At 42.2% G+C, this 144,179-nt stretch overlaps 1 pseudogene; it reads left to right on the top strand.

Moving 5' to 3' along the window:
- Positions 1 to 5,979: 5,979 nt before the first annotated feature.
- On the top strand, positions 5,980 to 6,159 carry LOC143831020 (U2 spliceosomal RNA; annotated as a pseudogene).
- Positions 6,160 to 144,179: the final 138,020 nt, after the last annotated feature.

The raw sequence follows: 144,179 nt of genomic DNA, 5'->3' as shown, positions 1-144,179 counted from the left end.
TAGAAAATAACTTAAACCAAGAGTCCCCCCACACTAAACTAAAATGGCCAGGGGAGGGGGGGGGAAGCAAAGCAATAAGCAATAAAGCATCCCCTCCACAACTCCCAAAACCAGAGAAAAAGAAGGAAGAAAACAGTGAAGGATGGTGAAAGAGAGAGAGAAATTCAAATAAAATAAGAGATTAAAAAAAACCAAGCAGAACCCCCCCCCACACACACACACACAAGCACCCTCCCAAGTAACCAATTAGCAAAAATGAATAAGTTAACCAAGTTTTAAACCAAAGAACCAAAGCCAAAGCAGAATGAAGGTTTAAGAACCCTTGGCCTCCCTTATGACCAGTCTCAAACAACCACAAAACTCCACAAAAATGATTATAGCCAGAAGCCACAAAACCAGAAGCAACTAAAACCCAAGGATGCAACCAAAGAAACAAAACTAACAAAAAGGAGCCTGAGGCTCTTGGCCTTACCCCCGCCCCCCACACACAACCCATCACCTGTCAAGTTCTAAGAACCAGTAAGAGTAAAATAAGAAACCTTTGAAAATGTTTTTCAGCCAAACAAGTTGCTGTCTTCACTCTCCTCCAGGCATGCAAGCAGGCAGACAGGATCTGATCCGGAGTCCATATCACAGAGTCTCTGAGGCAGAAGGAGTTGGACTCAGAGCAGCTGCAGAAGCTGAAACCAGTGCACACTCTCAACACCCCTCTTAGCAATGGAATCCAGCTCATCCAGATCCTTGTTTTTATGCTGTTTGGCCCTGCACAGAAGAATGTCAGAAAAGAACAAAGTCTGTGATTTGCTAAAGAGAAGAATTCCCCCTAACCTGAAATCCTGTTTGCCAGATCTTCTCCCACTCCCTCCTGTTCCGAGGAAAATGGATGGAAAATTGGACTTTACAACAACAACAACAATCCTGCAAATTGCAAATCTGCAATGCCATGCTGTTTGCAAAAGCATTGCAACAATTTGCTCAAGATCCTCCTAAGGTTCTTTTGCCACTGGGCTGCAAAGATTCTTCCTCCCTTCCGTTGCATGAGAAACCAGAGCAAAAAGTAGGCAAGACCTCCCAAGAGAGCAGAAAGTTAATTTTGTAGTCCCTTGAAGTTTATCCTCTCCACCATCTGCTATTTGATATGGCTGAATATGCCCAAATAAAAGCAGAATATTTTTGGCTTTATTCGGTATTGTCTATACCAGAAGCCAGAAAGTTTCTCTAATCTGTATTCAGCTTAAAAGATCCAATAAGGTATTTTAAAGGTATTTTTCTGGTTGGAACACCCAAATGCACATCCCTATAAACAAAGTATAGACAGCAAGGACTTCCCCTGTTGTTTCCTCTTAGCACTGGTATTCAGTGGTCAACTCTCTCTGGATGTGGAAGAGTTTCTTTAGGCATCTTGATTAATAACCTATCTTTCTGGGGTTGTACAGGCTAAAGCAAGTCAGAGAAAGTTGTTCCTGTACTTGCTTCAGTGCGGTTTTGACTAGAGAACAGAGGCCAGTATAACATCTAGGTCATTCTCCCATTTCCTGAAGGGGGGGGGGGTCACTGGAGGGCTTGGCCTCCAGATTCGTTTGCATCTCTATTAACCCTGACAACAATGGTAGAACTTGAAAGAGCCGTCAAGAGTCATGCTTTCTTGCCTCCTTCAGGTAGTCCTTCCATGAGGAAATAGATTGGTCGTAAGATCTCCCTCATTTTCTGGTGGGGATGAGGTCTGGAAGGAACAGTATACAATTCTTGCTCTGATCTGTTGCCTCTGCTAAGCAACACTCTTATCAGGAAATGGGCCTCAGGATTTATCTTCAGGTTTGTGGTGATAGCTAATGAGCCAAACATTTCTGGTCAGCACTGGAGCCCATTCCAGGGCCATAGGCTTCAGCAGATGCCTCACCATGATAGAAGCCAGGAATGAATGGTAACCAGGGCAGAGTCTGCATTTACTTTCTTTATTCCATTGTCAATCCTGTTGAATTCAGATCGCTTTGAACTCGGGTCTTCCTCTCTCCCCCTTTCCCCATTGAAACAGGAAAGTCTTCTGCACATGGTTAGGGAGTCTCAGAAGGTGTGTGTGTGTGTGTGGGGGGAGCCAAGCCTCTTTCTTTCTTTTCTTGAAGGGGGGGGGAGAGGATCGAAAAAGGCAGAGGAGGGAGGAAAAATCCAGGACCGACAGAAGTTGAGAGAAATTAGGGGCTTCTCCTTTAAGGCAAGCGTGTCACATGACCAGGTGTAGCCTATCAGAGGTTCTCTACCAAGGAGCTTTCTTTCCCAAGCTGGATATTCAGGATTAAAAGCAGTCTGAGATATCGCACAATAAAGGTAGGGTCACTCCGGATCAATTCTTCTTGCTGCAGAAGGAAAATTTAAATCGCCCAAAATCCAAATGGAAATCGCATTCTGTGTAGAGGGCAGGGACTGAATCGATCTGAGGTTGGAATAAAAGCTCCGTGCAGTTTACACCCAGGAATCCTTCAATGGGCTGTTTGAATGGTGGCAAATCAAGGACTGCATATCTGGTTGATATAGCTGTAGGAATGAAGACTTTATCAGGGTATGACAACCCAAGGCAAGGAAAACAAATAAGCAAAAGCCTTTGCTTGAAAGTGTTCCAGACTGGTTACAAAAGAGAGAGAACACTGTAATCGTTCACCTCTTCCTTGGTTCTTGTACTTTCCAGTGAGTCTTGCAAAAGAGAAATCCCTACTGGAATGTTTCCATTATTTGCAACATGTCCTAGTACATGATTCTCTTCTCCCCAAAGAACTATTGGAAGCCACATTTCACATTTGGCTACCTTTCACTCTCTATTCTGAGTTCCCAAGAGTTAATTTCATCATTAGGAAACACTTCCTGATTTTTAGTTCTGTCTTTCAGTCCTTGTTATTCTTTTTTATCTTTCTATCACATCAGCCGTTTCCTGCCAGAAGAGTGGTTAGCTCACTGCCTTCAAAGATTAGATTTTGAGGAATAGGCAAACACTGCTTTCAATTCTCCCCAAGTCATTTTACTGTGTAATCGTAGCTACCTGATACATCACTGGCACATGCATAGTTGTTAAAAATCTGCCTTAGCAGTAGGTAGAAGTTTAAAACAGACTACCCACATTTTCCAGTCTCTAATTAAGACCAATTCAGCAAGTAAAACCTCCAGAAACAAGGCCAAGAAATGAACAGTATGTGCCTCGACTAGTTTCCCCCCTTTTCTGAGGTGGAATCTTATTTTTGTTCCAGAGTATCCATAAATAAAGGCCTGCAGAGTTTTGTCCTTTTTTTCTTCAGTTTTGGTTTTCAACTGAGTATGTACTGTTGAATTTGGTCAAGATCCTATTTTAATCCCTTTGGGGTTTCCAACCGGTATGTTCAGGTTTCATAATCCAACTCTGAGGAAATAACAGAAGACTAACAACTGATGTTACGAGGTTTTTGAGCCCGTAGCCAGTATTATAGGGGGAAATTAATATGGTTTTCCCTCACCCCCCCCCCCATTACAAAGTAGAGGTATCAATTGCTGAGGTTGCTTTGTAAGAGGGCACTATATCGACGTGCAATTGACAACGGCAAGGTTAGTTGACTTATTCGTGATTTTAATGTATCTGGAGGAATTATGACCATAAATAGAAATTTGGAACAGTAACCTTTGTTTTTTAACGTTTCTTTTGAAGTGTCTACAGAGAGCTGTTCTAGCCATTCTACCAACAAATGGAAGAAAATTAAAAGCGGGCAGCTGTGGGCATTGACTTGCTTCTCTTTTGTCTTTCTCAGGTAATTTTGAACTCACAAGTATCGGCACGGTTTGTTGACTCGCATCTTTGCAGCCCTTTCTTTCTGTATACAGGGTCCTGTCTGCCTGTTTCCTCTATTGCACTATTTTGTTTGTACTACTGTAATCATTTTGCTGGCCCAGATCTGTGTGGGTGTGCTGGCAGCTTTACAATAAAGTTACATGGGAACTGAGTTAAGGTTGAATATTTATTAGAAGAAGCCATCTGGCGTCAGGCAGTCTATGGAGGGGGGGCTCATTTCTTTAGTAGTCTCTCCTCTTTTTTTTTTCTCTAGTTCTTCCTCAGCCTCTCCACCGCCTCCCTTTTCCTTTCTCGTCTTCACATTTCACATATGTGAAAAGTAGGACACACATCTTTCCACATTTTTTTTATCCTTCCCGTTTAGACAAATTACGCCCCCACCCCCTGCATATTCCTGATTTGATTCCATCACTTTGCTTTCTCTCCCAGCTACCTCCTTAGCCCTCATTCTGACAGTGGTATTTGCAGCTGATGGCAGCCAGCAACATGCTGCAGGATTCCCACAGTTGATCCCTGCCTATGATGTGGCAGCTTTGAATAGTCCCTGAGCAGCTACAGTTTGGTAAAACATCCATCTCTTGTCCCCTTCCTTGCTTCCCCTCCTCCAGCTGGCAGCCTCATAAAAGAGCCCCGTTCCCGAGTGGGGTGTTCAGATAGCTTACTACTCTCCTTGTTAAACAAACTGGCTAGCAGAAGGGTGTTGGTGTTATTTCACCCTTTTGAATTGCACAGCCAGGCTTCAAAATGGAGAATTAAATTGCCAAAAGATGTTTCCTTGTTAAGGAGCTCTTCATAATTCAATTGTTCTCTCTCTCTCTCTCTCTCTCACACACACACGCACACGCACACACACACACGAGTATGTAGAAGTTGGAGTACAATCTCACGAGTGCTGATGAGACAACTGTTGATCTTTCATTAATAAATAGCAGACTTCATTTACTCCATTAGGCCTCAACTTTAGGAATACACTAAGTAGTTTCTTTCCCTATCTTATTGGACAGTTAGTATATTTATGATCATTTCGTAATGTCCCACACTTGAAAACTGAATCTGTATCGTGCCTGGGAAATTTTCAGGTAGGATCCTAACTAATGCATTCTATTAAATATTAGGATGTTGGTTGGTGTCACCCTACAGAGGAATAGAAACCACAGACAGTCTCCGTTCAAGAATGATGTGTCCTGGATGTACGTTTGCAGTCAGATTCTCTATTGTCTTTCCCATGTGCTCTACTTTGGTGCCCAGAGCTAAACCTACAGTTTGTAAAATTATCCCTTTCTTAGGAGCAGTATTAATTTCAGGTCTGCAGCCTGCCTGATCCAACACCAAGATCCTGGGAAAGGAAAGAGAAATGCACTCACGACCACAAATGTGTGTCTCCTTATGGAAAAACAAAGAAAGCTTGAAGAGGGATAGATGGGTAGCCATCAAAAATTAACAAGCCTGATCATGAACAGCAATTCTACTCTTAAACATAGGGAATTTGTGAATGGTGTACACTTGATTGGTCTTTATACAGTTTTATACTTTATACTGAGCAATTCTGAACGCATGCAGAGCTGAACATGTGATTGAAACTCCATATTTCTCCAGGTCCTGGTCCCCGCTTTAATAGGGAAAGTGAATGCTCATTAGCTCTTTCTTGCAAACAGCTGTACACATGTACATGCAAGTTGTACATGCAATCACTTTGATGCAAACAGGGCTAGTGCATTTCAGCATTACAGAGTTCAATTTACTTTTAATCCAAGAACTTGGTTCATCATGGAAAGTGATAAACCATGCCAATATGGCTCATCTTGTTTTGGAAGGGCTTCCTCAGCATGTGATTAGATCATTTTGTTTCTCTACCCACACAGCTCTCATCATCTGAGATTCTCCAAGATGCCAGTTTTTAAGGCTTTTCAGTAGTTATGAGCTGCATGTGGAGAATACCTAGTGCTACTGAGATCTTCAGCATTGTTTCCTACTCAATGGCATATTATCAGTTTTGTCAAAATCAGTACTGGACTCGAATGTCTTCAGACTGGACAGGGAAGGAATGTCTGTGTTAATCCCAGGTGAGGTAATAAAACAAGGTGAGGTAATAAAAATGAGCTAAAGTGAGGTAATAAAATGAGGCGGGACATACTATTTATTTCACACTGGAGGCGGGATTGTATGATTGAATCGCTTCTCGGCCTTTTGGCTAAGATCAAGTGTAGTAGTATGATTGAATATTATTTCATGAGCAAAATGCCCTCTCGTTTTCTATATGAAATGATTTTTTAAAAAGTTTTATGGAAGAACACTGCATAATCCTAGTCTCCTTCTGTAGTATCAAGAGGTACAACCAAGAGACATGTTTTCCAGCTCAATGAGGATTATGGCAGGATGACTAGTGTTTGCCTGAAGTATGACTCAGTGCTGATGCAGCCACATATGCCCTTCATGGTCTCGTCACTCCCTGATGGTGTGAACTACATAGACCTTGAAAAGTTCTGTGGCCGAGCTGACATCATGTGATATATTTATATATGGCCATTTTAGAATTTTAGAAAATGCTAGAGGGCGTCACCCCAAGGGTCAGACATGACTCGGTGCTTGTACAGGGGATACCTTTACCTTTACCTTTAGAATCCATTTAGCCAGCTGCATACCTTAGTACAAGACATGCAAGTAATCACTTGATGTTGCAGTTAGCAATAGATGAACACACATGTCTAAAAAAGTTGCTAGTAGCAACGACGGGGGCACTTGCAGTAGAGCACTAGAAAGATGCATTCCCCTTTCACTAACCCAAGAATGCTGCCCTAAAAAATTCACTATGCAGTGAATGTACCGATCTGGTTCAGACATTATGGTCCTGGCTATTTCCAAGTGCTCCCAAAGATGTGTGACTTAAGGTTGCAGTTGGCCAACTACTATGATTATCTGATTCTTTCATTGGTGGTAGACTGTGCCCAGCAAGTCACAGCCAACCTATGACAACTCAATAGGCTTTTCGAGGTCAGAGGTGAATAGAGGTGGGTTGCCATTGCCTGCCTCTGTGTCGCAAAACTGGACTTCCTTGGCCATAGAATCATAGAATCATAGAATCATAGAATCATAGAATCATAGAATCATAGAATCATAGAATCATAGAATCATAGAATCATAGAATCATAGAATCATAGAATAATAGAGTTGGAAAGGACCTCATCAACCCCCTGCACTGTGCAGGACATTCACATCCCAATCGCTCATGGTGTGTCTCATCCAAGTACTAGCCAGGGCTGACTACCTAGTTAGCTTCCGAAATCCGACCAGATTGAAGTAGTCTGGGCCATCCAGGTCATGACTGTTCTCTGTACAGATAAACAGATATCTGTCTATGGCTAGGACTGTTTGCTTGAATCTGCTCCATTGCTGTGTTTGTAATATGGAACAAATTTGTAAAATGACAAAGCCTCGAATTAGCCATATTGAACTTCAATCTAATGTAACATCATTTACTATTAATTTATTCCTATGTGTCATTGACTGAAAAAATTACAAAAAGCAAAAGCCGACAGTCTCTGTATTTCAAGCATGCAAGGGCTGAATGAGGGCAGGAATGGTGGCTGGGAGGTGCAACTTTGCAGAAAAGAAAGCAATATGCACAGTTTTTGGACAGGATTAGACTTCAGGATGTAACTGGGTAAGAGATGAGAAAACATCGGTGCCAGATTAAGGATGTTCAAGTGGGGAGTACTGTCACCAATTAGGATAATCATAAAAAGCCAGACATTCCACACTGAAATAACTAATAACAGATCCTGAATCCTATGCTACCTTTCAGCAGAACACTGAGAGATGAGGGTTGGGAAGAGAAGGCAGACAGTCTGCATGCTGCATCAACTCTGAAAATACGACCTAGAAATGATAGGCAGAAACCAGTTCCCAACTCCCTGTGATCTTGGCAATTTCAAAACACACTATGTAATCCGTATTATTTCTGCTGCTATGACAATTTAATCCTTTGAATGAACATTCTTAGTACCTTGTCTAGTCTCTCTCTCTCTCTCTCTCTCTCTCTCTCTCCTTTTTGTTCATGCACATAACTCAAAGGACATTGGCTCTCTTCGTGGTTTCTAGTCCTACACTGAAAACAACACTTTTCACTCCTGTTGTTCCTCTTGCAAATGCCAAAATGCTCCAGCTTCTCCAATCAGGTCTTGCCAGCTGTCCTCCATTATATTCCTCGTTTAGAGGGTCATCTTTCATTCCAGCATATCTCAGCCCCATAAAATATAATGACCATCCCTGATTTCAGAACCTTATAAGAGCTATCATAAATTTTTTACAGATTGACTTAAGTTTTTACCCCCAAATGTGTTAGAAAGTTTTGTGTGTGTGTGTGTGTATTTGTGCACACATGAAAATATTGGCTGCAACCAGACACCCATTAAAGTTGAGTTCTTTCAGTGGGATGCCAAAATGAAAGCTCCTTTTCCGCTTATTTTGAAGCCAGCTTTTGTGGTTTGTTTACAAAAACAAAATATAATAATGTTTCTTTTCTGAAAAGTGGGAAGCTCCAGGTGTCTCTCCTTAAGATTTCTGAAAAGTGGGAAGCTCCAGGTGTCTCTCCTTAAGATTTATGTTATTTTTTTAATAGTTCTTTTGTATAAGCAAGCATATCATATGGGAAGCAAATAATAATTATTCAGCAGCTTGGCAGAAACACCCAGTACCTTTTCTTTCTGGCCTTTTCCCTGCTCACCCACACTACAAAACTGATATTTAAAGAACTTGAGTTTCTTCACCTGCAGGTGCAGCCCAAATCATAACCACCCACAGACATTAAAGCAACATTAACAGGACAATCTTAGAACACATTGGTTGGAGTAAACCCCATTAAGTGGTCCTGAATAGGATTCTGATGACACCTCCCAGGGGTTTCACTTTAAGCTTCTGACTCTCCATGACCAACTATGCACAGGGCAGAAAGGCCGGCTGGTGGCAACAGGGCAGTGGGGCCAATCCACGTGTACCAATGACATTGCTGCCATCCCAGCCCCCTGCCATCCCTGGCCCGAATCAGGGCCTCAGATGGCCCGCAGCAAGGAACATATCTTCCATGTTTCCTGTCTTGCCACAGCAGCCAGCAGAGGCCCAACTGGAGCAGACCTGTGTGAGAGGAAAGCGCAAGGCTTTTGAGGTCCGGCTCCTCGTTCACACCTACAGTGTACTTGCAGGGACCCAAAACACCCTGTTCAGCTTCACAATGCTGCAGACATGAACGGGGCATGTCTATACCCCCCTATGGTGGGATAGTGGCAAGCCACTATCCCATTATCCTGCGGTGGGATCCGCATGTCCCCCGCCCCCCTGCCACTGCTGACATCATGAAGCGTGATGGACCTTTCCTGCCCTGGAGTTGTACATGCACACGTATGACTCTGGGGCAGTCCATGTGTGCTGGGGGATTTCATCCCCTGTGTGTACTCAGGAAGCAGCGGGGCGTGCTGTCCCACCGCTAGGAACTGGCAGTGGCCCGGCATAGCTGCTACGGTGCATAATCGGTCCATGAGGACCATTTTAGACATAACAATAAGGGTAGTCCCATTGTCACTAATCGAAGGGGCAAACTCACTGAAATATAAAGTGACTATAGGTTATATTCAGGAAAAAAAACAACTTCATAAAACTATCCATATGTCATTATTTTTATATCTATTTCAGATCTGAGGTGGATGAAGATTCCGTTTTTATATTTGTGGAAAACTATTGAAACAATATGCAAATGATATCAATCACATCACGCTAAAATTAAACTTATGGTTGGTTTGCAGCATGTTTATTGAGCAAGCTAATTGCTTGTGCTTTATACTGTTGACTATTGAACGGAAAATGGCTGCATTCCAAAGGCACCGATCTACAGTCAAAGGTTTTTAGCTTCCATTTAAGAACCATCCTGTGCCCCCATTCCAAACCACAAACTGCTTTTATGACATCTTTGATTTTTACAAAGTGTTTTGGTGGATGAGATGAAGATAATTCATGGGTTTAAGACAAGGTAAGAAAATCAGGTGCTTCTGTGCAATATAAATTTTGCAACTCTCTTTTACTGCAGGCTTTAACTCTTGATAAATAGCAAAGCAAGGGAAGGACTTGGTGTTCAGACCTGGAGACTGTGAGTATGGATGGGACACTGTGACCTTATACAAAAAAGGGATCAGAATGATTTCACTTTGGGAATTCACCCATCCTTCTTTGAATGTGTTTTACTCTAGCCAGGCGTGGCCAAAGTGTGGCTCTCCATATGTCAGCAGGGCTCATGGGAATTGTAGTCCAGGGACATCTGGAGAGCCACACTTTGAACACCTAGACTGATTTGCTGATAGAAAGTATGAGATATGGGAGGCTAAGGCTATAGAAAAGCATTAGAAGATGCTTACATAAGCTTGGGTTCAATAAAGCTTATACCCTGGAAAGTTGTGTTAACCTTCAGTGTGCTTCTTGTTGGAATATGGAATATGCAAGATTTGTAGTGTGCATGATTCAACAGCATATAGGAAGAATATTCTATAGGAGGCATCGGAGGAGATGTGTAGTTAGCATATTTTGATTAGGAACTTCCTGGTATTTCAGAATAATCTTCTCTTGTGTCCTGCTTGGCTCATTTGGAGACTTCTTGCTCGTTTGTGCACACTTCCTCCCTGTCTGCCTCTAGATAATGCACTGTTAGTGCATTGAATTCTGCTTGAATTCTCTGTTTGCAAAGTTATTTCAGTTCTCAATGAAGCTATTTATTCCTTAAGCAGCCAGTGCTGAACACCGTTGCGTATTTAAACTCTGCCACAACTTCTAGATTCCAATCTTGCTTTGCTAGCTACCATGTTAAACACGTTCTTTTCAACTGCCAGATCACTGGTTTTCTTAATTTAAAGACATTCTTATTAGCTATCCTCATGTTCTTTTCCTGTTCAAAGATGGTTCTTCAGACTGTTTTAGGCAGATTTCTCAGCCATTCATACCAGCTCAAGTGTACATGGTGATAGGTGAAACATCTGTTTACATGGCTCAACAGCCTTCTCATTTTTATGTTGAGCAGAGGGATGGTGAGTGGACTTTGAAAGATCCTGTCTAAGACCTCTTTGTACACATCTGTGTCCATGAATTGTCTGCCGTCCAGAGTATAGTTAGGGGCTTTCCGCACCGGGATCTTTGTAGCAAATTGGTTGCTGAATGAAAAATCGCCATTTAAAATAGTGGAATTCGTCGTTATGCATACCTGCCTTTGTAGTGGAATCCAGTTGCGTTTTGTAGCGTTTCCCACAGGCTTCCGGTCTTGGCAAAAATCGCTAGAAAGGAAGCGCTATTGCCAAGCTCATCCCGCCCCTGGCCGTCAAGCAGCCAATGGGCAGCCGTTAGCATGCTCCCAAACAGCCCCTTCCCCTTTAAGAAAGTTTTTTTTTAAAAAAAACACACCCATTGCAACAAATCTGTGTTGATTCATTGCAACGGAGAGACCCATCCAGCTGCCCGGTGTGTTTGAGCTGTCGTTTGATCGTTGCCACGCTCCCTCCGAGTGAAAAAAAAAAATCCCCCCCCTCACGGGCCCGATTTTCGGCCGAAAAAAGTGTAAAAAATAAAGGGAAAATACATCACCAAACGGGCTTCTCTGTTGTTTGTGTCAAAAGTGTTGTTTGTGCTTAGTGACTCTGGGGAGGGACTGAAGCCGGGGAAGCCTCTAAACAGAAAGAGGCTCGCTGGTGCATTTATCCCCGCTCGCTGGGAGAAAAAAAAAATGGCGATCGCTTCGCCGGAAGATCAGAGGAGAGAGCCAGGGGGAGGGACTTTGTAGAAACCGCAACAATGTTAACGCACAGGTCTTTTTCGCTAGTGTTGCAGATTGGTTGCAGGAGTGTATCTCTTTCCGGAGGGTGAATCCACTTTTGGGGATTTCTCTGAAAGCGCTACAAGGAAGCGCTTTTTGCGGATCGGTTTCAGGTGTGTGGCAGATTGTCAACGACGTTGTGCATAACGGCAAATCAATAGCGTTTTCAATTGGCAACCATTGTGCGATTTTGAAGGCGTGCGAAAAGCCCCTTAGTCTTTTCAGTTCATCTTTCCTTAGTGAGGTCTAAGTATTCAGGACTGGTGATAATGTATATTCACTGCAAAGCACAAATGTTTATTAGGGAGGCCACTGCTTCAGCTCATGCCCACTGGTTTTGACAAGCTGTTCTGCTGCTTGGAAGAGGTCTGATCATATTGTATGGATCATTTTGTATGGTACAGTGAAGTGCAAGATGGGAATCTGTCCCTTCCTCCACAAACCCACCACCTCAGCTCACCCGATTCCTAAGGCTGACCACAGTGAGGCGGGGAGATCTGAGTATCCTCCTGTGGATAGCTATGGCAACTGAGCTTGAAGAAGAAGAAGAAGAGCTTGGTTTTAATACCGTGCTTTTCACTATCTCAAGGAGTACCAAAACAGCTTACAAACACCTTTCCCTTCCTCTCTCCGCAACAGACACCCTGTGAGGTAGGTGAGGCTGAGAGAGCTCTGAGAGAACTGCTCCACGAGAATAGCTCTAAAATAACTATGACTGGCCCAATGGGACTTGGTCCCAGCCTGCCTTCCAAGCCAGGTCCTTCCTGATGCAGAGTCCCCTGCTGCAACAATGGCAATCCAGGTAGGTCCAGGCCACCTTGCAGGAAGATATTTTCCCATCCCCAAGAAGGACATGGGAGGACAGGGGCTGCAATGACTAACTGAGTCACCAGAGCCAGAGTGACCTGTCAGCCTAACCACATCATCCCACGTACAGCTGTTCCTGGACCCATCCCTGATGTTACCACCATCCTGTTGGTGCCCAACAGCTAGCAACACCAGCTGATACCCGAGGATGTGCTCCCTTGTCCTTGAACTCGTATATGGCTCTGGATTGCTCAGGCGACACCACCACCCAATCTCTGTTCCTTGCTGCAGGATTGTCCATTCCCAGGTAGAGTAAAGTCCTTGGAACAAACTTCCCAGAAAAGACACTGATGAGAAGAACCTCCTTGTTCACCTAACTTGTACTAGCTGGCTGCCCCAGGTGCAATGGGGGCCAGCTACTTAGTTACTGGACCCCATGCCAACAGATCCTCCCCCCTCTTTCTGGAGGACAGAATGGTCACTGTGAGAAGGTTGCTTCCCACCCGTCTTGCTGCACTCCTGCCTGGGGTGCGCCCCTCTGCAAACATCACAGCTGTGCTTGAAATGGCATTTGTTCTACTGATGCCCTTCTTATATTCCCAGCAGACCTCACAACCATCCGACCTGCTTCTCGGTTCATGGGCTACTATTCCTTTCTTCCCCAATATGGTCCTACCTTGATTATCCAGGGTGTAAAGTGCACGGAGCTTTTATTCCAATCCCAGGTCAATTCAATCCCTGCCCTCTACACAGAATGCAATTTCCGTTTTGATTTGGGGCGATTTAAATTTTCCTTCTGCAGCAAGAAGGATTGTTATGGAGTGACCCTACCTTTATTGTACGATATCTTAGAGTGCTTTTAACTTTTAACCCTCAATATTTTTCAAATCCGGTTTGGGAAAGCAAGCTCCATGGTAGAGAACCTCTGATAGGCCACACCTGGTCATGTGACAAGCTTGCCTTAAAGGAGAAGCCCCTAATTTCTCTTAACTTCTGTCGGTCCTGGATTTTTTCTCCCTTCTCTGCCTTTTTCGATCCTCTCCTCCTCCCTCCAAGAAAAGAAAGAGGCTCCCTTCTTGGCTTCTCCCCCACCTGCAAGAAAAGAAAGAAAGTGGTTTGGCTCCCCTCCCCCTTCTGAACTACCCTAACCACGTGCAGAAGACTTTCCTGTTTCAATGGGGAGGGGGGGAAGAGGAAGACCCGAGTTCAAATTGATCTGAATTCAACAAGATTGACAATGGAATAAACAAAGTAAGTGCAGACTCTGCCCAGGTGTCATGATCCTTTAAGTCCCATCTGGCCTGATTATTATTGATTGCCCTGTCCCTGGTGATCATGTCATAGGCAATGGCTGCCATGTCACCTGACAGGGCCTGTGCCTCTAACACATTGGAAAGGTGATGACCCAGATGCCATCCTCTATCCAGGAAGGCAGCTGACACCAGGCACAGATACTCCACATATCCAAACAGCCAATTAGTGAAAGAATCTTCCACCTGAAATGCCTTCCTGTCCTTCTTGGAATGCCAGGAACCTGTTTTCGGGGTGTCATCTCTGGGGCACACTGGATCAAAAACATCAACACCCATTCCTGTATCTTTCTGGGCAAGGGGGATAATCCAAATCGGGGGCCTTTTTGAGGCCTTTACCCTGGTCCCTTCAGAGTAATACACCATAGTGGCTTCCCAGCATTGCACTAGCCAGAAAGGGAAACCAGTAATTACCGTGGCTTGCAGCCAGTATGTACCATCCCTCTGCCCCTTGTCCCTTTCGTCCTCCAATGCAGAGGATTCACCTAAAGTACTGGAACCCCTGTGATCACATCTGCACTTCCTGCCACCCTGCCTTTAATACCTAACTTCTATGGAGGAGCCCTCCCCTGGCCCCACCAGCTGTCGTGCCCCTGGGAGCATTGTATGGTTAGGCCCGGCTCCTCTTGCTAAGGCCTGCTGCGGGCCAGTGGCTCCCCCATGGTTCGGAGTGCAACCACCAGTTTAGCCTCTCATTGAGGGAAACTTGTGTCCCAAAGGAACCTGCCCCAGGCCACTCAATAGTGTGGTGCAGGCAACGCTGAGAAAGTGTATTTGTGGTCAAACATCCCTTCAAAGTGAGGTGGGGTCTGACTACTAACACGAGCAAGAATAACTGCTTCAAAAAACTGTGAAAAATATATTCAAAGGTTTAATAATTTTCATGATAAAAACTGTTTTCATGTTTTTGTTGTATTGTGTATTTTCTTTGTAATTTTTCAAAACTAAACCAACCTTTGCTATATTTCTTATCTTTCATCCAAAACACAGCCTCCTGGGAGGGGTCTCAAATTATTCTGAGCTACTACTACTACTACTACTACTACTACTACTACTACTACTACTACTACTACTAGTACTACTACTACTACTACTATTATTATTATTATTTTGATTTATTTCCCGTCACTCCCAAATGGCTTGTGGCGGGTTACAGTGTCTTAAAACCCCATTAAAACTCCCATTAAAAGACTTAAAAATATCACAGCATGGTGGCACAATAATAAAATCCCCTTCCTATCCCCCTTCCTAAAAAAGGGGGGGGGGTGGAGAAGAAGGAGGTGTTCCCAGGACAGATCCCCAACCCTGATTGTTTAGGCCCTCTTTTGTGTACCTTAAAAACCATCTCAGGCTCTAGGACTGTGGAAACACAGGCCGTGGGTGAAGGACGTTGTTCCTTACAGTTTAAGAATTATGAGTCATTGACTTCTGTGAATGAAAAAAAGTTCCAGCGATTGGGGCTTTTCATTTTCATGAGTCTTTCACAAATTTGAGTCTTAAAAAAAAAGGCTCACATTTGATCTTGAGTTTTGACGATAAATATGGTAACACCTGATTAAAGGGAGAAATCTTTGGTTAGAGAGAAGATGCCCAGCAAAGCGTAGTTTGTCAGTCAAGATTAGCATTTGATTATGGTGTGTATTCTTCTGGGTATGCTCTTGAGCCGGTTTCTACTTCTGGCTTTAACATTCCACAGAACGTCTATAAAATCAGCAGGGACAGTGCTGATAAATTTATAATGTTGTTTTGTATCTCTGAACAAGGTACCTCAGTAATTAAGTGAAATATTTATGATGAATATAAAACAATGCAAATTCATTTGTTTTCCTGAAAGCTAGCTGGTTATTTATTTAGATTTATCTTTAAATGATCATTTAGACTGAACTTCACCATGAACAAAAAAACGACATTTAATGCAAAGGAAACTCCAGCACCATGCTTTGATACAGAATATTGTATATTGCTTGGCATGGGAAATTATGCTGAAGGTTATCATACAAATATATTTGACCAAACTAGTAATCTTTTGTTTTTCTCAGTAGATTACACTCAAGTAGATTGCAACTGCAGATACCATGGACAAGCCTTGGTAATCTAGATGCTCAGGAGCAGAGCTGAAATGAAAAGCTCTTCCAAATTATAAAGTGGAATTAATTGACTCAATCCAGCTCAAGTTTGTTAGGCTTGAGGGTCAAACTAGACAAGCTGTTGGTAGATCCATGATAGGATCTTTCCAGTGTTTTAAACCCTTAAATAACTAGCCACCTTACACTGGAAGGAGAAGAAATTTAACCTTCACCACACCCATAGTGTTGAAATTTGAAACTAACTCCCCAAAGTAGTTGACTCTGAAAGAGTAAAAAGACAGCCACCCACTTTCTGCCTCTGTCTTTTCCTCTTACAGGATTAAAACGTCTAAAGAATCTGGTTCCAATTGGTATAATTATGTAGAGAGGAAGCAACCTCTCTGTCCATGGATCCCAATCAGGCCCCTGTACACCTGCTATTTCATTAGAAAAAAACAGTGGGAAGATCCTTCATTTGATCAAGTGGAATCTGACTCATAAAAGTTCATGCCACAGTTAGCTTGTTTGTCATTAAGAGGGTGGGAAGACCTAGTAATGGATATTTCAGTAAGACCATTTACACACTGGAGGTTTCATGCCAGGCTGCAGGCTGAAGTTTTAGTCATGGGAGGTTGCCCCACCTCTTCCTGAGCCCACACGGGGGAGCATTTGGCCCTGTGCACCTCATTCACCCCCAATTTGTGCTCCCACAAGGGAGCTGGGGCACTGAAGTTCCCAGTGCATAAATGGTCTTTCTGAAGGTTTTGCCCTCAGAGAAATGAATAGGACTTGACTGTCCTATTGACTATATTTAAAAAAGCTTAATTTAACTGGACTGGGACCTCTGTATATTTTAAACATTGACATTGATGTCATGAGGCCAGGATAAATTCTATTGAACCTAGTTGGCTTTGATATGTCTTTATTGGATTATTGTATATATACTTTAATTTTTTTTTATTACTGCAGTGTTATACGGTTTGACATTCCCCACCAAGGGAATCCTATTTGGGTGGAAAGGTACATAGAAATGCTTTAAATAAACAAACAAACAAATAAGTGTAAAGGAATTAAAATAGAAGCAGAAAGTTTATTGTCTCCCATCACAATGATCCAGAGTTAGTTGGTGTGCAACAGTTCTCCTTTTGTGTCCAGATCTCCTTTCAGACCTTTGAGCAGACCTTTGCATTTTCCCTTCCTTGTTAAGTTAGGAGCATGTTTGTACTTTTTAAGATGCAGGAGAAGAAGGATGATAGCATAGTGAACAGAGCTAATCATCATACCTCAGGAGGTTGTTTGATCAACATATCCTCAAACTCAGAGACACAATCAGTGTAAGGCAAATAATATAAGTCTGGGGGACAGTCCAAATGGATAGCCTCAGCATGGACCAAGACTGGGGAAGATGCTGCACATCAGCCAGTTTCAGAGGGTCCATTCCCTCTTTACTTGCCAGGGGGCTTCTGGTAGTTGAAAAGATCAAAGCACTCTTTTTCTTCCTAGAATATTCTGCCAGTTGGCTAATGAGGTCTTCAACTCCCACCCCACTTGTGTCATGTGCCTGTTGCCCCTGAATCCTTTAAAAAAAAAGAGAACCATTGCCTTTTGGTGATATAGTTGTGTGAGAATATGAAATCATATGTAATGAATCCTAGGCCAAGACATAGAGTCAAACTGATGTCTTCCCATTGAGGGTTGGTTGGCATGAAGCAGAAAAAGGTCATGCTGCGTCTGTATTTCAGGGTTCCAAAATCCAAAATATTTGCCAAATAGTCCTTTTACATTTCTCCTTGGGACTTAAGGAGGGGAGCGGCATCTCCAAAATAGTATCCTATGAAGAATTCTACATAATTTTTTTTTCAAAGCAGTGAACCAAGAATCTGTAAACGCAACTCAGACTGCTTCTCAGTAATCCATAAGGGCATGAAAGTAAGAGAAGGAAGGGCATGGGGGAAAGTGTCATTGGAGAGTGCCTTTGGGTAATTAAGAGTGTACATGATTTGCTTATGCCCAAGCCTTTTCTGGATGCAACCTGTTTTCATTTGTGCTGTTTTTTAGTGGCTAGAGCATTGCCAGAACTGAAAGGAGGAGTTGTTTCTGCCTGGAACAGATTTCAGTTCATTTTTAATAATGATTTTATGTATGTTTTATTTGTTGAGGTAGTCTTCTGCAAATGGTCAGAACTACCAATCCAACCCAGCATGATATGGTTAGACATGAGGGACAAGGGTTGTGACTAGACATAGTGGGCTGCACAATTATAAGCACCTTGTCTTCTTCATCAGGCCTCATCAACTGAAAGACCAGACTGCTCTCCAATAACTTTCTGAGACTGGACCAGTCCCACTGTGGTGTCTAAGTTATGGCAGATGAGAGCAATTTTATCTGAAAAAATGCATTGTAACTGGAATCACAGTAAGCTCACATAGTTTCTGGGTCAACTTACTCTTTGGTTTGAAATAAAAGCACTTGGAAATCTGGAAAAGCTCTACCAGATAGCAATGTGAAGAAGCAATGGGATATGGGAGCTTGCTTCACTGCCATCACTCCCATAGAGTAAGCATGATAATCAGATCTCACCTGTGTTCAATTGCATTTGTTTGAGTTTTTCCTCCATTTGCTTTTTAACCATAAGCCCAATTGGCTCATCATTTGAAGCTCCCCAGTATACCATGGGGAATTCCAGACTACATGGAAAGAATGAGGATACTCAGGGGCAATCATGTCTACAGCCCACATCATTGTATTCCACAGATTAACCAGGGCTGTAACAAGAACATCAACTTTGCTGATGTAAAATCTGCAAGATACATTTATATCCATCAACCTCTTAAGGTGGACCATCCTTGCAGAGATTCTGTCTAAATTTCACCAGACAATGGTTGGTCCATGATGGCAACAGCAAAATGGAAACCGAACCATGCACCTTATCCCCAGAGAAAACCAAATTAAGACTTGCTGTACACATAGATACCAGAATGTTTCAAGATGGTCCCATGGCTGGTATGGAAGCCATGAAATCCTGAGCAGCTTCTGTTAGGGCAACCTGTTGTCCTCAAGGACAACAAACTTTGGGGTCCTCAATGCCAAGTCGAAGATTGCATCTGTCAGCTCAGGCTAGGAGACAGTGCGGCACTAATTGGAAATCTAAATGAAAGCATAACTTTTTAAAATAGATATACATATAGAACCTATCTTTTGTTCAAATAACATAGATTTATCTGCATCAGTAAGATCTAATTTCCTTATGATTCCCATCTCAACATTCTCTTTGGCACCTAAATTAATATTATACTTACCTGCTGTCTGCTCCTTTAATGTTTGATTTGAAATTGATGGACTTTAGTCTTGAGTATATAGTCCTGAAAACCTAGAGTTTAATTCCATTTAAATCAGCAATACTTAAAAGTAAATTTAAGCATCAGGGAATGGTCCATTAATTTTCATTTTCTTGTTGATACTCAATTTCTACTCAGATTTCCCAGGTTTTAGATTGTTTGGAATGTAGGTCACACATACTTATATTTTTAAAAAATAAAAGTAACCGAGGCTTAACCACATGACATCCTTATCGGGCTTCCCCAAAATACTCTTGTTTTACATAATATGGAAATGGTTCCCCATTCACTGCTTTATGAGTGGCACTTTTGATGCCTTTTTATATCTCTGTTCTTTATGCGGTTGTGCCCTCATATTTGCACTGTGCGGGCTGAAGGAGAACCCAACAGGCTCCTATAAAAGAGTTCAGCTGTCTCCATCAGTCTTTGGAGAGGACCTTTCATGTCCCCAATCCATCCCCAATCTCCTGTGCTCACTAGGTCCCACGCTTATGCTAAGAAAGCCACAGGATAAGCAGCCTAGGTGTATGTGTGTGCATGTGTGTGCTCATGCTGATCAAAAACAGATTTACAAGGTAAATACAGGGCTGCTTCAGAATCCTAGATGCATTTGGCAGAGTCTGAGTGGTTGTCAGTGATGTCATAACAATATTTATGATGCCTCATAAATGGATGGCTCTGACTGTTTTCCTTATTTTTATGTATAAATTGCATTTTATAATGGCAATAAAACACTGCAGACTGCACATTTCAGGGTGATTATTGCATTTCTCAGGTGGTTAAAGTTACTCTAACTGCTTCTCAGCTCAGATTTCAAGAGCACTTGCCCAGTGTTGAGGCCAATACCAAGATGTATTTCAGGGTGTGTGTGTGTGTGTGTGTGTGTGTGCATGCACCAATATTCATCCGATTTCACGTTTCATTTCACTTTTCTGTCCCTGTTTTTCATTGTTTTGCCTTCTGTAGAAGTTTCTTCTGTCCAACACTGCAAACATATTAACAAACACTAAATGTGTGTAGGTGGGCCTATACATCAAAAGATAAGGAAGCAATGATGTGTATTCACCATAAAAGAAGCAGACAACATAAAAAGAAGGCCTGATATCAATAAAAGGCAATGGACAGGATGTTGATCAGGGGGAGTCAGGATGTAAGATCATGACTATTTGTGAGAAGAAACCAGGAAGTAGAGTGGAAGAAAGTTAGCAATGTGTTTGCAATTTCTCCTTTTGGCTGTCAGTTCCCAGTTATGGTTGAAGAAGACGAGCTGGTTTTTGTATCAGCTTTTTCCTACTTGAAGGAATCTCAAAGCAGTTTACAATCACCTGATTTTCCTCTTCCCACAACAGACACCCCATGAGGTGGGTGAGGCTGAGAGAGAACTGTGACTGTCCCAAGGTCAGCCAGCTGGCTGCATGTGATTGTGTGGGAAATCAAACCACATTCTCCAGATTAGAGGTCTGGAGATGTAGCTAGGTACTCACTCGGACTCCCATTCTCATGTCCACTCAGCAGAGACAAACGGGTTCAAGACATCAGCTACTTATTTGCAAGAACACCCCTCAAACAGTCAACCACTTCAGCTAACATACAAAGCGATAAACTGAACAACAGTTTCACTCTGTAGAACCAAACTCATGCATAAATGCAGCCTTAAATATGTTGAGCCACTAGAATGACAGCCGAAAATAGTGGTATGATGGTCGAAAGTTATCATTTGAGTCTATTTCAAACCATGAACTGAACCATGTACCCAGTCTGCTTTCATATAAACTCAACTGGGTTTGTGAGGTTTGTGCCCCAAATACCTGAGCTTCCGGAGTAGCTTGGTTCTGTGGCTCAGTTGTTTTAAACTCTAAACAGCTGATTAATGGTAGCAAGCTGCACTCCATGACTCAGCTTGTTCAAAGCTCAAAACAACTGAGCAGTGGTAGCATACTGTTCCTGTGGCCCAGCTGTTTTTGATCTTTTGATGACTTTTGCATTTAATTCCCTGCTTTTAGCTCCCCATAAACTTCCACAAACTGCCTTAAAGGTTTGTGGTAGGGCTGCAGTTTGCAAACTTTAGCTTGTGAAGCATGAATCAGACAAAATATATGGAATCACAGAATCATAGAATCATAGAGTTGGAAAGGGCCATACAGGCCATCTAGTCCAACCCCCCTGCTCAACACAGGATCAGCCCAAAACACCCTAAAGCATCCTAAAGCATCCAAGAAAAGTGTGCATCCAACCTTAGCTTGAAGACTGCCAGTGAGGGGGAGCTCACCACCTCCTTAGGCAGCCTATTCCACTGCTGAACTCTGACTGTGAAATTTTCCCCCCTGATATCTAGCCTATATCGTACTTGTAGTTTAAACCCATTACTGCGCGTCCTTTCCTCTGCAGCCAATGAGAACAGCATCCTAGACTGGTTGAATAAAATTAGCTGACTTTGCCAAGATGGCCAAACTGACACTGATAGTCAATGGAAGAACAGAAGAGGCTTTTCAAGAACAATGGGGCCCTTATCTGAATTACTTAAGAAAACAATTTAAAAGGGAGAATTAAGTGTATCAAATGAAGAGCATAACCTACTTTTTCTGTATTAATAATGTAGATTACTTGTATTGTATCATCTTTAATCTTGGAAAATAAAATAAAAATCTTGCTAAAAAAAAAAAAAAGAACAGCATCCTGCCATCCTCCAAGTGACAACCTTTCAAATACTTAAAGAGGGCTATCATGTCCCCTCTCAACCTCCTTTTCTCCAGGATGAACATTCCCAAGTCCCTCAACCTATCTTCATAGGGCTTGGTCCCTTGGCCCCAGATCATCCTTGTCACTCTCCTCTGTAGCCTTTCAATTTTATCTACATCCTTCTTGAAGTGAGGCCTCCAGAACTGCACACAGTACTCCAGGTGTGGTCTGACCAGTGCCGTATACAATGGGACTATGACATCTTGTGATTTTGATGTGATGCCTCTGTTGATACAGCCCAAAATGGCATTTGCCTTTTTTACCGCTGCATCACACTGCCTGCTCATGTTTAGTTTGCAATCCACAAGTACCCCAAGGTCTCGTTCACACACAGTGTTACCTAGAAGTGTATCCCCCATCCAGTAGGCATGCTTTTCATTCTTCTGACCCAGATGCAGAACTTTACACTTATCTTTATAATGAATATAATGAATAAAGTTTCATGAGCCAGTTCATGCCCATTCCTACTTTTGAAATATTGGCATGGAAAAGTTAGCTATACAGTATGTAATTAACAACAGTGAAAGATTTTAATTTTGCATACAAGTTACAGTGATGTCCAATAATTAAAAACCTTTTGTTTGTGACATTTTTAGAGGCAGTTGTCTTACATTCAGTGTCAGCTTCCTTTTGAGTAAATACAGTACTTTTCCATGATCTTATATATTACATGCCATTTCATATTTCTGAAACTGAAGACATGGTACCTCATTATACAGAGAAGTACATAATATCTAAAATGTCTACTAGAAGTCCTCTACTGAGAAATACTTCACATGTTTTGAGAGGTAGATGTTTTTGACGATAACTGATTTTATTCATATTTTATGCTGGGTCACTTTCATGCTTTGTTTTCTTCTGTTACTATAAACATTGGATTGGGGCCAAAGAATTATGAGCAGATCTCAATTCACGGAATAAATACTTTTAAAACTCCCACATCTTTCACAACCCCTTGTGTTACACAAAAGGATGCTCTTGAGAACAAGGAGACCCCAGTGAACATCTTGGGAATTTGAGATGCAATATGGAAGGCTACAGCAAAATGGGAAACTGACAGAATTTACAGCCTCTTCCGTGTGCAAACAACATCACCTTTCTTTTGTGCAGGAGTGCTTTTGCATCCAACTCAACAGTTTGTAATGGCTTCTGGACATGATAACTTGTCTTTGATCATCTGACCATGTAAGGACTTACCTCCATAGACTCTCAGCTACATCTTGTGACACCCCCCATTTGCCTTTTCTGCAATCAGCTGTGGAGTAATTGTGATCTAGATTGAGGGAGATGTGTGAACAACCATTGGGAGTGCTTTCATTCTTCTGTTTGTTGCCAGATTTATATAGCATTCTCAAAATGCCCACATTCAACTTTCTGCATTCTCTATTATTTTGTTCTGGGTTTACCTTGGATTATTTGTGCATATCCTATGCACTGAAAATCCCTTATAGGAACATTTAGGATATTATGTCAAAAAAAACCTTGGCTTTGCTGTTTTTTACTTAATCATCTTGGATTTCCATTTCAGTAAACGGGTTTTCATAAATCCATTCAGTGATTGTTGATGATAAGACCTCTTTTACTTGGCAGAATTTGCAAGACCATCCGTCACTGAAATGCCCACTGCAAATACAGGTCAGCCAAACCTACGTAAAATGATACACAAACCCAATTCAGTTTGAATGTACAAACTAACCATACTTTTCAAATTATAGGGTAGATTTTCAAAGGTAAAAAAAAAATGGAAGGAAATATCAAGCTACCATTGAAGGTAGGTGGGCATTATATTACTCAAAGTTATTTTTATGTTTGCAAATCCACATTTTCTTTATTTAGAAGTAGTTAGTAGATCTTCATGGAGAAGTTCTAAGAAGCACTGAAGGGACAATAGAGGCTAAGTATTTCAAATCTGAAAGTTCTTGTGCATATGCAGATCTGTGCTATTGCAAATGATGATTCCTCAAGTTGAGTTCTTATCGTAAAGCCATCACAAGAAGACTGCATGAAATCTGGGCCTAGTCTGCACACAATAGATAATGCACTTTCAATGCACTTTAGAAGTAGATTTTCCTGTTCTGCACTGGAGAATCCAGCTGCCAAAGCACATTGAAAGTGCATTATCCTATGTGTGCAGACTAGGCCCTGGTCTCTGCACCATCAGCTCCATGAAGGCAGCCATTCTGAACATACTGTTTTACTGTCTGTTTGAAATATTTTATTCTGGTGACTTAATGAATTGATGCAACTGACTGCACAGGCACAAAATGAAGGCAGAACAGTGCAGTTTATACAATGATGGTAGTTTTAAAGAATGCATCTGACTCTGTGGGCAGTAAAACAGATCAAACTGCAAGTGATTTTGTCACCAACAGGCAAGCTACTTTCATCACTTGGTTGTGATGATAGGGGATATCTCTCTCTTCTCCAGTAACTGAGAAGATTTGATTTGCAGACTCTGCAGTCGCAAATTCCAGTTTCTTTGCTACTTATGGCCAAGGTGTGATCTGGCCCTGTATGTGAGGGGCGCTGGATAGACACAAAACTACTCAGGATGGTGCCTAATTTATTTTTCTTTGGTTTGCGACAAAAGCCACTGATAGGATCCAGCCAGGAACTTGACTCATGTACAAGTACAGAAGTTCAAACAAAGTAAATGGATTGTATTAAAATGTTTGCACCTGATGGATGCCTACCTACTACCTATTTAATTATTTATAACAAGCATTGCTTAGTGTGTAGAACCAGTGAACTATCCAGAGATGGATATCCTGAATCATAGAATCATAGAGTTGGAAGGGACCTCTAGAGTCATCTAGTCCAATCCCCTGCACAATGCAGGAAATTCACAAGTACCTGCCCACCCACACTGATCCCAATTCCATGCCCAGGTGATGCCCCCCCCCAAATAGAATCCATGGCCAAAGTGGTGATTGGCATTTCCCTGGGGATACGAAAAAGGACTACAAGAGCCAAGCATGGACACAATCCCTTCTGACCAGCCACTTAAAATCTGCCTAAATTCACAGAATCTGTATTTTAGTGAAGTGGCTGTCTATTCTCTGCTTAAAAAAGAGAATCTACCACCTCCCAAGGAAGCTTGTTCCACTGAGGAACTGCTCTAACTGACAGGAACTTCTTATGGCTTTTTAACGGAAAATACTTTTGAATTAATTTGACCCCATTGGTTCTGGTCCTCTCCTCTCCTCCATCCTCTATGTGACAGCCCTTCAAGTACTTGAAGATGGATATCATATCACCTTTTAGTCCTCTCCAAGCTGAACAGACCAAGCCATCTCAACCTTTCCTCATACATCTTGGTCTCCAAACCCCTCACCATTTTCATTGCTCTCCTCTGGACATGCTTCAGATTGTCTACATCCTTCTACAATTCTGGTGACCAAATCGAAACACAGTATTCTAAGTAAGGTCTAACCAAGGCAGAGTAAAGCAGTACCATCACCTTGCGATAATCTGGACACTATACTGCTTTGGATACAGCCCAAAATCCCATTTGCCTTTTTAGCCACTGAGATACACTTCTGACTCATGTTCAGTGTCTACTAAGTCTACTAAGGCCCCTAGATCCCTTTTACACATACTACTGCCAAGACAGGACTCCTCCATCTTATAATGATATATTTGATGTTTCTTACCTAAATGCAGAACTTTACATTAATCACTAGTGAAATTAATTTTATTCATTTTAGCCCAGTTTTCCAGCCTGTCAATATCGTCCTGTATCCTAATTCTGTCTTCTGCTGTTTTTGCTACCCCTCTCACTTTAGTATCATCTGCAAATTTAATAAACACCCCCTCTATTCCTTCATCCAAATCATATATGAATGTGTTACATAATACAGGGCCCAGGACAGATCTCTGAGGCACCCCACTTATCACTCCTCTCCAAGAGGATGATGAACAATTTACAAGAAACCTTTGGGTGCGTTCTGTCAACCAGTTCTCAATCCACCTAACAGTAATAGAATCTAACCTGTCAACAAGAACACCATGTGGAACCTTATCAAAAGCTTTATTGAAATTGAGATCTACAGCATTCTCCTGATCCAGGAGGATCGCAGAATCATAGAGTTGGAAGGGGCCATACAGGCCATCTAGTCCAACCCCCTGCTCAACGCAGCATCAGCCCAAAACACCCTAAAGCATCCAAGAAAAGTGTGTATCCAACCTTTGCTTGAAGACTGCCAGTGAGGAAGATGTGATTTGCTTCTGGCGTAAACATGGCCACAGCCGCTTTACTATGCAACCCTCCAAAGGGTTGGCCTGGCACAGCAAGAAGCCCGACCCCTCAGCCATCAGGCTGCTTGACCCAAGGGTCCTTGAGTGCCATGGAACCCGCTCCATCCCAGCCAGGAGAGCAGGTCCTCTGCGCATGGAATCCCTCACCAGGAAGCAACCCTATTGAGGTCCACCAGCCATCCACTTCACTTTGGTGCCTTGTGGGTCACTCAGCTACAAATCCCTGGCCACCCGGCCGAGCAGTCTAAACTCGATCTCAGCCAATCTCTTTAAGGAAGACCCCCAACCCCAGGGAGCACAGTATGCAGACTAGGCTCCATGACAACAGGCTCTTACTGTGCCTACTCCGACTGCGATGAAAAATAAACATACAACATTAACCAACTTAAACAGGGGAGGGAGGGAAGCTGTTCAGCTGTCCAGGTCGGAAGAGGCAGGGCAAAACACATGGTGCTTTTTAAAGGCCTATGCCCACCCCACCTCCCTCCCTCATGCCAGCTGTGGCGTGATGGCGCCCCACTTGCCATGCTTCCGGACGTCCCCTGCCACATCAATGGCAGCCACGGTTAATTCCTGGCCGCTTAATGCAGTGGGAGCAGCTAGACTGGGGGCAGCGGAGTCCTCCACAATGGAAAGGAGTGTCACTACAAGTGTCCTTAAAAAGGGGAAAGGGTAGGGAAGGAGAAAGGCTATGGTCTTGATCTATTGGGCATAAGACATTGTTTAGGCCTCCTAGAAGAAGAAGAAGAAGAAGAGTTGGTTCTTATATGCCGCTTTTCCCTACCCAAAGGAGGCTCAAAGTGGCTTACATTGGCCTTCCCATTCCTCTGCCCACAACAGACACCCTGTGGGGTGGGTGAGGCTGAGAGAGCCCTGATGTTACTGCTTGATCAGAACAGCTTTATCGGTGCCGTGGTGAGCCCAAGGTCACCCAGCTGGTTGCATGTGGGGAAGCCAGAATCAAACATGGCATGCCAGATTAGAAGTCCGCATTCCTAACCACTACACCAAACTGGCTCTCTAGAAGTGTGGGGCCCATAATATGGGCAACATCTGCTTCAGAGCCAGTTTGGGAGAGGAATGGGAAGGCGACTGTAAGCCGCTTTGAGCCTCCTTCGGGTAGGGAAAAGCGGCATATAAGAACCAACTCTTCTTCTTCTACATACATACATACATACACACACAAAATGTATTCACAATTCCAATATATACAAAGACAAGCATAAGTCACTGGTGTATTCTCTAAAGCTTATCAAATGGTAACCAAATCCTACTGCAAAACAGATTCCTGCTTTTGAGATATTATCCCAACCATAATTTTTAAGGCATAGAATTGGAATCATTTGGAGGCCAGTGGTCTCTACTACTGTCCATCATTTCTGAAGCCATATGAGAAAGAAAACTGGGAAAGCCCTTACTTCAGAAAGTTATACATTCAGCACCATTGTGACTGTCTGGCAATGTTAAGGACCATCTGTTAATAGTAACGTCATTCTGAAAAATTCAGTTTTCGGAGACCACATTCTCTGTAATCATTCCATATGCCACAATTAATCAGAAAGTTGACTAGCCTGTGAGTAGAATGCTCTCATGTTTAAAGGTACCAGTCCTTTTCTGAGCCAGCAAGGCCTGTATTTAATTGACTTAAGTTCTGAGAATAACATTAGGCTCTGGGCAGAAAACCAGGATACAAAATCCATGGGGCTCCGTTTCTTAAACACAAAAGTGGGTGTGGTGGGAGTTTCACATCTCATTATCCCTTAAAATGCCAATCCCCTTCACGTTCCTCATGGGGCTGAATAACCACAGCCCTTATGGATTTCTACAGTTGTAGTTAATTCCTCATCTTACAGTTGCTAGAAGTAAGCATATAGGTGGCTTCCTTGCATGTCAGTCGCTCTACCACACAGGAACGCACATCCTTCTTTTTATTCCTTTAGTTCTGTGCAGAAAATAAAAATTTAGGTCTTGATCTTTGTTGGACTTTCCCTTTGAATCATGTACAAATGAGAGGGCTGGTCTATATAGCTAAATGAATCAGGGCTTGTCCCTTGGACAGCATTTTTTACAATATATATGTTTTTAGAAAACAGATTCACAATACAGAGAGGATACAGAAACAAAGGGATTATACTACATTATGCATGTCGAGGATAATCATATTTAAAAGAATGTATGAAACATTAAAGATTTTTCTCCAACATCCCCTCCATTATAATTATTAAGGTATTATCTGTAAAACACAATACTTCTTACTTGTCTTGTAGTACATTTATATGCACCATTTTAAATCTCACACTTCATAACTATGTCTATTTTGCAACTTCATTTTTACAATGAACTGCATACTCACTATTAATTTTTGCAGGCATATTAAGGTATACTTGCAATCTCTTATTATCTCATAATCAGGAAATTAGTCTACTTCCTTACACATGTTTATATTAAAGATATTACATTTTAAACAGATTATTATTTTATCTCATTGACATATGATTGTATATACTGACTACTTCTGCATGGAGGGGATAAAACATGAGTAGCTTCCTGCTTGCAAATGTGGGATGGTAAATCTCACATTTGCAACCCTCCTCATGGGGAGATCCCTCCCAAGTTTTCCCTCTGCCCCATTGTGGCTTTTTGCCTTCTGACGAGGCTGCAAGGCAAAACAAGCCAAACTTCTTCCTCCTGTCCTTGGCTTGTCAATCACAGCAAGCCACCAATCACAGTACATCAATTCTCTCATTGACTGAAACTCATGGATTTCTGAGACCCTGAACATGATAATTGGAGCCCAAAAATACAATTTGTGTAAATGGTTGGCTTTAAAACAAGGTGCTCAGACTCCTGTATGATCAGGAAAAAGAAGCCCGATCACCCACCCCCTTCTTTCACAGTTCATTCCCCTCCTCCAGAAAACAGAAAAGGGGTTGTGCTTTGCCTGCCTGATCCTAAAAAGACCATGGAAACTTTAAAGATGATTCAGAGCAGGAAATGGAGAAGGGGAGGGCATGTGTGGAACAACACTGTAGAGGCTATCATGCACTTCCCCTTCTGTACGGTCTTATCCCTAGTTGCTCACTGGTTGCTCACTGATGGGACATGCTATTGAGGGTGGTAAAACCAGTTTTGCCGATTCCCAAAATTGCAGGAATGGCCAAATCTTTATCTGGCTACTGGCAGCCTTGAGATGCAGGTGACATCATATGGAGAGGTCTCTAAAAGCTGCTAACATTAGAAGGCTGTCCAGGAACATATTCCTTGTGCGGAAATGGTTATTGTTTTAAACTTTTTCATATTAATTTTATCTCGTTTGTGTAGCAGACATGATACACATTTGATTGCTCCTCAGATTTCATAATTGATCTCTCCAGAGTTCACTTCCTTATACCTTGATATTTAAAATATTGACTATAAATGTACCCCAATAGAAGTAAGGACTGTTGTATTTCTGTAGGTTTATAATTTTGCATTTACTGTATATCCAACAAGTTTGTTTTCCCAGTCTTCTAAGTGTGGATAAAAATCTAGTTTCGATTTTGCTACACAGATCATTCTAGCTGCTGTCACTGTGAGTTTAAATATCTCTTCTAAAATTCTAAGTAATTTGTTAGGCAGCACACCTATCAGCATGTCCTTAGCTTCCACTGGGAATTTAAATATTAATATGTTTTGCATTTTGTCATGTAGTTCTTTCCAATCTCTTTTTGTTTTTTTACAAGTCCACCACATATGAAAAACGATTCCATCTATATATTAACATTTCTAGTATTTTCCTTTATAGATGTTATCTGCTGTCTTGAGGTCCTTTGGAGTTATACACCATCTGAAAAACATTTTAGATCAATTTTCTCTTAATGTCTGGCTGGCTATAAATTTGATATCTGTTCCCAATGGTTGTTCCCACTGTTACAGAGATAACGGTTCTTTGAGATTTTGTACCCATTTATATATTATTTTTAACTTCTATTTCTAGCTGGAGTTAGATTTTATATATCCATTGTAGTAAATGCTATTTTTGTTTTATAATCATCTGTTCAAATTCAGTTTCATCTCTTAGTGCTCCGCCTTCAAAGCTCATAATCTTCTTTGATCTTAAGGCTGACTGATCAGATAGAAGCCATTGCATGTTTATACCCTGGCCTCTGATATCTTGCCATAACTTGATTTGTCCTATGTCATTCCAATTTTAGTATATATGTTGTTGAAGCGAGCACAGATTTGCCCCATGTTAAAAGGGAATGTAAAGGGAATGTAAGAGGAGAGTTTATGGGACTCAGTACATTCCTAGATGTAAATTATATTCTCAAAAATCCATTTCTGATTATGTGACTTCTTTCTTGTGTTACATTCTTTTTTAGTCAATTTTTTAAATCCATAAAGTAATTATGTAAGCCTTAAGCCAGGTCTGCTGATTCCAGCTTTACTATTCTTTGTCTTGTTTTTTTAATCCAGTCCAAAATCCAGACCAGGCCTGCTGCATGGTAATATATAATTTTATATTGGGGTCTGTTGAACCTCCTCTTTCCCCCCTCAACTTCTAATATTTTAAAGTCTATTTTCTTTTTTGCCATTCCGTGTAAATTGTTTTAGCTGTCACTGCCATTCCTTCAATCTTCTTTCTTCTATCCGTATAGGTAATATTTGGAACAGAAACTTTTGTTTTGGCAGCACATTCATTTTGATTGCTGAGATTTCCTCCAGCCATGAAATAGTGTGCTCTTTTTTTACCACCAGCAAGTTATATGATGAATAATTATATGTCCTAGGAAGCATTTTGTAGGTAACAAGATCTTTCCTACAGAACCTAACAAAGCCTAACAGAAGGGACTTCCCCCTCCTCATTATTTCTTCCAAAACCAGCAGAGGATCAAGGAAGAAGACCCAGAGAAGGATCAGATGCTAGACATGGCAGAAGCAGATAATAACATTTTATTCGCCCAGGTATAAGGCTGCTAATGTAAATGAGCAGATTGAGGTGAAATTATTTAGGAGCCCTCTCCCTGAGAGATCAGGCAGGGACCTACCCTGGGAGTTACATAGTGTGGGTAAGGAAACCCAGAAGCTCTTTTATTCAGATTCCCTCCTTAGTAGTGGTAGTAATGGAACTTTATTCTTGGCTTAGGATAGGCAATGCAAAATGTTTGAGCCTCATCAGGAACAACCATCCCAGTCAATGCTGGAATATCCAGGATAAGCTTTAGAGGGTTACATACACAGTATTCGGGAATAAGTGACATGAGAACTGAGAGTACATATACATATGAAATGCAACATCTATATAAGCTGGAATTATGCTTCCATTTGTGTGTTTTTAAAAACACGTTCATTTCCATGCATTATTCCATTTAAATCAAAACACATTTCTCTCACAATTCAATCTTATTTTCCCTTTTCACAAAATAATGTCTCTCCCATCCCTGGCTCCCCTATTCTAACATGAGAAGTGAAGGAATCCTGACGGGGAAGCAAGAACCGTTACCAGCTCTATTAACTGAAATGAAAAGCATCTTTTGTGAATCACTCCCCCCTCAAGAAATCTTACATTTCCAGGCATCCTTTACCTGCCTTCATGAAACATACATTTGTAAAACCTTCGTTGAAGGCAGTTCTGCAATTTTATAGAAAACAACATGCCAGGGATGCAAAGATCTTGCCAGTTTTGTGAAAAATGACACCAATTAAAGCTTAAATTGCTTGTTTTCTCATAAGGTACATATTTTCATAACTTTGAAATCAAATAATTGCTGCTTTTATATTAAATACAATAAAACAAAAAGGATGCTAGTTTAGAGGAACTGCTACAAGCATTTTAATATAATTTTCCCACCATTTAAAGTCACAAAATATGGAGAGCAAGTCAAGTATGCAAAGTTCCAAGGAGATGAAGAAACTCCTTCAGATTATTACATCATTTGTCTTTTGTGTCAGGAAATGTGCATGTGATTTCATTGTTTGATTAAATGCCAAAAAAGGCATATTGCGCTTATCTAAGTGATTACAGATTTTATTCATTTGGAAAAAAAAAGATATTGGCTAATACTTTGACATTAGATGACTATTCTGTAAAGTGCCAAACAAGTTAAAAATATGCTAAACTTCTTTTCCTAACCTTCGGTTTTTATTTGTTTGTTGTCTTCTTACTTGGACTAATGATGCACAAAACAAAAAATTTCTTTGTGGAAACCCAGTCCCAAGTGGATTCCTGGCTGTAAACTGAGTAAACAGTCCTTTTCTTATTGAGTGTCTGTGTGGGAGCATGTTGCCTCTGGAACACATCATATTAATTTATAAAAACACTCCGTGTGAATTTTCAGTGCTTTTTTTTTTTAAGGGGAGGGGGAGGTTTCCTTGAAAACCCAAAATAACAATGGCTTTTTTTCCAGAATGTCTCACTTTCCTATAATTTGCTGGTGATAAAAAAGCCCACTAATCTCAGATTATTGTGCTAGTTAGACTCACACATGCATCACTATAAGTTTTATTTGCAATATCGATGCTGTTGAATAATTTTTAGTTTTTCTCTGTTGATGCTTAAGGAAATGATATCAAGTATAAGTTTGCTTATTCACTTAATCCAGGAATTGCTATGAGCGCCAGTACCTTAACTGAGTTCCGTCAGACAAAAGGATTGTTCTGTTCTATTGTCTACTGATTCGCTCCTCCAACTGAAATGAAAGGGATCAATCACTCAGCTGTTTTCCCTTTCTAAGACACGTGGACCTTGGCATCAGAATGGCAGCCATCATCCAATGTTTAATAAAGTTCAATATGTCTATGCGGCTTTGTGCAAGTGAATTAGGGATGCCAGGTTGCAGCTGAGACTGGAGATCCCCCAGAATTATAGCTCATTTCCAGACTACAGAGGCTGGTTCCCCTAGAGAAAATGGATGCTTTGGAGGGTGGACTCTATGGGATTATATCCCACTGAGGTCCTTGTTCTCCCCAAAGGCCATCCCCAACTCTCCAGTCTGGAACTGCCAACCTTAACGCTGCCCCTTCTGGCAGCCAGAGAGGAACTGACAGCTGGATGTTCTCTGATGCTGTAGTAAACAAGGAAGCCATTGATGGGAAGGTAGCATGTCATAAGGTTTGCCCTCGTTTTGGCGTAAGGTCTTGCCACTCAGATGGGGGCTTTGTATTTAAATTCCTTGCCCCATGGTTGCTCTGTGCCTCACCCTCTGATAACTGGCAAGCAGTGATGAGGAAGAAACACAGGTGACCAACAAGCTGGAGAACCCATTTCGTCTCACTTCCATTCTTCTGAACCAGGGGTAGTCAAACTGCGGCCCTCCAGATGTCCATGGACTACAATTCCCAGAAGCCCCCTGCCAGCATTTGCTGGCAGGGGGCTCTTGGGAATTGTAGTCCATGGACATCTGGAGGGCCGCAGTTTGACTACCCCTGTTCTGAACATTAACTGACAGGCTTGTCCTGTTAAAATGTCTGTACATCTCTGTTCCATGTCTGTCTGGGACAAGGACAAAAATGCTTTAAAATTAAGACTGTATTCAGTAGTGAGATATCAGAAGACAGCTAAGCCTTCTCAGTCACTTGGGGTCCATAAGCTGATACGTTCTAATGAGATCCCCAAAGTCCTGTGATCAACTCAGAGTAAATAAAGTGAAATACCAGTGGGTTTGCTAATTATATGAATCTGTTTTTAAAGCATTTTCATGATCTGAATCCTGTCCAATATGAAAGGGTATGAATTGTGTACTCTGTTCATCAGCCCCTTAGTAATAAGTTTCATTGTACTTTTGCTGTGAGGATCATTAATGTAAAAAATCTATGACATGGTGTAAAGTGGGTATTTCAGTGGGGCGGGAGGCCAGTCAAGCTGAAGTTATCATTTTAATCATAGTGTTATTTAAACTAACATTGTAATTCGACATCTTAGTTTTTAGACACAGGCTAGTAATGCAAGCAAATGTGTCTCTCTGCAATAAGACAAAGATTAATGCCATGTGTACAGAGGATTCTCTACCACAATTTAGAATTCTGGTGGCGCCATGACGCCCCTGTTTTATATGGTGGCTTGCCAGAAGAAAATTACATAAGCCAATTCTGAATGCATTCCTGTTGTACTTTCCCCCCCATACAACCACATTTATGTAAGTAAATAAATAGCTTGATGATGAATGTTTCTGGAATGATCACTCAAACTGAATTCACCTAGAATGCAGAGAAGGCAATATACAGCGACTTAGGTGTGTTTATTTTGTTTAAAATAATAGGGGGTGGGGGTGGAGTTCTCCTGAGGACAGACTACATTTCTTCTCTTCTTTAAAAAACATTTCTAGGCAACTAACCACAATAGAAATAGGGTGGTGTTTTTTTAATACTGTAATGGGAGAATTCTTTTCAGCTGGAGGGTGTTTTATTATTTAAATTGGAAGCTGTTGTTTCTCAAACATATATTACATTATAACATATGATGTGTGATATATTCCCCGTGCAGAGGCATTTGTGTCTTAAATACCAACTGAACATGCTTAGATTCAATACACAATATAAGAGGGGATCATAAAGTAGTACAACTGTTTTGCCTGAATGTAGCTGCAATTGAATGCATATGCTGTGTAGGCACCTGGAGAGGAAGCAAGAAAAAAAAATTGTGGCACTAACACATGTGCACAAACACATACACATACAACCACACACACTTTTCATGGAGATAGTGTGATGATGGGGGAAGCATTCATACCTCTTTTCTAAAGTGACAGACATATGCCAGGAATACCTGGCTCAGAAACTGGGGTGGTATGGGGCTCCAGAATGTTGTCCAATGAGCAACATGATTCCCACTAACAGATTTCTTAGTGCCCAAAGTGAGCTAAACTAGGGGACGTTTTCCCCAATCAGGGCTTCTGATTGGCTGTTGGTTAAAAGGCATCCTATTAAACCAAACTTTTGCCTGAAATGTTGCAGTGTTACTATTAGATCTTCCTCAGACTATGAACTGACCATCATAACAGTGGGAATATAGGAAGAGTGCTTGCACTCAAAAGCTCACACCTTGAATAAATCTTTGTTGGCCTTAAACATGCCACTAGACTCTGATTTTGTTTTGTTGTGCTGCTTCAGACCAACACGGCTACCCACTCTATCTGTTACTATTAGAGTTATTCATAACATTGCCCCTTGACTTTCGGTGGTGGGCTCTGCCTCTTGAATCAATCATTTTGTGATTGTAGCCACAATTGCCAAGGTGTTTGGAGGCTCAAAATGGTTGGGGGACCCCTGCCCTGATGTGTATAATGAAACTTGGTAGAACATTTATTAGATTTTTTCCCCCAGGTTTGTGAAGATTTTCATTTGAATCACATGGAAAAATTATACATTACTTTTGATAGAAATATCCTGTGTCAAAGATAAGTTATCTTGCTAGATATAGATTTTTTAAAAAATTATTATTTAAAAGAAAAATATATCCAAGAGCTGACAGGGTCTCCATTTTTCTTGTAGAAGCTACACTGGGACTTCTATGGGGCTTCTGAGATTCTGATGCTTTCCATGGGAAGTGACAAGCTGTTTCTAAAATTTCTAAATTTCTAAAGTTTCTAAAACCTAAAGATTTGTAAAAAATGGCTTGCAGGTACCAAAGCATTTGTAAAGTATGGCCATGATCTTTACATAGGAAACAATTCTAAACCTAGAAGAAGAAGAAGAGTTGGTTCTTATATGCCGCTTTTCCCTACCCGAAGGAGGCTCAAAGCGGCTTACAGTCACCTTCCCATTCCTCTCCCCACAACAGACACCCTGTGGGGTGGGTGAGGCTGAAAGAGCCCTGATATTCCTGCTTGGTCAGAACAGTTATATCAGTGCCATGGCGAGCCCAAGGTCACCCATCTGGTTGCATGTGGGGGAGCGCAGAATCCAACCTGGCATGCCAGATTAGAAGTCCACACTCCTAACCACTACACCAAACTGGCTTAGGCACCAAACCTAAGCATGTTATTCAATAAGGCTTATTCCCCAGAACATTGCTTTAGTCCATAGAAGTCTATTGTGCATATGGAATTTTACAAAATGCAAGTATGATTTCCAATTAGCAACAAAAAAGGAACCTACCACAAAATAAAGGTTATAATGTAATCAGTGCTAGTGTTCAGCATCTATACTTATTTTATATTTAATGGATGGATAAGGCAAAGAGTTCTTTTAACTCTGATATGGCATCAACATTACATGCTTATATAAATGTTACTATTTCTTTAAGGGCCCTGTGATTGGTCCTGCCATCAGAATCCTAAGAATTTAATTTATTTGGCGAAATGCTGAGAATTCTCTGCTAGAGATTCTTTCCCATCTTTATAGCTCCAGTTTTCACGATTCCCTGGGAAGAGAATTATTGTTAAATCAGTTTGTAGCATGGATGTTCCCCTACAATTATCTTTTACTGTCAGTTCTCAATTTGTCTTTTAGAAGTAAGAATTTCTAAAATTAAAAAAAAACTAATCAAGAGTTTTTACAGTGTACTGTTGAGCTTTACAAATTCAATGATTTCTTTTTAAAGTTTGACTTCAGAATAATAAAATGTTCATGAGTAGAATTCATTCAAATGGGTCCCTAACTCACAAGTTACACCATTATGATATTAGGACATGCTTATTTTGCAGTAACAGGAATTCAACATTGTAGCCATCAGTGCTGTTCATGCACACATGGCAATAATTGGCATGGTCCTGGCCATGCGCCGACAGGTCTGGCATATGAAATGCTCTGGCATGACTTGAGGCAAAGGCCTGTCAGATTAAATAGTTTGGCAACGGGAGGAAAGAAAGAGGACTCCTGGCAACCTAAAAAGAATGAATGGCATTGGAAATGGAGAAGGCCTAGCAACGTAGAAGGCAAGTTTTTGGCAGAAGAGACACTAAGGCCAAGTATACAAGGCAGAAGGAGGCCAAAAAGAAGACTGGCAGGAGACCTAAGAAGCTGGCCTCCAGAGAGACAAAGAAAGAGAAAAGTTCTTAAAATAGGAAGTCCAGAGAGTACCATCAAAGGATTCAGCTGTCCAGCTACAGAGGCAGTGAGTCGGAGTTGTTTGTTGTTTTAAATTTTTTTGGAATACCACAAATACATAAACCAGGGGATACTGTTAGAAAAACATGTAGCTGGACTCTGTAAAAAGTTTCTTTGGAGACATCCTAACATTTGTATGTAACCTCAAAAGTGAAACCTACAGCATGTATCTCTAGACTGTATACCTAATCTTATTAATTACATAGATCCAGAAAGTAATGGCTTTCTGTGTGTTCATGTTCCCATGAGAGAAATATAAAATAATTTGGGATGGAACAGAATCCTATTAAGGTTTAATATTTTCTTTGCAACAAGCTATGTGTAAGCCAGTTAAGACTGGAAGAAATAGAGGCTGAAAGCATTGCAAAAATGGAAGAAGAATCAACAACATGAGCCCATAAACATGAAAGAAGCAAAATTCAGATGTAAAGCATGGCTATTAAGCGCGAATGTAAATAAAATGGCAAGGCCATATGTTTGTGAGCAAAGGATGTCAGTCTCCAGGTGGGACATGGGATTCTCTCAAAATTACAGCTCATCTCCAGACTACAGAGATCAGTTCTCTTGGAGAAAATGGATGCTTTGGACAGTGGACTGTATGACATTGTACTTCACTGTCATCCCCAAGCTTCACCTCCAAATCTCCAGAAATCTCCCAACCTTACTGTGCCATCTTCTACCAAGATCCATATGGGGACATGACAACCCTATTGTGAACTTAAATTTCATCTTTAATGTCTTTAACTGTCTTTGGATATTGCATGTCCCTGAATGTTCAAAAGCCCACTTTAAACGTTACTTTTCCCCACAGATGGAATGATAGAGGGAGTCCTAGTGGTTAATTTTGCTAGTTTTGTGTGAGGGTATTTTATATAAGGAAGTGTTTTAACATTTGTTCTCTTACTCTGGATCGTGAGATGGCATGCCAGATACAGATGTAGGCTGTAGGTCTTCTTATTCTGTTATACCTGTAGAACAAAGGGGTCACAATACAGAGTTCCTCTGAGCACACTCAAAGGCATGTTCGTGTCTAGCAGGACTTTCTAATGTTTTTCTCTGAGCACCTCTCTCTTTCTCATCATCCCATGCTGCATTGCAAATTACTTTCCAAAATCTTCTATTTCAGGTGCACCATGAAGTATGAAAGAGGGAAGGTCTATAGTTGGAAAACAAACCTAATACCCTAGGAGTGTTACAGTTTAAGATATCCATTTGTTCTGAACTATACTATTAAGATAGTTTTATGGTATATGTAATTTTTTTTGTGCATTTGTGTATGTGTTTTGTAACCTATCCTGCCCTATATCAGAGGTGGCCAAACTGGCTATCCAGATGTCCATGGACTACAATTACAATGAGCCCTTGCCAGCATGGTACTACAGAGGCTCATGGTAATTGTAGTCCATGAACATCTGGAGAACAACAGTTTAGCCACCCCTACCCTATATTCTTTGGAAAGTGGGAATATTATACAAATATCTAAATATTTACAAGATGCAAAATACGGAATAAATTTGAGCATCGCTTTTACATATCTCTGTATATCCCCAGTACAGATCAAATCCTAAGTGGGAACAGAATATTGCCACTGAAATTGTGTCATTAAAAATATCTTCAGAACCCAGATCATAGCTAGTATGTGATGACAATATCTAAGCATTCCGCCCCCCCCCCATGTAATTTTAACTTAGTCAGTTGAAAAGCAAGGAAATTCATGGAAGGAAGGAAGGAAGGGGAAAATTGCTTTGACAATATTTAAACCTTATAATATTTTAAAGTCTTGTGTGACATTAACATTGGTATCTGGGAATGTCTAAATGCAGATTTAATAGAGGGATATAGGATAATCATGGCATTTGAATGACAAGGCAAGCAGTAAAGATGGGTGCTTTGCAAAGAAGCAAATTTGGCACCATTGTAAAAATACAATTTGCAGATATAGTCCAATCCTGTTTAAGAAGCAATAATTTTTTTAACTTGCACTTCGTATGAATGATATGTCGAGGTCTATTTGCTTATCCATTTTGAGTAATATACATTGAGGAGCAGGAGACAGAGTGAGGGGGCACCTTAGCTCTCTGGTATGCTGTCCGTGAATCCACACAGTGATATTGTGAAAAGGTGTACACCTTTCAATATGGATAGGTTCAGACTATGTGGCCAGTCTCCCAGATCAACTGTGCCACCTGCAACAAAGCATTTGGATTCTGCACCTAGATGGGTATTACATCAGTACAGGTGCCTAAGGGGATGAGCCTGCACATAAGTCAGGCGGGGCGGGGAAGTATCTCAGAACTGGCCAAACTGGCTTGATGGGATAAGCTACAGAATCATGCAACTTTTTTTCTTTAAATAATAAAAAAGTAGTTTTTGGATTTTGGGGTTTGAAATGTGATAGCAGTGCATGGTGTGCTTAACTTTTCCTCACCTTCCCTTTCTCTGCTCCAAATTCCCCTCTCTGGCCACTCCATACACAAACACAAACACACATACACACAGCTGAATTCTAAACAACAACTGTATAGAAGCCCGCAGAAAGAAAAAAAGGAGTGGTGGTGGTGGTGTGTGTGTGTGTGTGTGGGGGGGGTATTTGGAACAAAAGTAGTGGACAAAAATAAGACAAAACCTTCCATTTTACTGCTTCTCTGCTCCAAGTCCCCAGCCTCAAGCTCCTTTTCTTTTGCACATGTGCCAGTATACATCCCTATGCCCATCTGTACAAAACTGCATAAAGTTTTTCTGCAGTCCTTGAGTCTCAGTCCCACTGGTAACCCAGGGATCCTACTGCTGCTTAATGGAGCAGTGGGGAGGGGGGACGAGCGGATATGTGGTGCTATGATGCCATGACATGACTTCTGCCACAACCTCAGGAATTATGATGTAGCATTGGTTGACACTCTAGGACCCAAACTTTATGGCACATATTTGGGCAGGAATCCTAGAGGCTTGTTTCAAGGCAATGATATGACTTCTAGGGATGCCCCAAAAGTGATGTCATGGCTATGTATTTTTGTGCCTTTCCCCTATCCACTTCCCGCTGATCACCAGTGCTTGTCTGGCAACCCCAGCCTCAACACTGACAAACTGTGGATCATGAAATTCTTTACCATGCCTGCCTATTGGCATGTGGAATATATATTGTTTTCTCTGACTTTTCCTTGTGGTTCAGGCAGAGTTGGAGAGGACTTCTTCACTAAAGTTACCCCCAAACTGGTACAGGACCTGGCGTACTATGTGTGTGACCCTTGGCTGTTAGGATGGTCTGGGGTGCTTATCCTTTTCCACATATCATTCTTCATCCGGGTAGGGATATTTGTACAGATGACTAAATACCGCCTATAAATTGGGGTAAAGATTTTAAATGACTTTAATCAATAAAGCGGAATTTAAGTGTGTAGGGACTTTAATTCCATAACCATTTAGTAAGTAACTGGACCATTGGATTCAGTGGATTGAAATGTACACAGGATTAGGCTGTAATTATAATAGTAAGTATGGCAGAATGATCCTGCTGTGGCCTGAAGGCTTTTTACCACCCTGCACAGCTAGGTTTTCCCAACATCTGCCTGAGCTTTTCTCTCTCTCTCTCTCTCTTCAACTGCTGCTGCATGGGGCCCCCACTGCATGATGGTGAGGAGCAGTGTGATGCTCTCCCACTATGGTGGGGTGGGGGGAATGGCTCTCTCAGCTTCGTGAAGCTGACGGGGCGAGAGACGTCCCTGCAGGGATGCCGTAGGTTGAGTTCCCCGAAGCCCTGTCGCTGCCAGCTTGGGTGTTCCGACTCATGCAAAATGGGTCTAGGGGAGTATTCACTTACTTACTTACTTTTTTATTTCTTTATATACCGCCCTCCCCTCCACTTCCTCCTTGTGCTCTTTTTAGAAAGCATGTGCAAGATGGTGGAAGTCTATGTGGCACAGAGGAATGCTACCAGGACCAAAAGTTATAAAGCATTTATTACAAAAAAAGAAAATGTTCACAACCATACTTTTAGCACAGCACAAGACTGAGCCATTGTTTCAAAAACAAAAAAGGTAAAAACAATTCCTCTGTCCCTGTCTCTACACACGGTCTAACAAATGTCAACTATAATGTAGGCTCCATAACTTAGAAAGTTGCATATTTTTTTACAGAATTGCCATTATCTTGAAGCTTTCTGCAGCTGTCCAGCTGAGCACATGGCCCATGGCTGCTTCCGCCAGGCCACAGCTAAGAGTTCTGTCTGCTTTGGTGGACTCAGCACTGAAGAGACCTTCCTCCTTGCTGACAGAGGTTTTCTCATTTCTTTTCCCCCACCCACTGACCAGAACCAGCTGGGTAAAAAAATCTGAAATCTCCACACATTTCTTTTTAAAGTTTTTTTAGTCTTAATTCCTCAAAATCTCTGTTCCCTGCTTGGAGGGGGGTGGGCTTGACCATCCCACTGTTTCGTGCTAGACCTATTTGCATTTCTAGAAAAGGGGGCTGAGGTGAGATCGCAAAGCAATCGAACTGATTTTCCTCTTCCTGCCTGTTCTCTGCCCAGTGAGAGAGAGAGAGAAAAAAAAACTTTTAAAACTTAGATTGAAGGTTTTGTTCAGTTCAAGCCTCCCAAGAAAAAAATGTGTTTCTTCACAGTAAATACACAGAGTTAATACAAGCTGATTAAGCCATGTAAATCCCACCCCGTAGCCTATGTTGTGCTATATTTTCATTGTGTCCTTTAAAAAACATCTCCCAAAGTCCTCCAACTGTGTAGGCTGGCAAATGTGATGGAGGCAAGGCACCCAGCCTGCTTATGTCAGTATCATCATTTTAACACAACAAGACAAATGTAACCAGGCATGACACATTGGCTTGCTGACACACGAGGCTGTGCATTTAAAACAAAAGCAATTTGCTGGAAACCATACTGGCTCATTCTTTTCCACCAGCAGATTTATTTTATGAGATTCCATAAGCTGCCCAGAGTAGCTGGAGCTTACCAAAAGGTATCTTTTGTTTCTCGACCCTCCAACAAGGTTATGCATTTTTTAGCAGCGACTCACCTAAATGGACACTTACTGATGCTCATTTGTTTATTTCGCAAAGAATCTCTTCCCAAAGATCTTGCTTTCCTCCATATTTGCCACCGTCATGGAAGGACATTTGAGCTGAGGCATCACAACTTTTTGTGATTTGGCCCAACAATCCATGACGGTCATTTTCTATTCCTGCCCACATTGGTTCTCAGAATTCTTTAAGGCTCAACAAGATTGGGGACCCTTAGGAGACTTAGGGGATTTCTGCACCTGTTAAATGTAGTGTCATGCCAGTTGAATGGAGGCATTATATTCCAGCCTCTTCACATGATGTCTCCCACATCCAAAATCTGGTCTGCTGACTGCTCACTACATCCTCCATTTTAAAGGACTTTTTGGGGAAATGCCTAAAGTGGAATCACCACCCTAAAAAATGCCAGAGAGAGCATGCAGAAGGCAACGAGCAGAAGGAAAGTATGAAGAATCAAATGTGCTAGAGTCGTCTGTATTGTCCCACTTTCGCACCCATCTTCCTCTCCTGGGGATGGGAATTTCTTTTTAAAAATGGCAACGTGCCTGGAGCAACGAATAGGTGGGCATGTGTGTCGGTGAATATTTTGGCAGCTGCTCCATGGTGTGCTGAGGCAAAGAGGCAAGGAACTGCACACGTGGCACCTTTATAGGCACTGCATGTGTTGTGTGCCTGCCAAAGGACCATTGGGCCTGTTGCATCCACCTCCAGCCAGCCCTCCACAGTGCCAACTACTGGCTGTGCTAAGAAAACCACACTTTTCTTGGTGGTTTCCTTCCAACCAGGGTTGACCCTGCTTAGCTTCTGAGATCTGGTAGAAAATAATGGCCCTTAAAATTTGAAAAGTGTGTTGTCTGCTAAACAGCTCTTTGCTAAACCATACCCCCCTCCCTCTCCATTCTAACTGCCTCTGGCATGCATGCAGGGGGAATGGTAAAAATAATGGTCCCTGAATTCCAGAATCCCCCCCCCCGAAAAAAAACAAAAAACAAAACAGAAATGTACCAGAATTCCAAACCGGTAGCAACATTCCTGAAAATGTGTGGTAACTGAAAGCTCAAATTGAAATTAATCCCCATTTTTAAAGTGCATACCCCTACAAAACAGATTGAAATGCCTTTCTTTACACATACATACATGTCAGTATAAATGTCCACTTCACTGAATAATGGAAACAGTTTTATGGAAAGATTGCTCCTTTTGCTCAAGAGAGTTGCAAAATCAGTCATTTCTTTTATAATAGTATGTTTCTCTTTACATTCTTTCCCCCTGACCCGTATCCGATAAAAGAAAGTGTACACTTCATGTGTTAAAAATCATGTTAAACCTTTGCGATGCATATGGAAACCCATTTCTATGTCACTATCCATGATACTATTTTTATATTGCATTGGTTGAAGTTTAGTGCTTTTATGAGTATAGAAGATTGCAGCAATCTGGTTATTTGACAAGTCAAACGATAGGCACCAATAGCTCTTACCTTTGGAACGTGCTGGGCTTTGATCCTGCTGCAAAGCTTGTATAAATGTGTTTCCCCCCCCCCCTTTTTTGTGGTAACATGATCATTCATTGTCTAATAGGGCTACAGTATTTGATTTCACTTTGATAAACTGGGCAATCCTATTCGCACCTATTCCAGAAGGCCTCTTGTGGCTTTCCAAAGTGAATGGGGGACAACAATGTAATAACTTCAGTGCAGTGAAGGGAACAGATGGCCAGGGGATGCTTCTCTGCGGTGAAGCTGGGATTTTGCACTGTCACTATCATTCTGGGGATTGACTGTCCCCTGCCAAAGTTTAACCCCCCTCTCCTGGGGAAGCCTCTGGCCTCTGGATTTGGTTTTGTGCACAGGAGGTTGTTGTGCATTGGTGCCACACAGCAGATCTTCACAGTGTTCCTGCTCTTAGCAGATGTTAGTGCCTCCTGTGCAGGAGCGGTTTGAGCATTTGTGGGGGCCATAGCACCAGAGCCAGTTTAAAGATTTGCGGGCCCCTAGCACAGTACAGTTTTGGTGGGAGCAGTCAGACTGGGGACAGAAGGTCCCCCCCTGCAGTGTAAACGGGTGTTACTCCGAATGTCCTTAAAGAGGGGGAAAGGGGGAGGAGAGAGGCTATAGCCTTGATCCATGGGGAGGGGGCACCATGTGGGGGTCTCTGGAAGTGTGGGGCCTGCAGCACAAGCTACATGTGCTACATGGATAAACCAGTCCTGCTTCCATGTAAGTAGAAGTGTTAGCTTTGCCTTGGCAAGGGGCCACATGACTGGTGGATGACATCAGAGCTATTCTGGGGACTATGTGGTAACTATGCCTTGAACTATGCCTAGAACCATGAGAAAAGAAGGAACACAAATATTTTAATAAAATAAACAAACACTATCTAGCACGGTGTAACGGTTAAGAGTCAGGTGTGATTCCCCGCTCCTCCATGTGCAGCCAGGTGGGTGACTTTGGACTTGCCACGGCACTGATAAAGCTGTTCTGACCAAGCGGTAATATCAGGGCTCTCTCAGCCCCACCTGGCTCACAGTGTCACTTTTGGGGAGAGTAAGGGAAGGTGATTGTAAGCCACCTTGTGACTCCTTTGGGCAGTGAAAAGCAGGGTATAAAAACAAACTCTTCTTCTTCTAGTTAAGACTGTGTGATCACTTTTGCTTTGTAGTGCTTATAAATTGATCGCTGAAGTGCTCTAATCATGTTCTGCCACTTATGGCAAGGGCACAAGGGCTATCCTGCCTAGTGGAAACAGGCCTGGTCCATTTCTGATTCAAGATATTAGGCAGTTAAAGGGGTAATTTCATAGAATCATAAAGTTGTAAGGGACATCATGGGTCATCTAGTCCAACCCCCTGCACTATGCAGGACACTCACAACCCTATTGCTCATCCACTGTAACCTGCCACCCCCTTGAGCCTTCACAGAATCTGCCTCTCTGTCAGATGGCTATCCAGCCTCTATTTACATATTTCCAAAGATGGAGAACCCACCACCTCTCGAGGAAGCCTGTTCCACTGAGAAACCGCTCTGTCAGGAACTACTTCCGAATGTTTAGACGGAATATCTATTGAATTAATTTCATCCCACTGGATCCGGTCCTTTCCTCCGGGACAAAAGCCTCATGGTCACGGAAGTTCTGAGAGATCACTGTACTTGAGGACTTTCCTAGCTTCTATCTGATTCTCCAAATCACTCAGTTTGTCACTAACATCTAACTCCACTGATGATGTTTTTGTGCCACCCAATGTCCAACACAAGATTTTTCAGTGAGGAGTTCACACATCCAGTGTGAGTCATGAAGGGTTGGGGAAATCACTGATGTATATGCATGTGTGAACTGGACCTATGGATGAATGTAACTCCATTGTATAAAATATATAGGTCATCTAGTTAGGGATTCCTAATCCGCTCCCTTCTGAATCTGTCATTCTTTCATGACTATCTTAAAACTGCCCGCGGTGCCGCGGGCCCCGCGGACTAAATAATTCGTTAAGCGTGGAGTGGGAGGAGTTAGGGCGGGCTCAGTCCGTGATGAGGAAGGGTGCCGATTGGCCCCTTCCTCCGGACTGACAATCAGAGAGCCCAATTGGCAGGCGCGAAGCTCGCGGCTGCTCCCTGCACGCTGCCCTCCAGACTCGCCACCACGAGATCACCGGCCCCAGAAGAGGAGCCGCACTCGTCACCGGAGGCCCCAACATCGCCGGTGGCGCGATCGCTGCGCCCGGCTGAGGAGCCGCGATTCCCGTTGCCTGTCCCCCAAATGCCGCTGCCCCCAGAGATGCGAACGCCTGCTGCGGTGCCCACCCGCACTGTCTTTGCGCCCTCAGGTAAGCTGCGGCGCGCCCACGCAGTCCAGGACTCACGGCTAGAGCCCACTGTATTTATACTACAGCGGGCCTATTTTCTAGTGTAGTCATATTCCTCATGTGTGAACATCTCTGTCACAATGTCTCTGGATAGTTTTTTCCCCCCTTTGGCATAAGTTATAGTGAGAGTAATATAGGTAACTTACTGTTAATATGTAAAGGGAAAGGTGGCTTTTACAGGGCAACTTTTGTCCACCATGTTCTTCAGCAAAACCTAAAATCTGGTGCAAAATGTTCAGAAGAAAATGTTCTCACTAAGGGAACAATTAAATAAAAATTTCCTACTGCTAACATTGGCCGATTCTTGATATTTGTCTGGGCTCTAATCTAGGCTGTAACCAGAAAAGGAAAGGTTGTGAAGGGGGAAGAAATTGCCTTATGCTGTCCACAATATCAAATATCTACTTACATTTGGAAATATTCATAGTTTAGACTCTGGAAGCTTCTTGAAATGATTTTGTTATACAAGACAGTGGTTTATAGCCTCCCTTTAATTTCTAAAGTAAAGTTGCTTCTAATAGTATTAGTCAGGCATTTCTCTCTCTTCATACATTGATTGTTAGTTATGTTTAAACTGCCTTTTATGTGTGGAATGGAAGGTTGCCAGTTCCAGGTTGGGTACTCCTGGAGCTTTGGGGATGGAGCTCAGGGAGGATAGGGACCTCAGTGGGGTACAATGCCATAAATTTCACCCTTCAAAGCATCCAGTTCATCCAGGGGGACTGGTCTCTGCAGGCTAGGGATGAATGAACTGTTTGGTGCAGTGGTTAGTAGTGCGGACTTCTAATCTGGCATGCCAGGTTCGATTCTGCACTCCCCCACATGCAGCCAGCTGGGTGACCTTGGGCTCGCTACGGCACTGATAAAGCTGTTCTGACTGAACAGTGATATCAGGGCTCTCTCAGCCTCACCCACCTCACAGGGTGTCTGTTGTGGGGAGAGGAATGGGAAGATGACTGTAAGCCACTTTGAGCCTCCTTCGGGTGGGGAAAAGCAGCATATAAGAACCAACTCTTCTTATTCTTCTTATTATTATTCTGGAGGATCCCTAGGTTCCACCTGGAGGCTGGCAACCCTAGAGGAATGCTATTATTCTAACTGCATTCAGCCATGAGACTTCAATTGATTTAAATACATAAATGTTGCTATTCTTCTGTTCTGCTTTTTCTACAGTTATCTATAAAGATTTGGTGAGGTACAAGCTTATTCCTATGTTCATGGGACCATGAATTAAATCTACATCAGGAATCTGTAATACAAAGCAAAGCACCTATCTGTCTGAAATAAGACTATCTATAACCAATCTTAATGCAGTCTGCTAATTAGAAAAGAGATACTCAACACTGAAACAAAACATTCATTATTCTGGCATTGATTTGACACTTTTTATAGATATCCAAGTTATGACTATGTACATATCAACAATGAAGTCTTTAAATGTGTTTTTCCTTTCAAGTACTTGGGAAGGATAACCCTGATCTGTTTAGTGGCTCATCAGCACCCCCCCCCCCCAATTTTTGTGTCTTAAGAATCATCTGAGGGTTTATCAGAGTCCATAGTTGGAGGCTCACATGAAGCTCTCTAATACCAGAGTCACAGGAATGGTCTGTCAAGCTCAGTATTGTCTCTCACGGTTGGCAGGGGCTCTCTGGAGTTTCAAGAAGAAGTCTTCCTCATCATCTGCTACCTGGTCTTTTTGCCTGGAGATGCTGAGAATTGGATATGGGACTTTCTGTATGTGAAGCAGATGCTCTGTCACTGAGCCACAAACGCTTCCCTAATTACATGAATATGATGTGTGCTGCATATCCAAGAGTTATCTGCACCCATCACCATTCACTCAGCTAAACTCACATGAACACATCCACTGTATCACTTGAATCTGAATTCATTTTATGGGGAAGGGTGGTATGGATTTTTGTACGGAGGCGACTGTTATTTTCTTTGTTTATGCTGTATTGTTATATTCCTTTGTTTATGCCATATCCTTTCCCTTTGCTTCAAGATTTTATCCAAGGGTGGATCTTGGGCAGCCTTTAGAGATATGCTGCTTTTCTGATTTGGACTGTGTTTTGCTAAACTCTTGAGTAAAATCTCACTTTCACATATAGGGATTTTTTCCTGTGTGTGTTAGAAATGAAAACATTTTCTTGTGGAATATATATATATATATATATATATATATATATATATATATATATATATATATATATATATATATATATATATATATATATATATATATATATTGAAAAGAAACATTTAAAAAAAAATATTGCACTCCATTCACAGACCACATCAGAGGTAGTCTAAGAATAGAATAGATCAAGTATATTTTATGGAAATATAATGAGAAAAGGATGTGTTCCCAAAACTCACTCTGAACAAAGGAATGCAACATAGTCAGGAATACTTTAATGTGCCTAACAATTTTCTCATGTGAAAGGCTGAAGGAACAGCCTTTGGTTTGAATCTTCCAACTCTACCCTGGCACGCGCAACTTGAAATCAGAAATAGTAAAACTATACATTACAAAAAGGAGAGAAGGGGGAGACAACAAAGGAAGAAAATGTATGCATTGGTCAAGTCAGAATATTATACCAAGAGAGGCATTTTGAGAAGAAAAACAATAGCAAAAATCCCAAGTAAGAATTATAAGTTTGTTTATTTACTCAAGAATCTCCAAAGTTGTTTCAGAAATCTCCAATGACACTTATTATTAGATGGAAAAAAGGATAAGAACAGGAACAAAATTGCACATATATATAATATGTACCTATAAAGAGAGAGAGAGAGTCAAGATTTTCCCTCTGTTTTGTTAGCAGAGAACAGAAACAACTTTGTAATGAAGAGAGAGAGTCCTAACAGTCTAACTGACTGTTGTTTTTGAGTCAATCAGGGAGGAAGTGTACTCAAAGGAGCAATAAGTCTCCAGTAGAGCCAATCAGGACACAGGAGGAGATTATTTGGAAAATGTCAGCAAGTTCCTAATCTAAATATGCCAATTACATATCTCTTCCAATGTCTCTTGTAGAATATTCTTCTTATGCTATGAAATCATGTACACAACAGCTCTTGCACATTTTTCTTCCCCTTCTGTGACTAAGCTACCCTAGTTATCTGTTTTCTCCTTCCCTGAAGAATTCTGGCTGCCCCATACTGTTACAGTCGAATATTTTGGCTATATGCTTAGCCCAGGAACCTGGGGGAAGAAATAGAGCCAGCTTTAACTTACCGTATTTGCTGGCGTATAAGACGACTGGGTGTATAAGACGACCCCCCAACATTTCCACTGAAAATACAGTACTATGGGCCACTATGGGCAGTTATATCTATCCCAACTGAAGTGCACCCGACGTATAGGACGACCCCCCCACTTGGAGGCATGTTTTTCAGGGGGGGAAAGTAGTCTTATACGCCAGCAAATACTGTATACAACTTCAGTGGCACTTGAGAAGTTTTAAAATTCCAAATTAACGACAACAACAACAAAAAATAACATAGAAGGGAACGCTCAGGTGAAATCAGGGGTACAATTCCTGAGGTCGCTCAATATGGATAACTCTGAGGTAAAATCAGTACATGCACAGACTTTAGTTCTTATATTTCAGGCCAATGAGAGTTTCTTAAGCTAGTCACAGTTACTTAAAATCTTTATAGTGAGAGGCTTTTGACTAACAGGCTGGGCATCGTTGGCTCAAGAAGGACGGTACATTTACTTTGCTATTGAAAAACAGGCCACAGCTTTACTAACATTATAACACAACAAGTATTGGTCAGGCATGGGGACGAGAGCCTGCCTCAAGAACCCCAACCATAAAGGGACCCTGGGAAGCCTGTGCCAGCCTCCTGCTGAGCCCATGGGTCCCCTTGCCATTGGGCTCTCCATGCAGGAAGATGTCCCACCTGGGATGCCACAGGAAGCAAATACCTCCCTAGGCCCACCCCAGGCCACCTGGCCCTGTGAACTTCATTGTCTTCCTGCAAACAGGGTTGGCCACCTCATGAGGTTTGCAACCAGCCACCTCATAAAGATGCCCCTATAAGCCTGAGTCAGGAATTCCTGTCCTGATTTTCCTCCTTCAAAGCAGACTCCTCCCCATGCCCCATTCTGCCACAGAATGGGGCCATCCTGTCCTGTTCCTGCCAACACTTTACAACTCTACAACTCTTGTAACCAATTCACCAAAATGGCCCATAGCCCACATGTCTAGGCCCCAGTCCAATAAGTGGACCCTATCGGGCCTGTAATATGCACGTTTATTCTTGTCAATATAACTACATTAAATAACTCACCCCCCAAACACTGTCACCCTGCTCCTGGGGCCTCAGATCCTTGCAGGCCCACCTCACTGCTCCAGACCTGCGTGTAGGAAGATCCAGCCATCCTGCCTGTGGCTTGGCATTGGCCAGTAATGTCAACACCCAAGCCACCCTGACCTTCTAGGAGCTTGCTCTCTGTGTCCCTTTCTCAGGCTGGGGGCAGGCACCCCTGCTCCCACTTCTCTCCCCCCCCCCCCACTCACATGTGCCACGGGCCTCCAAGCTCTCACCCACTGGGGCTGTCCTTGGCCTCTTCCTGAGGGACATGAGCATCCCTCCCCTGATGCGCATGGGCAAAAGCTCCTTCTCCCACTGCCTCCAAGTTCCACCTTAGAAGCCTGGGTGGACCAAGGGCAATATACCCTTCCAAGCTACAAGGGGATGTTGGTGCTCTGCAGCCCACCTCCTCTGCCCTTCCCAGCTCGCAGCAACACAGCAGCTGAGCAAGCTTGTTGTTCAGCCACCAAGAGAAGGGCAGGCTCCAAGCATGAGGCCGGTTATATGGCTGCGTGGCTGCTCACCCCCTCATAGCCACACAGTGCTCAATCTGAGCATTCCTGTGCTCCTCCCTCCGGTGTTTTCCCTTGCCTGCCTTGCTGCCCATCAATAGCGGCCCAGGTAAGTCCTGGCTGCCTTTTGTTCATGTTTTATAAATACTTGAGCACAGCTTTTTTTTAGTAGTCTCTAACTCCAGAAGGCTAGTACACCGTTTTTAATACCCAAGCTCTTTATCTTGAAATGCGGGTACTCGTCTTGTATTTTTAACTGAAGGAAGGCATCAGTTGTCCTGACAAGAACTTTGGAAAGGCACTGGCCCTCCAACCCCCACTCCCATACAAGTGTCTATATAGGTCACCACTGTCCCCCTTCCCATCCAACTCCACTTCATCCAAAGGTCAGACAGGCCATGGAGGGGTGGGCAGCCACCTCCCCGCCCCCCACATCTTCCAAAGGCTGGTCCAGAAAGGCTGTAGGGGGTAGTTGCCACCATCTCCCCCTCCCACATGTCCTAAAGGCAGGGAAGGCTGCAGGGAGGCTGCCTTCTTCCTGCCCCTTCCTCCACATCTCCCAAAGTCCAGGCCAAAGCCATGGGAGGGCTCCATCTTTCCTCTCCACTCCACCCCCACCTCTTCCAAAGGCCAGACAGCTTTGGGAAGAGCATAGGGAATGAGCTGCCTCCTTCCTACCCATCCACATCACCCAAATGGGAGGCCAGACAGGGAAGACTGCCTCCTTTCCACCCACCCCACCTCTCCTACAGTCTGAGCCAGGCCAGTAGGGAATTCCATAGGGGATGACTGTCTCTTTCCTGCTCGTCCACATCTCCCAAAAATTTGGGCCAGGCCTGGTAGGGAAGGCCATGGGAGTTGCCTCCTTCCCATCCCACACATCTCCCAAAGTATATGCTGGGTGTGGAAGGCTGCTGGATCCCACCAGCCCCTCTAAGGAGATAGAAGGTGGGGGAAAGCAAAGAGTCGTCCAATGGCCAGCTGCAGGGCCATGTGGAGATGTTGTGAGCCCAGGTCCTGTTAGGGAGGACTATTTGGAGAAAAAGCCTTGCCAGAGGCCCCCAGCTTCACCCAAGCTCCAGCTAGATGAGAATTTAGCCTAGCCAGATGTTCAACAGGCAGAGAGCTCTGACTAGCCGGAGGGAATGAAGATGCAGAAAAACCAGGACTTATATTCCAAAGTCGTTGCAGGACCTACTCATTCCGCTGCCCATCTTCTAGCTGCAGTTCCCTGACTTGTCAGCCCACCTGGCTCATCTGAGCCGATTATGATAAGCCAATTTCATGAAACCCTGGTTGAGAAAGCCTGCCATAGACAGTTGGAACTTTGGAAGCAACTGACAGGTTCTTTTTTCATTCTTGAAGTCTGCAAGCAACATAAGTACAAAGACCCCCTAACTATAAGAAGAAAGAAGAAGAAGAAGAGTTGGTTCCTATATGCTGCTTTTCTCTACCCAAAGGAGTCTCAAAGTGGCTTACAGTCGCCTTCCCTTTCCTCTCCCCACAACAGAAACCCTGTGAGGTGGGTGAGGCTGAGAGAGCCCTGATATTACTGCTCAGTCAGAACAGTTTTATCAGTGCCAAAGGTCACCCAGCTGGCTGCATGTGGGGGAGTGCAGAATCAAACCTGGCATGCCAGATGAGAAGTCCGCACTCCTAACCACTTACACCAAACTGGCTCTATACAGCACTGTGGGGCCCCTAGAACTGTGGGGCCCATAACACACACTACATGTGCTACTAGGATAAACCATCTCTGAACCCTGTCACAAACATGTTGCATGCATTTGTTTTCTGCTGGCTTTATCAAAGAGCTCTATTATTTAGAAATGTGATTGTATTAATCACTTTCAAAGCAATTGCAAAACAGAGGCACACCTGCCTTGTAAAATAATGTACCCTCTTTGAGCCATGCGGTTTCTTAAATATTGCATTACTTTGAAAAAAATTTGTCTTAAATGAACCTATAATTAAAGCTGCTAATGCTGATTAAGGGAACAGTACAAGGAGATCAAATTCATATGAGTAATAATTAAATATGTTTTACTCAACTGGATATTGTACAAATATTAAATTCTCACTATAATAGTTTGTCTTAGCTAGTCTATGTACATAGAGTAAATAAAGGGCAGGACAAGACAAAATGCCCAAGTTATTTTTCAAATGTTGGAGAGACCACAGGAACTATGTGTTTTGTGTAAACATCTTCCTTTTCTTTCAGGTTTTGTGAAACTGAAATAAAAGGTCTTTGTTTCATGACTACCTCTAACCAGCCCACCGGCTCGTACTCAGAGTCTTCAGGGGAAGAACCAGAGGAAGGCAGGATAAGGGATGGAATATCATTTGTTTGTTTATTTTTCAATTTATAGCCCACCACCCCCACACAGTGGCTCATGGTGGGTAACAGCAATCCCTCACAATAAAACCCCCATAAAATAGTCATAAACCTACATTAAAACCTACCTTGGCAGTGACAGAAACTTCTTCTCCACAGCTCAACTACAGACTTCTTAAAAAATGCCTCAAGAGGACAACCACAGGGGTAGCTTGATGACCTGACTAGCTCAGAGAGGGGCCAGATCTTACTCACCCGGGCCTCAGCCAAAGAACTGGTGGAAGAGCTTCATTGTACAGGCCCTGTAGAACTGAAAGTTTCATCAGGCCCCTCAGCTCTCATGGGAGCACATTCTACCAGTTCAGGGCCAGGACCGAAAAGGCCTTGGCCCTGGTTGAGGCCAGATGTACCCTCATTGGGCCAGGAATCTCCAGCAGATTTGCAGCTCCAGAGCAAAGTGCCCTGTGGTGGGGCATAAGAAGGTAGGTGGCCCTGCAGATGAGGAGCCCAAACCATGGATGGCATTAAAGGTTAATACTAGAACCTTGAACCTGATCTGGGATGCAGCCAGCAACCAATGCAGCAGCCTCAGCACAGGCTGGATGTGGGCCTTCCAAGTTGTTCCTGTGAGGCAGGAGGCAGTCTTTGGCATCAGAGACGTTGTTGTACATTTTGAACCTTGTGAGCTGGCCTCTTTCCTTCAACAGGGTGAGGCAGGGCAGAGCACAGCCACCATTGGAGCCTGTGGGCAGCAGTGGAGGAGGCATCAGTGGCTGGCCTGATGACCTGAGATGATGGCGGGTGGTGGTGTGTGAGAGAGCCCCCCTCAAGGATAGCTGGAACGCATGAGAATCCCATCCCTTACGTAGTGCACTTCTGTTGCCAGCCTCACTGTCCTTGTGCATCAAAAAAATGTTAGCACAGTCACAAAACCAGAATCTCCTCTCTGGTTTTAGTTTCCTCGCTTTCTTGGCCTCATAGTCAATCTTGCTAATTCGGACTGGATATGGCTGCGGATGCTGACTCTGAACTGATGGTCAGTTTGTATTTCTATTTTCCTTGCAGTGGTTCACTCTTTCTGAGGTTAGGATATCAGAGGAGAGCTTTCCCTCAGCTAGTTGTTTATAGACTGTCTGGGGGGAACAGTGATTTCTTTAATGGTTGGCCACCGAAATTTTCAGATCCACTGAAATGCAAAAATACAGAAAGTATGAGAGCTTTAATGTTACTATAAAGAACAAAGTCAAATGGCATGACAAATGTGTTACATTTCTTTAGATCTACATTATATCCATTTTTCAAAAAGGTAATGAGAGGTGACCATGCTATTTCAGTTTTTCTTAACTGGACAAATGAAATGAGGGCCAGTAAATCAATTTTTAATAGCTATACCTCATTCACCTTTTGGATTCAGAATAGAGCTTTCCAAGGTATCGCAATCACCAGGTACAAATACTTTTATATTAGCTGGTCAATAAGTCTGTTCCATTTATCTGAGCTTTTGTTGATTTCACCTCCACCGCTTGGCCTTCAGGTCTTTCACCTGAATTCATGTCTTCTAATTGATTTTTCTTGTGCTGCCATTTTTGATGACTGCTAATCACTGAATTTCTCAGTGAAACTGTATATTCATGAAACATATGCAAGTTGCCCCCATTCACACAACATGAAGTCTGCACTTTCTGTGAGGATTGTAAGTAGCATGCCATGCATGGTTGTTGGCCTCCTGGCAAATATTATTGTAGCTTCTGAATGTATCACAGGCCTAAGCGTAAGACATGTAATATTTTTTATTAATATATTACTTTACTACATGTATATGTCACACTTCCCACCCACTATGGAATTTAATGAAGCTTACATAGGATTCCAAGTAGGAATCCCATCCAGGAACTGATCAGATCCTAGCTTAAGGTGACTAGATTGTCCCACTTTTGGAGGGACATCTGGGGACACCTGGCAAATTGTACTTATGTTGAAATTAAATATATATATTACAATACTATTTTTACGTTCTATGTGTTCTATTAAATTTTTTGTTGCTCCATATAGACCAAAGTTTTAATCAAGAACCCCCCCCCCCCCGGTCAACGGTGTCTCGCTTTAAAGGTAAAGGTATTCCCTGTGCAAGCACAGAGTCATGTCTGACCCTTGGGGTGACGCCCTCTAGCGTTTTCATGGCAGACTCAATATGGGGTGGTTTGCCAGTGCCTTCCCCAGTCATTACTGTTTACCCCCCAGCAAGCTGGGTACTCATTTTACCGACCTCAGAAGGATGGAAGGCTGAGTCAACCTTGACCCGGCTGCTGGGATTGAACTCCCAGCCTCATGGGCAGACAGCTTCAAACAGCATTTCTGCTGCCTTACCACCCTGCGCCACAAGAGGCTCTCTAGGTGTCTCGCTTTACCAATGTTAAAATCTGGTCACCTTACCCTAGCTTGCTTAGCAAGGCTGTTGTATTTGGTGCTTTCTGGTCATACTTTGGGTCACAGGAGCTCTGCCAGATGCACGTCCTGGGCCTCCACCAGCCATTTGCCCATCTTCAGCTGTGACATTCACTATGCACGTGAGGCCAACTTATACCCTGCACAGTGTCAGCAACAAAATGCCTGTGGAAGCAAGGCTTTTGTGGGTGCTTATCCCAGAGTGAATGTGGGTTTGTGAGTGCAACTATAAGGTATTTCTCTGTTAAATACATCAAACCAGCCATGCCTTTTCTTTTCAAGATAAAGGGAGAATGAGGAGTACTTTGTTACACTTCGGCAATATGTAGCTTTTATTCTTTTGCATCATCTTTTGAAGCCAAACATAATTAGTCTGGCAACTGATAATACAGCAAGCATTTATCTAAGTAAGCTTTCCTTTTGTGTAATGTCTTCTTAACCACAATATGCTATATTAGTTAGTGCCTGATAGATGAATACTTAGGTTGTATTGCATTTACTAAAATATGTTTATTAAAAAATAGCAATTGCAAGCTTCAGAAATTTGGATCGGGTGGTCCAAACTATTGTGAATAATTTGACAGGACAGTAACCAAGTTTCAGAATCCAACTCTTAGCAGATGTCCTTCGGCGGCAGTGTTAAGAAGAATAGGTGATCCTGCCATGCTTTGCCTGCTTAATTTAATTGGGAAAAATTCAACCAGAAAATGAAGTTATTAGCAAGTTGCTACTTTGAGAGATAAGATGATGTCACAGGAAAGCAGCCAAGTGGGTTGCATGTCAGAACATAATATATGTGTCTGCCACTACCAAGTGATAGATATAGTTTTGCAGAGGAGGTGCAAGTCACATGCTCAGAACAAGAAACAGAAACACTAAATCTAGAGCTTGTCTTCTATTTATTTGTTAGATTTTAGTCTCCACTTGTGACAACTTACAATACTGAAACCAATAAGATAAAAAAACTTATGTAAAAATGAATTACAAATATAAAAGGTTAACATTAAAATATTAAAATACATGGCTATCACCATACCTGTATTAAAATAGCCAAAACTTGTGGTTACCTTCCAAAAGCCAACCTAAATCATTCTGCTTGGCATGCAGTGTGGAAATTAAGCAAGTCTGGCAGGACATGGGTGTCATCTGAGAGTGTATTCCACAGGTTATTGGCCACAACTGAGAAGGCCCTTCCACTGGTTATGGCTAACTGAGACTATCTGGGGCCGAGCACCTGCAAGAGCCCCCTAAATGATGACCAAAGAGAACATGGGGGACTATAACAAGAGAGGTGGTCCCATAGGTATGAGGATCTCAGACCTAAGGGTTTTAAAAGTTAACACTAACACCTTGAATTGGGTCCAGAGACTAATTGCTAGCCAGTGCAGCTGCTACAGAACTGAAGTGATATGAGCTGACCATGATGTTCCAGTCAGCAATCTGTCAGCTGCATTCTGGACCACCTGCAGTTTCCAAAGCATTTTCAAGGGTAGCCCTATGTAGAATGAATTTCAGTATGGAAGTAACCACTGCATAGATCAATGTGTCAAGGTCTGACTCAAACTGGGGACAGCTGGTAGGCCTGGCATAGTTGGAAAAAATGCTGATCATGCTATCATGGAGACTTGCTTATCCAATGATAGTGGAGAACCCAACCACACCCTGCAGTTCTTTACAGAATCTATAGCTGTCAACTGGACACCATCAAGTCCCCCCCCCCCCCCAGTTAGCATTTCAGACTTTCCCAGCCACATGAGCTCCATCCTGGAGGGATTCAACTTCAGCCAGCTCCCCTTTAGCCCTTGAACTACTGCATCCAGGCACTGAGATAATGCTACCAACCCTGCCACTAGCTGCTTATCCAGCATGAGGAAGAGCTGAATGTCATCAGCATATTGATGGCACCCAACTTCAAATCTCCTGACAATCTTGGCAATATATTATACATGTTAAATAATATTGGAGAGAAGATCAAACCCTGTGGGACCCTACAATTCAGGTCCCATCAGGAAGACCTCTCCTCCCTGAAAACAACAACAATCTACAGAGGAACAAGAAGACCCAATTAAGGGCAATGTCCCTTACCCCAGGGAAGCAAGGCTGTTGATCAGGATCAAATGGTCATCTGTATTGAAGGCTGCTGATAGATCCATAGGGATCAACAGAGCCAGCATGCCGTTATCCAGATGTAAATGGAAATAGTTAATCATAGAATCATAGAATCATAGAGTTGGAAGGTCCATACAGGCCATCTAGTCCAACCCTCTGCTCAACGCAGGAGGTTGCTAACCCTAAGCATCCTAAAGCATCCAAGAAAAGTGCTTGCTTGAAGACTGCCAGTGAGGGGGAGTTCACCACCTCCTTAGGCAGCCTATTCCACTGCTGAACTACTCTGACTGTGAAATTTTTTTTCCTGATATCTAGCCTATATTGAACATTTTTTTCCTGATATCTAGCCTATATAGATATAGGCAACCAGTGCTATCTTGGTCCTGAAATCAGGCTTGAAACTCAATTGAAAGGGATCCAGGGCAGATGGAGCTGCTTGACCACTGCTCACTTATTTACCTTCCCCAGAAAAGGTAAATTAGACCCTGCGTGATAATTGGATCAGGGGGTCCGCAATGTAAAGTAAAAAGTAAAATTTTATTTGTATCCCACTCTTCCCCAAAGGCTCAGAGTGGGTAGCAACAAAAATTTAAAAATAGATATAACACAATAACAGTAAAATAAAAGATAGATTACATCCAACTAAAAATCAAATTCATTCTAGAACACTACCTCCATCTCTCTACTGAGTGATTCGACTGGGGGCAGCATAGCCCGACCAACAGATTTTCTGGTACTTGCAATTGTCCCTTACACTCAGGTAGGCAGTTCTTAACATGTGGCCATTATGTCAGGCTCAGAGAATGTCAAAGACACATAAAACAAACATCTATAAAGAGAGGCATGGCATCCTACACAAAGGCTACACAGCACCTTGGAGAGTGTCTTAACTTTACAGAGTGTCTTAAACAATGTGGTTTTTAAAATTAAAATCTGCACAGCCTATCAAATCTCCAATGGCCAAAATATCCACCTGCCCTCACTCACTTTCTTAAGGCATTTTGTGGATGCCAGAAAAGATATCAGCGGCCATCATCGTGCCCATAGGACTCCCCGATCGAAGCCTTGGAGACTTGTAAGCTACCTTGGGAAAGTGTGGGGTAGAAGTCTTTTCAATAAATAAAATTGTATAAGAATATAATCAAATTGTAATTCATCATTTCTCCAAGGAATTCCAGGTGGCTGTTTTGTCTCCTAACAATCCTTTCAAGTAGATAATGACTTGACCAAGGCCATTTAAGAATGTTCAGGGCTGAGCAGGAATTTGAATGTGAACATTTGAAATGGACATCCCACACTATATGCAGAATATCAGACGGGCTTCCTAGACAGTAATAAGGAGTGCATCTGCCATTTTATCACCCCACTGCCCTAATCTCCTGTAATAGGGATGACCTTGAGGCCCTTGAAGGGATGCCCAAGTTTTCAAGCTTTAGGTATTGCAATGAAGAACTAAATACACACAGGCTTCTAATAATTTTTTATAATGGTTTCACGTTGTAGGTGGATATTTATTGTATTTGGGATTTTTGCTATAAGCTCTCTTAAAGTGCTTTACAGGAAACATGGGATAAAAAATTCATAAATAAATAAACTCTACTTACTGATTTACACTTTTCATTAATACCCAAGGCCATGGTTGTTGGTGATACTACCAATAATTTCATATTTTCTTCTATTGTTAATAGAACAGCGCTGAACTGAAAACTAAATCACTCTAGAACAGCCCTAATACCCCATGGCCAAATCTAAAATATGTTCATTGTGTACTATTTAAATACTCTTTTTATTTTTGTGCATCAAGGACATGAAAATACAACTGTCTAAACATTTTGTAAAGTTGTGCCTAGCATTGGGAAGTGGTTGATTCGAAAGCCAAAATGTTAGGTGCAGCTTTACCAGCACACAAATGCACCTTTCTGTGACTGCACGAAGGATCTGGCTGCAGTCACTGATTGTTTGAGATTGGACCAAATTCACACTTCCAGATGAATTGGGGCTGGTCCAAGGTGGTCCAAGGCCTGGCCCAACTCAGGCCTTTAGTTGACCTGCTTTAAAGGAATGCTGATAAATCCACATTCCCTCTTTTGCTGTGGGACACAACGGTTTATGTCAGTCTTTATCCATGCAAATGTGGAAAACCTGGGCCATCCCGGTGATTTTACTGCCCTTGAAACCACCCCAAAGCACCACTTCTGCTGGCTCCTCCCTTGCTCACTGGGCTGCTCAGCCCCCCCCCCCCCCCACACTTCTGCTGCATCCAACAGAGCCTGGCCTGGCTTCTCCCCAACCTTGCCCATGAAAGCTCCTTTAAAACTTAAAATGCTCCATACCAGTTGCGCTGCAGAGCGGTGGAGAGCATTTCTCTGATTTTCATAGAAGATATTTCAGAGAAAACTAGAGAAATGCTCTCCACCACTCTGCAGTATGATGGAGCAACGTGGAACAACCCCCCCCCCCAGTTTTAAAGGAGTTTTTTTCATTATGATGCAATAACTCCTATACAACTAAAAAGAATTGCTCCATGCTGCTTCGCTGTGGAGAGATGGAGAGCATTTCTCTCATTTTCTCTGAAATACCTTCTAAGGAAAAGAAATTGCCGAGGAGGCCTGCAGAGGAGGTGCATGGTGCCAGAGCTCACCTGCCCAGCGTGCCCTTGTTGTGGATGGAGGTGCCCTGTTTAGATTCAGGTCAGTGAGCCTTGGACAGGCTTCAGCAGCAAGAGTCTAGGGTGCACGGTTTTTTCCTTGTTAGCTGCTCTAGCTGAAGCAGCCCAGGGTGAGCACTCTCTCTCCACCACCCCTTTTCTCCTGTTAGATTATGTGTTGGCACCTTAGGAGGTAGCAGCCTGGTGTAGCAGCCTCCCTCCATCATTGTCTTCTTTGTTTTGATTATGTGTGTGTGTGTCTCTCCACTTAGGCAGCTACTGCCTGGGGAGCTCTGTCTGGGCCCACTCCTGTAAGAGATCTTTTATTGCGTGTGTGTGTGGGGGGGAATTGGGTTTGGGAATGCGCTCAGCTGTTAGTCTGGGGTCATGTGGGCTGCACAGCTCAGTGCTGGAGCTGCCTCTTTTGTTTATTTATTTTTCAACTTCTATACTGCCCCTCACAAGGAATTGTCTTGGGGCGGTTTACACATAAAACCAGTAAAATACAAAATTAAAACCCCATGAAACCCCAATTATACTAACTAAAAATAATCCTAAGAAGAAGATGATGGCAATCATCCCCCCAAGGACTGTTCCAGCCAGATGGACAGATGTTCCCTAATTCTGTCCATCTGGGCATGTTGTACATATGGGGAGGGATCCATTGATGTCATTATTGGTCACTGCCCTGGCCTCAACCAAATGCCTGGTGGAAGAGCTCTGTCTTGCAGGCCCTGCAGAACCCGCAGGGCCTCCATTAAAAGGGTGGCATCAACGATCACTCCCAAATTCCTGGCGACAGGTGCAATTGTGAATTGCACTCCATCCAGGCATGGGAGATGCTCTTCCTGATCCTGCCTCCTTCTACCCAGCCACAGGACCTCCGTCTTGGAGGGATTAAGTTTCAGGGAGAATTTTCATAGGAATTGCATGTAGACATGGGGAGTGGTTATGATGTTCAGATGATGTTAATGCTGTGATAACCCATTATTTTTAACATGAGAAAAGCTCTGAAGCAGAAAAATAGGGGTAAAAAGGATGGACCTTCTGTAAATTTCAGGACACATGTTCAAACTCAAGGACTTTGGGGACTGAAAGCTGCCCAGTGACTTGAAAAATTTTAGAGATATTTCCCCAGGGGAGATTCATTTCATTAGCCATAGAACTGGAGTTCTTGTTACCTTATACCATTAAATTGGAATAGACAGGTTGGGCAATGCCATCATTCAATTCCCTGCCTTCTAGTGGCCCAGCTGCCCTGACCGCACAGGAGGGCAGTACATAAATGCAACTAAATAAAAATAAAATAAATGATAAAGTTGGCATAGTAATGTTCTGTGCTGACTCATTATCTTTTGTAGTACTTCCTCTGCAGGTACAAGGATAAAGCTGAAGATTTGTTATCTTGTGCACTCTCAATGGAATAGACGTGACTTGATTACAAACAATGGAGGAGGAGGATGGCGGTGCAGTGGCTCCCAGACTTGGCCACCACCACAGATGGGCTCCAAGTGGCTCTTGGGCACTAACACCATCAGCTCTGTAGAAGAAAGGTCAGTGCACAGAATTATATTTTAGTTAGGGGAGATTTAACCCCACTTTTTTTAAAGATTTCAGATTTTTCTGCAAACATTGGGGATGCTCAAAGTTTGCAGAAAAACCTGTCAGTGTGGTCGCAATCTGTGGATTTAGATATCCATATTTGTGTGGGGGCACACTTCACTGTTATATATATAGAGAGAGATATGATCACAAATTTTCTGTAGCTGGGACTGAAACAGATCTTTGTATACTCTCAATATGCTTTTGTATACACATGGGGATTCTCCTGATGTCCACTTCTAGTCACAGCCTCAGGCATTATGTTGAGGTTTCCATTATCTTGTTCTTGGAGGAGGAGAAGAAGGGTTCATGTGCTAAGGAATCCTAAAAAGGCCAACTGTACATGCTGAAGCTTGCCTAAGATTTGATTGATCCCAGTCGCATTGTGAGATTAGATATCACAGTTGTATCCACAGTTTTACTTATGGACATACAAACAAAGGTTGGGCCTCAACAGCTACGATGGGACCGGCACCGCTCTGTGGATCAGTCTGTACCAGGCCGCAGCTCCTCCTTGTCCTCCTCCCCGGCTGATGCCTTGGGGGCTGCCCTGCCACACTGCCGCCAGCTCACCTTTGGTGCTCTCCAGTGGCTGGCATGGCTGGGACTCCCCCTCGGTGTGGCACTGTGCAGCTGCTGCTGGCAGCGCCCCCCAGTGGGAGGCGGGAAGTCAGGAATGACGGCGGAAAAGCAAGTGGAGCAGGGGCTCAGGCGGCAACGTACCTCGGCAAAAGACTACCTTCCCTCGGGCCTCAGTAAAATTGTCAAGCGTTGACTGGTCCCCGGTGATAAAAAGGTTGGAGACCACTGGTTTATTGTATTATACAGTTTCATTCCATTGTTCTCCAATTATGTAATCCTGCTTCATTATAAGTGTATTATCTGTTCTGTAATCCTGTTCATTTTGTTTTATATATTAAACTGTTTGTATTGCATTGTTTTCGATTATGTAATCTACCTCAGCTCTCAGTAAGATATGTAGGCTAGAAATTATGGAAATAAATAATGATTAAAAACACCCTTGCTCTGTTTGGAACATTTATTTTGAAGGATAGTTTTATATGGGGCACTTTCAAGCGAATGAAGCTTTGTGTGTTTTGAGGTGGGCTGTATCCCATGAATGGCTGCTTCTTTGAATTGGCTCATAGTGACTGCTCAGTGGTACTTCAAGTCATGAAGAGGTGACTCAGCATTCTGAGTCATATCTTTGTAATTTTAACTTCATTTGAATGGGCCTTTCATAGAATCATAAAGTTGGAAGGGCCCTACAGGCCTTCTAGTCCAATCCGTGTTCAGTGCAGGATCAGCCCAAAGCATCCATGACATCTGTCCAGCTGTTGCTTAAAGACCGCCAGTGAGGGGGAGCTTACCACCTCCTTAGGTAGCCTGTTCCAGTATTGAATTCACAGTGTGAATCCCCCCCCCGACATCTAGCTGGTTCTGTTCCACTCATTGTCTAAACCCATTACTGCAGGTCCTATCCTCTGCTATCAATAGGAACCACTCCCTATCCTCCTCCAAGTGATAACATGTCCACTCTCAATCTCCTCTTCTCCAGGCCAAACATTCCTAAATCCCCCAGTCTTTCCTCACAAGGCTTGGTCCCCAGGCCCTAAATCTTCCTTATCACTCTCCTCTGCATCCTCTCAATTTTGTCTATGTCCTGTTTGAAGTGAGGCTTCCAGAACTGCACAAAGTACTGATCTTGTCATCAATAATCAATATGTATATAATTTTCAACATATACATTTCAGAGATTAGAACAACAAACAGAAAAGACAGGTCTTCCTTTAAACCTCAGGAAAACCCCAAGTTTGCAGAACAATCTGAAATTTTTAAAAAATAAATGTTCCTGTAAAATCCTTCGAAAAATTATAGAAGCAGAACTTGTAGTTTTAAGAAATGTTTGCACTCAGTGTCAGATGCAAAGCAACCACAACAGTATTGTTTTATATATATAAAATAAAGGAGGAAAAAGCAGGGATTTTTTTCCAGGTCATTATGATTATAACACCTTCTTGTGATAATTTTGCTTTTATCCTTTCTTATCAAAAGCTAACCTCTGCTTACCAATCATATCTTGCTCATTCTAACAGCCAACTGATGCTTCTGGATTTGTTCTCACTTGCTCAAAAAACTGCTTTTTCTTCTTATTCCACTCCCCCCCCCCAAAAAAAATTCTTATTCTGTTTGCAACTGGAATGTGAAACTTGAATTCTAAATGGCTCCCTAGTTTAAGATTTGATGTTCCCTAGCTGAGAGGCAAAAAGCAATATTGCTACATTTATCTTTTTATGAAATGCATTACACAAAGTATAATTTGTGTCTCTATAATAATCTACTGTTTTCAATTAGAGATTAAGCCAGTTACTATAAAGGTCTGAAGAAAATACAGCAACTTAATTTTTGGTGTCTTCTGCCATGAGGATGGTGGGAAATTGCACTTTCTGAAACCCACAGTGTAAGGCAAGCTCACTGATTTTATTTTCTATTTACTGTAAATCAACTGCACAACCACAACTTGTGGCGCTGAGCCAAAGAAATGAGATTAGCAAGTAGGGAAAATAGAAGATAATCATGTTTACAAAACTTGATGAACATCTTATCTCATGCTCCATAAAGACCTGAATCAATTCTCATCTGAAGCTTCTGGAATTTTACTTGGACATTTTTATCCTCCTCAAAATGGTGTCCGAGTCGACTCCTACCAAAATTGATGACAAAAATGCTACAATAAATCAATATATGCTTAAAAATAAAAACCTCAATGGGCCACCAAAATATGTGCAAAAAGGATCTAGGAGTCTTAGTAGACCATACAATGAACATGAGTCAGCAGTGTGACGGTGGCTAAAAAGGCAAATGGGATTTTGGGCTGTATCAAATGGAGTATCGTGTCCAGATCACGGGAGATGATGGTACCACTTTACTCTGCTCTGGTTCAGCCTCACTTGGAGTATTGTGGCACCCCACAAAATCCAAGACCGACAGAAGTTGAGAGAAAATAGGGGCTTCTCCTTTAAGGCAAACCTATCACATGAGCAGCTTTGTCCAATCAGGGGTTCTCTACCATGCAGCAAAGCCCTGATTCAGAACAGTCTGCTTTCTCAATTCGATTCTTAAAATATTGAGCATTAAAAGCACTCTAAGATATCCCACAATAAAGGTAGGGTCACTCCGGATCAATCCTTCTTGGTGCAGAACAAAAATTTAAATTGCCCAAAATCAAAACGGAAATCGCATTCTGTGTAGACGGCAGGGACTGAATCAACCTGGGATTGGAATAAAATCTCAGTGCGGTTTACACCCAGGTAGCATGGCTTCAATGTGGGTGGGGAGTGACTTTGGAAGGGCAGCAAAAAATCAGCAGGGAAATCCAAGGGAATTTGTACACTTTTGAATTACCTTCAGTTTCCAAATGGATCAAGGGGAAAAACGACACAAAAGCACTCTCAGAAAACTTGGGGAAACTGTGACTACAAAGTGTACTGGAATAAATTGAGAAGTTTGGACTCAGTCAAATTTAGCAATATTTATCATCAGGCAAAGCAGTTATTGAAGTAAGATGGGAGGAAGGAGAGCTAGTCTATTTTGTTTTTTTAAAGGTATCCTCTGAATGCAATGTACTAGATAGCTCAGTCTAGCCTGATCTCACCCAATCTCAGCAGCTAAATATCATTTATTAATTTATTGATTAGATTTATAGACCACCCTCCTAGCACACCAGCTCAGGGTGGGATAGAAGATTTCTCTAAAATACAATAATTAAAACAATAAAATTCAAGTTTAATATTAATTTAAGTAAACAACAACAGGTTAAAAACAGCAACAATTCCTCCACAGATGGAATTCTCCCAAAAATGTCAGGCTGGTCTGGGGTTGAATAAATGGATAGATGGACAGATGGATGGGTGGATAGATGTTAACTTTAGTCCCAACCAAGAGTCTGGTGGAAGAGCTCTGTCTTAAAGTTGGCCTTGGCTAGTATTCATCTGTGAGATCACTCAGGAATAGCGGGGTTCTGACAGGAAGGCAGGCAATGGCAAAGCACCTCTGAACATCTCTATGGGGATGCCATGAATCAGCTGTGACTTGACAACCAAAAAAAATTCCTCTGAATGTCTCCCAAACATAGGCTATTCTGAAACAAAAAAGTACATTTAAAGAATTTAAGACCCCAAGAAGGTCTCCAAAATAGAATGCTTCTATTTTGCGTTTGACCCCCAAATTTTGGTCAAGATAGACCAAAGTTGATTTGCAAAGGAGGGGTATCAGAACAGACACGCTGTATCTAATGTATAGGGCTAGAAGTGGACTACATTATTTAATTGAGTCATCTAAACAAAAACACTGGAGAGGAGAGCCACTGAGCAACGATAAAGAATGAAAGACACCCCCCTCCTCTTTCTCACACACTCATAATGGGAGGACGTGAAATATATTATTATGTGCCATTCTGCAGGAAATTCTTCTGCTGAATTGTTCTTCATGTAGAGTGCCAGATCCACTCAACATTGCTTTCCACTTCTGTCACCCTTATCACTCATGAGACAATATGCTTTGCCTGTAAGTGGTGCCCTGATGGCATGTATTTATTTCTAGGGCTTGCATACTTATGCTGAAGTCAGACACCCAAGAGGCAGGAGAGGGACTGCCAGAACAGGAGATAGATGCTTTCAATGGAGGGCACTAGGACATGAAAAGAGCTGTAACACACTGATTGTTTTGCCAGTGAAATTCATGTTATTTGTCAGCCAGGTGTTCCAGAAGAGGTCGGCATGATTTTACAAGTTGAGTACAAGAACTGTAATCAAGAGTTATATCATTTCATAAGATAGGACCAGGAGGAATTCCATGATAGAAATGTGCATAATTAGAACAGTGCTAGGAGAGAGACAATGGAGAGGGACCTTCATGCCAATGGAAATCTAAGTGAACAAGGCAGTCCCAAATGACCAGTCCTCAATGTCAGAGAATGTGTGCTAATGGAATGAAAAAGATCCCTTCAAGATAGAGCTGGAAAGTAAGTTCCCATTTCAGACTTAACGGAAGACTACGACAGCCATCTCAGGACGACCTTTACTGGGTTGTAAGTGAACTTCACAGACAATCTAGTTCCTGGCTTCCAAAGATGGAATACAATTTTGTGCCAGGCATGACATGTGATTGATTTTCAGGCTGATCTATTATTCCTTATGCAGTTCGGATGATAGAAGAGAGTGTTGAGAACTACAGGTCTAAAAACCTCCAGTCCCCATTGCAGGCTTTTGGTACTACTTGCCCCTACCCTAAGGTGAGTTAGCAGCCTTTTAGAAGGTGTGTGTTGATTATTTCACTATAATAAAGCCTGATATTTGACTTGTTAGACAATAACTGAGTATGATAGTAGAGTTTTGTTGCTAGTATACAGGAAGAAATAATTGGTGACCACCCTGAGGCATATAAGGATAAAGGGCCATGCCCAAGCTTGCCTGTCATTGGTTTGAGAGCTAAGGGTCTGGGGGAGAGATCCCCCTTATGGCTGACCTGCATCAACTAAGGCCTTGACTGCTGTTGGCTTAATGAACTTGTTGCCAACTGGCTGGCCACAATATGTGCCCAGTGGGTTCTCATTCACTTGGTATGTTAGCATTTAGATCTGACCTAGTGATAAAAAAAGATTAGGTCATAGCCAAAGGAATTCAGGCCTTCCAAGGGAGGTAGCTTCATAAAAATGCCATGTAGGGAGACATAGCTGGCAGCAGCATGGAAGTGAGAGATGACACAGCCCATAGATCTTAAACTTTATAGCTGAAAAATGGTGATAAAATTATTCAGTGGAAGAAGTCATCCAAGCTGGTTAGGTTATACCTCCTCTTGCTCCAGGCAGGGCTATGCAACTTTGTGTAGACTGTACTATCTCATAGTGAGGCTGACCTTCCAGTTTCAATAGCCCTGGCACTCCAGCAGGATGCCTGAGCCTAGCTCCACTTTCTTTGAAGACTCTTACTTCATTGGTTTGAAATATGAAAAAGTTTTGAAGAAGGGCCTCATTTCCAGTCTTAAAGAAAAACTAATTCTGCCTGAAGCTTCAGGCACTGAAGAATGGCAATGGAAGATACATCTAAAGTGGCCCAAGCTGCCATGAGTGTTGACAGAACTGAAGCTTTGGCTTGTTTCCCAGTTGGCCTCCGACTGCACAGGAAAATCCTGGCAGAGGTCTACTTGGTTGAAGCAACCATGAGGAGATTGCCCATGTGGTTCCCTCCATGCAGACTTGGAAACTTCTGGATCAACAGAGAGGGAGAAGACTACAGCTGAGGCATCCCCCTCAAAACGGGATTAACATGAACAAGGGGCTGATCCAATCAGGGGTAGCATCTCAGCACAGCATCCCCCTCCCCATCAGCCTTTACAGAGGCCTTTCCCAGTGGATTCAACAATCCGGAAAATTCCAGTATGGTTGCTGCTCAGGCTTTCACTGTGTTTTTCAGCCTTCTCCCCACAGATTGGATGATGTGGGCCTTTAGACCAGCCTGGGCCTCCCCTAATCCCTTGCTATGCAACCAAGAATTATGATGGCCTTTCTGTGGACAGGAATCCCTTGCCAAGTGGTGGCTGTGACTGATCACTCACATAAGGACATTAGCAACTGGGAATATCAGGCATATTCAACAACTTGTTGAAACAGATGTTCCCCTTCTCCCTCATCACTCCATTCGCCATCACCTGTGGAGAAGTCACCTCCTAAGAAAAAAGGACCTTCAATACTAAAGAAAATGTGGTGCCCTATCACCAGTCATTCAGAATTCTCAGATTCACTCACATTCCAGACAGTTCCTAATTTTTGGCTTTTCAGGGACAGTATTTCCAATACAAGGTCTTACACTTTGGGCTTTTATTATTTCTAAGAGTGTTTATAGCAGTCCTGGTAGTTCTCACAGCCTGCCTACGACAACAAGAAATCCACCTTTATCATTATCTGGAGTCAAGGAGGTGGATGAAGTGAGAAAGGACACCAGGTTTATGATCTTCAGGCACATGGCTTCCTGAACAATGTCAAAAAAAAGTCATCTGATACCCTGCAGTGACATAATTCACTTAAGAGCCATGATTCAGAATAGGATGGTCAAAGTGTTTTCTCCTTGCAAAGAAGCATGGGAAACTTCTGGAAGCATTAAAATAAATTTAACAGAAGTCAGTGGATCTCATGCACCTGTCAACAGTACTCAGACTAGTGATCTCAACCTGAGCCCTCAGGGAAGGACAACATATAACTTTGATTAATAGATTCGATCCCTTGGGCCCACCTCCGTGCCAGACCCTTACAATGGGCACTTCTTTTTTATCAGAAGGACATAAGGGGGGGGGATTATCTATGAAGCAAAATACTGAAGATGTTTCTAAATCTACAGTCTTCACAGACTCTTGGTCAAAATGTCAAAAGATGCAGTGGAGGTGATTTTCATAACTCCTTTCTGCCCAGATTTTGGTTCTCAGAACTAGTGAAGATGTCAGTATCTCTACCATGTAGATTGACAAACAGATGGGACCTCTTTGTACAAGGATAACATCACCATTCAGACCCGCTTCGACAACTTGGAGATTGTATAGTGGTTTTGGAAGGATGAGGCCTTCTAAGGGAAGTAGTTGACATCATGGTACAGTCATATGTGACTGGCATTCGTAAAGTGTGCCAGTATCGAAAAGTGATTCATGGAAACATACTTACAAAGGCTGTATACCCAAAAGCTGGAAACAGGGTTTGAGATTGGATACCCTTAAATGACAGGTTGCTGCACTGGCTGCTACAATGGGCCACAAAAGACTGTATAATTTATCTTCTCAAAGGCACATTAAGTGTTTCCTGAAAGGAACCATGGACTTGGCATTTGAAATCCTTTTGAAGTGCTACAACTCTTGACAAAACCTCCACTTGAGCCCTTAAAATAATCAGAACTAGTTTCTTTCTTAGAAGATGGCCTTTTTGTGGCAGTAACGTCTGCAAAAGGAATTTCTGAATTAGGACCTCTATTGGCCAGGAAGAATTTTTGTATTTCACAAGGACTACTTTGGAAAGATTCTTCCTTTCTGTTATTGGTATTTCCCCCTTATCATGTTAACCAAGAGTTGGTCCTACTGTCATTTTGTCCTCAGCCATCTCATCCCAGACAAAGATTCTGGCATGAACTAGACATGCACAAGTCACTGCGTATCACTTTTAACATGACAGCTCAGATTAGGCTGAAGGATTCTTGTTTGTGTCTCACAGTTCAGTCTTAGGTTAAAAGGCCTCAGATTCACCATCACATTACAGATCAAGCTATGTATCCAAAAAGCATACGAAATACAAGGCCTGATACCTCAAAAGGACATTACTGCCCACTCCACCAGATATGCAGCAATATCAGTAACCTTTCCCATTGGGACTCCAGTGGAAGAAATCTGTGGAGATGCAACCTGGTCTACCTTTTCTATCTGTGTGAGACACTATTGATTAGACCACTTAAAATCTGTGAAAGCTTCATTTGTCAGAAGAGTGTTACAATGAGGGGTTGGAACATTAAAAAAAATCTTGTTGGATGTAAAAAACTGTTATGGAGCTGGGCAATACTACAACTAGTGGTCAGCCTCTCTCTGAGTCAGCACAGTCTGCAAAAACTGGCATAGCCATGCTTGGAGTGAGAGGAGGCATGACCTAACCAGCTTCGATGACTCTGTCCTACTGAAGAGAAGAAACCTTCAGGTAAGTTCCAATGTTTCATTTAGTAATCCTTGAGATTCGACTAAACTGTGGCAGTCCATGACAGAAGGACTAATGTTCATACAAAGCTCCTGTTTATTTCAAAGAGTTTTGCGCTGTGGATGTTCCTAAGGCATTTTGCCCACTCATTCTCAGAGTGTTTGCATACACATTCAATATGAGAATTTCACACTGATCCCATTGGGGCACATAGTTAATAGGGCAGTACTAAACAGAGGTAAAACTTTCTAACCATATTGAAGACAATGGATTCAGAAGGACATAATTCTGCTAAGGATTGTACCGCGAACTACGTATTATAGATGCTTGAAACTTTTTTGTTTGTTTGGCCCAATTCAGAGAACATGGAATTTTGGAAAGTCATGAAAAGGGTGAATTTCTCAACCAACTATTATTTGCCATCTCTTTGAAGCAGAAGAAAAGGAATAGGATTTGTTCTAAAAAATTGTACGATGCTACGAAAACCAGGAAGGGCAGCACTAATGGGGCCTAATGTTCCTTCAAACCGATACATCAGGACTTTATTGCTCAAGCATAATTTCCATTGTTAAAATGGGAAAGTGATATGGTTCTAAAAAGCGGGTTGCTCTGCTTTCTCTCATGGAAAGTTGGCAGGTAACATCCTGCATCTTCCTTAGCAACTCTTGCAGAGCTATTTGCCTGTTTTTCAGTTCTGCTTCACTGGTCATTTCTATGAGTGTTCAGGGGTCCACCCATTCAGAGAGATACAAGATTAAGGCCTTAATTCTCTTAGGTGAAATGCTTTGATTCATTTACTCAAATTGCCTTCCAGAAATGTTAGAGCACTTACAGAATTATTTAATAAGGTATTAATTGACTTTTGCACATTTATTTTGAATGTCAAAGCCAACAATGTAGGTCAGAGGGAGAGGGGAAAAAATAGGGCAAGGGAAGGGTCTCATATGCCATGCATGTGTTTACATTCGGTCGGTTATGGCTGGTTGCTCCTTTGCAACGGCATGCAAACTTCCTTCTATCTCGGAGTTTGGGAAATGTAGGACAAGAAAGGATGTAGGTTCAGCAGTGGGTGAACTTGGAGGGTTTCTGGAGGGAAGAAGGAATCTTGATTGTTTCACTAAAAGCCAATTTCTCCATGCTGGAAACCCAATGACCATAAGTAATCCTGCACAAAATATTGCTTTCAGCTGTGAATGGTTGTTTGGGACTGCAAAGGTATACAAGATATGAGACATAGCCTAGGTGGAAAGACTGTTTACAGAAGCAGGGACAAAAAGAACAGTAGGAGGAGAAGAGCTGGTTTTTAATATCCTGCTTTTCAGTATCAGGAGTCCAAAAGTGACTTATAATCGCTTTCCTTCCTCTCCCCACAAACAGGCACCCTGTGATTTAGAGGGAGCTGAGAAAGCTCGGATAGAACTGCTATGTGAGAACAGTTTTAAGAGAACTGTGATTCGCCCAGGGTCACCCAATGGGCTGCATGTGGAGGAGTGGAGAAACAAACCCAGCTCTGCAGATTAGAGTCTGTCACTCTTTAACCACTCCACCACACTGGCTCTCAGAAAAGGCAGACAGGGAAATTCTGAGTTAGACAAAGATCCTATGCAAAGCGAGAAGTCATAAAAAGGTCTACTCAGACACTTCATGTTGTTCAATGGGATTTACTCCCAGCAAAGTGACTTCAGGATTACAGCATAGAATTGGAAAACCACCTAAGAGCAATCTTTACGTAACTTTCTTTTATTTTCTGAGTCCATCTCCCCCCTTTCCCCCTTTCTTTTTGAAATTTGGATTGAGGGCTTAAGTTTTTAAAGGAAAGCCTAGAATGTCCAAGAAGGTCCAAAGAGTTTTTTAAACTGTACATGTGGTCGAGATAGTGGTTAGAGAGAACTTTTTTTCTCTCCCCCATAATATGACCCCTTGGGTGCAATCAATAAAGTTGATCAGTTTAGGAGAGACCTGAGGATTTAGTCATGGATACAAACATGGATAACTTTCTAACTGGGTAAGGCAGATTTGTGGAGTTTCAGTCCATCAGTGGCAACTAAACATAGTGACTAAAGAGAACCTCCATATTTAGAAGCAGCCAACCATGTAATACCAGTCCTAGAAGGCAGCATCAGGTGAAGATCTTGGCCTCTGTTCTCTGTTCATTGTCCCTCTTGGGTTACTGGTGGTCTGCTGAACAAAACAGGTTTCTAGGTGAGATGTACCACGTGGTCTGACCCAGCTGGGCTATTCTTAGCTTCTTGTTCTAAGAATCTACAAATGCCATCAAATTCTGATCTGGACAGTTTAAAAGAGTTTGCCAGGTCTCAACCTTTGTGCCTGAGACTCAGGTTTTAGGACTCAGGGATTCAGCTTACAATCTTGCTAGCTTTTTAAAAGTTTTATATGCATGCCTGTAGTGGTTAAGAGTGGCAGCCTCTAATCTGGAGAACTGGGCTTGATTCCCCACTCCTCCTCCACATGCAGCCAGCTGGGTGACTTTGGGCCAGTTCTCAGAGCTCCCTCAGCCCCACCTATCTCACAGGGTGTCTGTTGAGGGGAGAGGAAGGGAAGGCGATAATAAGCCTCATTGGCTGATTCCACAGGGGTGAAAAAAGCCAAGAGGGCAATCATATGGAAACGGGGCAAATCCCTGCTTAGATATGATGTTGCTGCCAGGCAACTGTGGGGGCCAACAGAACCCACACGGGCCTGGGGCACATCAGCCTCCAGAAGCCCCCGGGCTAAGGGAACTGACTTTTTCTGAGTTCTTGTAGCTCACTGCAGGGGCCAACAGAGCCTGTCCTGCAGCAGGCCTGTGTGGATAGGGAAGTAGGGGCCTTCCAGGCTTGGCTCCTCCCTGTCCTACGGTAGCACAGAGGGGGCAAAAAATGCCCTGGTCAGCTTTGTGGCATTTTGTCGTGCTTCAGGGCAGACTGGGGCATTTATTTTTATTTTGCAGGAAGGTGGGATTGGTTCCACGCAATCCCACCTTCCTGCAAAATACCACCCCCCTGCAGCTCCCCCACATGGCAGAACTAATCTGCTTCTGCTTTGTGTCCCCTGTGGGGCACATTTCAGCACTGGAGCAGATCTGGTGTTGAAATGTATCCCCTGTTTGGACACATACAGAAAGGGCCTTTGAGAGCCCTTTGGGCAGTGAAAAGCTGGGTACAAAAAGCCAGTTTTTCTTATTCTCTTAGTGCTAGCTGCCAATAATCTGGCTCAATGACATTTTGTATTTAGCACAAATATATATGGTTGATTTCTTCACTGTTTCATTTTGTGAAGCACGCATTCATGTGCACCCAGTCTTGTAAGGAAGAAGACTGCCCTACCATAACTGCCACTCTGCAATATGACATCATCAGACCCTAACGTGTGACATCATTAAGTCCCTCCCTAGGAAGTTCTGGTCTGACATACTGGGGTCTTGGCAAGCTTGTGCCTAAATTTAAAATAAAATGGCAATTCTGGTCCCCTTCCCCCTTTCCCAGTTGCTATTGGGTTGCCATCAGTTATATCAGCTGTTCTAAGCCAGGGCCACAGTAGCTCGAGTCAGGATTGCTTTGGTACGGATGTGCAAATTGGGTGGCAATAAAAATCAGGCTTCACATCTTCATCCTATATACAAAAGAGATAATAACAACTAACCTGACATTTTGCTTATGCTTCTGTAGAGTATGTCTTTAATATGAGGGCTACTTCTTAACATTTAAAGGAACTTTGACAGCTGAGTAATCCCTTCGTCATTTAAGTATAACAAGATTTTACTATTAAGTACGTGGACTGGAAATGGAGTGCTTTTTTTCATTCACACTATAAACAGTTATGCCGGGTTTATAATCCTCCTGTCAGATTGTTCACTGTTTGATATTAATCAGCAGGTTTATGAAAGGTGCAATAGACCACAGAAGTGAACAGTGAAGAAGTTATAAATGCTACCTCCATAAAACAACTCCTGCTATATAATCTTCCGATGCTTATTCTAGAGACATTCCCATGATTTCAGTGGCGTTCCTGGAGCAGAGCTCCATACATTTCCCAGGATTTCATTCTATTTGTAATACTAAAACAGTTCCTATGATTTGAGCCTGTGTTTATATGGAGAAGGTAAGTGGCAGCCAATCAGCCTCAATTTATGTACAACAAGATAATTCATCTGTCTACATTCTGGAGTTACAGGCATGGCCTTCCTTCTTTTGTTCCACTGAGTGCTGAAACCTATTATTTTCAAAGCAACCAACTAGGAAATATAACTGGAAAATGGTCTTGAAATCCATATCAAAAGCGCTTAGGTTCCCAGGGAACAGGAATGTCATGATGATGATACGAAGAGAACATGCTCTACGGATTTTACAGGTTTCTGGTACAGATTTACTGACGTTGAGTATGTTATGTCTGTGGGCATTTGGCCACTGATGCAAATGAGGGCTTCTGCCAGCCAAGGAACGAACCAAACAAAGGAACCTGATTGCTCTGCTTAGAGCCAATCAGATTGCTCTGCTTAGGGCCAATCGGATTGCTCTGCTTAGAGCCAAACAGAGGCAGCAGCTGGCTGCCTGAAAGGTATAAAAGTGCATGAGTTTGCCTGTTTTTCTCTGTTCAGTAGTTGTAGTCTGTTGCTGGAGTTGCTAAATAAAAAGGACTGTTCTGAAGAACTGGAATCTGTGATCACTGAACCCACAGACTTAATAGAGTACACACATTTTGCCCATTTGGACAAAAGGGTGATGATGCATATTAGGAGAATCCTGTGTAGTGTGTGCTCCTTAAGGCTAATGTTGGCAAATTGCTAGAGGGTTGTGGTGAAGGACAACAAGTTGCACCGTAAGAGTGCTAGGAACCTAACATAAGCAAATGATAACTTTGCTAAATCTCTCAGGTTATTCCTGGTTCTTGGGGGGGCAATGACAATTTAAGGGTTGGTGGAAGGGGGACAGTTCTGGCAATAATTCTGGGCTGGTCCTTCTTGGCAATCAACAGAGGGTGGGGTGAATTTCCAAAAGAGAGAAGAAGGTCCAGGAAATGTGATGACATTATTTCTGGTGCACATTGGAAGTGATTTCACCAATCTGTGATGTTTCAGTAAGGCTCTGGTATTTGGGCATCCGCCCCCCCGCTGTTTTTCCAATGAAAGCAATGGTTGTTTGGGCATAATTCTTCAGAAAATGAAACTAAGAGTCCTAAAATAGGCCACCAGTTTCTGTATGATGATGGGACTTTCACTGCCAAAGTTAAAGAGAATTGGGACAGCCTGGCCCAGATGATTTCCAGAAATCCCGGTGGTATTTACTATGGAAGCAATGGTTTACTCATGAGAAGCCAGGAAGGTGCTGGCAGTACAGACAAAGATGGTGGAAAATATCCCCTCTGTTACAAAACAAAAAGTTGAACAACATTCCTAACCTATCAGATCCTGTGTGGTTTTTACTTCCTGTCGTTCGGCTTTACATCGAAATGCAAATTTTATCTTCCTCCCCATGAAATACGTGTGTGTCCCCCCCCCAATTCTGGGGCATTTCATCCAACTATAAACTCCTAACTGCTTATCTTTATCAGTTGGATTCTCATTGGCTAGGAGGGCCTTCCTTCTTGCCAGAGATGACTCCTTTCCTTCAAGCGTGTCCTGGGAAAGATTCCATCAGATTCCCGCCTTCAAAAGATTGTCTACATGGTTGCAAAGTCCCAGACATGCTACCACATATTGTTTTGGAATGTCCAGTCATCTCTCCCCAACAAGCTTCTATCCAGTCATATTTGATGGATTTAAATTCCAAAGTAAATTCTAAAACCCTCATCATCAAATTAATGCTTTCAGAAAAGGATTCTAGCTAATGCCCTTGGAAGCATGTTTCAAATAAATAGCTTGTGTTTGTTAGTACAGGAACGTAGTCTTGTCTAACATTTTGTTTCCTTGGATTGTGATTGTGTATGTCAATAAAGGTTTTCTGAGTCTGAGGGAGTCCCTCGGCTATCTTCTGTGGGCACAAATCTGGGGGCAAACAGAGGAAGATGCAGGACAAAGGATTCCCCATGTGGATGTGGGAAACAATCAGGAGAGCCATCCCAAGGCAAAAATCAGGGAACAGTGTGACATAACAGCTGGGTGAGTTCTCCGTGCAGAAACATCTCAATGGAAAATAAAATGAGGTATTTGAGAACTTGGCTCATCACCTTCAGGATGACTGTAAGAGGTGCAGTGCCAAAAATGAAACAAATCAGAACATTCTGGCCCAGATCATCTCTTGTTGGGTGAATTTGAGCCAATCGGATCCCCTCAGCTAAATCTGCCCCACAGTTTTTTTCTAATAATAAAATGTAAGAGAAGAGAAAGGTATCAGCCACTCTGGGCCCACATTTGGGAGAAAGGTAGCAGAGATATTTGCACCACAATACTCTCTCTTTTACAAAACAAAGTAGGGGTTAAGAAGAAGTTAAGCCAGTGAGGTGTAGTACTGTATAAACTTGAGTATAAGCCTACTTTTTCAGCACATTTTTTAATGCTGAAAAAGCCTCCCTAAGCATGTACTCAAGTGAGGGTCCCACTTACCTGTTATTGTTGATACCACATTTTTGTGGTAAAATTAGGTGCCTCAGCTAAAATTTGGGTCAGCTTCTGCACAAGTAGTTAAAATGCTGGACTAGGATCAAGAAGATCGAATACTACATCAACAATCTGCCAGGGAGATTTGTTTGGGGAGCAGTCACACATTCGTAGCTTAACCCCCCTCACAGGGATATTGTGAGGATACAAAGGAAGAGAGGACAGTGTTAAGATGCTTTGGGTCCCCATTGGGGAGAAAGGTGGGATATGGAAGTTGTCCTCTCCACTAAAATAAGGATGATCACTCTGGCTATTGCTGCATCTGTTACTGCCACTGCTCATTCAGGATTCAAACTACCATTAAATATTACAAATGCAGCAAGCTAAAGGGTTGATGAATGCAGCATTAGGCTCTTCTCCAGGGAGTCCTTCCTTCTCATGAGGTGGCCAAAGTATTTGAATTTCATCTTCAGGATCTGGCCTTCTAAGGAGCAGGCAGGGCGGATCTCCTCTAGGACTGGCTGGTTTGTTTGCCTTGCAGTCCAAGGGACTCGCAAGAGTCTTTTCCGGCACCAGAGTTCAAAAGCCTCAATTCTTTGATGCTCAGCCTTCCTTACGGTTCAACTTTCGCAGCCATACATTGCAACTGGGAAGATCATAGCCTTGACTAAACGCACTTTTGTTGGCAGGGTGATGTCTCTGCTTTTTAAGATGCTGTCTAGATTTGCCATAGCTTTCCTCCCCACGAGCAAGTTCTTTGCTGCAGTCCCCATCTGCAGTGATCTTGGAGGCCAGGAAAATAAAATCTGTCACTACCTCAATTTCTTCCCCATCTATTTGCCAGGAATTAAGAGGGCCGGATGCCATGATCTTCGTTTTCTTGATGTTGAGTTTCAAGCCAACTTTTGCACTTTCCTACTTCACTCACATCAAAAGGCTCTTTAGTTCCTCTTCACTTTCTGCCATTACAGTAGTATCAACTGCATATCTGAGGTTGTTGATATTTCTCCCTGCAATCTTAATCCCAATTTGTGACTCATCTAACCACTCCTTTCCCATGATGTGCTCCGCATACAAGTTAAATAGGCAAGGTGACAGTATACAGCCTTGCCAAACTCCTTTCTCAATTTTGAACCAATCAGTGATTCCATGTTCAGTTCTCACTGTTGCTTCTTGACCTGCATATAAGTTTCTCAAGAGACAGATAAGATGCTCTGGTATTCCCATCTTTCTAAGAACTTGCCACAATTTGTTGTGCTCCACACAATCAAGGGCTTTAGCATAGTCAATGAAGCAGAAGTAGATGTTCTTCTGGAACTCCCTAGCTTTCTCCATGATCCAGCGTATGTTGGCAATTTGATCTCTAGTTCCTCTGCCTCTTCGAAATCCTGCCTGAACTTCTGGTTCTTGGTTCACATATTACTGGAGCCTGGCTTGTAGGATTTTGAGTATAACTTTGCTAGCATGAGAAATAAGTGCAATGGTGCAGTAGTTTGAACATTCTTTGGCATTGCCCTTCTTTGGGTTTGGAATGTAAACTGACCTTTTCCAATCCTGTGGCCATTGTTGAGTTTTCCAAATTTGCTGGCATATTGAGTGTAGCACTTATATTGCATCGTCTTTTAAGATTTTGAATAGTTCAACTGGAATGCTGTCACCTCCACTAGCTTTATTGTTGCTCAAACTTCCTAAGGCCCATTTGACTTCACTTTCCAGGATGTCTGGCTCCAGGTCAGTGACTACCCCATCGTGGTTATCAGGAATGTTAATCATGCCCTTGTATAGTTTTCTGTATAATTTTGCCACCACAATCAGCTCCTGGTCTTGTTTTTACTGACTGTATAGAACTTCTCCATATTTGGCAGTACAGCACATAATCAATCTGATTTCTGTGTTGACCATCTGGTGTTGTCCACATGTAGAGTCGTCTCTTGGGATGTTGGAAAAGAGTGTTTGCTATGACAATTGTATTCTCTTGACAAAATTCTACCAGCCTGTGCCCTGCTCCATTTTGTACTCCAAGGCCAAACTTGCCTGTTATCCTCGTTATCTTTTGGCTTCCTACTTTATCATTTCAATTCCCTATGATGATAAGCACATCATTTTTGGCGTTGCTTCTAGAAGGTGTTGTAGGGCTTCATTGAACTGGGTACGGTACCCTCAGTTAAAGATATAGTAAAAATGTGCTTGGTATTCACAGCTGGAGATGAAAACCAGCTGCATCCTATGAAATGGGAGGCTGTGTGTCATGTATATTAACATGAATATAACAGTGACAGTGGAGACAAATCCTTCTTCTCCTTCCTTGGTGATTTAACTTCTAGATATCCAGGAAGGAGACAAAGCAAAAATAAAACAATTTAAAAATCGCATCTTACACTTATATTTTAAAAAGGCATCTCTTACATCTTCCCAAAGGCATACCAAACAGTGATTTACAGAGGACATCAGGAACCCCAAAATATGAGACAGAGCTAGTCAGATAATACACAATCCTATGTAAGTGCACTTTTGCATATTGTTGAATAAATAAGATGTAATTCAATAATACATATGTTTTTGTTTAGTCTTTTAAAATAGACTTCCCTGAATTCTTATCACAAAGAACTCTCTGCAAATGAGTATAATAAGTAATATTTTGTTACTTAGAAAAAGATCAAAGTTCTAATATATTCAGGAAACATGTGTGATCCACTTGGTGATAAAGTATTGCAAAAATCCAAGGAGAATGGATTGCGGATAATTCTTTCCTTTCTGTTCATTGATGCTGACTTTTCCACAGGTAACTATAAGATTCAGGACACTTTTCAATCTTACTTGGAAGTGTACATGCACAGAAAATTTTAAGTGAGGTCATCATATGTGACCTCCAGGTTACATTGTACTTTCAACATGGAAAATACTCCTGAGTTGTGATTTTCTAAAGCCTGCTCTGGAAGACCATTTCCAGTCTCACAGAGCAGAAAATGAGGTAAGATTCATAGAATCATACAATCATAGAGTTGGAAGGGGCCATACAGGCCATCTAGTCCAACCCCCTGCTCAACGCAGGATCAGCCCTAAGCATCCTAAAGCATCCAAGAAAAGTGTGTATCCAACCTTTGCTTGAAGACTGCCAGTGAGGGGGAGCTCACTACCTCCTTAGGCAGCCTATTCCACTGCTGAACTACTCTGACTGTGAACATTTTTTTCCCTGATATCTAGCCTATATCGTTGTATTTGTAGTTTAAACCCATTACTGCATATCCTTTCCTCTGCAGCCAATGGGAACAGCATCCTGCCCTCCTCCAAATGACAACTTTTCAAATACTTAAAGAGGGCTATCATGTCCCCTCTCAACCTCCTTTTCTCCAGGCTGAACATTCCCAAGTCCCTCAACCTATCTTCATAGGGCTTGGTTCCTTGGCTCCAGATCATCCTCGTCACTCTCCTCTGTACAGATCGCTCTCCTCTGTACAGATGTTTACAGATTGCTCACATTAATATCTGCTCCATTATCTTACCCACAACAGAGGTCAGACTCACTGGTCTGTAGTTTCCCAGGTCATCCTTCCTCCCTTTTTTGAAGATCGGAATAACGTTTGCTCTTTTCCAGTCCTCCGGGACATCTCCAGTCCTTAAAGAGGTTCCGAAGATGATGGACAAGGGCTGTGCAAGTTCTCTGGAAAGTTCTTTGAGTACTCTCGGGTGCATTTCATCTGGACCAGGGGATTTGAACTCATCCAGTGCAGCTAAATGCCTCTCGACAACCTCTCTATCCATGTTAACCTGCCACCCAGACACTATCCTTTGGCTACAGCCATCTCTAGATGTGCCTAAACACTTTGACCTGTGGGAAAAAACAGATGTAAAATAGGCACTGAGCCTCCTTTACGTTTGCTCCTCAAATAACTGAAAAATCTTTTCTTGTTACAGTGGGCTTCCCAGGCCAATCTTAACTCACTCTCAGCTTTGGCCTTTCTGATGATTAATCTACAGTGCCTAGTAACCTGTAGGTACTCTTCTTTAGAGCTCTGTCCTTCCCTCCATTTCCTGAACATTTCCCTTTTCTTTCTTAGTTCCTCTTGAAGTTCTCTGTTCATCCAAATAGGCTTCTTAGATTCTTTCCCTGGGTTTAATAATGGGCACAAGTTTTATTAACCCAATAACAATAATAATAATAATAATAATAATAATAATAATAATAATAATAATAATAATAATAATAATAATAATGGAAATACAATGGAGGGTGAAGGGGACTATTAACTTATGTAATTTTCCAACTGTTCCTTTTTTCTGTCATCCTTCAGCTTTTCAACCTGTTCTTTCCCCTACTGGTAGTCCTCACAACTATACCACCATTCATTCTTTCTTCCATCCTATCCCTTCAAATTTCTTCTGACCACCCTGCGTTCTGGCTTCCCTCACCCCTTCTTATGTACTCTGAAATACCAAGTAACTTTTCCTTATTTCCTTCTCTTCCTCCCCCTACTTTTATCTGTCCTCCTATCTTCAACTTTCCCTCCTTCCTTCCATCAACTGTTTCTTCTCCTTTCTTTCTTCCCATATTCTTACCTATTCTTCCCTTTCTCACCTGCTTCATTGCTCTACTTCCCCTACTGGATTTATTCCCATTCATTTTTCACATTTCCCAATATCTTCCTGTCTGACAGAAACAACACTTGTCATTGCTTAGCAGCCTGCAAAATGGCCACAAAGTCCCTATAATATACTTTTGTAAGGTACCAGTGGGCATTCAGCTCTTAAACCTATAGATATTGCTTCTATATTTTAGGATTTTTAATAGCCAATGTATTGGGTCTTCCCTCAGGTTGTCTCCAGCCTCACTGTATAGATTTTTTGATCCAGACTGTAGGGCCCAGTTCAAAATTAGTTACCATAATAACCACCTTATTTTAAAACTGGAAATCAGTAGACAGAGAAACATTCAAAACAGGTTTAATATGTACATTGTAATTTTTTCCAGATGTATTGATTTGTTTTTAAAAACAAGCCTATGTACAACAGACAACCATTAACCAGCCTAAAGGCTCATGTGGTTTGGATGAGTGTGGCCAGTTTAGTTGAGTCTCCATTTGCATTCTATTCCCAAGTGTGTCTTTTAAATAGTGATAGAAAAGTAACCAAAAGGACCATTCAGAATGTAAGCAGAAGGATCAGACCCCTTCCCCCTCAATGTTCTTGGTAAGTGCCCCCACTTAAGCATTCAGCAGACTGTGCCTTCCTAAAGTCAAATTGGATGTGAGGTAGAATAAACCCAACACAATCACCAGCTGCAAAGGAAAATGTCTGTGTGAATTTACAGAACTGAAATATGCTCCTGGCCAGCCACCTAGTCCTGGGATTTCCCTGTGGTGGTCCTTTTAGCCAAATGTTCTTTTTCATATACAGATAATGTTGTATGCTCCCCTCACTTCTTGGGGGAAGTCTTTACCATTTTTGAAACTCCCTTCTAATATGACTCCTAAAATATCCTCTAGACATTGTCACTAGAATCTCAGATTTAATTATTTTGCTTCTTTATTAGGGTAAGTATTAGAACACTTGAAGAGCTGAGTGTTTTTGTAAAAAATGGCAATGAATAATTTTGACTGACTGTATGAAACGTCTTCATGTAGCCTTAACACAGATAGCAATGATCTGTCCTGAGGCATTATTATCCTTATTAACAAGTACTGGCAGCTTGCCAGCCTCTGATTCCCCCCTCCCCTTATACCTTATTATTAATTTGATACCATTGCTGAGCAAATAGTTCACAGCATATAATTTAACCAAATGACTTCCCCCTCATGTTACATTCGATATTTCTGTCAATCAACATTTTGCTGACTGCTTGTGAGCTTAATTTTTTTGGTACTGACTTGGTTCTTTTTTATTATTATTTGTGGTAGTGACTCAGAAAAGTCAGTATTTTTAGTTTTAGTTTGAAAACGATTTCTAACAGTGACTGCAAGCATCACGTGATATTCTTCTGGGTCCTGACTGGACCATGTTTCTTTAAGAAGCTGGAAAGTAGAATATGAAATTAAAAAGTGACAAAGGACATGAACCATTTAAACAATAGTAGTTACTGGGGGTCAGGGGAGCAAAGAATAGAGTAGGGTTATGGTTTTAGGAATAGAAAATGGAAAAATATTTCCAATTTGGGTGGCAAGGTTTTCCCTCAAAGCATTACTGCTGTAAACTAGGCTTCAGTAATCAATAATATTTCCCAACTGACTATAGAGTTTAAATTAAATTTTCTCTGGTAACATTCAGATAAATTACTTTGCTCCCTGTATGGATGCAGTTGTACAGAGGGTAATGGAATTTCTTCTTGGATATTCCCTGCCCTCTGCCATTATATTACGGGGGTTTTTTTGTTTGTTTGCCATCAAGTCATAAAGGCAAGAGATGTTCAGAGGTGGTTTGCCATTGCCTGCCTCCCCATCATGACCCTGATATTCCTTGAAGGTTTCTCATCCAAATATTAGCCAGGGTTGACACTGCTTAGCCTCTGAGATCTGAGAAGATCAGGCTAGCCTGGCCTATCCAGGTCAGAGTTCCCATTATACAGCATTTTTTTATCTTAAGGATTGAGAATGAAATCCCATTTCATTTCCACGATATAAGAAAAAACTTACAGAAGGAACATTCCTCTTTGAAAGCCACGCTTGTTTTAGTAACTCACATCCTGGAATCAAAAAGTGTACAATTTTCTTGAAAAAACCAGCCAGCAGTAGATCACACCTAACAGTAGTACCTGATTTCTCAGCCATTTCCCCATTTCCATGTTTACTCATGTTCATCAGTCAGGATATATACTATTGTGAAATCCAGATTTGGACATTTTATTATTTAGGTTGGCCGACAAAAGAATCATATATGAAAAGCTCCCTAGTATCCCTGGTATACACAGATATGCATCAGAGTTAGAAATTGCCATACTAATCCTAATGCTAGAATCTAGAATCAGAAAGTAGCTTGAAGAAGAATGAACTCATTTTATTCCAGGACTTCCCCCCCCCCAACATCCTTTACAAAGAGTAGTAAGGAGAATCTATTCAACTTTCTTATTTTGATCACCATTTCCCTGCCTAATTTGCAAAGTGTTGAGCTTGTTTGTGCTTCGAAAAGGTCATTGTACCATATTGCCAACTCTTATTACATCATCTTCCAGCCTGGTCACACAGTTGAATTTGTGGTATCACATTAAATCGCACTACAGCAAACTGTGATATCATTAAGGGCTGAGATGTTCCTATTTTCTGAAGCAGAAGGTATAGCTGAGGTGTCTGAAGAGAAAATTTCTCTTCACACATATATTATCTGAAAGACAGTTGTGAGGCAGCCTAGCAAATGATTGACCAGTTAGTTACACTTCTGAAGCATAGGTATTTTGTTTCTTGAACTTTATAGTCAGTGTGAATTTCCCTGTCATGATAGTTTCACTTGCTGAAATGTCAGTGCAGTCTCAGCTATGTATTTATTTATTTATTTGGTTCTTCAAGGTTAAGAATATGAATGCCTGGGTATATTTATTGAAAGGTTAGAAAGTACACTCAACTGTTGACTAGTCTTGAATTTATTTTAGGAGGAAACATAAACACAGAGAAACCATAATCTTGGTGTAATGTAGGAATCTAATTAAGACTAATGAGGCAACATTAAATTTAATGTATGATATATTTTATAAGCCTTAGCATTAGAGCTGCAGCAAGCTGTTCATCTAAGCAGCAAACTTTACAGAATAAGCCCCTAAAGACATTCTTAAACAACCTAGGCTCAGGCCTTTCTTTGGCCCTTGTGTCATATGCTTAGACCTGCTGCAATCAAAGTATGAATGAGAATGGGGAATTGCATGAAACTCTGTAATCATGCTTAATGGTCTCTAAGGTCCAGTTTATGTGTTACCCGAAAGGCTTGGTTGCTGCTTTCCCATAGATAGATACTGTGAGATAACAGGTCGCATAAGATGGTTAGATGGAGAAAGTTCCCAAATTAATGCCATACGTGAAAACACAAGAAAAATGCTACTGAATCATACTCTTGGTCTATTCAATCCAGCTTCTCGCTTCTGTCAGGCCAAAAGCTAAATGCTTTTATTGTTCTCAGGAATGGCTCTTTAGAGGGATATTGTCTTTCTGGAGGTGATGGCACCTACATGACAACTTTCATATTGACTGGTCATCTTCCATGCCTCCTCTATCGATATATGGTTATGGTAGAAATCATACTGCTCATGTAATGAATGAAATAGCTATTTCTTAATTGATATAAGGAAATTAATAAAAGCTGCATATGTGAACAATAGGAATGGGCACAACCCCGAGCACGAAACTCTACTAAAGATATTTAAGAATCCTTACCTTAGAATCAGCCTCTTAGAATTGTAAACTTTTAGAACTTTATTGATAAAAAGCAGAACTCATGATACTGTCAATGATGGAGCACAATACTAGCCTGCCAACCATTTGTGTTAAGCTGTAGGACACCATATTTGCAGGTCACCGGAAGGGGCCTTATGCTGTCTTACGGCCTGGTCTTTGAAAGGACTAAGAGACAATTGGCCAACGAGCCAACAGAAGGACCACTCCTTACTCTCTCTCCTTTTCCTGCTGGCTGTGCAGTGATTGGATGCTAATGGATGTTTTCTCATAGATTAAATCAGTAATCCCTATATTCTCCAATAGCCCAGGCTAAAAAAAATTATATATTCCAATTGAGTCTAGTGTGATGATATACTACTATGTAGATCATAGGACAAATAGTAGGGGTACAAACTGTCTTTTTTTTTTGAGCTATAAAAATGTGTAAGTTTAACCATATAAGAAAGAAATTGTACACTTCCACGCAATCTGTGAAAGCTCTTTGAGATTCCTTTGGTAAAATGGTGCATATCTGTTTACATTTTACAATGGTGCATATCTTTTTAAATTAAGCATCAGCATATATTGCCACTTCTGTTCTTTCCTGGTAACTTCTTCCTTTCCAAGGCTTGCTGGACTTATCATTCCCACAGACAGAAGCAGATTTTATTGCAGCTGATTCTGGCCACAGTTAATGACTGATCTAATAGCCTATGCCAATGTCAGAAACACTAAAATTATTCTTGTTCTGAGTCTTCCCTTTATAGGCCGCCCCCTTAAATACCAAGAAACATTTATGATCTGTGTGGACTGTGAGATACTGGGCAATTTTGGCTTTGCTAATGGAATGGATTTTCCATAGGGAACATATACTATGTTCCTGTAATCTTTACTACTCTGTGACTGATTTCTTCACCGAAAACCAGTTTGATCCCATTTGAAAGCACAGCAAATTCATAAAAGGAACACTGCTCAAAAACACTTGAAAGTTTTGCTTGAATTGATTCCCCCACCCTTTTGAACCTAACCATTCTCATTTATGATTATCCTTTCCCAACACAATATGTGTGTATGTTGAGCACTTTTCCCAACAATATATACTACTGGTCATCAGGAAGCAACACAAGGGTACAATGGTTAGATCGTTTATGAGTAATGAAAGTAGCAAAACCAGGTCACTCGCATGGGAGGGACTGAAGTTTGGATAAAGGGTTGGTTTTTACACCCCATTTTTCTCTACCAGAAGGAGACTCAAAGCGATTTCCAATCTCCTTCCCTTCTTCTCCCCACAACAGGCACCCTGTGAGGTAGGTGGGGCTGAGAGAGCTTTGACATTACTGCTCTGTGAGAGCAGAGCTACCAAGGTTGTGACGAGCACAAGGTCACCCAGCTGGCTGTATGTGAAGGAGTGGGGATTCAAACCTGCCATGCCAGATCAGAAGCCATCATTCTGAAGCACTACACCACACTGGCTTCTTAGTGGAAGAGCCTCTGCTTTGTGTGAAGAAGGTCCCAAGTTGATTCCCTGGCATCTCCAGGTAGTAGGTGACATGAAAGACCTCTGTCTAAGACCCTGGACAGCTACTGCCAGTCTCAGCAGACAATAATATGATAAGGCAGCTCCATCTGTTCATGCAGAGATCTCTGCCTATTTAGAAGACTCTCCAGGTATGCAAAAATAAATTTGTAAACTGGCTTTAGAAAAGGGTAATGAAAAGCATGGACAAGAACTTCCAGGAGTTCAATTTTTACAGTAGTGAAATATCCAACAATGCTTGGATGCCATTCTGGTGCTTATATTCTCCTTGCTGTTAGTAGGGGTAGTCAAACTGCGGCCCTCCAGATGTCCATGGACTACAATTCCCATGAGTCCCTACCAGCAAACGCAGTCCATGGACATCTGGGGGGCCGCAGTTTAGAGAAACAGAATTATAAATTTCTCATCTCCGACCCTGAATCAATACAACAAATGTAGTTCTGATTTTAGTAACCCCACTCCATCCACAATAGAAATGAATCTACATGATATGACTGGAAACGGGGGGGAGGGGGGGAGGGGGGAAGGACCTCTTGCTGATCCTCACAGTTAGGTAAGTGTTCTTTAGGAATAAGCCATCCTTGCCTGTCTTCATCTTTTGTATCTCACTTTCAGAATCAAACCTGCCACAAAGGCCTTTCAGTTGTTTTTTTTTACTGTCACTCCAAAGTTAAAAGATATCTGACTTCAAGGGGGATACTCCCCAGCTTCCCAAAAAATTAATAGAATTAGTCATAAGTCCTATTTTAGCAAAAGTTCAACTTTATCCATGTATTTTAATGTGGGAAAAATGTGTCCTTTTCCCTCAGCTAATGTTTGATGCTTTCCAGTCCTCCTGTGACTGGGTTTGAGTATCTTAGGGGGCTCTGGAGTGGAGGAGAACTTCCTCTTAGATTCTCTCTGTTTTCTTTCGTGAAAATGACATTCCTAAGCTGTTTCACTTTCTGACAGGAAATGGAACCTTGCCAAAAATGATTAAAGTCCAAGAAAGCATAACAGTTCCAAAGCTGCAGCAGTTCTTTAGGAGTCCCGAGTTTGACATTATGTCAAACAAATGTGAAATATTGTTTATTAAATTTGAATAATACAGGGAAAGGGGAAAATGGGCCTTGGCTTATCGTGCTAAGGTTCTTTATTAAGTCTGTAAAGGACTTCCTAGCTCTAATAAATTGAATTATATTCATAAATATACATGCATGTGAACATCAAGGTTTGAACTGCAATTGAATATTGCAATACCCACATGCGTTCTCATGTTCCCATGAAGTTAAGAAAATGCATGAAAAAGAATCCTTTCTATTTTCTTTTTTTTAAAACCACAAAAGCTTACAATTGAAGCTAAAACAACGAAAGTAGAAAGCTAGCAGGAAGGTGAGGGTTTTTGAGTGTTTTGTATTAAATGCATCATATAAATGGAAGAGCTGTGGCTTAGTGGTAGAGCATCTGCTTGGCAAGCAAAAGGTCCCAAGTTGAATTCCTTGTATCTCCAGTTTAAAGGACCAGGATGTATGTGGCACAAAAATCCTCTGCCTGAGACCCTGGGTAGCCATTGCCAATCTGAGTAGACAATAATGACTTGGATAGATCCAGGGTCTGATCCAGTATGAAGCAGCTTCATATGCTTGTATGATAATCTGCCTGCTGGCCTGAAGTCATGGGTATGTCCCTAATGTAATGAGCTCACTTATTGCAACTCCATAGGGTTTTCAAGACAAGAGACTTACAGAGGTGATTTGCCATTGCCTGCCTCATCATAACCTTGGTCTTCTTTGGAGGTCTAGCCAAGGCCGACCCTGCTTGGATTCCAAAAACATTAAATCAAGGAATTCTGGGAAAGCAGCTCCAGCTAAATGGGCTGTGTCAATGTGGATGCAACAGTGGCGGTCATGTTGGAGCAATGTTTTGGGACAAGCATCATGTCAGTTCAATTTATTGGGTTATGACTATAGGCTGAAACAATATAAAACATCGATAGCATAGAATAAAATCAAAATATACAATACAAAATACAAAGTTCAGATTAAAACAGATATCAGAGAAAGAAATTATTGGAATAAAACAATGTGAGACCAGCAAGAAACCCATGGTTTAATGAAGCTGATATACCTGCTGTGTATTGGTTTCCAAAACTTTGGCTTGTAGCTTCCTCGCAGCAGAGAAAAAAGTGCTACTCTGTAAATGATAACAGGATCTTCACTTGTAGAGCACTTGTACAGAAGGGGTGGACTTCACTTTAGAAGAAGAAGAAGAGTTGGTTCTTATATGCCGTTTTTCTCTACCTAAAGGAGTCTCAAAGAGGCTTACATTTACCTTCCCTTTCTTCTCCCTGACCGTTTACGCACTGGAAGTTTCATGCTGGGCTGCAGGCTGGAGTTTTAGTCATGGCAGGTTGCCCCACCTCTTCCTGCACCCACATGGGTCTGGTGCACCTCATCTGCCCCCAATTTGTGCTCCTGCACGGGAGCTGGGGCAGTGAAGCTTCCAGTGCGTAAACGGTCCCTGTGAGGTAGGTGAGGCTGAGAGAGCCTGATATTACTGCTTGGTCATAACAGCTTTATCAGTCCTGTGGCGAGCCCAAGGTCACCCAGCTGGCTGCATGGTGGGGAGCATGGAATCAAACTCAGCTCACCAGATTAGAAATCTGCACTCCTAACCACTACAACAAGCTAGCTGAAATGGAAGCAGACTGCTGGCGCTTAACATTAGAAAGACTGCAGAGTTGCTTTTAAACTGACTGAGTGACAACAATCCCAAGACAAAACACTATGAAACTCTGAACAGAACCTCTGGATACAAGTATGGAAAACATTCTTGTTTTCAGTTTTGACCCTAGGGCTGTGCTATAATTTTTGAGTTAGCCAACCAGTGTCCTCTGAGATTTCTCTCTCTCCCTCTCTCTCTCTCTCTCTCTCTCTCTCTCTCTCTCCCCCACCCTCATCCCTCCCTCTGTGTGTATGTGTGTTTGCAAAGTGGAATAGGGACTCCTTGCCCTGTCATTCAGGAAATACAGCTATTCCTGTTTACATTTTTGACAAGCTAAATTGATTGTATGAGTCAGTCAATGTCACTGAGCGCTATTTGTCACTTCATAAACAGCCACAGTCTGCTGTGCCATAAATGCAGGAGGACCAACAAATAAATCATATCAAGCAGTGGAAGTAGATAGTATCCATTCATTCCTAATTGGTGTCTTCTACGCATGTATACACATTTCCCCATGATTCCACTACGGATTGACACTGGAGAGTCAAAAAAGAAAAGGGAAAAAAAAAGTCATCCGCTGTCAAAGATGCTAGCGTGTGCATCACTGTGTTCATCTCTCATATAAACTTCAAAATCTGATTGAGGGCTGCTTCACACATTTCATGCAAACAAAATGCTTTTGTGTTACCCAAAGCACTCTTGTCAAGAAACTGCACTCAGTCCTGGCTTGTTGATAAATGTGGCACTGTTACTGAAGTATTTCCAAACAGATGATTGTCACTTGGATTAATGCGTATACCAGGATATTTAGCAAACATACCTTCATATTGCCATTGTGTGAAGGGCTGTGGTTCAGCAGTAGAGTATCCGTTTCACATGCAAGAAGGTTCTGGGTTCAATCCCCGACTTCTCCACTTACAAGAATCAGGAATTAGATGACATGAAATGTCTCCAACTGCAATTCTGGTGAACTGCTGCCAGTCAAAGTACACAATACTGAAATTACAAACACAATGGTCTGAAGAAGCAGCATATCCATTCTCCAGAGAAATAAATAATGGTCTCTATGTGGCAGGTTCTTGTGTTGATGACATGGGGCCTACTTTGGCTATTGCCAGTTGTAGGGGTGGGAGATAATTACTCATCTTGAAGAGGTCCATGGAAGCAGCAAAGTTGAAGAGGAAATGGGAAAGGAGAGAGGACCCACATGCAAGTAGGGGTATGAGGGGAATCCAAGAACACACACTGCTGGGGCATATATTTATATATGATGACATATTTATAGAGCAAAACATATCCTAAGGCAGGTTGATTCACAGCCAGAGGACAATGAGCCAATGATTCTATCAGAGGTAGAGGCTTGATGGCCCTATAAGCACTAGACAAGAAGAGTGATAGGGAAGGTGAATAGACTTAATCACTGCTTAATCAAGGGTAATAGGTACAAGGGAAATCAGGCTTGGATCCTGACGAGATTAGTCATAGTCATAGGTTCTGGGTGACCCATTGTTCTAGGTTATGCATCTCTTCAGAGCAATGAAGGGATAATAGCCAACCAGCTGCTCTGACTTGTACCTTGAAAATTATTTTCTGGACTGGCATTTGCTGGACTGGCATTCATTTGGCAAGTAGTGCCCTACACTTAAGGTATTGGGGTGATATACATTGGGGTGCTTCTAGCTCCTTTTGCCTATAAACTGCCCCTCAGTAGGAGGAGGGGTCTAACTGCTTACACGTAGACTTAGCGATATAGCATAGGGGATTCTCTGGGATCATAGGCGATATAGCATAGGGGAATCTCTGGGATCTCAGACTCCAAATGACAGGAAAGGTCTTTTTGTTACTGAAACCTTGGAGAATTTTTGTTGGACAATAATGAGCTAGATGAACCAATGGTCCTTATCAATATAAGATCGTTTAATATGTTCATTTGGATTTGGCTTTCAAATGCCTGCACAATACAACTAGATGCAGAGGATTCCCCAGTGCTACCCCTGTAATCTCTTGCTCGTCCTATGATGGCAGTCTTTTAGGCACAAATCACTGGGTGCAAAATCTTCATAGACATCATTTTGATATGGGGAAAATGCCCACATATATATGGAAATTGAAATTTATAAATGGAAATACTAGAGTTATTAGATGCAGAAGATGCCAGACACATTGATGAAGTGAACCATGTTTATTACCAAGCCCTTCTGAAGCAACTGATGAAAAATTAGCACCAGTCGTCAAGAAACCAGGCAAGTCCTTTTTATGGTCCACCTGATGAGATGAGACAATTCTAAACAGAGTATATCCTGTGTCATGTCATTCCCCATATTCATTACCATCATCGATGTTTCAGAGGTTTCTGCTGATGCAGAAACATCCTATTTTAACTAGGAATGGTCTAATCTTATAAAATGATTGCATGTCTGTATACACTATAATGTATATGCACATTATTTATAGAGAGATGGAAGATGATGCTATATATTTACATACGTTTTGCAAGAGAATTGACAGGTTTCCAATAATGCAAGTGCTTTCTACATGGTCGATCATTAAGGCGAAGTCAAGAAATGACCCCAGTTCTTTTCACCTTTAAAGGTAAGGTTTAATAGCTTGCTATAATTTTTAAGATTAGAGGAAAGTGATAACTTTTCTGCGTTGTTTGTTGCCTTTGTACATGACTTGCATATATCCCATCACACAGTTTCAAGGATTTAATGTCTCTCAAGATGTTGGGAGGCAGCAATTTGTACTCATTCTCCCCTCCCACTGCTAACCACTACTTTGCTCCCTGTGCTGTTCCAGAGTGTTTGTTAATCCCCAGGAAACAGCATTTTAGATAGCTGATTTCAGTGTGATGGGAAAGTCCCACTCTGGAATGTGGGCAGATCCACTAAGTCCCTAAATTATCACTAAAATAAACACTAATATGGGCATCCTAGGGTGTGGTGCACCGCAGGACAAATGAACCCCCCCTACTAAAACATTTATCTACCGATTGCTATACTGAATTAGGCAAATTCACAACAAAATCAGATTCAAGTGAGTAGCCCCATGCCATGATTTGCTTGAAATTTACAACGAAAAGTATTTTGAGTGGTTTTAAAGCATGTCAAGATGGCTGCTTTCATCTGTGCTCACAATTTACAAATCTTTTGGGGTTATGTATATGGCAAGGTCATCATGGGCAGGTCATGATATATCATGTAACATTAGCCACAGTATGAGTATATGCTCATACTGTTATGCTCAAAATTTTACAAGCTAGGCTCCAGCAATATGTGGACCGAGAACTTCCAGAAGTACAGGCAGGATTTCGAAGAGGCAGAGGAACTAGAGATCAAATTGCCAACATACGCTGGATCATGGAGAAAACTAGGGAGTTCCAGAAGAACATCTACTTCTGCTTCATTAACTATGCTAAAGCCTTTGATTGTGTGGAGCACAACAAATTGTGGCAAGTTCTTAAAGAGATGGGAATACCAGAGCATCTTATTTGTCTCTTGAGAAACTTATATGCAGGTCAAGAAGCAACTGTGAGAACCGAACATGGAATCACTGATGGGTTCAAAATTGAGAAAGGAGTTCAGCAAGGCTGTATACTGTCGCCTTGCCTATTTAACTTTTATGCGGAGCACATCTTGAGAAAGGCGGAGTTAGAGGAGTCACAAATTGGGATCAAGATTGCAGGGAGAAATATCAACAACCTCAGATATGCAGAGATACCACTCTAATGGCAGAAAGTGAAGAGGAACTAAAGAGCCTGTTGATGCGGGTGAAGGAGGAGAGTGCAAAAGTTGTCTTGAAACTCAACATCAAGAAAACGAAGATCATGGCATCCGGACCTTTCAATTCCTGGCAAATAGATAGGGAAGAAATGGAGATAGTGACAGATTTTATTTTCCTGGGCTCCAAGATCACTGCAGATGGGGACTGCAGCAAAGAAATTAAAAGACACTTGCTCCTGGGGAGGAAAGCTATGGCAAATCTAGACAGCATCCTAAAAAGCAGAGACATCACCCTGACAACAAAAGTGTGTTTAGTCAAGGCTATGGTCTTCCCAGTTGCAATGTATGGCTGCGAAAGTTGGACCATAAGGAAGGCCGAGCGTCAAAGAATTGAGGCTTTTGAACTCTGGTGCTGGAGAAGACTATTGCGAGTCCCTTGGACTGCAAGGCGAACAAACCGGTCAGTCCTAGAGGAGATCAGCCCTGACTGCTCCTTAGAAGGCCAGATCCTGAAGATGAAACTCAAATACTTTGGCCACCTCATGAAAAGGAAGGACTCCCTGGAGAAGAGCCTAATGCTGGGAGCGATCGAGGGCAAAAGAAAAAGGGGATGACAGAGAATGAGGTGGCTGGATGGAGTCACTGAAGCAGTCGGTGCAAACTTAAATGGACTCCGGAGAATGGTAGAGGACAGGAAGGCCTGGAGGATCATTGTCCATGGGGTTGCGATGGATCGGACACGCCTTTGCACCTAACAACAATAACAACATGAGTGTATGTGCTTGCCTTTGCATCTCTGCAGCTGGTAGCATTAGTCAGGAGTGCACATTCAGGTTTGGAAGACAGGTGAACCAAATGAACAAGGCTAAGCTACTAGAAAGATAGGAAATGCAGCTTCTCCAGCCACCAGGATACAGAGGGACTGAGGCAATGTACCTTTTGTGGAAGTTATTTTTCTACCAGCTAAGAGAGTTGGGAAGATGGTAGGATGGGTAAGAAGAGGAACAACAGTTCAAGAGCACATACATGGACAACATTTTCAAGACTAATTTTAAACATTCAATAGAAGTGTACTTTGAGTGTTCAGCATAAAATGTGGGATCAAATTATGGTTTGAAAGGAACCATCATGTTTAAGCCTTTAGATGTCAGGCCTGTAAGGGGGAGCCTCAGACCTTTTGCTTCCCTGTATAATTCCATAAATAGAAGAATGAATTGAAGATAGTTGGCCAGTCAGTAGGGAGTATATGAAGCAATTTAATAATCTAATGGATGTAAAAACAACCCAGGTCCAACAATCCAGTGTACCATTAGAACAATATTGGAGGAAGGCTTTATAATGCGGTACACTACACCTAAGGAAAGAAGTTTCCTTTAAAACTCCCCAAACCCCCAGTATTCTGCATTCTACCAAGAATAGATTAAAATATTTTCCCCTTCCAGGTAGACCTCTTATAGGGGAAAAAACCTTACAGGAAACATAATAGGAATCCCCCAACTCATTTATTGTCTCTAGCTGAAATAGTTCTCACAAACAACTTCTTCACATTATATTTGAAAATTTAAAGAATTGCAATTGGATACTCAGTGGCCTCAGAAGTTGCCAATTTAAATACCGGCAAGTTTGAAGTTTATTTATTCTGCTAATATAATTAAATACTGGTGATATCTAGATCATGTCTTTTTATTATGGAAAGGTGACCACAAAAGTTTGTAGAATTTCATGGTCTGTTGGTTATACAGGATAAAAATATTAACTTTGACCTCCATGGTTGTAAATTTGACCTCCATGTGTATGACAAGAAAATTAATTTAGAGGTCATGATCATAAGGAAAATATTTATTTTACCCCCCAAAACTCTGTTAAGATACAACAGTTACCACCCTAAAGATAAGAGGACCATTCAGCCAATTCTTATAGCTTAGAAGAAATTGCTCAAATATTTATGTGCCAGCAGCAGTGCCAACTCACCTAGATCCAACTGCCTCTGGAGATTGGCTGTGAGAGTGACCAGAGCCATCTCTGTCCCATGGTCAGATTGGAAGCCAGATTGGAATCGACCAAGAGCTGACATTTTCTCCAGGAAACTCTGTGGCTACCCTATGACTACATGATCAACTACACAAAAATGGTAGATACAAAACTGGGAGGTAGTTGGCTCAGTCAGATGGGTCCAATCCTGGTGTTTTCAGAATTGGCATAACCATGGCTTCCTTTAATCTTTGAGAAAGTCCTTGAAACCAGGGACAGATTGATAATCTCCTGGGAGGGACCCCTATTTCCTCAATGCCACTTTTCAACAGCCATGAGGGACATGGGTCATTGGTCAGCCAGAATCCAGTTCACATTGTCCAAGGAGAGTAGGCTGAAATGGTTTAAAGTAGGGCCGTGAGACAACCAAGTAGCCCCCTGTTACCTATGTGTTTCAAACTCCATGGCTAGGTCATGGTGGAGTGACAAAATTTTCTTAGCATAAAGCTCACAAAACCCTCACAGCTAATGTCCAATTGAGCAATTTTTGACAATCCTTTTAAGGATGTCAGAGGTTGAATTGTTTTCATTAATAGGGTTGGACATGAGCTAGTGGAGGCAATAGAGGTAAAAAAAGATTCCTTTTTGTGGCCTTTACTACCATCGTGTTCATAAGCATCTTATACAGTCTTATTTAAGAGCCTCTTGTGGCGCAGAGTGGTAAGGCAGCCGTCTGAAAGCTTTGCCCATAAGGCTGGGAGTTCAATCCCAGCAGCCGGCTCAAGGTTGACTCAGCCTTCCATCCTTCCGAGGTCAGTAAAATGAGTACCCAGCTTGCTGGGGGTTAAACGGTCATGACTGGGGAAGGCACTGGCAAACCACCCCGTATTGAGTCTGCCATGAAAACGCTAGAGGGCGTCACCCCAAGGGTCAGACATGACTCGGTGCTTGCACAGGGGATACCTTTACCTTTACCTTACAGTCTTATTTAGGCCTTGTCATGAGTTTTCCACCAAACTCTCTCTAGACATCTCATTTCCTTTTTTTCTGTTTTCACAGCTCTAATGTATATCATAGAGCCGGCTTGGGACAGGAATGGAGACGGTGACAGGGAGTGATTTAATCAATGGCCCCAGAAAGACGGTAATGAGGGTCTTCCACTAGCACATAGACTGAGTCATGGGGGGCATCAGATCCCGCAGAGCACTCTGGAATCCAACTGCTTCCATGAGTCTCTTTGGACGAGCATAAATCAGCTCTCTTCTTAAACAGGAAGAGAGCAGGATATTGATTTGAGCGTTAAGGCCAAAATGGTCAGACCATGACATACTGGTTGACTGTACCAGGCCAATAATTTATCCCAGCATCAAAGATCAAATCCAGGGTGAGGCCTGCTTGATATCCCATTCACATTGGGAGATTCCAGTGCTTTCATTGCAGATACTAGGTCTGAATTCTGCAAGAAGCTGATCACCTCTGCATGAATGTTGAAGTTCCCAAAAATTAACAGTCTGGGGAACTGCAAGGCCCACCCAGCCACCACCTCAAAGAAATTCAACAGAGCCTTTTGTCTTGGATTAGTGGAGGGCTGAGAACCCAGGTGGATCCAGTTTTTTAGGGAACGTGTCTCATCCCCTGCTCACCTAGGCCCCTGTCAGGTATGGCAGATCCATATTCTGTTCCACTAAAAAATTATGTAGGGCAGAAGTGTTATTATTTATGGACATGGTGATGCATAATACCAATGAAAGAGAAATGCTCTTTTTCCTAGCCCCATCACCCTCGTGTCTCAGGATGGGATGAAAGTTAGAAAGGCTGTAAACATTTCCATTTCTCTCACCCTTCATTTAATCTTCCTTCTCCCACTGCCATACTTCCTCTGTCCCCCAATTATTGGGATCACTAGCCCCTAGCTGGCCTCCCTACTATTCATCCACCCATTATCCGCCCCCATTCCTTTCCCTTCTCCCAACAGCTACAATAAAACAATCTATATCCAAAATTCCCTCTCTCCACCCTTCAATAGCAAGAACAGTAATAATAACAGTAACAACGATATTTTAAAACCTACAAATGGTGGGGAGATCAGGGGATTAAGGGATATAATCTTTAATTTAACTTAATTTAAAGTTAAAGGTTATATCTCTTAGTCCCCCTGGTCTTCCCACTATTGGTAGGGACTCTTGGGAAGTGTTATGGGTTAATAATCCTGTGAACCCATGTTCTAGAAGATGAACAGATTTGTAACATTCACTTAGGAACAGAAAATAATAATTTTGAGCCCAAATCTGTTGAATGCTGGACAGCTTTCTCTTTTATTTACAGGGATTTTCTTTTCCTCCTGCAATCTTAAGGTCAGAATATGCTCTAGAAATTTTGTATGCGATTGATACTTTATGATCTGGATTTTGACCTTTAATATTTTATTTATTTATATAATTTTAACTATAGCATTATTTATGTAAACTCAGTGGCTGTAACAGTAAATTGTGCAGTACAGTACAGATTCCTCTTTTGAAGCCTGTTGGCGAGATGCATAGGGAATGCTTTGGGAATTTTAACTGAGTAATAAAATAGCCAGCCTGGTTTAATGGTTAAGAGTGGTGGCTTCTATTCTGGTGAGTCAAGTTTGATTCCCTGCTCCTCCACCGGTGGACAGCAGGGTGACCTTGGGCTTGTCACAGCCTTGATAGTGCTGTTCTGACTGAGCAGTCTTCTTAGTGCTCTCTCCGCTTCACCCACTCCACAGGGTGTCTGTTGTGGGGAAAGGAAGGGAAGGCAACTGTAAACTGCTTTGAGACTCCTTCAGGCAGTGAAAAGTGGGGTAGAAAAACCAAGTCTTATTTTACCTGATTTTGTACCATCTGCTTTGGCCTTATTTTTTTACTTTCTTATCTTGAACCAGCCACCGTCCTTCATTGCAATTTATCTCACACAGTTATTGTGAAGACAAAATCATGTTTGCCTCCTTGCACTTCTTGAAGGTGGGTAAATAGCTATGAGGCATTTACAGAAGACAACTATGGGAGGGGGAACCCTCTCATCTGAAATATACTTAGGGCCATTCCACACCAGGATCTATGTAGCAAATTGGTTGCGGAATGAAAAAACGCCATTTTAAATAGTGGAATTCTACGTTATGCATACCTGCCTTTGTAGTGGAATCCAGTTGTGTTTCTATCATTTTTCCCACAGGTTTCCGGTATCGGCAACAATCGCTAGCCAGGAAGCAGCCAATGGGCGGACGTTATCATGCTCCCAAAAAGCCCCTTTCCCTTTAAGGAAGGTTTTTTTAAAAAAAAAAACACATGTTGCAACGAATCTGCGTTGTTTCGTTGCAATGGATAGACCCATCTAGCTAGCAGGTGGTCTTTGAGCTGCCGTTTCATCGTCGCCATGCTCCCCCCTGAGTGAAAAAAAAAATAACCCACCCCCCTCCGCACAGGCGTGATTTTCGGCCGAAAATAGAGTGAAAAGTAAAGGGAAAATAAACCAGCAAACGGGGCTGTGCTTGGTGCTTGGTGACTTAAAACAGCTCTGGGGAGGGACTGCAGCCAGGGAAGCCTTGCTGGGTAAACGAAGGCTCGCCGGTGCGTTGATCTCCACTCGCTCCGAGAAAAAAAAATGGCGATCGCTTCGCTGGAAGATCAGAGGAGAGAGCTAGGGGGGAGGGGCTTTGCAGAAACCGCAACAATGGTAACACACAGAACTTTCCCGCTAGTGTTGCAGATTGGTTGCAAGAGTGTAGCGCTTTCTGGAGGGTGAATCCACTTTTTGGGATTTCCCTGAAAGCGCTACAACGAAGTGCTTTTTGCAGATCGGTTTCAGGAGTGTTGCAGATTGTCAACGATGTTGTGCATAACAGCAAAACAGTAGCGATTTCAATTTGCAATCATTGTGCAATTTTGAACGAGTGCGGAATGGCCCTTAGAGTTTTTGAACCATTTCTTCAGTCTCTGAACTTCATGGCCCAGAAGTGCTGTAGGTATTAAGGACAGTGACAAGGACCCCACAGTATACAAGCAGGTGATCTAGAGAGGCTTGTTATGCTTTAAAGTTATTACATAAAAAGAGAGGATGACTCTGCTCTGAGTCAGTAATAATTTTGAATTGCAAAGGCATTGTACTGCCCATGAAATTGTCCATGTTATATTAAATAGTGTTATTTCAGGTAAATGCTTGTGCTGTTGGAAGCAAAGCAGAGCAGTAGAAAGTAAAAATGTCAACAATATCTAAAGACGGATATCATTCATAACAGAAAGTGCAAAACATTTCCCTCCTCTCCCTCTATGAAGAACACAAATCAACATCCAACGTGGGTTTGAACAAGTTTTCTCAAAGCACGCAACTTTAATAGGAGTGCGTTTATTGTCAACACATGATACAGAAAAGGTCAACAGTTAATTAAATAATCCATCACCTTAAGATAGAGAGCAGTTCTCAACTCTGACAACTCATGACAGAAATATTAAAAAGGTCAAAAAATGAGTTACTATAGAATTCTATATTGTTATTGTGCATTATAAAGATGTGAGAAACATAACTATGAAGATAGGTACTGAGGGAGGGGGAACTCTCTCTGTCAGCCAAAATATCTCCTGTACTATGGCTGGAGAGCTGCTACCTAGGAATATGTCTAGAAAACTAATCAAAATCGAACCTCAAATATATCTCTTTGTTACCCTTAGAAGGGTAACTCATTTGAATGAAATTACCTCTAGCTTCTCGATCAGAGCCAGCTGAGTCAGAATTGGCTGTCTCTCTGGTGGCACCATGATGTCAACACCCAGCACCCAGCACCCAGCACCCAGCACCCAGCACCCATTCCCATTTCGTCCCTTACTTTAAATTCCACTTCCCTCAGGCAGCAAGTGATTGGAAGGGGGTGGAGAAATAAGCGACTGAGCATATATGTGCCCAATGGGCACGCTTATCCATCTTTTCCTAACATGGTCTCTCGCTTTTCCACAAGGACACATTGCTGAGAGTATTTCCCAATTGGTACTCAACCATTTTTGTAATATTTGCCTTGTTTGTTAAGTTATTTAACTGACCATATGCATGAATAGGCAAACACTCCTCAGTTCCATTCAGAATGGCCTTATATGTTGGCCCAAACAAACCTGGCTATCCAACTATCACTCAAGCTCACCTTCATCAAAATGATCACCTTTGTCTACATGTTTTGCTTATTCAGAAGATGCATGAGAGCTTGTGACTAATGAGTGTGCATTAAGCCCAGGCTCCATGAGAAATGACAATGGTTGACCATACTCCTATCTTTTGATAAGCAATGAGGTCTCAAGTCAAACATTGGTATTTGAGTGTACTGCAACCTATAATAGGAACACACACAAACATTTCAAGAATGAAAGCTATAGTACACAGAATTGGCACTGAAGGGAACATGGGAAACTGTGAATACGACCCAAACACTGACATCTTCATGTGCATGCTAAATAAAGCACAAGGTCACTCACACAATACAGTCCAGTTGAGTAGAAGCCATTATGAATTGCAAAACAAGCAATGGAATGGGAACCTGTACATTTGAATGAGATAAATGTATTCATAAAGTCAGAGAAATGATGCTGTGCTGCTTCATAGGCTTCTGTGTAGTGAGGCATCCATCTTGTCCGTGAATACCTTGGGCTACTGACCCTGGGAAAGGTATTTAAGCCTGGTTGCTCCTCAGCCTTGTTGTTGCTGAACAGAACATTGTGCGTGAATTTGAAAAAAAATAACTTAACTGCCTAGCTGAGGCAGATTCAGCACTGAACTCTTGTAGAATGGGCTACGGCAATCAAGGGGCTTGTCAAGGGGCTACAGCAATCACGTGTGGAGAACCGACATTGTTTTCTTTATTTCTAACCATAGGATGATCATAGCATATTGAGATACTCACATACCTGGTTTATTTTATTTTTTTAAATCCATGTGTACCCTACTATGCTCCCTGATGGGGACCCAAAGTGGCTTACATCATTCTCCTCTCCTCCATTTCATCCTCACAGCAAGCCGTGTGGTAGGTTAAGCTGATAGAGTGTAACTGGCCCAAGGTCACCAAATGACCTTCTATGGTACAAGTGGGAATTTGAACCCAGGTCTCCCAGCTACTAGTCTGTCAGTCTTCAGTACTACACCATACTGGTTTCCTACTTTCTCAGTCATCAAGTTGCTGAATAGTTCAGCAGAGAAAAGGTGATCTAATACAGGGGTAGTCAACCTGTGGTCCTCCAGATGTTCATGGACTACAATTCCCATGAGCCCCTGCCAGCAACTGTTGGCAGGGGCTCATGGGAATTGTAGTCTATGAACATATGGAGGACCACAAGTTGACTACCCCTGATCTAATATGTTTGCTCTTGCATAATGTCTGATAAGCACTCGCTCCATGCAGCCTTTATTCCTGTTCTTTATTGTTTCTCTTACCCACATAAGGCACTCAAACTGTAAATATTTCTCGATTCTCTCTTTGCTTTTAACCATCATAAAATATAGCTGGGTCACCTTCACTGTTGGTTTATCCTGTTCTTCTCTCAATTCTTTCAAGATTCCCCAAGAGCAGATACTGCCCCACCTCTATTTTTTAAAATAAAAAATCATGTTCCTACTCCTTCCTTCCTTCCTTCCTTTTTTTTTTGGGGGGGGGGGAGGGTTTACATTTTTCACCTATAATTAAACACAGACAGACACACAGAATCACCAACCAATTCAAGGGTCTGATTGACCCATGGTTCCTAGAAGCTTGGCCCTAGCAACTAGCACCTGAATTCCTGTACTGATAAAGAAGCACATTTCTTCTTATTCATTTATTTGGGCCATTTTTATGCTGCTGCTTCAGACACCTTACAGTTAAAACAATGTCAGGATATAAAAATAAGCAATTAAAATTAAGCTATTCAGTCTGGCTCCTTGCAAACTTTACTAAGCCCTCCCTAAACAATTCTTTGCCTTCTATACCCTTCAAGTTATTCCATCCCCTCTAACCAACCCATAGAATCTCATGGGCAGTCGTATGTCTGTCTATTGCAGAGCTGAGCTACAGCTCAGCAAAATGATACCTGCAATTCCATCAGGATAACTAACAGTTATAATTATATTATGCAAATACATTATGCAAGTAATTATGATATCATTTTGCATATCAAGGGATGGATGTGAGATACAAACTGGTAGAAAATAGCTCTCTTCCTTCTTGCTAGCCTGCAATAAATGTGTATGTTTTTATTAGCATTGTTACCACTGCTAAATTTTCTGTCCCTTTATTTTTCCTGGCTTCACTGTGCGGTCTTCACTTGCTGTCTGTATCAGTCTCTTGGCTGAAGTCTGGCAAGTGTTATATGATTATTTTATCTCTAACTGTAAAGTGTTTTGAGAGACTTTGTATGAGAAGCAATATAAAAATAAATTGAATTGAACTATGGCTTCACCTCCCCACGTTTTAGCGTAAAAACCTTTTAGAGCACAAACTGCAACACTATGGGAAAAAGAGAGTGAGAGAGACAAGATTAAGACTGCCCAGGAAAAGAGGTGACACAAGCTGACAAGACCAACCTTGCATGAGTACCTTAGTTGGTTCACAATTGGTTATTTGTTAAGGCCAGTTCACACACAGAAGCAGCATGCCTTTTACCAATATGGTTGTACACTCAAGTATGCAGCCAACCAGAGAAACCTGAATAAAGGAGAGGAATCCTAAAAAGGTCTATTTGGAAATAAGTCTTGTTGTGCTCAATGGGTCTTACTCCCAGGAAAGAGTTCGTAAGGGTACTCTCCTAAGAATCTCTTCGGGGACAGACAACACAAACTGTGTTGTCCTTTTTCAAGCAGGTTTGTGATCAAAGGAATGATTTCACCAGCACCTGATTAACACTCAAGGTTCTGCATATAAGCACCATATATATGTTCATTAAGGTGTAGAGGAGGGAACCTATATAAGGTCCCTGCTCCTAGCCTTAAACCATAAAGAAACATGCACTAATTCTACGCTGAGTTTTATGTATGGTCCTGCTCCTCCATCCCTACATATGCAAGTGGTATGGAGCAGTGTCTTTAAGTACACAAAACCTTAAACATAAACCAAACAACATCTGCTTCATAGAACAACACCCACCTCATGGAATGGCATCCGCCTCCAAAAACGTCCACCTTTACAAACATCTGCCTGTACAAGCAAGCCTCTGTTTGTTTATCCCTTTCCATGGCACTTTTACATTTCATGATCTCTATCACAATCACAATTCATGATACTTTATCTGTACAACGTGTTCTGCTAATGGTGAAGAACCATCCAGGAATTTCACCTAGGGCTGGATTGTGACCAGGAGATCATTGTGTTTGGGCCTGAGTTGACCTGGGACTGCTCTGGGCATGCTTCTTTTCTCATTATGCTGGCTAGTTTGCCTACCCAGCTACTGTCACATCATTGTGGGGAGCCTCTATCAAAGAAGAAGAAGAAGAAGAGAAGGAGTTGGTTCTTATATGCCACTTTTCTCTACTAGAAGAAGTCTCAAAGCAGCTTACAATCACCTTCCCTTTCCTCTCCCCACAAAAGACACCCGGTGAGGTAGGTGACACTGAGCGAGCCCTGATATTACTGCTCGGTGAGAACAGCTTTATCAGGGCTGTGGTGAGCACAAGGTAACCCAGCTGGCTGCATTTGGAGGAGGAGCAGGGAATCAAACCTGGCTTGCCAGATTAGAAGTCTGTGATCCTATCCACTATACCAAGCTGGCTCTTTGGGGATGCCTGGTCTGCCTTTATGATGCCTTTTTGTTTATCTCCAGAGTAGAAGTATTCATTGTAGTGGATAGATGCACTCCAGACCCAGGTGCAGAGTCATGTGGGTGTCAAATGAGTGTCCTCTGCATCTTTCTGTTTCCTCCCTAGCTAGTGGGCTCCTTGGTCAAATATCCACATTCACTATACTCTCCCTGTTGCCACTTCAACATATATCATAGCATGCTTTGGGGTTTGGGTGTCAGGGGTGGATTCAGAGATTTTCAGAGGTCACAACTACTCAGAGGTCACAACATAACTAAGGGCTTATTATATTTATTTCTTTGATTTTTATACTGCCCTCCTAGTGGCCCGGCTCAGGGCAGTGTACAATAACACACATATATGTACAGCAATGTAACTAAAATTATGATTTAAAGTTAAAATTAGTCTGCAATTTAAAATAGTTAAGACAGTTTAAAACAATTTATGGCATTCAAGTATAAAAAGTTGACCTCAGCAGTCCAGTTTCCAGAACCCTTTCTCAATTTCACTCAAGCCAGACTAGATGTTTTATTACAGTCTAGATGTTTTATTTATTGCAATCTAGATGTTTTATTACAGATAGTGGATGGTGAGTAGATGGAGAAACAAATAAGTTTGAACCATCCCATCTACGTCCTTCTCAGGGCTTTTAAGCCACCAGATCTACCCTTTCTTAGGACTTGGAGCCACCATGTCTTCTTCCTTCTCAGGGCTTTCAGTCTGCCATGTCTACTCCCTTCTCAGAGCTTTTGAGCTGCCACATTTAGTCCCTTCTCCCCCATAAATCCAATCTTCACCAACCTTGAAAGGCAGTTAAAGGCAAGTCAGCTGGAGATGTGCTGCAAGTTGCGTGGTGCTAGCAGGCCAGAGGGGGTGTTCAAACACCTCTGAACTGTTAAACTGCACCTCATTCACCCAGAAAATACTTTCCTGGGGCACCTTCTGTGGCAGAGGTGTAACTTGGGCCCTGTGAATCCTATCTTTACCCAATCTTCACTTTGGTAGAAGAGAATCCGCCAGAGATTTGCTGTGAGTCTGATGTCTCTTGCCATACAGACAGTTTTTTTCTCTGTGATGGTCTTTGTTCAGTGCACCAAAAAGCACAAACTGAACTGCAGACCAGTAGATCAGACTAATGATCAATCTAGACCAGCATCCTTCCTCACACAGTGGCCAACCACTTCCACTGGAGGTTCAACAATAGGGCATAATAGCCAAGGTCTTCCACTGACATTGCCACTTGTTACTGATATTTAGAGCAGTGGTTCTCAACCTGGGGGTCAGGACCCCTTTGGGGGTCGAACGCTGCTAAGGAGGACAGGCAGCGGCAGCAAAAACACCCGGTGGGCCGGATAAATGTCCTCAGCGGGTCGCATGTGGCCTGCGAGCCGTATGTGGCCCGGGGCCATAGTCTGAGGACCCCTGTTCTAGTATTTTGGAAGAGGGAGAAAAAAATTATCTTTGATAATTATTTGATAAATCTCTCTGCTGCATGCATAGTTTTATAAACCTCTATCATGTACCCCTGTCATCGTCTCTTTTCTAAGTTGAAAAGTTTCAGACTTTTCAGTTTTTCTTCATAGGGAGAGTGCTCTAACCTTCCAGTCATCTTGGTAATCTTCTTATACACTTTTCACAGCTCTGCAATGTTCTTTGTGAGACACAGTGAACAGAACTGCACACAGTATTCTGAATGAGGCTGCACCATAGATCTAAACACAGGCAGTATAATATCAGCCATTTTATTTTCAGTTCCTTTCCTAATAATCCCTAGCAAAGAGTTTGCCTTTTTTACAGCTACAGCACTTCTCATTGATACCTCTATCTACTGTGACCCCAAGATGGTTCTCCCTCACAGTCTAAGCAATTTCAGACCCGTTTGTCATATTTTTGAAGTTGAGATGTTTTCACCATCCTGAATAATGTTGTGCCATCTACAAATCCAACCAATAAACTCTTCATTCATAGTTGCAGATCATTTATGCATTGGCTGCAAAACCAGTCTTTGTGAGACCAAGGATCCTGCTCAGTTCCTAAATTGTGATAACTGTCCTTTTATTCCTACCCTTTGCATCTGGCCATTTAACCAATTTTCAATCCATAAAATGGTTGAAAATCATTTGAAATGCTGACTTTTCCTCCTCCCACAAGTTTTAAAAAGTGACAGAACTGAGGAACGGTTAGGGAAGGTAAACCCAAGAGAATACAAACCAAAAGACAATAATGGGAGTATCTTTTCGACCTGGCAAAATTACAGGACATGGCCATTGGCCAGCCAGAGTGAAGCACTTTACAGTCTCACTGCCAGGTAAACCTATCCTCCAATGATACTGGTGTCTTTAACTTCGACCGAATTGTGCCCTCAAACCTTTAAACTGATCTAATTCCTCCATTTTCGTTGAAGTAACAAATAGAACATCCTTTTATAAATTAAACATACGGCGAAGTACGTTCATATGATATTTCTCTCCTGCCACCAAACAATTCCCACAATTGTTCAACAAAAGGGGACCCTTGTTATGCAAAGTCGCTATCTCTTCCCAAACAATACAAGTGTCAACCAGCTTTTCTTACATCAGAGGATTAGTGTTGTATGGAAAGTAGTCTTATTGATTCCAGCTGTAATTTTTTTTAAAGGATGGGAATCTGGCACACGAGAGAGAGAGACAGAGAGAGAGAGAGAGAGAGAGGAGATGATTTTGCCCAGTTTGATCATTTCTAACTATTACTATATATTTTTTAAAAAAATAAAATAAAATCTATTATTAGTCATGGAATACTTGGTTTCAGTCTGAAAATTCTATTTTCCCATATGTGACAGTTTTGATTTTATAGTCCAATTAGTTGAACAGGAAAAACTATCAGAAAAATAAAACACAACATATCCGTCTTCCTTGTATTTCCCAGACAGCTAAAAACAGAACCCGCTCAGAAAACTTGAGTTGCAATGGATTGAATTTTTTTCTCAAATATGATGTGCTGCCAATCCCTTTCTTCTCCAGTTTTCATATCTCTGACTTAACCCTAGTGTAATTAGTGTAAATAGGGATTTTTTTTTGATATAGTTGCTCAAGTGTAATGATTGCTGTTATAGCAGTTTGCAGAAGGAAAGATATATGATATTGAATGTTCTGTCAAGGAAACAGAAACATGCTTCATTTCTTCATTAGATAATGTTTATTTATAGCACAATATATGTCTACCTCCACTGTACCATTAAAGTTTTGACTGCTTTTTAACTATAAAATTTGATATTGTTGTGGCAGCTGCACTACCCAAATGATTGCTACGGTACAGCTGTTATCAAAGAATAAGATTTATAGCTACACTACATGGTGTAAAGATATGTGCATATTTACTTTGTTTTTATTACTCACGTCCTATATTTTAATGACACAAGGTGGGATGAAATAGCGCAAGAATAAATGTTTGCAGCTTACACAAAAAATCAAATTAATTGTAAAAAAGAAAAAGAGGAGAGGGAGATTGAATGTAATTGTGTATTATGCAAATCATAAAGTCAGTCCTGAAGAGGCATGCATTCTGATCCTAAGTATTAAGTTGAAAATAAGCTAAGATTAGGGTCAGAGGACCAGCTGTGACCAGTTCTCATGGCTTGTAGGTTGTCCCTTTCGGCCATGGCCATCCTACAATGGTTGTAGACAGGTGAGAGGATTTTTAAAAACCAAGTTGAAGGTCATATGATAGAGGATTTGCTTCCTTTCCCACTGTTGCCACTAGTGCAATAGCTCTTTTCCAAGTGTCACAAATATGCACAGAACATTTGAACAGAGATCATGGGACAAATATGCATGAAATAGGTATTGCTGGCCTTTGGCTTATTACTTTCAACTCTTTAGAGGTGGGGGGGGGCATAACTTGTGTATGTTTCATTCAAAGGGTTACCCGTCTTGATCTCCACAGAAAACTCTAGTTAATCCATTGATAAATATACTTATTTCAAACATCCCTGTTTCAGTTAATTTCAGTCTCACGGTGGCTAATGCTACAACCTGGTTGTGAGGACACAAATATACCAACCCAATTTACAAGATTACAAGTTAAAACACATGCACTAAGGATTAAAACAAAGTCAAATCTGCTGAAACCATTTACCCTTGACCAAATGCTCTCTGGAATAAAAGTGACTCACATGCCTTCTCAACAGAGCGAGTGAAGGTACCCTCCACCCTCCCTCTGGCAGGCCATTCCAAAGGGTGGAGCCCATAACTGAAAAAGTATGTGACCTAGCGGCAATTGCTCAGAGAGTACTAAAGGAGGAGGGAACCAAAAAATACAAGAGCTATCTGCAGAACATATCTGGCAAAGGAATGTACACCAGCAGATGTGGTTTGATAAATGACAACGGGAACAGTTACTGTTAATGTAAACTAGCTCCTGGATGAAAGTTTAGCTCAACTGCTTTACCCATTTAGGTGAAACCAAAATGGGGTTATTCCTCTAAATTAGAGTATTTGTTTCTTATGTGCAAAGAAGAAACAGAACATCTATGATACAGAGATCCTTTCTAATGGTTTACACTTCATTTACAAATCTGTTGGTATCCTGGACACAGTAAATCACTTTTTAGTTACATCTGAGATCACAGAGTTGGATCCCTCAGTCCCGTTCCATTGCCAGTGCCTCATGGCAGGAACTACTGTGATGTTAAGAGTGTCTGACGAGTAGCTGGAAGACCCAAGCTGGAATCCTGACTCATGCCTTGGGTGACCTTCGATCAATCACATGCTCTTAACCATGCCTATCTCACAGGGTGGTGGTGAGGATAAAATGGAGGCGAGGAGAATGAGGTAAGCCACTTGGGGATTTCACTGGGATTAAAGGAAGGGTATAAATAAACTCCCCCTTCAAGGATCGCTTCCCCCTTCAAGGATCGCTGCCTTGTTGTGGCAAGGGGGCTTGCGTAGTTCAGTGAAGCTATGAGCTATACCGTGCAGGGCCACCCAAGACGGACAGGTCATAGCTGAGAGCTCTGACAAAAGGTGATCCACTGGAGAAGGAAATGGCAAACCACTCCAGTATCTTTGCCATGAAAACTCTATGGACAGTTCCAATAGGCATAACGATATGACGCTGGAAGATGAGCCCCTCAGGTCGGAAGGTGTCCAATATGCTACTGGGGATGAGCAGACGGCTAGTACGAGTAGCGCCAGAATGAATGAAGCGGCTGGGCCAAAGCCGAAAGGACGCTCAGTTGTGGAAGTAACTGGTGGCGAAAAGACAGTCCGATGCTGTAAAGATTTTTATTCCATAGGAACCTGGAACGTCAGATCCATGAATCAAGGCAAGCTGGACGTGGTTAAACAAGAAATGAGAAGACTGAACATCGACATTTTAGGAATCAGTGAACTAAAATGGACAGGAATGGGTGAATTTAATTCAGATGACCATCAGGTATACTACTGTGGACAAGAATCTCGCAGAAGAAATGGAGTAGCCTTCATAATCAATAAGAGAGTAGGAAAAGCAGTCTTGGGATACAATCCCCAAAATGACAGAATGATCTCAGTTCGAATCCAAGGCAAACCATTCAACATCACAGTGATCCAGGTCTACGCCCCAACCACTGCTGCTGAAGAGGATGAAGTTGATCAGTTCTATGAAGCCCTACAACACCTTCTAGAAGCAACGCCCAAAAATGATGTGCTTATCATCATGGGGGATTGGAATGCTAAAGTAGGAAGCCAAAAGATAACCGGGATAACAGGCAAGTTTGGCCTTGGAATACAAAATGAAGCAGGGCACAGGCTGGTAGAATTTTGTCAAGAGAATACAATGGTCATAGCAAACACTCTTTTCCAGCAACCCAAGAGACGACTCTACACATGGACATCACCAGACGGTCAACACAGAAATCAGATTGACTATGTGCTCTGCAGCCAAAGATGGAAAAGTTCTATCCAGTCAATAAAAACAAGACCAGGAGCTGATTGTGGTTCAGATCATGAGCTTCTTGTTGCAAAATTTAGGCTTAAATTGAAGAAAGTAGGGAAAAGCACTAGGCCACTCAGGTATGAACTAAATCATATCCCCGACGAATACACAGTGGAGGTGACAAATAGATTTAAGGAATTAGATCTGATAGACAGAGTGCCTGAAGAACTATGGACGGAGGTTCGCAACATTGTACAAGAGGTAGCAACTAAAACCATCCCAAAGAAAAAGAAATGCAAGAAATCAAAATGGCTGTCTGAGGAAGCTTTACAAATAGCTAAGGAGAGAAGGGAAGTGAAAGGCAAGGGAGAAAGAGAAAGATACACCCAATTGAATGCAGAATTCCAGAGAAAAGCTAGAAGAGATAAGAATGCCTTCTTAAATGAACAGTGCAAACAAATAGAAGAAAACAATAGAATGGGGAGGACCAGAGATCTTTTCAAGAAAATTGGAGATATGAAGAGAACGTTTCATGCAAAGATGGGTATGATAAGGGACCAAAATGGTAGGGACCTCACAGAAGCAGAAGAGATTAAACAAAGGTGGCAAAATTATACAGAAGAACTATACAAGAGCGAGCTTAACATCCCTGATGACCACAATGGGGTAGTTACTGACCTGGAGCCAGACATCCTGGAATGTGAAGTCAAATGGGCCTTAGGAAGTCTGAGCAACAATAAAGCTAGTGGTAGTGACAGCATTCCAGTTGAACTATTCAAAATCTTAAAGGATGATGCAGTAAAAGTGCTACACTCAATATGCCAGCAAATTTGGAAAACTCAACAATGGCCACAGGATTGGAAAAGGTCAGTTTACATTCCAATCCCAAAGAAGGGCAATGCCAAAGAATGTTCAAACTACCGCACCATTGCACTAATTTCTCATGCTAGCAAAGTTATGCTCAAAATCCTACAAACTAGGCTCCAGCAATATGTGGACCGAGAACTTCCAGAAGTACAGGCAGGATTTCGAAGAGGCAGAGGAACTAGAGATCAAATTGCCAACATACGCTGGATCATGGAGAAAGCTAGGGAGTACCAGAAGAACGTCTACTTCTGCTTCATTGACTATGCTAAAGCCTTTGATTGTGTGGAGCACAACAAATTGTGGCAAGTTCTTAAAGAGATGGGAATACCAGAGCATCTTATTTGTCTCTTGAGAAATTTATATGCAGGTCAAGAAGCAACAGTGAGAACTGAACATGGAATCACTGACTGGTTCAAAATTGAGAAAGGAGTTCGGCAAGGCTGTATACTGTCGCCTTGCCTATTTAACTTGTATGCAGAGCACATCATGAGAAATGCGGGATTAGAGGAGTCACAAATTGGGATCAAGATTGCAGGGAGAAATATCAACAACCTCAGATATGCAGATGATACCACTCTAATGGCAGAAAGTGAAGAGGAACTAAAGAGCCTGTTGATGCGGGTGAAGGAGGAGAGTGCAAAAGTTGGCTTGAAACTCAACATCAAGAAAACAAAGATCATGGCATCCGGCCCTCTCAATTCCTGGCAAATAGAAGGGGAAGAAATGGAGATAGTGACAGATTTTATTTTCCTGGGCTCCAAGATCACTGCAGATGGGGACTGCAGCAAAGAAATTAAAAGACGCTTGCTCCTGGGGAGGAAAGCTATGGCAAATCTAGACAGCATCCTAAAAAGCAGAGACATCACCCTGCCAACAAAAGTGCGTTTGGTCAAGGCTATGGTCTTCCCAGTTGCAATGTATGGCTGCGAAAGTTGGACCATAAGGAAGGCCGAGCGTCAAAGAATTGAGGCTTTTGAACTCTGGTGCTGGAGAAGACTCTTGCGAGTCCCTTGGACTGCAAGGCGAACAAACCGGTCAGTCCTAGAGGAGATCAGCCCTGACTGCTCTTTAGAAGGCCAGATCCTGAAGATGAAACTCAAATATTTTGGCCACCTCATGAGAAGGAAGGACTCCCTGGAGAAGAGCCTAATGCTGGGAGCGATCGAGGGCAAAAGAAGAAGGGGACGACAGAGAATGAGGTGGCTGGATGGAGTCACTGAAGCAGTAGGTGCAAACTTAAATGGACTCCGGGGAATGGTAGAGGACAGGAAGGCCTGGAGGATCATTGTCCATGGGGTCGCGATGGGTCGGACACGACTTCGCACATAACAACAACAACAATAAATAAACTAAATAAAAATGTAAGAAAAAAGTTCCTTGGAAGGCACCACTGATAGCAAAACTCTGTTTTCCACTCTTAGAATGGAAATTCTGCCAATTTCCCCTTCTTGTTGCAACCCCTCCCCCCCAATTTACCACTTATGTCATTTTTGCAGGTATCATGTCCCCAGAATCAGCTGGAAAAGATGAATACCCAACATGAGATGGATTGGCTTAGCAACTTGACACCATGTAAAACACAACACAATGGTCTTATCTGTCTGTTTTGAAAGCTTTTTGCTGGTTACTGCATATCAGTTGTGTCCTTCAAATGGAGCCCCACCTATACATTCTAACCTTTCAGGCCTCCAGAGAGTGAAAAAGAAATATGATTCTGTTGCAAGGAACATAGCTGATTCTCTACGCCCTCTGGAGAAAGACAAAGATAAAGGAGGCCCTTTCTTGTGTTGTTAGCCATCTAGCCTCAAGTAGCACAGGGACCAGAAGCAGAACCTCCAAAGATGACTGGATAGGTAGAGTAAGTTTGTATGGAAATATACATGATGTTAGCCTGAGCTTTAAAGGTCCATATCAGTTCCTTGAATTGGGCCCAGAAGTGAATTGGAACCAGTGCAGATAGAACAAAACTGGAGTGATATGGTCTCCACAACCCTATCCAGTCAATACTTTGGCCACAGCATTCTGTACCAACTGAAGCTTTTGGTCAGTCTTCAAGGGCAGTTTCACAGAGAGCACTTTGTAGTAGAGAAATGTAGATTTTACCAGGAAATGGCTCACCGTGGCAAGATCATTGCTGCTCAGGAAGGACCACAGTTAGCCAAAACTAACAAAAGGCTCTTCTGCCTACCATTGCTATCTGTTTATCCAACAGGAGACCCAGGTCCAGCACCACGCCCAAGTTATGAACCTCCTCCTTTAGGGGGATTGCAACCCTATCCTAGGTCAGACCTCCCTCCCCCCCTCCTTAGCACCTCCATCTGGGTGCAATTAAGTTTCAGCTTTTTAGCTCTCACCCATTCCAAAACAAAAAAATGAGTCCAATCGCACCTTTAAGTCCAACTAAGAAGGTCTTAAGTAACTAACTTAATGCAAGTAACTGTTCATGGTTCCCCCAATTTCCCTATTATATCCCTAAATGATATTGGCATGTTGAAATGTGCTGTAGTGACTTCAGCATATGGTAACTCATCTCATGGCAAAAAACTCGAAGTAAAACTGGAACAGTCACATGACTTGACTTGACCACACATATCCTTTGCTTTTCAGGCTTTTCTGAAAGTATGATGGGACAACTTTTCAATTAAGTGGGCGGTCCCATTGTAAGCTTTCATGAACTCCATCCCTTTCATTCGGTGACAGTGCTACTCTAAGCAGTTACACCCTTCTAAACCAAGTGACTCCACTGCACATTTCTTTTATCTGATCACAATTAAGTTCCATGCAATTGTCATTATTTTTAATGTAAAGGCTTTTTAGCGTACGATAACTAGGGACAACTATCAACAGTATAAAGCCATGGGTGTGTTTTTGTGACATATTAAATTGGCATGTTTTAGCTTCAGTGGACAGAAACCTGACATAGCACTACTGCTGTAAATGGTTTTTCACATCACCTGTTGAGCCAGTTTTGTCAGAGAATAAAGACAAAACAAGCAGTGATAAAAGAGAAAAGTGGTAGCGGGGGGAAGTGGTAAAATAACACCAGCAGGGAAACAATGGAGCGGTAAAAGCAAAAGGAAAATCTGAGTTAAGAGAAGAAAAAATATTTATACCTCTGCTCTCTTGAGGTTAGTCTTTACTGCACATGGTTTCAGGCACTGTGTAAGGCGAGTCCAAGATACTGGCTTACGTTCAAGTGTTGGCCAATTCTTTTAGGGAATATTATAAATATTTCCAGTACTGAGGCAGATGTTCTAAAATATTTTTAAGAAGCCTGACCTGGAGGTGTGCTGCTGAAGCATCAGTCTTCTATCTATCAAATACTTAAAATGTAAATATTAGCAGTGGCAGAGTTTCATTTCAGAAACATTGGCTTCGGGTTGGAATCAAGTCATTCCATTTAGCCAAAGCTCTGTGCAGGAGGTGTATCTAGACCGGTGCAGTAATCTTTTGTATATGCTCTGAAATCTAGGGTATGTCCAATGGGGACATACCAGTAGCTCATACTTGCAACTTCTCTGAGACATTCTATCATGTCATAGGACAGAGGGAAGGAAACAAATGTCTACCCACCCCCCACAATGCCACTCGGACTGCAGTCTAGTTCCAAGAGAACTGTAATATAATATCCTTCTGGTCAATGCTGACATAGTTGCATTATCTAATTTTAGTTTAAATCTTATATTATTGTACGTTTTTGGTTGGTGTTAATATATATTTTTAAAGTTTGAAGCCCCTGTTATTTTTTAATGGGGGGGGGGGGTGGAGATGTTCTGAGGCCAGAAAATGGCAGGGGGCTGTTGAATGGGTATAATCATTGCATAACAACTGTGGGGACCTGAGAAAGAAAAGAAAAAGCATGCTGAGAAGTTTCCATTTCCTATCCTTTGGATTAGGTGCGGAAACTAAAAGGTGGGCTCAATTCTGAACAAAAAAGGGAAAAGGGAGGCAAATGATCACAATATAGAACATGAGGGAGTAATCACAAACACCAGAAATGGGAGTGATCTCGAAATAAACGCAGAATGAGTCTTCAGTGCGGAAATGTTCTTTGAGACTCCTTAGGATAAATAAAAGTGGCATATAAAAATCAAACTCTTCTCCTTCTTCCTCCTTCTGCAATGCCTTTTTTTGTTTTGCCTTCCAGAGTCATTTCAAAGTATTGTACAGCCTTCGATCAACATACCTTAAGGCAGTGGTCCCCAAACCCCGGTCTGGGGACCAGTACTGGTCCGTGGATCAGTTGGTGCCGGGCCGCAGCTCCTCCTCATCCTCCTCCCCGGCTGCTGCCTTGGGGGCTGCCCTGCCACTCTGCTGCCGGCTCACCTTTGGTGCTCTATGGTGGCCACCATGGCTGGGGCTCCTCCTCAGCGTGGCAGCTGCTGCTGGCAGCGTCCCCCAGTGGGCGGCAGGAAGTCAGGGGCTCTGGTGGGAAAGCAAGTGGAACAGGGGTTCAGGAGGCGACAGCAATGTCCCTTGGCAAAAGACTACCCCCCCTCCCCGGGCCTCAGTAAAATTGTCAAGCATTGACCAGTCCCTGGTGATAAAAAGGTTGGGGACCACTGCCTTAAGGAATGCCTCCTCCCATACAAATTTACCTGTGCATTCTGGTCAAATCCCTGTTTCATTTGCCCCCACCATCTGAAACTATACAGGTGTTGACCCAAGAAAAGGCCTATTCACTCATGGCACCAAAACTCTGGAATTACCTCCCCTGGCAAATGCATCTGTCTGTTTATCTGTGTCCCTCACTAGCAGGTGAAGACTTTTTAAATTTGTCTTCTTACTAGTACTGTTTCAGTATGTTTTGTTGCTTTAATTGAATTATTTTATCATTTGAAATGTACTTCAATGACTCGAATGTTTTTATGTTTCTCACCTTGTGGACTCTGATCGGGTAGGATGGTAGCATCCCAATGCTTTAAATCAAATGAATCGATAAATAAACCATGCTTACGGGAAATGCAAATAGAGGGTGTCCAGTCTATTGCTTCCAACAGCCTGGCTTTCCAGCTTTGCAATGGACCCTTGGCTCTCATGGAGTTTCTCATAATGTAAAATGTAATTAATGCATACAATTTTAAACTCAAGTATAATTTTTCCGTACACAGTTAAGGAACAGTAAATGGGATCAATGGCATTATTAAGAAGGAATAATGCTGGAGTTTAAGAAACAGAAAGGTACTCATCCATTATATGATATAAATTAAAGCAAGCTGTCAAAATGCAAGCACAACAATGCATCGTTACAAAATCATTTTGTGCACTACAGTTCAATCACAGAACTGTTAAGGAAGAATTCCACAAGGAGGTCAAGTAACATCATTCGAAATGCTGGTGTTGTTTTGCTTTTTTCATATAGCTTAAGTGTCTCCATCACGAGGCAGGATCCACTGCAAGCACTAAAGTACAACCCCAGTAAATCATGATAATTTATATCACTGCTAATTCTGGGAAAGAAGCATCAGGGGTTATACTCGAGTTGCACTTCATATTACTCAAACTATAATTATTTTCATTAAAATCCAAAATTGCTTACAGCAAATTTAATTCTAAACACACAGCACTGCATGTTTAGAAATGCACATAACAGAGCCACAAGTGTGTTGGGAAAGAACTAAAGTCAAGTGCAAAATAACCAACCCTTTGATTTATACTTTTTAATTATACATCTTTGTCGACACACAATCAAAGCACTTTTGTGCACTTCTATTATCTCTTTTAAGCACAACATCCAACTGGCTTGCTCAGCGGCTGATCTGTTGATTAAAAGTCAGTGACAACTCACGAAAATACCATCAGGTGCATGCAAACACAGCCTCTTTAACAGGTTGAGCAAGACGGGAAAACAATACTTTGTTTTAGGAGAAGGACGGAAGTGCTCCAGCGGTTTGTGGGAAGGGGCACTCAGTTACAAGAAGGCGTCTACCAGAGCTCTTGGGAGAGTCCAATAAATCTAAAACTTCACCTTACTGCTCTCCAGTGCCTTCTCTCTCAGAATTTCAAATAACTTTTACAAACATTTAATTAAAGTTGAATTCTGTTTTGACTCATGTGGTGCACACTCTCCTGATTAATTAATGCCAAACATTTCATACACGGCACTGAAATCCATAGGCATTTTTACAATTAACTGGGGGAGCTTTGGACAAGGAACTAACAGCTGCTTAGGCCTGCACTGTTAGGTAGATACAGAAGTTATTAATTTAAAATACTGGTCCATCGTGGTATTGCTGAACTCAGAGAGGGAGGCTACAGGAGACATTTGTCGGTATGGTCCCTGTGTTTTGTTACAAAGCATGGGCACAGTGTTACTAAAAGTACACTTGGGTCAAAAGTTTCTGCTGTGGTATAAACTCTAATTTCTCCCTGCAATTACTTTTCCAGCAGGAGCCGGAAATATGGATTTCTACTATTCCTACTACCCCAAAACCTCTATTGATATGTACCTGGCACCAACCTCCAGTGCAGATTTCCACCACTTGGCCTACTTAATTGGAGCATTTCTCAGAGCCTTTTCCTTTTGAAATGCCACTCTGCAGCATTCTCCAGAGTTCTGCTTTCCTGGGATATTCAGCTTTATTGCAGGCGGAGCAAATTTGAGGGAAGCCTTTCAAGTCACCCTTTTACCCTCTACTCTTGGCTAATGTCTCTTCACTGTCAAAGATTCCCTGGTGGAGGAGTGGTCCACTGCCACCAGGCCTTGCTCCCCAGCCACTGATCAACTGGCTGGAGGGGGGACTTATCAGTAGAAAGAAGAAGGCCTAGGCCACATTGCCAGTGTTGCAACAGAAGTGATGTCATCATGCTAGCAATTTCCAGGGGGCACTCTGATATTCGAGCAAAAACTCTGTGGTAGAAGCTGGTTTTACCACAGAATTTTTAAACCAAATACCATGGAAGTCATTGACATGCTGATGTCATTTAGACTTTTTCTACAGCAGAGTAAAAGCCCATATCAGCTATCCTAAAGAATCATAAAAAAAAATCCACATAAAATTCTGGCTCCAAAGGCATAGATCTGAATGCAGTGTCCCCTGTCCCCATTGTGAATCTTCAAAATCTGTGTTTTTTTTTTTTTTGCATGATGATGAATTTTGGGATTTGAATGTTTCCCTCCTCTATTCCTGCCTCCAGTAGTATTCTCTTTGATATTTATTAACCTCACCTACCACCCACCTTTCCTTCCTCTTGACCCCGCTCCCTGCTGTTGTCTTCACACAGCCTGCCATTTTTTTAAGAATGGAAATGACTGCATCACAATGCTGTTTAGAAGCAACAGAGCACGGCCCACTTTTAGGACACAATCCAGAATGTGATCTTCCATACTGCTGGTATTCTGCCTGCTCTTTCTCCCCTATTTATATGAATAGGAAAACTGGGTCTTCAAGAGATAATCGGTATCAGCAGTTCTTCTAGGTCAGGGGTAGTCAAACTGCGGCCCTCCAGATGTCCATGGACTACAATTCCCAGGAGCCCCCTGCCAGCGAATGCTGGCAGGGGGCTCCTGGGAATTGTAGTCCATGGACATCTGGAGGGCCGCAGTTTGACTACCCCTGTTCAAGGTTATAAGACAGGCTTCCAAGATTTAGGACTCCTGACTCCCCCCCTCCCCCCCACACACTTTTCTCCCTTTACAGCTCTCATAGTGTAATCCTAGTTAAACATGGTTCCAAGGTTCATTATTTCCCCATACTCCCTCTCATCAGAACTCCATGTTGTTTTAAGAGGCAGAAACACGGGCAATGTTATTTGGTGTACATAGACAGAGGAATTCAATAGATGAAATCTATTAGCAACACAGCTTTCAAAACCGCACACTCCACAAAGCCTACATTTATTAATATTCTTCTGTTTTGTTGTGCTGGGGATAGTTATTAATTTTGTTAGAACATAATAAATGCCACTTATTTTTTTAACTGAATTTAGAGGAGGGTGGGGGGATGGTTTAAGGCTGGGTATGTGGAGGGAAGTAAAAAGTATGCACAAGATCACAAAATAGGGCTCACGCTGCAGGAACTGTGGATGTGAGGGTGTCAGCAGGGAACAGGGCAGTGGCTGACTTTTTGAATTATGTCATAGCGTGCTTGCATTATTGCATGTGCGCGCATTTTAAACTTGCGGACATGCAATAATGTGATGGGAGGTGTGATGAGAGGCAGCACTGCCCACCTTTTCAAAGCAAAGCAAAATGAATGTTCAGTCCTGGACTGAAATGGAAGAAAGCCCCTGATGCAGAATGCCAGCCGCAATTTTAGATTGTCACATTCCATTTGGAGAAGAAAAACAGGAGAATCTGTCCTGCATGTTGTGTTTGCAAATCCACCAGGGACTGAGCTTGAGGTATATGGCAGGATCGAAGAGGGCAATGTAAATGTGCAGTTAGATCTGTCTGACAGATCCAGTCAGTTTAAACCTCAAACTGACCAATAGTATGAACTGGAGGGAAGATCCATATAAGTTGTTTTTTTTTTGGGGGGGGGGGTCTTAGTTCAGTTTTACCTCTCATATCACCATGCTGAAATCGCAATAAAGAGCTGACTCAACTCTCAGTGTCCCTGCTTCATTCAAACCCATGGATTTAACATTGCAGAAATGGTCTTACTATGTGACATTGGTAACATGGACTGGGCCTTTCTAATTCTTCTGGTAAGTCAACCCCCACCCCCACTGGTTGCCAAAAGGGACCTGGAAAACCAATTAGAGACCATTCAGCCATCCACCTCCTCCTTGGTTTTCTGAGCTCCCTTTTAAGATATCCACCCTGTAACAGAGTAGGCCCAGTCAGCAAGTGACATGCCCTGAGAAATCTCTTTGAGGGAGACCCCTGACCTTGCTAATGCGGAAATCCCCAACCCTCTTGCAGGGCAATGAGCCCCAGATGATCTCATTGGAGGTGATCATGGTTTTCTTCCCCTTCCATCCAGATGGGAGCAGCGTTTGGTGATGACTCCATGCTAATCCCACAAACCACCTCCTGCATGGAAACAGAATTGGCAGCTCTATGCCTTGATTAAATTTGGAGATGCCCAGAATTGAGTGCATGTGAACCGCAAGGGTTCGTTACTCAGACTATGGACATTTGTATTCATGTTGGCACTCTTGCCTCTCACTCCTGCTAGTTGTTGTCCTGACGAAGAAAATATAGGTCAGACTTGGTAAGAGCTAAAGTTGACATGGATAAGGCCATGGAAATTCAGTCCAAGTCTACTGACAAACTTAATTGCACTGCACATCTCCAGAGAAGGACAGTTGTGATAAAAATGGCATCACCGGCCTACAAGATAAAATAAGATTCTAAGTCTCAAACCACGGAAATGAAATGAGGCCCGATCAACTATAGCTGGCTAATGCAGTTCTCATCTGCTTGCAAATATCTGAAAGCTGTAGGAGAGATATCATTGGAAGCTCTGGGATTTTCCTCTGAAGTCATTCTGAATTAACGGCTAATGGGGAGCCTTCTTTGATAGCTCTTTTATAATTAAATGCAGCTGGTTGAAAAATCAACCACAAAGGGAACTCAAGTTTGTTTATCATTATTCCTGATTTTGTTAGCAGATGTTTTGTGAGTACCTTCGTAGCCTACTTAATTTGTCTCCATTTAATATAAAGCAGGTAAACTTTGATTAATAAACAGAAGGATAAATTCCTTAGTTTATTTTCAGATAATTATCTTCAAGGCTACAGTCTTAGGATGCTTATATAGAGGTTATTTGCTTTAGATTCATATGCAAGTTTAGAACTGAAGAATGTTGAACGATATCCCAAATTGCACCTTTATGCTGCATTTGTGTAACTTCACACATGCAAGCTTGCACTATATTTCCAGTTGTCATTCTACTCACTTCTTCATTGGATTAACACCTCTCCTTTGGATCAACTTCAGCTGCTTTAGCTTGGATAATAACATACACCATGGAAGCTGTAGGACTCCTTTCTTTGTCCACTGGGGAATGGAAATGAAGAGTTGTATACCATGACTAGAGGTAAAGCCTGTTGTACCCTGGAATACTTTTTCAATTGGGTTTTCCTCAGTGGTTGTTTTTCAACTATTGTATTGTTAATGGAGTCCTTCAAAAGGATCAAGTTTTCCTCTCAGAATTTAAATCATATATATATGGCTTCTGGCTCCCAAGTTCAGGGAGGTCTAGTCAAAAGACTAGACCTCCCCGAACCTGGGAGCCAAAGGCCATATATATATGATTTAAATTCTGAGAGGAAAACTTGATCCTTTTGAAGGACTCCATTAACAATACAATAGTTGAAAAACAACCACTGAGGAAAACCCAATTGAAAACGGTTCAATCTAGAGGCCGTTCTGGTTGCTCTAATATATATATATATATATATATATATATATATAAGAAGAGATAAGAAACATTTATTTATATTTATTGTGAAATTGTTTTGTATAGCCCAGGATAGGTTCTGTTTTCTGTTACATTAATTTTGAACCGTCCTTTTTTTCGTGGTGTGCCCTGGAATACAACAGGGTACTAGGATGCAAACCTTCACTGTCACCTTCCTGGGGGCTGGCTACATGGCAAATGTTCCTGCCCACCCTTGGACTCTTGAGGCCCCACCTCCAAACCTCAAGGAACATTCCTGACCCAACTTCCAGCTGCGACCTGGAAATCTCCTGGAATTGGACTATCGAGATCAGCTCCCCAAGGAAAAATGGCTGTTTTGGAGGCGGGACTCTACAATGACAACTCATCTCCAGGCTCCTGGAGAAGGTCCAAATTTAAAGGAAAAGGATCCCATAACAGACAATGAGCAAGTCAAAAAAGACTTACACCATTCTCCTGCAACAGCTTCTTCTGCCTGTGCTCTAGCTACAACTCTTTAAGGCAATGGCAATTCTAATGGCTTGGTGTAGTGGTTAAGAGCAGTGGCTTCTAATGTGGTTTGCTGGATTTGATTCCCTGCTCCTCCACATGCTGGGTGGCCTTGGGCTAGTCACAGTCCTCTTAGAAATTGTTCTCACAGAGCAGTTTCTCTCAGAGCTCTCTCAGCCTCACTTACCACACAGGATGTCTATTGTGGAGAGAGGAAGGGAAGACTATAATAAGCCACTCTGAGACTCCTTTAGACAGTGAAAAACAGAGTTTAAAAACCAACTCTTCTTCTTCTGGGAATGTGCTACTGGGAGACAGTGTCTCCCTCCCTCTACATGTCCCCATGGCCTGATGGTGCTTCTGTGCCCCCCCCCCCCACAGACACAGTTTCCCTGTCTTCCATGCCATTGGTCTCAAACTTGCTTTGTTGTGATGCTCTTGGAAAGGTTGCAGCAACACCAAGATGAAATCCATAAGGAAAGGGAAAGTTGACATCTTCCCAGTTCTACACATCAGCATTATTTTCCCTGCTGCAATTGCCTGTGTTGGCTACCCCCAAAGCATGCCTCCCTTTTGCAAACCTCACATCATTTACTCATGATAAACATTCCCAGGGCAGAGCGTTTCCTGGATGTCTGGGGTCCCAGAGGACTGCCAGGGGGAATTTCTGGGCCTCCCATACTCCCCTCTAGATGGCACACAGAGGCTGCATCAGGAGGCAGCTTGCTCCCCACTCCCCTTTCCTCCAAGTTGAAAGAGGCTAGGGCAGAGTCTGCACTTACTTTCTTTATTCCATTGTCAGTCCTGTTGAATTCAGATCGCTTTGAACTCGGGTCTTCCTCTCCCCCCCCCCCCACATTGAAACAGGAAAGGCTTCTGCATGTGGTTAGGGTAGTTCAGAAGGGGGGGGGAGGCAAGCATCTTTCTTTCTTTTATTGGAGGTGAGGGAGAGGAGCCAGGCAGGGAGCCTCTTTCTTTTCTTGGAGGGGTGGGGGAGAAGATCGAAAAAGGCAGAGGAGGGAGGAAAAATCCAGGACCGACAGAAGTTAAGAGAAATTAGGGGCTTCTCCTTTAAGGCAAGTTTGTCACATAATCAGGAGTGGCCTATCAGAGGTTCTCCTTGGTTTCCCAATCCGGATATTGAGCATTAAAAGCACTCTAAGATATCGCACAATAAAGGTGTCACTCCGCACAATATCGCACAATAAAGATATCACTCTGGATCAATCCTTCTTGCTGCAGAAGGAAAATTTAAATCGCCCCAAATCCAAACAGAAATTGCATTCTGTGTAGAGGGCAGGGACTGAATCGATCTGGGGTTGGAATAAAAGCTCCATGCAGTTTACACCCAGGAGGCCATGGCAGCTTACTGGCAGCAGGGCATCTCTTCTTCCACCCAGCAAACCTCTGACACTGGGAGGAAGTTGGAGGTGGAGAGCAGTTTTTTCCTGGCTGAGGCCTATGACTTTCTCATGGGTAAACATTCCCAGGGCAGAGACTCTTTCTAGCTGTCCTGTGTCCCAAAGGGCCAGCAGGGGGATGTTTCTGGGCCTTCCACAGCCCCCACTCCAGAATGCATACAGAACCTGTGTCAGGTGTTGGCTTGCTCCCCCTCCCATGTCCTCCAAATTGAAATTGGCCAGGAAGCCAGGACATGCTCTGAAGCCAGCTCCTCTTCCACCCAGCAAACCTCTGAAACAGGCAGGAAATTGAAGGTAGAGAGCTGATCCCTTATTAAGCCCTTTGTGGCTGAGGGCTGCTTCCTGATTGGGTCTAAACTACCTGGGCACACCATTCAGGGCCAATCAGGTAGTGGATAAGCAGTCAGTTTGGGTTTTATAAGGTTTACTGATTGTTCTCTTCCAGGACTATGAATTAGTGATAAGATGCTGAAGAACAACCTGCTCCTTCCCTGCTATCATGACAGTCATTTGGAGAGGTATGCATGCTACATCCAAGAGTGGTGCTCACCAATAAAGTGTGATCATTCCTCTGCTCAAATCACGTTTTCTGCATGTCCAAAGTAGCACTTTCAATAATATTTTTAAATGGAGTGCTCAAAAGCCAAGGGTTTGTGTTAATCAGGGATTTCAACATAGATCACAAACACTTTGCAGATTATTGTACTAATATACAACTACTCTTTCTTTCCATGATATCTGCTTGGAAATCTCTATCTACATGCCATAAAATCCTGGTGCATTGCTGAGGATTTTGGAGCATTCATGGTGGTTACTGGTCAAAACAACCTTCTGCATGGACAAAGGGTAAGGATATCAGGAGATGGACTTGCTGCCATGTCCGTACTGTTTCTGGTGCTGAGGAGGACGTGGGCTTCCCCTTTATTGGTCCCTGATCAGTATTGATGGCTTCTCTCCATCCTCTCCAGCTGCTGCTGGCCAAAGAGAAACTTATGATTTTCCCAGAGTCCTGGATAATCTTGGTATTAGTTCATGATGTATCAGGAACCTTAATTAAGGATGCTTTCCACCCTTTTTCCTTGTACGATTTCAGATGGTCCATTTGTTTTTCTTTACTGTATGCTCCCTGTCACAGATTTTTTAATAATTACTTTTATACATTCTTCTAAATGGGTTTAATAAGTCAGAAATTTAATTAACAATAAAAGTCTTGTTTTCCGTACAAGTGTATTCAAATTAACATTTGTAATTTCAGATCCATGTTTGATGATCTGCTCCAAATGATAAATTCATACTGATTAGTTTGTCAGTGCTTTGCATGAGGGTTTTTTGGTGGGGTGTTGTGTTGAGTTTTTCAGGGTGCTGTGAAATCAAAGCTTGCAAATCAAAATCCAAATAGTTAAGGACTGCTCAATGTGGATTCATCCAAAACTTCCAGCAATGATGATTTCATGAGAAATAAAGTAAGACTAATTGTATAATGGTGAGACCTTATATACTGGAAGATGTATTGGAATATAATTTGACATCTAAGAACACAAGAAGATCCCTGTTTCATGTGGGCACAACTGATCCTAGGTTAGCTTCTCATGTAGGAGAAGTCAGCCCAAAGACAAGCCAGTGTGATCCTGGGCTAATATCATAGTCTAACATTTATTTATATTTTATTTATTATTTAATTTGTTTCCTGCCACTATCAGAACCATTTCGTGGTAGGTTACAATCATGAAGCAAAAAACCCACATAAAAGCTGAACCCCCTAATGAAAAACCCACAGTTAATAAAAACCCCAGTGGCATAAAACTCTCCTTCTCTCCCCTCCACCTACCAAGCCTCACATACCCAGTACCTCAAGGGTGCACTCAGATGCCTGACACAGATGAACAGGGTGTATGGATGTATGGTGGGTCCCTCTGATCTGTATGGTGGGGCCCTCTGGCCTCAGCCAAAGACCTGGCAGAAGAGCTCTGTTTTACAGGCCCTGTGGGACCATGGAAGCTTCTGCACGGTCCTCAGCAATTCCAGGAGCTCATTTGACCATGTTGGGGCCAAGACCTAAAAAGCGTTGGCCCTGGTATAAGCCAGGTGAACCTCCCATAGGCCAGGAACCACCAACCGGTTCACACCCACCAAGCGCAAGGCCCTGTGGGGGGCATAAGGTGACAGGTTGTTCCTTAGATATGTAGGTCCCAGACTGAGAAGGTCAGAACCAAAACCATGAACTTGATCTGGGCCACAAGTGGTAACCAATGCAGCTGCCTCAGCACTGGCTGGATGTGGGTTTTTAATACTTTAAATTAAGCCCAATAACAGATGCCTGGAGAGATGCACCTGACAAAATCCTTCCTTCGCCAGTTCTATAAAAATGCCTGGATCCCTCCTGATGCACTTATTTGAGCATATAGGGCTGCCTTCTGCATGCATTTTCCCTACGATTAGTAAATACCTCCAACACAAAGAGCCTCAAATTGGCCTCTATGTCAGGGCACCCTTTGGACAGCTTTGGCCACGTCCAAATCAACAAAAATGGATCTGGCTACAGCTTTTGACAAAAGACAAACATTAAAACAAGGCTTCTTATTCCGTGCTGCCAACTTGAGCAATACGCTTTTTAAATGGAAAGGGGAAGGACCCCAAAATGAAATACGGTTCTCAGTGTCCAACACTCCACAATGCCTCCCTAACCATGTAATTGGGTTTTTATAAAAGAACGTTCTTCCCCCTCCCCTAAAAAAAAGACATTTTCAAAGAGCAAAAAAGCACTCCCTCCCTGCTCCCACCTTGTTGTGAGCATTACTGTGATATTGCAGGAAACGGCTTGCTGCGCTCCGATATGACACTCAAGTGGGTGACTGAGAGCCAATCAGGTACTGCCTGTGGAGATGTTTTTGTTTGCAACATTTTCACACATATTTATTCAAATAAAGCTTTTGTTTTACCAACACTGCAAAACACTGCGCCGCATTCTGCTGTGATTTTGAAGTGACAGCACCGAGGGGACTGCTGTAAAAGACTTGAAGGCAACTGAGGCTGAAAACTAAAGCTTTGTTATTGCTTTGTTAGTTCTGAAGTCATGCCATACATTCAAGATTTATACGGAGGGCTGGGGGTAGGGGGAGAAACAGCCCCCCCCCCCAACATGTGTCAGTGCTGCGTTTTGATACTGAGCAAAGTTATTTCTGTCTCATAATCTTAGGAACTTCTGTTTTGGATACGAGTTTAGATTTTCGAAGAAACCCCACTGTCGTATTTGTATAACGTACAGCAAATAGATCTGAATATATTAACAAGTATTGTAGAACAGCTAACGTAACTATTTTTTCCCCCTGGAAGTAGATTTCATTAATCTGTATCTCCCCACTCCTTGAAATCTGAAATCTGAAACCCACTCCAACTTCATGAGAAACCCCACTGCAGTATTTGTATAACATTCAGCAGACAGATCTGAATATATTAACAAGTATTGCAGAATAGTTAATGTAACAATTTTTTCCCCCTTGGAAGTAGATTTCACTGACCTGTGTGTTCCCACTCCACAAAATCTGAAATCTGACTCCAACTTCATGTGGGCATCCTAAGCACAGTCACAGCCTTCTAACCCCATTGGCTTCAGCTGATTTAAAATCAGCTTAGAATTGCAGTGGGGGAACAACAATTTAAGTCGGTGGAGGTTTCCTTAGGTTGGAGGAAGGCTTCAAACTTTGATGGGTGGTGGGATAAAGGCCATTGCACACAGTTTACATGGCTTGGTCAATATTATGGAAACAAGGGCATCTCTATATATTACCAATGACAGTCTATGATTAGAAGTAGTTTGGCTTTGAATGCTAGGAAAAAAAGCTATGCCTGTTATGGCCTCCAAGCAAGATTTCCTTAGAATATGGCCAACAGTCATTAAAGACAAAGACTAGCTATGTCCATCAATTGACAAGATGTGTCATTGATCTGATCCCATATGCAACATTTAGGATCATACCCTAACTGATGTGGTCAACTGCAAACAGTGGCCATGATCCTGCCAAAGTTAAGCACTTGTTAAAGTTCTATTGACATCAGTGGGAGACAAATACACACATGCTTATTCTGTCCTGACAATCAATGAGATTTGAAAGTCCTTCACATTAATTGAAGCTGTGCCTAGAAGAATTTGACTTCTCCATTTCTTAAGGTGGATTATACAATAACATCCAATTTAGTGGCAAGGTCAACTGATATTTTTAATAATACTAATAATCATAATGCATTCAGGATTCAAAAGAGAACAGTACTCTACATAGTCATCGCCAGCAAATGTTGCTTCGTACAGTGGTTGTTCAGCTTGTTCTCTGAACAGGTAGTCTAAATGTGTATGGCTAAAGGATACAGCATTTGGGGGAACTTTTCTGCTGTAGCACAGACATTGCTATCCATCCTGAATCTACTATTACCCTGGTATGTCCTCAGATTATCTGTTGATCAGTGCAGGGGTGAGAAGATGCATGCTGACATAATGGAACTCCGAGATCCAAACACCAGGTGGACCTGCTAGGATTCCTGACAAAACTTGGTAAAAATTCAATTTTATTTTATTCAGTTTTCTTGGATCCCATTTATGTTCTGTCTTTATAACAAGGACATCATATATCACAAAGAACCAATATTTTTGTCTCTTTCCAACAAATTTCCCAGAGAACCATAGAGACACAAGACTCCAAAGATCAAAAAAGAAAAAAAAAGTATACTGGGACTCCAGCTCTACATGATGAAGATGTGTGTTGCTGTGCAAAGATCAAGAGGAGGAAACTGGAATATTTTGGGCACTTTTGAAGGGGAGATGGAGACCATCTGTGGAAGAGGATGCTGCAAGGAAGAGTGCCAGGACAGAGATAAAAGTGACGGCAAAGGAAATAGTGGCTTGGAAACATCAAAGAACAAGGCTGAATACAGAACAGAGATGAAAAAGTAATCGTGAACCAGAACAGGCAAATTCATGATACTGTCGGTATTCAGAGGCAGGGTTTAGATCAAGGTGGTTGGTTGGATTGAAGTCAAGTGTCAGGAGATTGGGTACAAAGTCACATTTAGGAAACCAAACATTCAAAGGCGCAGTCAGGAAGCCAAATGGAGTCCAAAAGCAGGTTATTGCAGCCAAGATCTCATAACTGAAGCTCGGAAATGGCACCCAATTAAATACCAGGCACTCAAGCAAAAGCCAAGGAGTCTAGGAATGGACACTGGAATCTCTCAGTGTCAAACTAAGCAGCAAATGGATTACACAAGTATTAGATGCAGTTTTTAATAATCTTTTTGGAAATGGGTTTGTATGGTGGAATCAGCTCACAAAATGCAAAGGATCAAGACCATCTGATAAAAGCTGCTAAAGCAGCTTTAAAACAAATTCAGAATTCTATAAAGGCTGACTTCATAAACGTGGATCAAAATCAGAATGTGAATCTTTGCATTCAAATTCAGGACAGATCCAAATGCTTTTGAAGGCTGACTGTGCCATGAAGTGGTGAAAAGTCTCATCAATTCATTATGACTGACTTATGGCAGCCTCATTTGCCATTACTTCCCTCTGCGTAGCAAATCTGGACTTCTTTGGGGGTCTCCCACCCAAGTACTCACCGGACTGGTTCATCCAGGTCAGGACAAATGAGTACAGTAAAATTAAAAAGGTTTGGAAGATTACCTTATAAGAACTGAAAAAACAGAAGTCTTCTGAAATGTTTTAAACTTTGAAATGCAGATATGTACAATTTGAAATTCATAGAATAAGTGTGCTCTTTGATAGTTAACGTGGGAAATATGTATAAATAAGGCTGATTTAGCCCGTAGGCGATGTACTACATTAAAGAGGGTAAGAAATGGTGTTATTGCTATATTGCAATTATATGTATAACTGATGATACACGGAAGAGGGATCTAACCCGAATCCTGGGCTTAGCACTATTTACGTTTCTCATATTTCAGAGTATGAAATGCTCCCATATCTCCTTTTCTCTTTCTTAGGGCCAGACAGCTTTAGCATGGGTGAGAAGCATAGGGTCTGCCACCTTCCACAATTAAAAGTATGCTTGCAAGGGACACAGGTAAACTTGGTTGTACTTAGTAGAAGGTATACAGCTACAAATTAAGGAAAGGAGGACAGATGTAAAAACTACATCTTTCAGCTTCTGCAATAGACAATACACCCACAGGAGGCAGGATCAAGCATTTTGCTTGTATATGCTGGAAGGTCAGCATGTAGGCTAGCTGTTGTAAAGAAATTGCAGGGGTCAGATGCTTCCCCTTTCCAGTGAAAGGTAGTAGTTGAGTTAGTAGAGATGGTAAGATATGCGTGACAAGGAAGGATCAAAAAGAATTCTCTCACTCTCCATGAATGATCACAGTTTTTCTGAGTTCCTTTGAACTATAAAATTATTTGTGCCATTAGCTGTATAAATCCCCCACTAGCTACTAGCTGCTCTTTGACAACTGTTTTCAAAGATGAAAAAATCCATCCAAATGTAAGCAAACCAGGGAGCTGAGAGAGTTTATTTGTAAACAAAAACATTTGCGACTGTCTGTCTCTCACAGGGTATATGGAACACATTTCTGATCCGGAACTCCTTGGTCCTGGCCATCTTCCTCTCTCTCACAGACAAACTCACTCACGTGCATGCACAAACTCCTTCCTCCTGCACTTCCCTTCCCCTCTTCCTCTTTCCCCAACCTCCTCCTTGGTCCCTCTCCCCTCACTCAGACACACACAAGGACTGCCTCCCGCCTCCCCCTCCCCTCTCCCTCTTTACCTCTTGCTTCCCTGACCTCCTCCTTGGTCCCTTCCCTCCTCTCTCAGACAAAGAAACACACACAGTCCCTCCTCCCTCCCTCATCTCTCCTTACCTTCAGGCTTCTGCTGGCACTGTTGCAGACTCTGCTGCCACTGCTGCTAGCTCAGCCTCTGGTGGTGGCACAGCTGTTGTCTAGACCTTTGCTGTCAGTGTAGCCACTGCTTGGGCCTCTGCTTGTGGTGCAGCCATGGCCTTGGCCACCTCAGCTTCCTCTGCTGGCTGCCTCCCTGCCTCTTCTAGTACACTCCCTGGGGTGGGACTACGGACATCATGTCCTTAGCCATTTCTGTCCCAGGAGGCGTGCAAGATGTGTTCCACATCAGAAATGGAGTGTGTGGGCAACCAAACCTAAAACATGTCCCCTCTGGCATCATGGTCTCCCTCACTAAATGGAACTCAAGGAGCGCAGAGAGAAAAGATTTAGATTCCCTTGCCCTTGCTGTTTTTGATTTGGTATTCCCCAAGGAAAATTGCCAATTCAGTACTAAATGTTCCTTCTATCTGCTCTGCAAGTGAGATCTGTAACTATATAAAAAAATCAGGATGCTTTATCCTATTGGTTTAGCTGGTTGCATCTCTGAGGGTGTAAGCTTAAGGAACTCTGCTCAGAAGCAAGTTCCATTTTTTTTCCATTGGGGTATCTCCAGGGTAGCTTTAGCATTCACTTTTGGTGTGCATCTGACAGTGCTGTAGCAAAAGCATGTGGATGACAGACCAACACATTCACAGAAGGTTAATTTTGGCTCGCATACACAGCATTCCCTGTAAGCAATAAAAGGCCCAGACAGAGTAGAATGGTTCACAGAGCTGACACTTGACTTGAACTTCAAGACAGACTAACTATTACCTTCCCCCGTGGATTTAGGTCCATTTGGAGGCTAACACACCTAAATAGATGTCCATGCTGAATGAGATCCAATTTCAATTAGCACAAACAAATATTTCATAAAGTTTTTGTGGTTGTCGGCTGATGACACAAAGTCTTTGAGTCAGATGTTCCAAGGGAGTTTTGTGCCTTCCAGACTTATGTGGGCTTTTTTCTTCTTAAGACCAAGCCATGCAGGCAGAATTCACCACAATTTCCTCCTCGCTGAACCAACTTGCAGATCTGCAATTGGTTGCAGTGCAAAACTTAGGTGCATCTGTACAGGTGACCTCATTTCACAGCTGGAGCCAAGGGATGCTTGAAGTGGGAGAAAACCATGAAAAAGGGGAGGCCACTAGCTCAGACTGGTTTAAAAAAGGATTTCAACATGTTCGCTTATTTATATATTTGCTTCATTTGGAAAATTTATCTGTTGCCTTATCAGAGATCTGCTATATCAGGCTTACTATTAAATCAATAAAAAGGAAGCTATTAAACCATAGCCATAAAAACAACAACAAGAAGACAGGTCATTAAAAACAAGCCAGAACAAGCCAACAATAAAACACACACAGCAAGTAACTTAAAATGCCCTAAGGCCAGTAGCATACCATACAACAGGTAGAAGTAATGAAATATCTTAGTATAGCCCCCTTTCACATGGGTAAAAAATAATCTTTTAGCCTAGCAGCTAAAGGGAAGTAAGGCAGGAAACAAGTAGGAGACTGTTGCATAGGTGAAGTACCACCACTGTAAAAGTCCTGTCTCTGGTTGCCACCAACCTCACTTCTTCAGGAAAAGCAGGAGACAGCAGGGTTTTAGAGGGGGATTCCATACCCATCGAGGATAGATAAGTCTATGGCATTGAACTAAGGTAGCTGAATGGAACTCCTGTTCTCACAGGCATTATGTCTCTGAATACTAGTTTCTGGGGGACAGTAGCATGAGGAGGCTTGGGACTCTCTGCTCCTACGAATGACACTTAGACATGTGGCTAGGCTACAGTGGGAAACAGGACTAGATGGACCAATCTTACCAAGAGAGCCAGTTTGGTGTAGTGATTAGGAGTGCGGACTTCTAATCTGGCATGCTGGGTTCGATTCTGCACTCCCCCACATGCAGCCAGCTGGGTGACCTTGAGCTCGCCACGGCACTGATAAAGCTGTTCTGACCGAGCAGTGATATCAGGGCTCTCTCAGCCTCACCCACCTCCCAGGGTGTCTGTTGTGGGGAGAGGAATGGGAAGGCGACTGTAAGCTGCTTTGAGCCTCCTTCGGGTAGGGAAAAGCGACATATAAGAACCAGCTCTTCTTCTTCTACAGTTCTTAAATGCAACAGAAGGGTTGCACATGTAAACCAGTTGTTATTACCAAACGAATGTCTTTAAAATATGACTGCACAGGCTTCATCTGGAAACAACTGGCTCCCATATGCTATTCAGGGATATTATTGGTATTAGCACCTTTAACAACAAAGCACTCAATATGTAATCTGGGGACACCTGCATCGTTGTCTTTCTCCCCCCAAGAGTAAGAACTGAGGGCCTCTGAGCACAAGCCCAGTAAGATTAAATATGAAAGTCTGGCTATGTTTCCGGAGACATCATCTGCCAAATCTCTAATGAACTCTGGCACTGTCAGGCACCATGCCTAAGATCTTGCATTGAAAAGAGGGCCTATGCCTTGATAAATTAACCTGTTTTTCCCCTCAATACATAAATCAGGAAAGTGATTCATGTATCAATTCTATCACCTCCTGTAAGAATTTCTGCCAAAGTTTCACCAGAAATGGAATTCAAGGTCAATATTGTAGCTCGTCCCCTGGGGGAAGTTCAAGGCATTTTAATAAGGCTAGCAAAAATGGTCAAACACACCAAAGTTTCCAATGTAATTTCCCCTTAAAAGTGAACTCAGAAAGGAATTGAAAGGTTATTTCTCAACAGGAAATCTGATCAATGTTGAGGTAAACTAAGAGAGTCCGCGCTGATAGGTTTCTCTGGAAAGGGTTATACCCTTCTAGCAATTAAAGTATTGCAAAATAGATTTGCATGATTGTTTATATATGCATACAACTAGCAAAGACCTTCAAATTGAAAATAAAAACAAAGGACTGGGATTACAGAACTGGAAAAAATAATGCCAACACAAAGAATCTCTATAGAACGGCCTACCCTAATGTAGCAAGTGGGTCACAGAGACAATGGTTCTCAATAACTAACAATATATCAGTTGCCACTTTCTCCTGCCTGCTCTGGTGTCTTTAACAACAACTTGACCTGATGAATCAGTACTCCTTTTCCCTTCGCAGAAAGGCTAAAGACTTAGAACAAGACAACTAGGGAGGATATGAGTGAGAATCATGGTGTGCGTGCATGTGTGGGGATCAAATGAGAACTTTCGCTGTCTCCTAAGATACTAAGGGGCATTCTTGAACCTGATGGCAAGTAAATTACACATGGCAGTGGCTGTGCCAGGCTGCTGCAGGAGCGTTCTGGCAGAGCAGCATGCTCCACCATTCATTGTGTCCCCATAGGGGATGCATTTCAGCAGCGCAAGCTGGTGCACCACTTTCTACATCCCAGTGGGGGACACATTTTGATGACAGACCAGCCCCACACAAAAATATGTCCCCCTGGGGAATGCAACTGCAGTGGGAGAGCAGCAGGGGGGGCTTATTTTACAGATAAAATAACCTTCCTGCAAAATATCAAAACTAAGGTGACCACATTTTAACATTGGTAAAGTGGGACACCATTGACTGGGGGTGGGAGTTCTTGATTAAAAATTTGGTCTACATGGAACAACAAAAAGTTTCATAGAATGCAAAAATAGTATTGTAATTTTTTTTATTTCAACATAAGTACAATTTGCCAGGTGCCCCCAGATGTCCCTCCAAAAGTGGGACAATTTGGTCACCTTAATCAAAACAAAATCTCATTCGACCCCACAGCACTATGATACACTGCAGAGCTGAGTGGGGCACAGGGAGGAGCTGGGCTTTGAGGTCCAGCTCTTCCTGTGTGCACGGGCCTGACCCAGCCTGGCCCAGCCATGGCAAAAAAGGGAACACTAAAAAATAAGATTTCCCTTCCTGTGGGCCACTGGAGGCCCTAAAACAAACCAGGGCCAGGCTGGCAGCAACCATGTGCATGTGGGGTTAGCCCTGCTGCCATGGCACTACCAGCTCGACTTTTCCTCCCCGTGCATAATCAGTCAATGAGAGGCAAAAGAAAGTACTCCCCCATCCAGTACATACCTAACTTGTAGAACTCATTGCCACAGGGAGCAGACATGATCACTAGCTTAAATGGGGGATATCAGCAAGTGTCAAACGGAATTATTACATTGAGAGGTAGGATACCTCCAAGTAGAAATTATTAGCAGACAACAATGGCAGAGTGATTTGGGCTTCATTCATCTGGGCCTTCTGGGATATCTGATTAGCCATGACAAGAAACAGAATGTTTGGTTGGGAGAACATGTGCTTTGATCCAACATGGGTTGCTTATTCCTTTATGTGAGGCAGCCCATTGGAAAGCATGTGATCTAGCCACATGATTAACATCAAGTCTGATTTTGAAAAGTGATAGATTCTGACATCTGGGTGGGGGATATCATTGAGTGGTTTGTGGTATTGTGGTTGGTTTGTCAAAACAGGATCTGGGAAACCACGTTTCTAACCACCACTCTAGTATAGAAGCTTACTGGGTAACTTTGGGATATCGGCACTCTCAATCAAACCCACCTTACAAGGTTGTTACAAGAATAGAGAGAAAGAGGGCAATGATATAAACTGCTTTGGATCCCCATTGGAGGAAAAGTGGGGTATAAATAAAGTAGAAAAAAAAGCTATGCCCTGAAAAACTTATTTGCATATCTGCTGCTCTTAAAGGGACAGGAGCAAGGCCTGAAAGAAAGAAAAAACTGTGAAAACCCTAAAATGGTTAGAAATGAATGAAGCCTGTGATCTGGCATAAGGAACAGGCAATTTTACACACACACACACACACACACACACACACTGTTTTATTCTATTTCCCAGCCTCATTTCCTTTCACCTATGGAGGCAAGCCCAGAATATATACATCTGTGACAGCTCTCTGGACTTTCCCAGAATTTTTTTTTTGAAACTCTAAAGCAGTTTGTCTTTTTACTCTTAATTGGGCATGATAGTTTGAAAAGCTGGAAGCAAGGAGAAGGGAGGGGGGGAGACAGTAATCTTAATGTTACTGATACAAAAGGCATTTAGAAAAAGTGGGGGGAGGTAGAAGCAATAGGACCTGCAGATGGTAAAAATTTCCATTTGTATCCACTTCCTCCCTGGAAGCATTGTTTTTATTCTGCTGTTAAATCTTCCCAGACATTGGGTCTTGTTTGATCTGCAGAAGAAAAGGTTGACACTGCAAGCAGGAGCTGCTGAAACATTGGTCGGATTAAGTAGCAAAGGGTCCCGTTTCTGTGCAGGGCCATTAATCCACTCGTGGCGTGGGGGGAGAAACAGAAATGGCAAGACATTTGGAAAGTTACTTTCATGTTGCCAGTGTTTTATTTGAAATATGTCTCTCTTATTTAGTAAATGATATTCCCACCCAGATGCCTGACACTGTCAGTTTGCAAGATTTGGCTTGGCATGAATCATGCAGCCAGATCATACGCTTTCCATTGTGCTGAAAGAACCAGAAATACCATTTAGGAATATTAATCATCTAAGCTGCTCCCCAAGGATGATGTTGTGTAAATATGCAGGCTGTGATCTGTGCTGCTAGGCTCCAGCAGAGAAATCATTTCAGCTGCCCCTGCCCCTCTCCCCCCATACAGCCCTATTAGTTTGTTCTGGGGAGAACTTTGGAAGATCTGAAATTCCCACATTAGGAAAAAGCCTACAGATGCTGAATTCCTGTTATCTAAACTTAAGCTTCCCTTTATTATTCTTTGTAGTTTGAAGGTGTGTGTGTGTGTGTGTTTTGTGTGTGTGTGTGTGTGAGGGGGGCTTGTTTGTTTTGTTTTAAGCTAGAGGGTGGCTGATCTTGGCTTGTCTGGCTATTTCCTCATTCAGCCCTCCACCTTGAAGACCAGGGGTTTGATTAGTTTATTACCTACGCTAGAAGGGGGCGTTGTTCTCTTCCTTTTCATTTGTTAGAATGACAGATTGATGATAAACCTTTTATAAAAGCTAAGCAAAGTAGATTGGAATACTTTATTAAAATAAATAAACTGCCCTCCGTTCTATTAAAAACTGGCTTGGGGTTTTGGAGAATGCTTCTGAAGTGAGCAAGGAACTTCATTTAAATCAGGATCTTGAAGATGGACATTCTCAATCCCAAATCACACAGATGAACTTGACATATTAACCACTCAGAATATAGCTGATACTTTAAAACTAATATATGAAAAGCTGGAGTTCATAACTGATTATTTATTGAATTCTTCCATAAAGAAGCAGGATGACCCAGCTCATAATTTGGGGAAAGTGCCCAGACTCCAAAGCAGTTAATGGAAAATATCCTACAAAGAGGAAGCCCTTGCTGGATAAACACCCTCCCTATGTCAGCCCCTAAAGAAAAAAGGATAGACTACAATTAAATAGATTTCAAGTGGTGATTGTGATCTTTCCCTAACAGAGCAAGATGGATACATTGGTAGGGGAAAGGAAATAGTTTGTGCAATCTCTCTTATTTGTTGGGTGTGCCTAGCCTCTGCAAAGATCTAGAATAGGTAGAAAAAATTCAGAGCTCTATTTTTGGAGAACAGTATCTTCTTACTTTTTTCACCTAAAATTCCTTGTATGATATTTTCCAATTTACAGTGTTTTAGAAATATTGGGGCATTTCTGCACATTAGTAAAAATAGTGTCATGCCTGAGGAATGGCAAAGTGTGTCATTATATCGCACCCCCACCTCAGCCCTCCTCACCTTTTTGCTGTCTTGCCTTTGTCTGCCTTCTTTTTGCACATCTTACCATCCTCACCTGCTGCTGGAAAAGAAGAGAGCAACCAATTCAGGCAACCAATGCCCTTCCTCCATATTCTGATGCAATTTAAAGGTCCCGTGATGTCTGCTAACTGTTTTTTAAAATCATACATCTGCGTTGCAATGCCTATGCATATAATCATAGATCAACTAACCCCTATATGTAGACCCTCTGGACCAATCATTTTGAAATTTGGAGGGGAGTCAGGGAAGAGTCTCCCGAAGCTACCCTGAAAGGCTGCACATCAAACCCCCCCCCCCCCCAGGGAAGGTGGGAACACCAAAATTCCCATTATAGTCTATGATGCCATTGACTTTCATGGGCGCTGAAGCCAAGGCGGTAGAGTCCTTTGTTAAATGAGTAAATTAATATCATTTCTGATTTTTTTTTGGGGGGGGGGAAGAAAACTTTCAGGAAGCATGCCTTGTTGAATGAAATATTATTTTATTTCTAGCATCGCTTACATGCATGTCTGCCTATTCATTGCTCCAGGAAGTTAGCCATTTTTTAAAAAAGTAATTCTCCTCCCCAGGAAAAAGGGAGAGGGAAGAGGGAATGAGAGTGGGATACTGCAGATGACTTTAATGCATTTGAGCCTCCATAACTTCCTCTTCCATATCCTCCAAAGAACACTTAGATCCAGCAAACAAAACCTGCTCTGGATCCCTGTCCCTCCCAAATTTAATTGTTTCGGTGGCTCAATCTAGGATTCTGCCCAATGAAATCAGGGACCTGTAGGACCTTAAGCAGTTCTGCAGAACTTGTTAGACAGAAAAGTTGTTCTGCTGGAACAATGGTTGAGGGCTCAGAGGAACATCAGAATTCTTATATATTGTTTCCAGGCAAATAGAAAGGGTTTTTTTTGGGGGGGGGGCGTTGTTTTGGTGTTGTTTTTTGTACTTCTTGCATTTCCTGTAATTTTTAAAATTTGTATTTTTAAGAAATTGTTAGAATTCTGGTGCTTTAAACTTTGTAAAATGTATACAGTGTCTTTTTTATGTTGTTACACACCCTAAGCCTTTGGGGAAGGGCAGAATAGGAATCTGATAGTAAATATATAAATTAAATAAAATAGGAAAACTGCAGCAAACCTATGCAGGGATTAAACAACTATTAACAGAAATTCAAAACAACAACAACAACAATTAGTTTATACATTCAGGCCAAGTAATTAGATCAAAGGAAAATACTGGTTCTGGCATTGAGAAAGCTGGCGATCCAAATCCAAGTACAGGAAACCTGCAGGGAAAACCCAGAATACTCTCAAATGTTGGTGCTCTCCTTGATCATAATACTGTCTCCATAGATGCAGCGAATCATGTATGTCTCAAAACTTATATGACTCAAAAATAATGATGTGCTAATGGAGTATTGCAGAGTGGGCCAATAAAAACAATGCCTTTGAGGTTAGAGAATATCCAACTCAGTTTAATGCTATACTTTTACAATAAGCATGAGCTACTGAAGATGTTTTTCTCCCTGGTTATGCCTCCTTTTGCTCACTGGCAAAAAAGAACAGGAGAAAAGGGAGAGCTAGGGCTGGCTTGGCTTCCCCCCCTCCTTCCAATGGTAAGTGTGTCAAAGTTGAAACTGTGTTCATCTTTGGCTGTGCCAGTGAAAAGCCAGATGGAAAATAATAATAATTTTATAATAATTATAGTTTATATTTCCCCATCCCTAAGTGCAATTCAGCTGAATCAGAATTGGATGTCAGTGGAAACTCCAGGCATTCTGATGGGTGATGTTCAATCAACGCAACAATTGAGTTGCACCAAGATAATGCATGCAACCCAGGCACAAAAGGCAGCATATACCATTGAAATTATGAATCCTGACTGCACAGATAAAAACAGAGGTCAAAAGTGTGCTTGAGGAGTCAGCCACTTCAGTGACCTTGCGTTGGCCTTTTTTCAACAGTATTCAAGGTTTACTGTGCTACCTTTACTAGTGCCAAAGACACCACAAGTTGTCACACTTCAAATGTAAAGATAACTTAATTATTTGGGCACAACATGGCTATGGTCTTGTATCAGGGCTGCCAGATTCCAGGCTACCAAGATCAGCTCATCTGGAGATAGTGGCTGCTTTGAGAGACAAACTCTATGACATTATAACTAGGGATAGGGTTTGTGGCCAAACCACCAACTGAACCAGTTTACTCTGTGACAAACTGACTCAGTTTGTGGGCCCAGAAAACCAACAGGGTTTTCAGAAAGCTGAAAAAAACAGCTGAACTGCATGAGCACTTTCTATCACTCATCTGTTTCTGGCTTTCTTCTGCTTGCAGGCCCTTTAAAGTTTAAAGGGGCTGTACAAGAAAACTGGATAATGGAGAGCAGACTGTCCAGGGTGCTGCTTCAGCAGGGGAAGCCCCCATACATTACCTGGTGATCCAGGAAGGCCTGGGTGCTCCCACACCTTCACCCATTGCCTGAGGATGCCCCCAACATCCAGGCCTCCCAGCAGGATCTCGCCAATAGCTAGCGCTTTTGAAGTGGGTGAATCCACTTTATGCAATTCCTGAGCTCCCACTTTAAAATGGAGAGTGTAGCAAGCTGTCAGCTGGCCCGACGCTGGATGGTATGGAGGCTCAAATGCACTAAAGTCACCTGCTTCGTTCCAACCTCATACCTGCCTCTCTCTCCCTTGTTCCCGGAGATGGTAATTTCTTTTAAAAAATAGCAGCGTGCCCAGAGCAAAAGATAGGCGGGCACATGTGTAGGTGATGCCAGAAATAAAATAATATTTTTTTCAAAGTTGTAACACAAAGCATGCCTCTCAAAAGTTTTCGCCCTCCCCCCTGAAATTAGGAACAATATTAATTTTTAAATATATCAAAGGACTTGTGATCCCATAAGGGGTGGCATTTGTGATTCCAAGCATAGGAATTGCAAAACAGAAGTTGGAGAAAAGGAGGTTGAGAGGGGGCATGATAGCCGTCTTTAAGTATTTGAAAGATTGTCACTTGGAGGAGGGCAGGATGCTGTTCTCATTGGCTGCAGAGGAAAGGACGCGCAGTAATGGGTTTAAACTTCAAGTACAACGATATAGGCTAGATATCAGGAAAAAACTTTTCACGTCAGAGTAGTTCAGCAGTGGAATAGGCTGCCTAAGGAGGTGGTGAGCTCCCTCTCACTGGCAGTCTTCAAGCAAAGGTTGGATACACACTTTTCTTAGATGCATTAGGATGCTTTGGGCTGCTCCTGCATTGAACAGGGGGTTGGACTAGATGGCCTGTATGGCCCATTCCAACTCTATGATTCTATGATTCTAAGTATGAATTTAAAAAAAGTTAGCGGGCATCGCAGGACCTTTAAACTTCATTAAAATATGGAGAAAGGGGATTAGTAGCCTGAATTGATTGACAGGCAGAAGAGAGTCGCGTATAAGGGGCGTTACTCACTCCCGCCACTTCCAGCAGCAGATGTAAAGGGTGAGATGTCGGAAAAGGCGGCAGAAAAAGGCGAGGCAGCAAAAAGGTGAGGAGGGGCTGGGAAGCGAGATATAATTTAGCCCTTTACCATTCAGCTGGCATAACACTATTTTTAATGATGTGCGGAAATACCCTGAGTGTATTGGTTGTTCAGGCAGGGAGATACAGCCAACAACATTTCATCTAAAACAGTCATTTGTTTGGATCCAGCAAATGCATGATTGAAAAGAAAAATGCACTTAGTGCAGATCCTCTTGTGCAGGCTGTAGTGCAATAGCTGTGGCAACAGGCAGCACTTTAAATATAATGTTTAATGAACTAATAGCATGCACATGGAGCTATGGAATGTGCAACAGATGGTTCACATGGTTTCACTTAATTTAGTTTTGAAACCGTATCAGAAGAGTCTCGTCCTTTGTGTTGCAGCTGCAGAAAAGGTAGTCGAGATACAATGACTTTCACTTAGTGCAAGTGGGCAGCAAGGAGTCATTTTAAGGATTCCACTTGTGCAAGGACTGTTGCACACATGGAAATCTTCCATGCAATCCAACTCATGAATTTATTTCAAGCACAGGTTTGTATGTAGTTGAAACCAGGCTTATTCTGGGAAAGTAAGTTTCTTTTTCTAAAATGTCCTTTTTAAAAATATTGTTATACCTTCGGGACAGGAAGTACCTATCAAGCTTTTATCAACTACACACCTTTTAAACAAAAAAAACAGGTAGACAAATGACAAGAGAAAGGAAAGCAGCGAGGTTGCTTTTCCTGCCTTTTTGAAACTCTTGACACGTGAAACATACATGGAAACACTTATATAGAGCTTTTGCCCCCATTAATGGAGTCTCAGAGTGGCTTACAAAATGGTATGAGCACAAATGGTTCCCACAGAACAGCTGCATGCATGCTACAAGCCCAAAGAATTCATAGCTTTTTCCCTTCCAAAAATAAGCATTCAGCCATGGCCCTCTCAAACAATTCTGTTTTGCTTTGCATTCATTATTTTGATTTATTTATTTCTCACTACATTTTTATACTGCCCTTCCAAGAAGCCCAGGGCGGTTTACATGCTAATAAAAACATACAACATAAATCCAACTAAAGTCCTGGCAGAGTGCAAAAGATTTAGAATTTAGAATTTTCATGTCCACTTGCAAGGACATTGACAACTAAATTGTTTTGGATAGTTGTGCCAGGCAAAATGGAGGCAATGGAGGTCAAGAAGTATTCATTCTTCGTGGTCTACACTGCCATCTCATAAGTGTCTTATAAGATGTTCTTGTGGTTTCATCATCAGTTTTCCACCAAACTTGCTCTGGCCTTCTCAGTTCCCTTTTCCATTCATGCAGCTCCTGGGTATACCGGAGAGCCAGTTTACGTCGGGAGCAGGGTGGGCATCAGGGTATGATTTTGTTAGTGGCTTCAGAGAGCATGGTATGCCACTCCTCTACCTGCTGATTGACCAAGATGCTGAGGAGCATTGGATCCTGCAGAGTATTCTGGAATCCTATTGGATCTATTAGTCCTCTTGGTCAAGCATAAATGTGCTCTCTGCCTAGTGCAGGAGTGGGGTGCTGATTCAAGCCTTCAGGGCAACGTGATCGAACCATGGCACACGTGTTACCTGTACCAGATCCATTTGTATCTCCATCCCAAAGATTAAATCCAGAGTGCGGCCCTCTTGGTGTGTGGAACTGGATACAATGAGTGAGTCCCAGGGTCTCCATGGCTGACACCATGTCCAAGCCCTGCACCTAGCTGGATTTGTTCACTTGGAAACTGAATTCTCCCAGGATTCTTAACCTTGGGAATTGCAATGCCCAGGTGACCACCAGCTCCAGGAAGCTTGGCAGAGCATCTTTTGGTGTGATAGGCACAAGGTGCACCATGCAAAGGGCCAAACTCTGTACTGTTTCCCACACAAGGTGATGCATTCAATGCCTTGAATCATTGGGGTGGGAAGCGCCCTGAAGGAGAAAGCTAATGAGTACAACCTCCTAACCTCCTCTGGGAACCCATTCCCCAAGAAACTCCCAATGACTGAGTGGAAACAAACTCGAGAGGAGGAACATCCAAGAGGAATTGCTGGGAAGTTCTGGGGTAGCTAACAGAGCTTCTGGGAGGACCCATTGTTGCCAACTAGATGTGCCAGTCCCCAGGTGGGACCTGGGAATCCCCTGAAATTATAGCTCATTTCCAGACTAAAAAGATCTGTTCCCCTGGAGAAAATGGCTGCTTTAGAGCAGGAGTAGTCAACCTGTGGTCCTCCAGATGTCCATGGACAACAATTCCCATGAATTCTCAAGCAAGCAGGGAATTCTCATGGGAATTGTAGTCCATGAAAATCTGGAGGACCACAGGTTGACTACCTCTGCTTTAGAGGATGGACTCCACAGCATTATACTTCAATGAGGTCCCTTCCCACCTCAAATCCCACCCATTCCCAACCCTACCCATGAAGTCTCCAGGTATTTCCCAACCCAGAGCTGGCAACCTTACTGCCAACCTCCCACCTACTCATCTACATTGTTAGACCAGAGTGCTCAAACTGATTTGGTTCTAGTGGATACTTTGAGAACATCTATAATTTATAGACAGCTGTCTACCACTCCCTGATTTTTAACCCGTTCTCTACCGATTTTAGGAAATGCAAGTACTTACTTGCTAGCAGCCTATACTCCCAGCTGTACATACTTCCTGGTGCCACCTGGAAAAGAGCGGTGGATGGTGCAGGCAGCTTTCAGCTTGGATGGTAGGAGGTATCACAAGTCAGCAGGGGAGGGAATAAAGAAAAGTGGGAGGGAATTAAGGTGCCAGCACTTCTTAGTGGTGAATGGGTGTGTGTGTCCAGGGAACTCTCTGCCAAAGGCCCCCTCCATGTTCTGTAATCTCTCCTGCCTGAATGTATTCACACTGGAAGAGATGGTCTTTTAAGAGATGTCTTCCAGGTCATGAAGTCTTTACAGGTAAGATCTAGCGCCCTGAGTTGATCCTGGAAGTGTTCTGGCAGCCAGTAAAGCTGTTTCTCTGCTCTGGTTTATGATTATATAATTAAATGAATAATAAATAGGACTGATTGGATCTCACTGCTGTTCTGTGGACTTCTAATTTCCCTCTGCCTCTTCTAGCTTCTCATTTCACTGGTCTGTTGAAACAAGTCTTATAAACACTTGTATTTTTCATTCAAAAAATAAAGGTGGAATGCAAGAAGACAAAATGAAATAATGAAACCTAGTGGCTGTAAATATACAATAGAAAGGGTCAAAAACTGTTCACATACTATTTAATTTTAAAAGCCTACGGGGTGTGTGTCTGTGTGCGTATGGGGGAAAGAGATCCTTTACTACTCAAGGTACCCTTAGGAAACTCTTTTGCAGGACAAACTCTTTTGCAGGACGGGTGTATTATTCTGCATAGAGTTTGTTTTTTGTAAAAGGAAAATTTGGAAAAATGCCTTGCTGGAATTTATATCCCCTTTGTGATCTATCAAGGAGGATTCATCTCCTATTCAAATGACTAGTCAATATGCTCGTTGGATCAAATGCCATTAATAAGAGGCTAAAAATGCTTCTGAGGAATGGGGGGGATTTCTTTAACAAGTCACAAAGTGCTTTTTAATCCATTTCTGACTGGTTAAATGCTCACAGATTGTTCCATCATGCAGCAGCTTCAATGACAGTTTGCGTGAGGGAAGGAAAAAATAAAGAAAGAAAAAG

This window comes from Paroedura picta, chromosome 2 (genome assembly GCF_049243985.1).
Source record: "Paroedura picta isolate Pp20150507F chromosome 2, Ppicta_v3.0, whole genome shotgun sequence".
NCBI classification, from domain to species: domain Eukaryota; kingdom Metazoa; phylum Chordata; class Lepidosauria; order Squamata; family Gekkonidae; genus Paroedura; species Paroedura picta.
Note: the sequence above shows the minus strand (reverse complement) of the source record. Positions and strands in the feature narration are given on the sequence as shown.